Source organism: Tachypleus tridentatus, chromosome 10 (genome assembly GCF_004210375.1).
Source record: "Tachypleus tridentatus isolate NWPU-2018 chromosome 10, ASM421037v1, whole genome shotgun sequence".
Taxonomy (NCBI): domain Eukaryota; kingdom Metazoa; phylum Arthropoda; class Merostomata; order Xiphosura; family Limulidae; genus Tachypleus; species Tachypleus tridentatus.
In genome coordinates this window covers 138,677,011-138,821,189 of record NC_134834.1, presented here as the reverse complement: position 1 = coordinate 138,821,189, position 144,179 = coordinate 138,677,011, and the positions used below count along the sequence as shown (strand labels likewise).

Here is a 144,179-nt window from a genome sequence, read left to right as displayed (position 1 = left end):
TTTTGTATTGATAAAAAGCACCTTTCCACGCGGATTACCAAAGGAGTTTTCATTAAATACATTAAAGTCGTTGAAAGTCTGTGCCTTCGTAATTTCAAACTAAAGATCGACCTCGTATATAAAGATACTCCACATCAAATCTTACTACGAGTACATTCACAACAAAGAAGATTTCAATACATTTTACATTGAGTGTTACCGAATATGCACTGAAATAATAAGAATGAAACAAATTGCAGAATAGATTCAAACTTTATTTACATCAAGTGGTGCCAGACATGCATTGAAAAGTAGAAATTTATCAGAATGAAACCAATCATTATTACCAGACTTGTAATGAAATCAACTAACTTTCTAATAAATTTCACAAATATATAGAAATACAAACAAACAAGTTTATGTAAGAAACACGTTATATAGAGAGGTGAGTACAGTATATAAAAACAACTTTGAGCGGATAAATCAGCAATTCACGTGAAAACCAGAGACAAGATAAATTTGCAATAGAATGGAATAGCTGCTCTTGACCAACCTGCCATCACCTCTTTTTCCTAGATTTGTAACTTGATGATTAACATCTTTTTGGCCAAGAGTTAACTGCACTTCATAAATTTAATAGAACAGAAGACACACGAATTTTTAGCGCGCTTTTCAGTTTCAAGTCCGTTTGGGACTCAAGGATTTAGAAAAGCTTGGCTACATATACCGTCTTGCCCTCCGGGCTACAGCATCACCCAACCACTGCACTTTACTAACGTTCTGCATTGAATGTGTGAGGTTCAAACTAGACGTATGAATCATGAGATAAAAAAAAAAAGTTGTAATAATCAAGACTGTATGATACGTTAAATAGGAACTAAGAAAATACTACATTGATTCGGTAAACTGCGTGGACTCGCAAAAAAACTGAAGCACTGGGCATGTAAAGGTTGAAAATAAGGACTTTTCACACCCTATGCTAACGTAAACATAAATTAAAATCACACACGGAACTGTATTTTATTGTCAGTCAATTCCGAAGATATTATATTATCAATTTTTACACTTATTCTTTAAAAAAAATGTACAGAAATATAAGATTTAATTTTTTTTCTATCAGTATAAATTATTATCAATGATTATTTTATATCATTGATTTAAAAAAGATATCAACAGCTTCAAAACATACTGTACATTTGAATATACATACCAATACATGATAACATTAAATAAATGTCAGTACTAATGGTTGGTTCTTGCAGACTCTAAACTTTTGTCAACAGTGTATTTTGTTAGATCTTTCGTTGTTGTTGTTGATATTCAGTGCAAAGTTACACAATAGGCTATGAACGCCTCATTTTAGAATCGAAAGTCTGTATAAGTCCTAAATACTATATGTATTAATATGCAATATATAAACACACACATACATACATATAATCAACACTTAGGAACCTTGGAAGGACCATAAACTATCAATTACGTGACTTTTTATGCTTAGCTGTTTGTGAATAGCCGAAAACAGTTATGAGAAAAAAGGAAAATATTTTAGAACGTAAAAACAAGGCGTGGTTTACATTAATGTTATATTTTGCTACAGTTAATAAATCTTTTTTAACGAAACAAAAGTACCACATGATTTAAGTACATATAATCCTAATACCTTAAAACGTCACAACAGTGTACTAATTGTAAGTAGTATCAAGCAACGCTATACATAAAGAAATGTGAAAATAAAACTAATACTAATCACAATTTTGAAAGTAGGATAGGGAAAAACTGTAAATAAACATGAACGAAATTAAATAAACTAAAAATTATGAGCTAATGAAAATTTAAAAGTGGAATTTTAAACTTTTATTAATCGCAGGACTGTAGACAAATAAGAAAATCTACAAAGTTTTATATATATAATTTAATATAGAATGGATAGCCAAGAGAAAAGTTGTTTCATCATAAGTATTGTTTAAATATTGCTTTTAAGAAAACAAACATACACAACTGAGACTTTGCACAATGCGAATTTGAGTGAGGGTTTTTACTGAGACCTTGCTGTAACTGTTTAGTGTTTCATCACTGTGCAGATCATGTTGAAGTACACGTTAGATAATTGCACACGTTTTATTTAAATATTGTTAAGAATAATCCTGATATTTGGGAGTGTATCGTTTTAAAATTATAAATTTTTAGCAAGTATTATTTTTCTGTTCGCACTTAATTTAGGTAGTTAGCCTAAATGATGTATACATCTATCTTGCCATGTACCGTTACAACTGTATTGTGAATATATTATGATTAAATATCTTGACAGTGCTTTATCCCGGTGGGACAACAGTAAGGCTTCGGATTTATAACGGTAAACTTCCTGTGGCTACAGCAGATAGTCCTATGTGGCTATACCAAAACACACACATGACTGTGCTATTTTAATCTGAATAATCCCTTACCTCAAGCATATGTTCCTTATGCTCTTTTCCTCAAGATTGTGATCTTATTTAACTAAATAACACATATTCTTTACGCCTTTTATTTCCTCAGCTTGTAATGTTATTCAACTATATAGATGTCTAGGACTATGCAATTGTACAATACTGGTTACGCGAGGGATGATTGACTTAGGTAGAGTTAGTTCTAAGGGCGAACGATTTTTCAACAATTAAACACTATATGTGCTTAACATATTGATTTTAGTAAACTGAAACTTTTAAATTGGGAAATGTTTATGTAATCTCTAAAAGTCCAGTCATTTATTGTAAATGGAGAAACAAAATCTGAATAGAACAAATAAATTGATATCATAAAACATAGCTTTATGGAGAAAAGTGTAGAAGACGACTTTTTGCCTCATTTTGTTTCTTCAAAAATAAAAAAGGCACTAAAATGTCTATTTGTCTGGCTTTATGAGGAACAAGTAAAAATCAAAATAAAATTTAGATAAGATACATGATGTTTAAAATCCATTGTAAAACTTGGTTTTTAACTCATTGAAGTTTTATAAGCAATTACGCTTATCTAATTGCTTTTATTTTGTATATCACCATTTATTATGAACTTTTGACAGCTTTCAAATGTTTGTTTTAACTTTAGAAGGTAATATATGAGAATAAAGCAATTTTTTTCTACCACACATTGTTTTTAGCGCCAGTAAAAACAAACTAGCGCCACGTAATTTAGCAGATTTTGAGAAAGAAATACAAGTTTGGAACGTATGACCTAACTTTGAATTTCTGCTTGAAAAGCCGCCAATTTTTGTGCGAGCTTAGAGTTAGTGCGTGAAATAGCTAAATGACGTTACGGAAAGCGGCCAAACAGGAAACGACAGCCTCGCCTGTGGCTAAAGCAAGGAAAGAAACAGTTCCTCTCGCCGCTGAAAATCAATTTACTCGTCAAACTAAGTGAGAAATTGCGTCCTGCGTAAATATTCAACTCAAAATGAACTGCTGAAGGTGCGAACAAGTTAGTGAGGTTCATGCATTAGGTGTCAGATGGTCAAGATCGTTTCTTTGTGTTGCGAGTTGATTCCAGCAATTCATATTCAAACGCAAAAATGAGAGTGAAAAAATAACACCTGCTTATAATAAGTTCAAATATGAACGTTTCTCATAAATTCAGTTAAGTAACAATATTTCATTACACTAGATATTTCCTTTATTTACGAATAACTGAAGCGACAGTGAACTCCGGAGAATCTTTTAAAGTTATTTAATTTGTTCAATATTTTGTTTTACACTTTTATCAGCAAAACATTTTCTGAAATAAGCCCTATGATTCCAATCAAAACCATTGTATTCTAATTTTTAAGCCATGCACAAGAGAATACTTTGCTTGTGTTGATTCCTGTCAAAGCCCATGGCATACACATAAGCAATATAATGTCCACTCTGCTTTTTGTTTTTTTAAGTACTGAATGTATTTGTTCATACGTTCATAGAAGGCTCTCCAAGTTTCTTCAATGTAGGTGACCTTACTGTCTATGCATCTAGTAAGTTCATGATATTCTTTGTTAGAAACTTCCTCTACTATTTAAGGAATAAACAACACTTTTTTTACAATGTATATTGATCATAAAAGCAAATCTAGTAACAACCTGTTTTAAAGTTAAAACTAGTTTCTATATTATTCTAAATGGGAGGCCGGACTTTTTCGTAGCTTTATGCACAAATATCTGGAAGTTAACTCTTTGTCACAATATGTTTCTTCCAAAATAAACAAGGGCACTAAAAATGTTTGCTTCTCTGGATTTAAGAAGGCGCAAGTAATGATCAAAATAAACTTTTGATAAAACGCATGATACTTGGAATCCATTGTAAAACTTGGGTCTTGGTTCATTGAAGTTTTAAAATTAATTACACTTATCCATGTATCTAAAGAATTGTATATCTTATGGTTTTACTTTTCTGGATATTTATTGAGTATGTTGTCTCACTGCATCTTTCTTGTTTTTTGCTCAATCGTTGAAAATGAAGTATGTGCGCACTTCTGAAGCCTTTTTGTAAAATAATTTGTCTGAGCTCAGTCGTTTTATCGTTGTTCGAGTACGTTCTGTATATCCTGCATAGTTGTCCTTTAATCATTACTTTTCTTACAAGGCAAATGATGGTGCGAATCAAAGTGTAGAATTATTGATTTTTTTATGATTTTCCCTGTGTAGAGGTAGGTGTATTTCTCCATCTTTCAAAGGAAATCAAGTGTGAGTATATCGTTTAAGGTTTCAATAGTTAAGTTATTTTAGGGATGTATCTTACTGAGGTGGATGTGTGGATCAATTAGATGTTCCATCATGTGGCTCTAAATACCAAATACATCTATGTAACAAGACAAGACTTCAAGACCAAAGTTAGTTTTTGCTTGTTTCCAAGTAGAAAAGGCTTTTCATAGAAACTTTATGAAAAAAACAACTAATACAACTTTATTACCTACAAAATTATCTTGAAAATGTATGAAATTACCTTGAAAATGTTGCTGAATGTTAGTAATAAAATGAAAATGACTTATAGCAAATATTTGTTTCCATTAAATTAATCGATAATTCTAGAACTTCTGTGGTATCACATCAGCTACGTGTATCTTTAAAATCGTCAAATGCTAATTTTTAAAATGCATTGATTTAAATTAATCTAATAATGTTTCATATTTTGAGTTGAAAACTTTTACGAAACGGTAGAGTATATGGTGCAATTGATACAACAAGTGGTTCAAATGGTTTTTGTTGAACGTCACAGTTCAGGAACAAAAAGAATTGCATTTTACTGTTGGAATTACCTCATTAAATGTCCTTGCTTCTAATAAGTGAGAAATGCAATGAATGATTTATAACAAAATCTGTCAGAAAGGAGTAAAGCTGCAAGTTATATATGTATATATCAATATTTTATCTTCACAAAATATTTTTAAGGTTTTAAGTATAGAAAAATAATTTAACAGGACTACCTAAAACTGCACAAGTTCTTTAATTAATAATTACTTAAATAATTCAGGTTTATTAGACTACCCTTACCAAAAAAAATACTTTATCCTTCCGACGATTCAGTTACTATGATTGAGCGTTAAACTTTGACTGGATGAATAATTTTCTGAACGATAAATAAATTAAAATTTTACTTTATGTACCAGGAAGAAGTAACGGTAAAGTTATTGTATTTTTATGAGCATGTTGTTTATAAAAAAAACAATAACATTTGGTAAATAGAAAGAACTTTCTACCTCATTAAGCCAGGGTGTTCCTGTTAGTCTGTGAATGGAGAGGTTTTCATCAGAGTTTCTGCTCATTTTTAGATTTAATAATATCATATTAAATCGTTGAAGGCTGAAGGAAGTAATTTAGTTACAGGTGTTAACATGTATGTAAAAATATCTATTAAGACAATATAACATAGCAAATGAAAAAAGTTGTCCATTGTCATAATAATAAATAATGGAAAATGTCTGTGGCCGTAACACCCAAAAGTATTGGGAATATTTCATCTATGAGACATGATCCAAATGCAAATGTCAAATTAAGTAGCTGCTACGGAAGATCAGATTATGGGTTACAAGTTGATTACTTCGATCTAAAGTGCCGCAGCTCCTATTGCATTTCACTGTATGCAAACATGAAGACAGTTGTTAAAATAATTTTCATAGTACAAATAAACCACTGCATACTGTTACGTGTTTTATATTCTCAGTCTCAACACCTTAAATAATTGTTGTGAAATAATGGTAATAGGAAATATAAATCCTAACCTTGGCAGTTCTATAATAATTAATTAAATACACATCCGCTTTCCTTGACAAAACTTCTTCAAGTATAGTCTAAGTAATAAATAAATTTAGTATTCTGAAAATTGTTTAATTTCAAAATCTAAGTTCAGTGGAAATCCAGTTCAATTTACACTTTGATTAGCGTGAATTATTAGGTTATACCAGTATCGAAGGATTTCACTCCTCATCAGTAATCCTTTACCAATACAGTGTATAGACATTTCTCATAGTGACTATAAAACACCTTCACATCAACAGTATGTATGCTATTTTTTACTATGATATAGGTCCAGTTTATCTCACCTTAGTTAACTTGTATTCAGGGTTATCAAGTCTGAGATAAACCACTTTGTAATCGGGGAAAAAAACATGTAGTCATAGGTCATCAAATCAACAAGTAATTATAAGTTATCAGGACAATATTATATATATATATATATGTAAAAACGGCTGGTATGGGTTGAGAAATTTTTTTATTTAGAGGAGCGAACAACGTGGGTTTTCTCGTCATCACGGAACATTATATATAGAATAATTGTCACTGGTTAGCTAACCTGTTCTCGTTTCATCTGTACTGTAGAGTTGTAGATGTAATAGTAGAAGAACAGGAAAAGCATGCAGTATTTATTTCAATATACTTTTGCTTTATAGCTGTATGCACTACCACGCAAACACCAGGCAATAATAGAAAATATGTGTGATAAAATTGTCTTCAATTTTTTTCAGTAGTTTATTCTTTATTTTTTTATAGATGATTTAGGCACAGTCTTTATAGTAAACAAAGTTGAAATGGGCAGAAACTGCCTAATGTAAAATGATACTTTAGAAGAAAGTTTTGGATGACATATTTACAAATGGAACTCAGATGAAAAAGATGACGTTTGGGAAGACTCCCATCTTTCATCTTCAGGTCAGTTGGTAATTTTTATTAATTTATATTCAATGGCTTGAGTCTAGACTGCAAACACACATTTGTGGTTGTGTGTTTTTAGGCGGGTATGTCATTAACTGATGGCTAATACTCAATTCAACACTACAGAACAACTATAATGGAGTACAATATATTTTATATTCAATTATCATTTTAATACTGCAATTTATTTAAAATGGAATTATTCACAAGTTAGTAATAATTCATCACCACATGACAGCTGCAATGTAAAATATAATGGGGACTAGCCACTGGCTTGGCAACCAGTTTTGGCTTCAACTGTATTGGACAGCTATAGTGTATTATGTTATTGGTTATAGATTTAGTAGCAGAAAGAATGACAAGTGTCGTTGATTTGTTTGAAAGAAAACTTTGCTTTTTGTGTACAAAGTTCTAACCACATGAAACAGCATTTCTTTATTTATAACAAAACAAACTTTGCGAAAGTTTAGAATAATTTTAATATTATGTTCTTTTATTTTGATAAAAAGATAACAAATCATAACGTCATATGATTTAATAGTTTCAGATCAGCGAAACTAATAATCTAGAAGCTTTATTTAATTGTGTATATATTGTAACCTTGATTTGCGCTTGTAATATGCTATTACAATAGCATATATATATATATATATATAATAGCAAACAAAAAACACCCGATACCCGCATTCTATTATTTTGTTATTCGCGAAATGTAACATAAAACATTATAAGATGAAAAACTGAGTTATCTTAATTTAAATCATCTATACATTACCTCGTTCAAAATGGATCATAAAATATACGTTAATATACCTCATTTCAATTTTTTTCTTAATAAGTCAACTGAATACCGTATAAATTATATAAAGTTTATAATACAGTATATCGTGGGTTTTTGCAATCAAAACACTTCTTTCTGGATCACAGAATAACAACAGAAACTTACCACTGTGAGGGTCGCGGGTTCGCGCCCGAGTCGCGCCAAAACATGCTCGCCCTCCCAGCCGTGGGGGCGTTATATGTGACGGTCAATCCCACTATTCGTTGGTAAAAGAGTAGCCCAAGAGTTGGCGGTGGGTGGTGATGACTAGCTGCCTTCCCTCTAGTCTTACACTGCTAAATTAGGGACGGCTAGCACAGATAGCCCTCGAGTAGCTTTGTGCGAAATTCCAAAAAACAAACAAACAAACTTACCACTGAATTATCATGTTAGTTTCAAGTTGAGTGCAATATTAATTTTCGTGTAACATCTTTCATTGATGCACTTTTATGAAATTCATCTCTCTTTACCTTGTAGTAAAATTCGCACGTTCTTGAAAGTAATCAGCGTTTTTTATTATAATGTCTTAAATTCTTAACTCCTGTAACCCCTATTCGTTTTACACGCTTTTTTTTTGTCAAGTTCAACGTCATTTTTGGTAGTTAACTTAGATAAACGTATACAAGGTTCACGTTATTTTAATGTTTAATCCAGAAGTGAATAAGATTAAGTGCCTGCCTAGACGATCAAATACCGTACGACTTAATAGATGAATTTACATAATTTCATTGGGATATACCATCACTTTAAAGATATTTTCAGTCACACAGTAAATAACATCTATAAAATATCTTTAACTCATTGTAAGAGGTTAGCTCAAAGTTTTTCTTTATTCTCGGTGAACGTTTAGGTGTATGTGTGCTAGTTATTTCTTATTTTACCAAATAACCATAGTATTTGCTATCACAAATGTTTTAATGTAAAAAATGTGTTTTAATTTTCCATAAAAACGTATAAACAACATACGGAAATTGATATTACTAGTTGCTACTATGTTCTGTAAGCTGCACACCCTTAACACGTATGTACATTTATCAGAATACAGTCAAAGCTGAGTTAAAGCACTTTGTCAAGTCGGACTAAATTATACGAATTCAGATGTCACTTTTTTTGCGCATACATGGCTTCAAAGTGCGATATGCGGTTCTACGGCAATGAACCATCAAATTCACATTCATCAGGCTAAGTTCGGGCTTTTCTCAATAACAGTCTTTAGAAATCTTGCTTAATTCGATGAATATCTACGCTCACCACTTTTGTCCTTTTTCTTAGAAAATTAACTTTTAAAAACTATACCTTCCCTAAATATGTTTTTCATCATTTTAACTTTGAAGACTATACCTTCCTTAGGTATGTTTTCATGATTTTAATTTTAAAGTAAAGACTGTATCTTCCCTAGCTATGCTTCATCATTTTTCTCTTATAAAATATAAGAATAGTTTTTATCAGCAGCATGTTTTATGATGTGTGCAAAACTATATATTTTAAATTTAATAGATTTTGCATGTTTGATACAAATGTAAAGTTATAAATGGAAACTAAGCTTTTACAAACTTAAACAATATTAGTTTGTTTGAGAGAGAAGTCACATTGGACTATCTACTTTTTGTGTTGTAAATCCATAAACTACATTAGTACATTTTGCATTGCAACAAACGAAGATTTTTTAGTTTCTCGTAAACAAAACAATGGGTCAGTCATGGCATTTTCAACCTCATGATCTAAGCCTGTCCTAAAGCTGTCATTATAACTAAGTGGTTTACCACCTCCTTTCATTATTAACATATAAATCTGGTTTTTTCGTGATATGTTCCTTTTTATCCTAGAACTTTACTTTTAAATTTAATGAAAGCCTATTTTTGTGGCTTATTCATACAAAGGTAATTTTTGTATTTAAGTACAAAATGTTTTCCTCATATAATGAGCATAGGCAAAAATGTAAAAACAGAAAATGTACTATAATGCAGAAAAAACATAGTAAATCTTATTTACAATTTTAATTGTTCAACTGTAATTTCAGCATCTCATCTTATCTGGTATTGTTTTCTGCTGAACTGACTACAATCTTTGTCTTCCAAACCTTTATGTCCATAAAGATTACTTGTTTATGTGTACCAAAGTAATAACTGGATGCTTTTGTAGTTTCTATAGTTTTGTTTCTAAATAGTTGGGACCGACAGCTTGTCATTGATCGCAGCCTTTAGGTGTGTTTACTGCCTCCCATGTTGTCGGTCAATGTAACCCATGTTGTCGGTCAATGTAATCTCATTTGTACAAATTAATTTAATATCCTCAATGAGCACCACTGTAGCTTATCTTGCAAGTTTTCCAACAAACCCTTTCAGCTGAGACTCATCGCTGTTGGCTACAAGAGAACAAAAGAACGATCAGATTAGAACTATGGCCATCCTGACCCGTAGTAGTTCCGTAAAAGGGTTGGTTGTATTTGTGTCGACACTTGATCCAACGTAAATCGCTCAGAAGTCTCTTTTATGGTTGTTAGACTCTAAGTTATGTTTTTTGTTTATATTTTAGAAAATTGACTTCATGGTGGATCAAAGGAAAATCTGAGAGCTTATAACACTAAAAATCGGATTTCAATACACGTGACGAACATAGCACACTTTTTAAATGTTAGCAATAATACATGGATCAACTAAACATTTTTTTAAATTGTACTACATTTTAAAGAGTAAGAAAAATAATGTTACCCAGTTTTAAAAAGTAGCATTACAATTAGGTAAAAATAGTGAAACAATCCGTGATCAACAGCTAAACTATTTGGTATACAACGGTCTTTAACAGAAAAAGCAGAACAATAAAACATGGTTAAAGCGAAGTTGAATCGAGGTTTGACCGTGATAAAGATAGAAAACGTACTAGAATACAAGAAAGAAAACAAAACATAGTTAAAGCAATTTACAAATTTAAGTTCAGGGTGGCCCGTAAGTCCCTACCCATCCATATATCTTATGTATCCATTGTATCTGTGGGGTGTCACCAGTATTCTTGCGCTCATGTACCACGTACTTGTCCCAATACGCTCTTCAAATAAATGAGCTTACATTGACCATATTACTCTGAAAAAAAGAAACAAATTTATAATACATACGTAATTGAATATAACATAATAACATATGGATGGGTAAGGACTTACAGGCCACCCTGTAGATTGCCGTAACATTTTCATGGCTCAGTTTGATGTTTCGGAGAACAAACAATCGTAATTAACTAGTCTTCAAAAAAATTCACTTATCCATTAATTATTTGTAAACAGTCACAAATGTTCTGTTTAACGAAATACCCAATCAGCAATTGTTCAGCACTGATTATTTCTAGCGTGTTAAACATGATTGGAAATTCTGTTAGTTTATTTTTCTAAAAAAATTTTTGGGGTGATTTGGGAAATATAACGATCATTGAAACAAATCATATTTTAAAAATAAGATTATTCTTATTTTTAATTGATAAGTAGCTTTAAGAATCATTACGTCTACGTTGATATTAATCAATTTATCTCCTTTGCTGTGTAGATGTTTATGAGTGATTGACAGGTGCAATGTTCTTATAGTTTCTCAAATTACAAAGCAATATAAAATAACAACAGGTGAAAGAAAAACAACGAGATCTCTTCACAAACTAGACAGTATGTGCGTGTGGAATACTTATGAGAAAATATCAATTTAATATGCCAATATTATCATATATATATATTATGCCTAATCATAATTGACTAGTATTTAAAACATTCTCCTATCCATTAATTATTTGAAAATTGTCAGAGGGTGATTATGGGTGTTAAATTTTCTATATAATGAGTGTAAAAATAACATATTACTGAGTATTTTCATCAAATCATTCTCCAAATATTAGGTTCATACAGTTACTTTACCTTGTAACGCTGTACATTTTGAATCATAAATCTAAGACATATACAGTGTCAATGGTATAATACTTTTTTTACCCTGCTTGTACATAGAGTGAAAGAGTGCATTAATTACATAGTTGTATATGTAACATTTGTCAGTACGTGTTAAATGTATCTGATGTTCAGTGTTAAGACGAAATAATATAATAATATTTGCAAAATACGAAGAATAATTTCGTTGTTGTTCTTTTCTGTAAAATTTAAAGTAAAGTGAAAACGCTGTTGCTTAATCAGGGTGAAAAATGCTTTAAGTAACAGGAATACGTAAAACAGTATATATACACACACACACACACTTATATATATATACATATCGAGAAAGAGAGATATAAAGTATTTAAAGTGTTCAGCATGATTCATTAACTGTGAATTACGAATACTTCAAATATTTTAACAAATAGAAATTGTTACACGTAAAATAACTACAATTTTCGAACATTGCATACGTATGTGTGTATGCATGTCAATATGTATATATTTATACAGACTATGATTCAGTGAAACAGCTACTTTATTACAGAATGCATCCTAATACAAGCGTGCCGCACGTATATGGTGTAAGACAAGAGTACCAACACGATATTCTGAACCTTCAATCAAACTTGCTCGAGAAAAGAACAATTTTCATTCGGCATAACACGAGAGACTGCTTGAATAAATAGACCTTAGGCTAGTTGCCGTTGTATCAATGATGTTGATCATTCGTCATTTCAGAGAAGCAGGAGGAAAGAAGATGACGAAAATATAAAACAAGGAAGGCGAAGTACAAAATTGCATATATAAGTGTTATCCATCATCACGGGACTAACTTAGTATTAATATGTTTATTAGTTATTTTTTAAATTTAAAATTCAGTCATGTTGATGAATAGATATCTGATTTTAGTCGAAAATATGCACAGACAAACAATTAGGTGGATTTCTAATTCGTTTCTCAACGTTAGTTGATTTTGATTATAGTCAGAGCTTTCCTCTGGTTAGAAGTGATGCACATGCGCTGTATAGTTCGTTTAGTGTCTGAGTATGTCCTCAGGCATCACGTTATAACTCGCACATCATTATAATGTATTTATTTTCTCAGTAAGACCGTTCGTATGACAGAGCTTCATCACGATGAAAGAGAGAGGGGGGATAAGAGAACAGTTCCCTTAGCCTGAAGGAAGAGGCAAAGATATAGTTAGAAAGATGAGCTTCGTTGAATTTGTAACTCTACATGTTCAACTTATACATGTGTGTTCTCAGAACGAAATGTGCTTCGCAGCGTTGTTTGGCTTGCAACAGTAAAATTATTTTCAAGAAAGGAAACAACAGCAAAAGTTCTCCATCTACATAAAACGTTTAGTACAACTTCGCTAAACAATACATGCAATGAGTACAATCAGAAAAATGATATAACCTTACGACCTTTATTAAGAACTGATGCCCATTGTGCCATTTTTGTAACAGAACTTCAAAAGTTACGCTTTGTTTTTGGAATAGATTCTGGTATTAAGTTCTCTGCAGACTTGGTTCATAATTAAACTTCACTTCTGTTAAAGCATAAAGCACAAAGTATTTCGCATTATAGATTTATAATATGCATTATATATTTATAATATTGTTTATGATATGCTTTTTGACATTCTGTATACAAAGTTCAGTAGTTTTAATTGACTAAAATGAAGTCTTTAAGACTTAACTCGAATCAAATCATTTTACATTGTAAACTAATTTTGTTTCAAATTTGTAACAACATTACTAAATAATAGTGAAGTGTAGTGATAAAATCATTTAAATTTTCATAAACCTAGGTAGAGCTGTTGTTCGGTCAACAGAACACATTATTTCTATAAAGATTTAACTTAATTTGAAGATATACTTAGTTTACAGAGGAATGGGCACGTTCGAAATTAGAAATTCAATAGAATAATTAACTTTCACTGGTAGATTATTACACATACAGACACAAACAGAAACTATAACATTGCCCGTAAACATGAGTAGAAGTTATACTGAATAACTACCTGTTCAATGATAAACCATTGCACATATTCACAACTCTTAAGGCTGCCCTTGGACGTGACTTAGAAGTTCTAGAGAACAACTAACTGATTCCTAACAGATCATTATTCAAAACACGTAACGTTACATTGACAATGATCGCATGAGCGATTGAAACATTATACAAATAAACCTTTAAATTATAAAGACTACTGAGAAGCTAGAATTTTTTTAATATGTTGAAAGCAGAAAAAATCCAAATAATTTTTCATCGGGTTAGTTATTCAAAATACACGTAATTGTAGTGTCCACGACATCAGAGTACTATAATATTTAGTAGCTGAACTAATGAGATGATGAGATAGGTGCTTCCAGTGTCAAAATAATTGTAATTACGGTAAATTGATCGAAATACTTGTCTACTGTGGACTGTGTAAAACCAAAACAAACATGTTAAGGTTTATTCTGTTTGTTTGTTTTTTTTAAGAAATAGCTACTAACAAATAACTTTAAATTATTTTCGTAGAGCGTTTTTGATCTTATTGACAGGAGAGCGATAAACAAAAGTAAACAGGCTTCAATGAGACTTATCGGAAGATTATGAAAACAATGAAAAATACTTCATTAAAAAGACAGTAATTTCTGTGTTCAAAAGACTTGAAATCATTACAAAAAGTCTACCAGATTTTCTGAAGATACACTTACCACATTAAAATTTGTAGTATAAATAGTTAACGTATGCAAACGTGTGTACGAGCTCGTTAATGGTAAACGGTTTTGTTACAATCTTATATTGTCTCTTTTTACAAATGAACTTAAAACATTCAATGAACAGTATGCTAATAATGTGTATGCTTATTTTACTTACTGGTTTCTATCGACAAAATATAGTACTGGTAATCTTGTAGACATTTAGCGCCCTCTCTTGATGGTAATATAAAACATTTATGGGAATATTTTTAATCATATTCTATTCAAAGCACTCGCGAGAAAGTTCAGTGGTAATTCTTGTGACGTAGTTATTATGCTTCTTTGAATTTGTTTGTAAAGTTACCAAAAAGAATATATTTCGCAAATAAATCGTGCTCATCAGTTTCTATAAGAGTATGTTCATGTACAAATTTATTTTAATTTTTTGCTTGTAATTAATTTTTTCTTAGACACTTCGATTTGCAGCCATGCCTTACCAGCTTTGAAGATTAAGCTAAACGATATATTTTAGTAATGTATGTTCTTTCTTCTTGGTTAATGTGAGTACCCGCTAACTAATGTATAGCAAAAGGATTGCCCGTTTCACATATGTTAAGTCTATCAGTAGTGAGGGAGGAACTATCGTGGTCAAAAGATGCCTAATAATCTATAGTTAATTCGTCATAAAAAGGATGCTTAATATTAATTAATCAAAACGTTTATAATTGATTTATTTATAAATAAGTCGTCATAAAACGGATACTTAACGTTAATTCATCAGTTAATTAAATTTTCTTACCTAAAACGACTATACCTTAAAACTTACTATTTTAATTATGAAGCAAGTGTTTAAAGATTTTCAATTATACAATCAACTGTCAAAACCATTATTTAATGTAACATGTTTGACTCGCAGAGAAAATAATGTGTCTAGAGTGAACAAATATATTTTACAATACTATATAGTTAGTCCAAATACCAAGTGATTGAAGTTTTGATAAACAATTCAGTGTTTGTAACAAAAAAACATTGGCTAAAATAATAATAAACTAAAATTAATATTCACTTTATACAAGTAATCAAAGTTTTCTTTATTTTTAGAAATTATACAAAACATTTGAAACCCAAATCAGCTGAGCTTTTTTACTGACAGTTTAAATTTGACATTCAGCACTAAAATCAAGACTCAGAGGATATGGGTTGATGTCATAATTCAAAACGTTGTCACCAGTAACGGAACATTAGAGACGCGTTGCTGGGCCCCATGACAGAGAGCTAAGACTTACAATACCTGTCTCATCAAGTCGATAATTACTCATGATTTCATTTATAATTAAATCATCATAAAAAAGACAATGAATGCTAATTAATTAGTTAATTAATTCGTTCTTAAAACATACTGGCTAGAAATGTATCAAATTATAAGTTATTAACTATTGATGAGATATTTCAGCAGACCTACGAACTAGAATATTGAACAATAAATTCTCCATTGGCATGATGACATAGTTCAACAAAGTGTCGCCAGATGTCGGGTAGTTAGGGATGCAGTGCTAGGCCACCATGATATGCAACTATGATGGATGATTACGCCACAAAGTAAGCGTATTTCTAGACCGCCGTGACAGGTGGTCATGACTCATACAATAAATTTTTCATTTTTTCGTTAATTAATTAATTAAATCGTCTTGAAAAGGACGCTTAACGGTAATTCATTTATAATTAATTCCTCCTAAGAAGGACATTAAACACTAACTGATTTATAATTAATTCGTTCTAAAAAGGACACTTAATAATTAAATAGTTAATCCTAAGAAGGACTGTGAATGCTATTTAATTAATTAATAATTAGATCATCTTACCACGATGTAGAGAATGTGATTATATATTTAGCTTTCTGTAAAGATACATAAATAAATAAAGTGTAAGAATATATGCATTTATTTTGATACAAAACCACTGTCGGTGTTGTATAGTTAACATACCGTTTGTTGTAGTTGCAAAGTTTGTTGTGTAAACATATGTATGTGTGATACTTTACTTACCTCTGTTTTAAGCAGTAGGATAATAGTATGTGAAGGTCTGCACAACAGCGGCAAGCAGTTTTGTTTTCAAATGTATTGTATAGTTTCTAAAATAAATGAACTTTCATTACTTGCCTTCTGTAGTTCATTTATGGTAATATATCTGAACAAGTATATACCGCAGATATCATTGCATCGAGGTGGATGTTAATATTCTTCCCATTGGCACAGACATATGTCTGAGATTTACACCGCTAGAAACCTGTTTTCGATACCTGTGGTGAGCATAACACAGGCAGCCCATTGTGTCGCTTTATGCTGAATTCTAAACAAACAAGTATATAAATATTTTATAAACAGATTTTTAAATAACATATTAGTATATCTTGAAGTTTTCGTCACAAATGTTTCAGTAAACTTGTTAAATATATGATTTTTACATACATATAATAACTACTTTATACCTGCCTACGATTAAACATGAGTTTTATATATAAAATAGAGTTTTGTTCTATTCGGTTGTGTTTTGCGAAATTATCAACTTGGAGGTGACCTTTGTCATGCCATCAGAATCCCATTATATATCTATAGTATTAAGTCTGCATTCACTGTTTCAAACACATTGTGTATACTCTGTCGATTTTCTAGGAATATAGTAGTATCAAAGTTGACTGAAATGTTAGTGAACTCAAACAGAACTTTGAATTTGATGTCTGTTTAATAACTTTCAATGATAAAAAATGATAACTACAAAATTGTATGAATTTTATTTGCATGGTATGATTTAAAGTGAATGGTCTATAAAACTCGTACGTATTACGTATGTATCTTACGTATTAGTAATTAATTGTTTAAAGAATGAAATGTAACTACCCATCTGATAGTGACAGCTTCTTCTTAAAGAATAAGTGACCAGATGATCATTCTTGGTACAAGTTCAAATTTGTAAGGATCTATGCATTAGTTTCAATTTTTGTGAAAATTTTATAGAAAGAGTAAGTCATTCATTTATTATTTTTAGTCGTAGCAAAACGAATTACCAGACAAATGACATAAAGGTGAATGAGGATGTATTTTGTAGAATTAACATGTTGTTCCCCATGTTTTGTGTGAAATTATAATAAATCATGATGAAAATGTTTATGCAAACAAAAACTTTATTCTGTCTTTGATTTAAAATAAACCTGTCACTGCTGCCAGAAAAAATAAAACTGATCATTGTCAACGACTTGAAATCTTCATCTGATACACAGCAGCATTGTTTTGAAACATGATATAATAGTTAGAATAATGAAATCTAAAACATTTAAGTAGAATCGATCTTTTATTCTGAGCTGACTAATACAGTCTGACCATTTGTAGTATGCCTAACACAGTATTATAATTAATAATCGTTTTATGATAATATATTGTAAATAGCACATGTTTAAATGGAATAAAATTTTGAATTGTTCTGAGCATACTTAATTCACTAAGTAATGTAACTGATTTACATGCATTTATTTTACTATCTACGATTGTCCTGTTTGATGTATATGACGCAAGTTGTTGGATGTATATTGCGCAAATCTTGCCTGTTCTCTAAATTTGTAGAAGATTATCGAGAGCAAGAATCAGCAATATGTAGTTTACGAAAACACTACCGTGTCTTTGAACATTGTTGAGCGTCCGAGAATCTCGCCTAAGTGGTATCAAAGCTAACCAATACACAGTAATATAATATTTGTTGGTTCGCTACAGTCAGTACACTATAAGCCTCGGAAGCAAAATTGTGGTTAACGCTTATTAATTAGAAAACTACAGACTTTGACCAGGAACGTTTATAAATTTCGAACAGTGCAAACTGTTCAACTTCAGTCAATTAATTTCTGACGTTAGTATTTCTACGAAGACATCAAATATCTTTGTGGATAAAAAGCAACCTTATAAGTGGCGTGAGGTCAGCAAAGACAGCTAATACAATGTGTAGCAATATCAACTCAAATTAATTTGCTAGTCGTGAACCTAGACCATCGATAAAATATTCAGTTCTAGACCAAATAGAAGACTCATTGTAGTTTGTAAGCTTGTGAAACTCTTATATATATAAACGATATTTTTAATAACTAGTTGTAATAACTGCTATTATAAATTGTATTGTTCTTTATATATAAAATATATTTGTGTTAAGAAAGCAAATTGTGTGTATCAATTTTTTTCGCAAATATCATAAATTTAATACATATCAATATTTAATTAGCTTCTAAATCCCAATGAAAATTTCCAGCTATTTAAAATAATAATACCTAGTGTATGTAACATAATAAGTCGGAGACTTGTCCGAGATAAATTATAATACGTTAAAAGTAACAACAGAAGTACAATAAAGATTAAAAAACTAACTTCTATGAAAGTTTGCTTAATCCATACATACATATTCAAGGTTATTATGCTGTCAGATAAAATCTACAAAATGTACAATACTGATATTTCTTTACATTCTTTAAATGACCACACCTTAAAAAATTAGTACTAAGTTTTTAACTTTGCATGCTATATTTAAACGTCAAATGTGCTAGTTCTACAAGTTCTACAATGTTTTATATATATTTTTTAAAAAAGAAAACATTGAATACTTGTGTAAAGTGAATATTAATTAGAGTTTGTTATTGTAAAATGATTACAGTATCCATTTCTTTTTGTTACAAACAATAATTATTATCAAAACTTTAATCACTTGCTTTATGGACTATCTATGTATTATTGCAAAATAATGCTATGGATTTTATCTACAAGCCTGGAGTGACGCTTTACAAGTCATTACTTGCATATTGAAAGTCAGATTGTAAGCTATAAGTAAAGCACATGGTAAATATTATTTACAGTTTCTTATTTAATTTTAAATAGTGATTACAGTAACTGATGTTGTGTATGTATAACAATATATGAAAAACAATGAATTGTATAATTCATGTTGCCAAATACTTTCATGACCTGGTTGGTAATTTATTGCCTTGGACTCACGAGCCAGTTATTGCAAAATAGACTTGGTCCTTCTAATCCTATGCTGTTGTTTTTACTAATTTTGTGTAATTTAGACTAACCAAGACAGTTAGAGGCCTTGAATATCAAACTGTGATTATCCTTTCTTCTCAGGTTGTTTAAAGTGTAGACGATAATGAAATCAGTATTTCCATGGTATACTCTATAAGCGTGTATGAGTGACCACTTGGTGATCTTTGCACTTCTGTATCAAGACTGTTTGCTTGTGAAATAAAGTTAAACAGAATCAAGGTTTTACACTTCTATTTCAATTATTTTTCTGAACTCCTGTATTTCTTAACCGAAATGGTCAGTATCCTTCATTGACTTAGACTTGGTAAACTGTATTGTTAGTGACGTCAATATCGCTGAGATGCTGTAGAAGAAAGCTTTATATTTGATCACGAATTGTCACAATAACAGTCTATATGTGTATTCTAGTTTGACGTCAAAGACAGATTCATTAATTTTATAGATTTATAATTGAAGCGAAATCTAGAAATCTGTATGTGTTTTTCGTGACTGACAGAAATTTGTCTTATTTTAAATATGAGTATTAAGTAAGTGGTGTATTTATTATATTTATATGTAGGGCGATTATTGGTTATGTATGATTTGTGTAATAGGAGCTACCCTACAAAAAATTGAAATAAGTCATGTGTTCCATGCTTTCAGAAGTTCTATGTGCGTTTACCAGTAATAAACGGTTATTTAGAAAAATGGATGAATGCAGTAAGTCAATCATTTATAATTTTTATTAAATATAATGATTTTTACAAAATGACATAGAGACGTTGATGGCATGTACTTTCATAGTATATTTGTTAAAATAGTACAATAAGAATAGCGATTAATTATATACTCTTCAAAATAAGAAACGCAAAAGGGATATTTTTGTTATTTTAAAAAGAAATATATGTAATAACGTTACAAGCTCAGAGTATGTGATGTTACACGTGTTAAGGCACTGATTGTCAGACCAAAATGACGATAAAAGTTGTGCACTTTGAAAACGGAGAAAAACATCGGATTTTTCGCCAAAACGCATGCGTGTCCAATAAATTTGTTTGAGAGATCTGCATGTTCTGCAAGTGCAACATGTGCAAAATCCCTATAAAATTGACGGGTTCTCGGTTTCCATAGCTCAGTGTTAAGCCACCGACACGCAATACAGTTACGCCAAGACTGATTGAAGCACAACGCAACAACGCCATTGGTCGCTTGGAAGCAGGCGAATTTCGATCAGATGTTGCCAGAGTTGTGAATGTCCACCAAGCACCATCACAAGGCTATGGAATTGTCACCAACAACATGGATCAACTCGTGACCGTCCACGATCTGGCAGACCTCGTGTGACCACGCCCGCACAAGATCGCAACATCCGGTTACGTCACCTTCGGGATAGGACCACCACTGCGACGTCTACTGCCTCAACCATATCAGGACTGTGTAGGATTTCCGATCAGACCGTACGCAACCGTCTACGATATTCTTAGGCTCCATGTGCAACCCATCATGGTAAACGTCAACGACGTTTTTCAACATGACAACGCCTGTCCTCACACAGCCCGACTCACCACTGTCTTCTTGAGACACCACAACATCAACGTTCTTCCTTGGCCCTCCAGATTACCAGATTTAAACCCCATCGAACATCTTTGGGACGAATTGGACCGACGTCTGCGACGGCGACAACCTCAACCGCAGACTCTACCTCAGCTTGCAGCAGCTTTGCAGGCTAAGTGGACAGCCATTTCACAGGATGTGATTCGTCATCTCATCTTTTCCATGGACAGGAGATGCCAAGCAGTTATTGATGCTCACGGGGGGCATACTCGTTATTGACGTTGAGTGACGTTAAACTTCACCTACTGAGCGTGGACTTCGCCTTTGCAGACTTTGGATGTTCAGCAGTGAATGTGCAAAGTTTCACACATGTCATACAGAACTACCCGGAATAAACTTGTTAACAATGTGTCTCATATTTTGCCTTTTGAGTTTCTTTTTTTGAGGAGTATATGTGTAAGTCTACTTTTGTAAAACGTGTAAGTTATTCTGTCAGAAATTAGTAAAAGTGTTATTGTATAATTGCACGTTTTGAATCTTCGCATTTTTTAATCACATATATGATGGGGATTCAAACTCTCGACCCTCACATTACGAGATGAGTGCCTTAACTCTCTGACCATGCGCCTGTCATCATATAATAAACGTTTTATTAATAATGTCAAATATTGTATAAAGTCAAAGTACACTTTTTAATTACTGTATGATATTGCCTTTTAAGAGCAAGTTAAATATACAGTCATGTATTGTATGCGTCAAACTGAGTAAGATTAGGAGATAAAATGTAATAATTTGGTACTGGAAATCCTTAAACAATAAGTTTTAATTATCAACTTTTCGTTGTGGGGCTCATTAATGATAAAGAGATGTGATTTTTTTTTAAATTCCTCTATTGAAAAACATTAAATGAAATAATATGCGCAAATTATTTTGTTTCATAAAATCAAATTAGTAGAAATAATACCACATAATAAACATTTTATTGACAACGTAAAATGTTGTATAAATTATGCATTTTATTGTATGATATCGTACTTTTTAGAGCGATGTAAACATATAGTCATATATTGTATGCGTTAGATTCAGTAAGCTATAGCCCTTTTATGACAGGAAATTTAATTAGCTAATGTATTAGCGTTTAGCCTCTAATAATCTAGTACTGGAAATCTTTAAAAAATAAGCTTTGATTATTGTATCGTTCTTTTCAGAATAAATCCGTTAATATTAAGCGTCCTTTTTTAAGTCAGATTGATTATGAATGATGTAACTAATTAATATTAAGTGTTATTTTAATTAATCAATTAATTATTAATTATCCTCATGATCAAACATGTATTGTACGAGAGATGTTGGTCTAAAAAGACGTTTTCTATTTTGTGGTGCTATTATATAATCATTTTATTATGGTGGCCTAACAAATAATCGATATTTTTGCCTGCGTATTGTAAGATACGTAACGCAATATAACTGAACAAGTTCTGCATTTTCAGTTCACCATTTTTATAATACTTTAAATCGATTTACTGCACAAATGTAAAACAATTCAATAGTATCACAACAAGTCAAACTTTCTTTGACATAAACAGTATCCTAAAATGGCAATTTGGAGTAAATATTGCTGAATTATGTTTGTTTGTTTTTGGGTTTTTTTAATTTCGCGCAAAGCTACTCGAGGGCTATATGCGCTAGCCGTCCCTAATTTTGCAGTGTATGACTAGAGGGAAGGCAGCTAGTCATCACTACCCACCGCCAACTCTTGGACTACTCTTTTACCAACGAATAGTGGAATTGACCGTCACATTATCACGCCCCCACGGCTGAAAGGGCGAGCATGTTTGACCCGACGGGGATGCGAACCCGTGACCCTCAGATTACGAGTCGCAAGCCTTAACCCACCTGGCCATGCCGGGCCTTTTGAATTACATAAGTAAAGATGGGTATCTTTTCCCACTCCAAAGCCACTTTTTGCTCTTGAGCGTGTTTACTTTATGGGCATACACATCATGGCTTAACGCACCCTTGACATTTCAAAACACAACGACCTTTACAGCTTACTGGTACACTCTTTCTTTTTATATTTACCTCTCCTGTATATGAAGTACGTTTTACAGTATAACAGTCTTTTTCGTTCACAAGCTTTCCATAAATGTCAGCAAAGTTTGCATTATTGTAAACGTCAGATATCAAAGGTAAAAAGACAAACGTTATCTGTTTAAACTTTTCCATAGGTATTCTAATAGGATGTTTGATACATTAACATAGAGCAAATATTTTGTTGCACTGAAATGAACACACACAAGTTTCTAAAGAGAGTCTTTGTCTGGTTCCAACAGAGTTATTTGGTGATATTTTCAATTGAAAAATTAAGCTGTATATCAAAAATTAGTTCCAACAAAACTAAATAATTCAAAGTTGTTTCACGCTGGACTAATTCAATGCTGAACTTTCGCGTCTACTTCACCTGATTTGATGATAGACTTTTTGTTATAAAGCAGTTTCTCTAGCTCTTCTGTAATTTCTTTGCTGGCGAGTGAAATGCTCATTAACGACAAATACAAGTCATAAAAAACAACTTTTTTTAAATATAAAACTTTTTCAAATATGGCAATCAAGATCGGGACTAGCAATAACAGACTGCTTAATTTTCTTTTTCTTCCAGTCGTTAAATCATTCGAATTCAGCAAATCCATTTAGAAGATGAATACTCCTAAAAGCTAATTTATCATGTTAAGGATACCAAAGTGTACTGCAAAATTATTTAATAAATTGTTTTTCAATAGTTTTAATTGCCACACTATCTAGAAACCAGCCAACAGAGCCAACCTGTCAGTTCATGTCCATTATTCAATGTTTCATTTTAAAACGTTTTAAATATACAAGTGAGTTACAAAACATTACTTTCACGATAGCTGCATATTAAAGCTTCAAATGCTTTCCTACTACATGATGAAACAACAGTGCTTCGATCCTTGTATCAAACGTTTCTTCCATATTGTTCTTATATTGCAACTGAAACATCTAGTGACATCTCATGTATAAATTTGATAACACAAAATTTTTGACAATCAGCTTCTACAAAGCTTATAACACTAAAAATCGAACGTTGATGCCCATAGTGAGCACAGCAAACATAGTTCATTCTGTAATAAAAAATAAAGCAGTGTAAAAGTAGTACTTATATCATTTACAATTTACTCTTGATTTTTATGGAATGCTTGTCAAAATAATACAGAAATTAAATGTAGTTCCATATGCAATTTCGGTAATTTTCCAGATATATGAAAAACATTTACAGAAAAGAATAAATAATCACATTGAAGAATTAATAGATATTGAAGTACTTATTGTCAGGCCTGGCATGGCCAAGTGGGTTAAGGCATTCGACTCCTAATCTGAGGGTCTAGGGTTCATTCGAATCCCCGTCGCACCAAACGTGCTTGTTCTTTCAGCTATGGGGGTGTTATAATGTGAAGGTCAATCCCACTATTCGTTGGTAAAAGAGTAGCCCAAGAGTTGGCGGTGGGTGGTGATGACTAGCTGCTTTCCCTCTAGTCTTACACTGCTAAATTAGAGATGGCTAGCGCACATAGCCCTCGGGTAGCTTTGCGCGAAATTAAAAAACAAACAAACAATTATTCTCAAAATAAGTTGCGCCAGCTCTCTACAGTAATGCGTTTGAAATCAGGTTAACAAATCTTGAAATATTTTTAAGACAAAATAACGAGGCAAATCATGAAATTATACGTTTCAGCAAATTAGCGTTAACTATGGAAATGTTACTAAAAATTTAATGTTGTTAGTACTAATACCAGACACGAATTAACGGTTTCGCTAAATATACTCTTTTTTCTGTCATCTGCTTATTGGATATTTAGGTCCAATTTTATCGGATGCGGGAGGGTCAGATACATCTTTGTCCTCTTCCCCTACCAGTGATAGTTTCCACACTTATACAGTTCTATATTTATTTCATTAACGTTCGTAAATAAAATTTTGCATTGCCCTATTTAAGGTCTTGTCCATATTTTGAACTAATGTAATTAGTTTTACACAATTGCACACAAATCGCTGATGTAAGTTTAAAAGAAAACCTACTTTTACACTAGAATCTATTGCATTAATAATGTAACATACATAAATAAATTTATCTTAGTACACGTAAAATAAACTCTTTTTATAACAAAATTATAAATGTATTGGAAAAATTTATTCGGCAGAAACTAACAACAAAATATGACATTCCAGTTAATATCAAATTTATTCAAAAACCAGGCACAAAACTGAGGTCTATACTATGTAAAAACTACACTGACAAACACCACACCAACATTATTTATAAAATACAATGTAATGCCACGACTTCTATACTGGAGAAACAAGCAGAAAAATGGAAACCAGGTTCAAAAAACACAAAAAGTCGCCTTCACACGTTTTCGAACGCTGCAAATCAAATGAACATAACATAACCATAGAAAACACTCAAATGCTAAAGAAAGAAACAAACATAAACAAACGCAAAATTAAAGAAGCCTTACTTATACAACAAGCACAAAATAAACCAATACAAAGAAACACCTTTATGCCTATATTGATAAATATATCCAACATCTAAGCACGCTCTCTACATTCCTACACTCAATTACACAACCGCTGTCAAGCCTGTAGTCAGCTGCCGATCAGTAACCCTTTCTTTCTTTGTGAACCTGACGATGACCGAAGATCGAAACAGTGTTCTGTCCTCTACTGGTGCTTTCTCTATCCATACCATCCATTTTTAAATATATAATTTTCTCTACAAGTGGATTTACTCATCATTACGGATTATCCCCGAACTCTGGACGCGCGAGCTGATTGGCTGCCTCAGGCGAGGAGAGGAGTGGAAGTGATGGTGATGTCATCAAAGTTGACAAGGCCATAATTTCAAATTTACCACCAAGAGACGCATTGCTTGGCCACCATGTCAGGCGACCATGACGTCATAGTCCAACAAAGTGTCACCAGAAGCAGGTCGTTAGGAAAGGGGTTGCTAGGCCGCCATGACTCATACAATATGTGTCTTATTATGTCGATAATTAATTAATTAAATTGTCCTAAAACAACGCTTAATACTAATTAATTAACTAATTTATAATTAAATTGCCATAAAAAGGACAGTGAATACTAATTCATTGGTTAATTAATTTATTAATAATTAAATCATTTTACCACGAAGAAAAGACGTGTTTCTAGGCCGTCATGACAGGCGGTCATAACTTGGATATATATCAACATGTTGATAATTACTCATTAACTCATTTATAATTAAATCAGCATAGAAAAGATTACTTAACAAAAATTCATTAGGTTTATTTGTCCTTGAAAGAACGCTTAACACTAATTAATCAGTTAATTAAATTTCCTGTCCTAAAAAAGTGATTAAAAATTTCAATGATAAAATAAAATGTCAAACACAATATTTAATGTAACATAATTATATACGTTTTACCACGGTCATATATGTCTATAGATTTAAGTTGCCCTAAAAAGAGCTATATCATACAATAATTAAAACGTGTACTTTATACAATAATTAATACTAATTTATGACAAAATAATTCATACATGTTTTACAAAGACAGACTTTTACATATAGTTAATCGATATTACTACCCTAGGATTTTAACGAACGTACTGTAACAGTAAAAGTCATTAACATCTAGATTTCATTATATTAAAATTAATTATCTGTAATAAAAAGTAATAAATGATTGGCTTACTGTATTCGTCTATTTTCTAAATAACCATTGTTTAGTGATAAACATACACAAAACTTGTGAAAGTACGGAATATATATCTAAACTGCTCATAGTTTCTTTTAGACGGTATTCTGTTGGACACTGTATCACAAATCATACGCATCCAGTAATCACCCTACAGCTAAAATAACGAAGTACTGATCACTAATATTTAAAAAAAGTCACAACTTTCAGACTATCTCTCATGAATTACACATACAAATTTCTACATGGCATTTCTAAATTCATAAAACCATAATGAGCCCATATCTCATATCTAGGATAAAGACAGCATGTGATCAAACGTAAAGCTTAAAGATATTGGCATTACTAACACACAGAGATTATCAGTGCTATTATTTAAAATACCAGAACTTTCAGACTGTCTCAAGCTGAGACACTAATAGCAAATCACACGCATACAATCTGGAAACAGTAGTTTAAAAATTACAAAGTTCAGATACAATCACTGTGGACAATGACATCAAGACAAGATTATTTGAGAGGTGGTCACACATATAGTATAGGTCTATAAGATATTTCAGTCGATGATTTTTGCCCATTAATCACATTGTAAAAAACATTGCATGTTCCTTTCTACATGTTTTAAAACTTTTAAACATTTAAACTTAGTTGTTTTCAAATACACGAAAGAACATGATTATTGGTATTATAATTATTTTATTATTTAAGTTTCTAAGTAAATTACTAAGTTATATAAAAAATTCATGCTTGTCATAGTGTCCGAAAAACTGTTACTGACACTTAAAACCACTGGCATTCTTGGTTAAAAAAATATACAGATTTAGAAAAGCCATAGGATTGGCATGACCAAGTCTATTTTGCAATAACTGCCTAGTTAGTCCTGTTTGTTTGCTTTTTTTTCATTTTGCACATGGGCTATCTGCGCTGGTCATCCCTAATTTAGCAGTGTAAGACTACAGGGAAGGCAGCTGGTCATCATCGCCTGATGCCAACTCTTGGATTGTTCTTTTACAAACGAACAGTGGTATTGACTGAACGTTATAACGCTCCCACGGCTGGAAGGGCGAGCATGTTTGGTGCGACGGGGATTCGAACACACAACCGTCAAATTACAAGTCGAACGCCTTAACCCACCTGTCCATGGCGGGCCGAGCTAGTCCTAGGACCAAGTGATTAAATTTTTTTTATATAACAATTTTATTTCTTTCATATACATACTTAACAACAATTACTGTAATACTTTTATAACCTGAATATTCACTTTTATAAATCGTTAAATGAATTTAATTAGACTGTGATTATAATACATAAAATAATGAACTATACTTATATACAATATACTTTAATTAATGTAATCACATTAATCTAAGTAATTTATTACTCAGCATAGATTATTACGAAAACAATGAGTGTTCAGTCCACTTAGAATAAAATGAAAGCTCTGCTTAAATGTGCGAGCTTTGTATTTACGGAAACTTATAAAATTAAAAGTTAGTTATAGCACACTGTCACTATCTGCGTGTTTACAATATATTTAATGTTTACAAGGAAATTTTTATTTTAATAAAAGTAAATTATAATATACTGTCGCTCTTTACGTATCTACAATATATATTCAAATAAGATGGTTCACTGTAATTATGTAGTGACGCATATCAGTTATATACATTTTTTTTATTTAATTAAAGTGTATGTTTGTAAAATACAATTATCAAAGATGAAACATTGTTGCTATGTAGTATACTTATTACATAGTCATACAAGACACTAACAATATATTCTCAATATCTGACACGTTAGCGTACAATTACAGCAAATTGCACCCGACTGTATTAGTCAGATTAGAACAAAATGAAAATTCGATTCTATTAAATATACGAGATTTCGTTATTATTTTAATTATCTCATGTTTAGAAATGCTGTTATTATATGTTAGACAGAGATTTCAAGTAATTAATAATGGCCAGTTTTATTTATCTAATAGCAACGATAAGTTTATTTTACAACACTTAAAATTAAAGCAGGACAAAGGTGTTGTTTACATAAATATTTCCATCAGGATTTATTACAATTACACACAGAACATACTAATTGTTAATTATACAAAAAAAAAAACATATTATTTCATCTATATGCCATTTGTCTATCAATTCATTATTGCCACAACTGAAAAACAATAAATGAATGACTTACTATTTATACTAAAGTTCACAAAACATTGAAACTAACGCTTTTAAACTTGTGTCACTTATCCTGTGAGCGAACGAATGGTAAAAACATCCTCTTAATAACGCCATTAATTATTAGAAAGAAGAGGCTATCACTATTTTAGAGAATCGTCACATGTTATTCTTTAAACAATTAATTTACTTATACTTAAAACTGCAAAACTTACTATTTTATACAGATTATTCACTTTAAATCACATAATACAAATAAAACCCATAATACTTTACAACCATAATTCTATGTCATTGAAAGCCACTAAATAGGCTTTAAATTCAAAGTTCTGTATGAGTTTAGTAACATTTCAGGCATTACCATATTCTTATGTAATTGTCATAAAAATATAATGTTTTGAAAATGTGAATACAGATTCAACGATACATACAGAAAATAGAAGGGGTGAGAAGGTTGACAGTCTATTCTGCAATACACAGACGAACCGACTAGCTCGACCATTTTTATATGAATTATCTTTCATTTTATCAAATGTATAAAATCACCAGAGTTATGCAATTTTCTTATATGAAACTCACTTCTCATCATGGACTAATATAATAACTTTACTATATACCTAAGTGACCCCTCTGAGACTGCGGTAAATCTATGGATTTCCAACGCTATCAGTGATTCGAGTTACCCACGGTGTACACAGCAGATAGCCCGATGTGACTTTGCTATAAGAAAACACATGTACTGAAGTACTTATTAACAAAACTTCAAAATACACCATAATAATTTTTACGAAAAACTTTTAGTTTATAAGTAAATATTAAGCTTAGTCTTTTATGGTTAAATTACATATAATGAATATTAGTTACTAACAAAGCTCTATTTGATAAAGAAAACTCATGTTTCATCATAACCCGATGTAAAATAGCTGTTGTATGTATGTAAATTCACGTATTTAATAAGCTTACTGTTTGCTATTGTTTCATTTTTTGTACTGTAGGATGTCACATACTATAATTTGTAATGTTAAAATGTATGTATTCACAAAGAGGTATTTTTTCAGTAATAGCATAATGTTTCGTTAAGAGGATTTTTTATTATGTCTATTTTTCTGAACTGTGTAATGACCTACAATGTTGGAATTTTGCTGTTTAAAAATCACAGTGTCGGTTTTAATACCTAAGCTTGTTTCAGTATAGTTTTCTTTTTTGCATGTAACGTATATTGTTGACTATGTATTGTGAAACTTCTGCATTTTCTCTAAATTTGTAGAAGATTCTCGAGCGTTAGAATCAATAATGTAGTAGATGTGTATGTAATACTAGTGGTTTACAATATTGTGGCCAAGTGAACTTTCGAGAACGTCCCCTAAAAAAGTTTATAAAACTGACGCGCTGAGAGACAGAATAATATTATTGAACAGCTACAGTCAGTGTACTGTAAGCCTCGGAAACTATAATTGTGATTAACGCCAATTAACTGGAAAATTACAGAACTGAACGTCACAAACGTTTACAGTATTCGAACATTACAAAACGTTCAACTTCAGTAAATTAACTTCGAAAGTTAGTACTTCTATGAATTCGTTAGATATTGTCGCAAGAGAAACTTACGGATGCTTTAAGCTCAGCTAGCTGTAAAAAAGTAGTATGCAGATGTATCAACAAAGAATTAACTTGCTCTCCGTGAACGTCGATAAAAGATTCAGTTCCAGACCAGATGTAAGACTCAATATTGTTTGTAAGTTTGTAAAACTCATGTGTATAAACCATATTTTGTAATAATTATTAGTAATAACCGTTATTATAAATTATATTGTTTTTTGTATATTTAAAAAAAATATTTATGCTGCAATAGAATATTGTGTGTATCAATCTTATTGGCAAATACCATAAATTTGATACATATTAACATTTAAATAAAATTTCCTACTGTTTGGAATCTAAATACGTAGTGTACGTAACATAATAAATTGGAGACTTATTCGAGACAAAGTATGATACGTAACACGGTAATAACAATTCTGTCAACTAATGTATGGTTTGCGATGTCTTCCATGTCGTGCCGCTTGGAGACAACGCTGCTCTATATGTTAATGTAGAGAGCTATGAATTTGTTCATTCCGCCAATACGTATTTCATGGTATTAATTGTTTTCAGTGTTTTTTTTAATGAATGTGTTTATGACACTGTGTTTGTTCTGTCTAGTTCTTGTATAAAGTTAGTTACTGTGTTTGCGATAGCTGTTGTCAATTATCTAGATTTTTCATTACTGTTTTGTGCTTAATTTATGTATTTTTATTTTGGGTATTGTTTGTTTTTTTATTAGCGATGTTTTGTCTTGTAAACTTCAGAATACATACAGGGTTGTTGAACAGTAGGTTGTTTTGTTTAAGTGATATAGGTTTGGATAGCAGCGGTGTTAAAATTTGTACCTTCTGGACTGTGCGTGTAGTTTATTCCCGGTTTGCAGTTTGTGTTTATATAGTTTCTAATAACATAAATTCTTGTCTTTACTTCTTTATATTTAGAGCAACCTTTGTAGTTGGCTGGATGTTCTTCTTTGCAGTTATCATATTTAGGTTTTTCTCTCCACATACCAAGCAATCCATTATGGACCTACAAGCCGCTGCTATGTGGTCAAATCTTTGGCAAGTGTTAAACATTGTGTTTATAGTTACTGTTTTTGTAGCCTTAACTGTGTTTTTATGGTACTGTAATATTATAAGATTTTGAATGTGTTGTTTGTTTTCTGTGCTGTCAGTCGTTACTTTTATTAGTTCTGTCTCTTTTTTTTATTTGTTTAAGTTCGGGGTTATTCGTTCAACCAGTTGAACTTGACCATTGTTTGGTTAAGCGATCTGGGAGGATGATGAGGTACACTCCCTTCTTGGCTATTAATGTGGTTCGTGAATGAAGCCAACATTAATTCTTCGGTTTGGCCGACAGTTAAGAAAATCCGTTATTACACCACGCAACCGGGCCCGGCATGGCCAGGTGGTTAAAACACTCGACTTGTAATCCGAGGGTCGCAGGTTCAAATCCCCGTCGCACCAAACATGCTTGTGTTTTCAGCTCTGGGGGGTTATAATGTAACAGTAAATCCCACTATTAGTTGGTACAAGAGTAGTCCAAGAGCTGGTGGTGGGTGGTGATGACTAGCTGCCTTCCTTTTAGTTTTACACTGCTAAATTAGAGACGGCTAGCGCAGATAGCCCTCGAGTAGCTTTGTGCAAAATTAAAAAAAAAAAAAAGTTTGTTCGCCCACGCGAGTGGCCCTTTTAAAATTTTTCGTGTTTTCTGGTATAAATATATATTTTTTTGTTCGTTACGAACATAAAATTTTGGGCAGATAAAAAAATTCCATAAATACCGATAAAAAACATAAAGTGCTAATCTAATTTTTACACATTGAAAAGGTTTAAAATAAACTTAGCACTATACCTAGCTACCGGTTTTTCCAGAAGTATGTGGCTATATGGTACAAAGAGTTTGCTGGATTTAGTCAAAAGTAGTCTACTGATTATTGTGAAGTCTGTCTGACAACGTGGAGGTACAATTTTTGAGACTATTTTATCTTATTTTCTGATTTTGTGAATGATATGATTTGTGTTATAGAAGAGCTTATCTTGATTTCTTGCATTTGTTTTCTGTTTTATATAACATAGTTATAAATTTGTCGTTAATGTGGTTGGAATATGAGAGCTCTTTCACATTGTTACATTATGAACACATTGCAGCAGAAGCACGAAATTAGATCAGACAGCGGCTTTTCACCCAGATACATGATGAATAAAATAGGGATAACTACCCATCTTTGTGGGACACCTGCCTCCAAGGTAAAATAATCCAAGATGGCACCCCACACATTAATTCTAGCTTTCCTGTTGTCTAGAAAGTTGGAGAGCCAGCGAATAATGTCTCGCGGTAGTTTCACTTAGTATGTTTTGAATTTCACGCAAAGCTATATGAGGGCTATCTGCGTTAGCCGTCCCTAATTTAGCAGTGTAAGGCTAGAGGGAAGGCAGCAAGTCATCACCACCCACCACCAACTCTTGGGTTACTCTTTTATCTCCTAGGATTACGAGTCGAATGTCTTAGCCACCTGACCATGCCGAGCCTAATTTCACTTGTGACATTTGATATTTTATTCCGTTGTACCTCACATTATTGAATGTTTTCTGAACATCGAGAAAGAAAGTGATAGCAAATTGGTTTTGATTAAAACTATCTATTATGTTTTCTGTGAATCTTAGAAGATGGTCAAGTGGTTTGTCTTCTTTTCTTGAATCCGTTTTGTATTTCAGGTAATTTTTTATGTTAGTTCGAGATAGGCCAAAAGCCTTGACTTCATGATTTTTTTCTAGTAGTTTTTCAATACAACTGGTTAGGCTGGTTGGTCTATAATTTACTGGCTAGCTTGCATTCTTTCAGATACATTAAAATATTTGCTAGCTTCCAAACAGTTGGTATGTAACTTTATGTTAGAGACAAATATAACCGTTATATGCTAGTACATTTTTTGGTTTTTTTATAAATCAGTATATACGATATTTTGTCGTGCCCTAGAGCCTTGTTTTTAGCTTTCTAAAATATTCTTGTATTTCTGGTACTGTTATTGGTTTAATGAGTTGTGTTGTGTTACTACTTTCTAGTTGGACCTTTCGAGGTTTGTTTTGTTTGTAGTGAAGCAAAACGGTACATAATGCTCTGCCCACCACAGGTATCGAAACATGGTTTCTAGCACTGTGCCACTGGGGAAGGGGGGAGCAAACCTCTCGAGGACCAGCCGGGAAGATAGATATGTATATAGTTTTGTTTATGTTAATGTAATTATTAACTTTATGGAAGAATGATGTGTTTATTGTCGGTTCATTTGGTTTTATGTACGTGTTTTCTGAATATTTCTGTTTTGTGTGTGTTTGTGTTGGCGAGGTTGTTATTGTGTTTTAGTATGGGATATATGTGTTTGTTTGTATTGTTTCTAGTAAATCCTTTAAATGTGACCAGAACACTTTAGGGCAATAATCAGCCAAATTATCGATATTAAGTCTTTTAATTTCGTTTCCTTTATTGTTTATGAACGTATTTTGTCTGTTATTAGTTCAAAGTTTCGTGTTTTCTTATACATTGTTCATATTTTTTGTCTTTTTTTACTGTAATACTTTCTATATTTGTTTTTGATACTGGGATGCATATTTATGCTGCATTTATAAGGCATACTGCAATTGTACAGCAGTAATTTTTAAGTATAGTATAGTTTTCGGCACTATTAATAGTTTGCTTTTGTTCTGGTAGAATATTAGTTAACATTTCATGATATTTTGTCCATTTGACTTTTCTTCGAAGTACTTATTTGTTTATTATAGTTTGGACTGAGATCGAAGTCCCACCAAGTTGGTAGATGATTGCTGTCCATATCATCCCTGACATTAAAGATAATGCAAGAGTCTGTTATATAATATATAATAGCTGTTATACTCATTATACACATGATAGGCATGCATCGGGGTAGTGTTATTCAGGAGGATACTGTCGGTATTCTCTATGAGTTCTTGCAGTTTTCTGTCGTTAGTTATAGTAACTGGTACATCCAATAATTTCATATTTACTGTTCAAATATCCTATTCTTTGTGGTAGGTTTATATTTATGTTATTTTTCGGAGAGCACTATATACACCTGCTATAGTAAAAGTAGTGTTACTCTCTGAGATTATTTCAAATGTTATATTTTCGTTTTCACGGTAAAGATTATATTATTTATGAATAGTGTGTTTTTATAGAAGACCAAGATACTCCTCTTTATTGTGTTCTTTTTTTCTCTCTCTATCTTATAGTGTAGCTGTTTATATTAATCCTGCTGGGTTTGTTCATCAATGTTCGATTTCGTACCGCTTGGAAACCAGGCCACCTTTGAAGTTAGTTGACGTGGAAAACTGTGAATTTATTCATTATTCGTGAATAGATGAGTTTTATATATATATGTATTACTGGTGGTAATAGCTCAGTAAAATGCTTATTTGCGATGTTTGTCGTTATTGTAATGACATTTGCTTCCTTGTTCTGAGTTGCTGATTTTTGTAGCAAATTCATGTTTCATATTTTTCTTGTCTGTATCGGGAATTAGGTTTTTGTAGACCTGGGAGGGTTAAGTACATTTAACCTTTCCCTCCTCCTTGTGCATAGTAGATGATTGTAGGTAATATTAATTTAATTACTGCAAGAGGATCAGTTTCGCTAGATTATCTGCACACTTGCTCTGACTTCTGATAATATTAATATATTTAATATTCTTTCTCTTTATTCGTTATTACAAAAGTTCTAAATAGCACAAACAAATCCAGGGGTATTTTTCACATTTTAATCAGTTTCAAGTTTCTCAAAGAGCATTATACATAAATGCCCTTTTTAATGCTATCATAGTAACTTAAAACTAATGATAAGATGCAAGATTAGCATGACGTAGCCTTAATTTATGTTTATTTGTTTATAATGAGCTACTCATTAACCAACGAATAGTGGGCTGAAAGGGCGAACACTTTCAATGATGAAGACCCTCAGATTGCAAGTCAATCACCTTAACCACCTCTCCTAAGTGTTTTTTTTTTATTTATGAGCGAAAAACTATGTATAGTTGAAATTTTAGATCTCTTTTGTCTACGAATTAAACACCAAGTAAAGTCAACCCCTATTACTTTAAAACAAACTGCAAGTTTAACAAAATAAACTAGAAATACAATTATTCGATTAAAGACCATAGTAAATTCAGTCTATCGTTGACTAAAATTAAAAGTGACAAAAAAAACAATCTCTAGGTTACCATGGTTATATTAAATTGATATTCCTTTTTACTGATGGTTTGAATACTTTTCTTGTTTTTGTTTTATTGCATCTCTTCGTAAAGCCTCTCGAGGACTATCTGCAGTAGTTGTTCCTAATTTTAAGCAGACTAACTTTAATGATAAATAAACCAAATCAGAAAGCATGGCTTATACCAAGTTTAAAATAATAATTTTCTTTGACAAAATGTTTTTTATAAAATTTGCTCGGTTGTTTTATGTATTTATACACATAATTGCAGTATATATATATATATGTACACACTACATGGCGAAAAGTATGTGGACACCTGACCATCACACCCATATGTGTTTGTTGAATATTTCATTCCAAAACCATGGGCATTAATATGGAGTTGATATCTCTTTTGCTGATATAATAGCCTCCACTCTTCTGGGAAGGCATTTCACTAGATTTTGGAACATAACTGCGGGGATTCACTCCTATTTATCCACAAGAGATTCGTGCGATCGGACACTGATGTCGGCTGAGAAGGCCTGACTCGCAGTCGGCGTTCCAATTCATCACAAAGATGTTCGATGGGGTTGTGGTCAGGGCCCTATCTAGGCCTGTCAAGTTCTTCCACACCAACCTCGGCAACCCATATCTTTATGGATCTCGCTTTGTGGAAGGGGGATTGTTATGCTGAAACAAAAAAGGGCATTTTCCAAACTGTTGTCACAAAGTTGGAAGCACACAATTTTCTAGAATGTCATTGTATGCTGTAGCATTAAGGTTTCCCTTCACTGGAACTAATGAGCCCAAACCATGAAAAAAGCTCTAAACCATTATTCCTTCTCCACAAAACTTTACAGTTGGCACTATGCATTCAGGCAGGTAGCATTCTCCTGGCATCCACTAAACCCAGATTCATTCGTCAGACTGCCAGATAGCGAAGCGTGATTCATCAGTACAGATAATGCGTTTTCGCTGCTCCAGAGTCCAATGGCGGTATGCTTTATACCACTCCAGTCGACGCTTGGCATTGCGTGTGGTGATCCTAGGCTTGTGTGCGGCTGTTCGGCCATGAAAACCAATTTCATGAAGTCCCGACGAATATTTCCTGTGCTGACGTTGCTTCCAGAGATATTATGGAACTTGATAGTGAATGTTGCAGCTGTGGACAGACGATTTTACGCGCTACGAGTTTCAGCTTTCGGCGGTCCAGTTCTATGAGCTTGTGTGGCCAACCGCTTCATGGCTGAGCTGTTGTTGCTCCTATACGTTTCCACTTTATAATAACAGCACTTACAGTTGACCGGAGCAGCTCTAGAAAGGCAGAAGTTTGACGAATTGACTTTTTGGAAAGGTGGAATTCTACGACAGTGCCACATTGAAAGTCACTGAGCTCTTCAGTGCGACCCAGTCTACTGCTTCAGTATTTGTCTATGGAGATTGCATGGCTGTATGCTTAATTTTATGCAGCTGTTAGCAATAGGTGTGGCTGAAATAGCCGAACCTACTAATTAGGAGGGGTGTCCACATACTTTTGGCCATGTAATGTATAACAAGCCTGGCAAAAATTAGCAAATAATTCTAATTCTGCATTTTGGAAAAATATTGAGCAGAGGAAGTCTAAGAATTTGGTTATTCACTTAAATAATCTTCCAGTAGCTAAGTCTGAGGGCTTATACTACTAGATACCGGTTTGAGATACTCGTGGTAGGCACAGCACAGATATCTCATTGTGTTGCTTTGAAACAAACGAACAGAAACAAACAAATGTCGCTTCAAGTCTTTACAATTTTTCTCAGATCTCAAAAGCGGTTATTGCATAGCGTCTTATGGTACCCACAGTCAAACGTATGAAATTCCAAAGTTTTCATTTCCGTTCTGTTCTAGCATAATACAATTGTAATTTTTGTTTCACTCTTTATAAAAGCTACAAGAAGAATCTACTCGATGAGTTTTATCTTAAAAATGAAAGCTTCACCAACAGTGTTTATAATAGTTTTATTAATGTATTTAGGAAACTTTTACAAAAAATATAATATACTTAACTTACAAAAATAGAACAATAATGAAACATCTTAAAAATTATTAAATGCAATAGGGTAGTTTTCATTATATCAAAAACGTAACTAAAATGTATACGAAGTAACGTTGTTACAATTAAGCGTCACAACAACCTAAAGACCGTTCATTTCAGCTTACTTATTTTGTTACTGTATTAATTTCTTATCATTACAATATTATACAAAATATATATACACAAATATTAGTTAATGGAAGCAGCTGTATTTAACCTTCATTACAAATAGTATTTACATCTGATATTCACTTGTAAACGCCAAAAAAAAACTGTATTCTGACGTTTGGATTCACAACTGCTGTTACACTATTTTTGTTATAAAACACGTGTACAGAAAACTAAATCCCACAGATAACAGCTACAAGCATTTGTCTGACAAAAGCACACGTAAAAAAATATGTGTGACGATTTAAAAAAGAGATGAAGATGAAACAAAATGATAAAATCAAAACACTTTTATAGTAAGGATATAAACAAGCATGTAAAATACTCAACTATTAAATGAAACGAAGAATAATAGATAAACGTTAACTTAAGATACCTGAAATTAAATTTCAATGAATGAATGAAACGAAGTTGAACTATAGTTTAAAATAACCTAATATTAGAAGAAAATTGTGGTAAAAATCTATTCATCGAAACGTTCGAATATATTTCTTCTTGCAGTTTATTCCTGGTTGATGACACAAGTACTACTCCTACTGAAAGCTTAATCCAATTGACAGTATACTCAATGTATTTAACCTATTATCTTAAAAAGGTACAAACTTAATCTTATGAAGAGCTTTATACACAGACATATTTTACATTAAAATGTCTTTGTTGAATTTTTAATCTCTAAATCTCGGAGTAAATAAAAACAGCAAATGGTGTATTAGTGAACATAGTTCAAAGTTTTACGAGATCGGAAACTAAAATCTAAGCAGTTATTTAAATTATTACCTCTTGTGGTAAATATTAGAGTAGTTGGTACTTTAATCCCCTTTCACGATTTTCGCGATTCACGTTTATTATCAGAGATTATTTAGCTTCTCATATTTTCATCAAATCCGTTTTAATGTACGTCATTTTTAATGCTTTGTTTTAGTTTGGAAGAGTGATATGCTATATAATGACTTCTTAGAATGGAAGTGCCTTCAGAAAGGTCCGGCATGACCAGGTGGTTAGAGCGTTCGACTCGTAATCTGAGGGTCGCGGGTTCGAATCCTCGTCGCACCAAACATGCTCGCCAATTCAGCCGTGGGAGAGTTATAAAATTATGGTTCATCCCACTATTCTTTGGTAAAAGATTAACTCAAGAGTTGGCGGTGAGTGGTGATGACTATCTGTCTTCCTTCTAGTCTTACACTACTAAATTAGTGACGGCTAGCACAGATAGCTCTCGTGTAGCTTTGCGCGAAATTCAAAAACAAACAAACAAAACCTTCAGAAAATGAATAAAAGTAGTGTGTGAGATAAACAATAGAAAAGTTAATAAAATGCTCAATATGATCGTTTAAAGGCAATTTAAATGTCAAGTATTGGAAAGAAAAAAATGTATAAAACTTTGATTAGTTTAATAGTATATCAAAGCATAAGAAAAATGCAACTATTCTGATATTTGGTTTAGAAGTAAATCCTATCATTTTATATAGAAAATAAATCTACGTTGAATAAACAACAGTGACAATTGAAATATTATTTAACCAACACCAGGGGAAAGAACAACGACTGAAAAAAAAAAAGTAGATAGATACCCATGCCATTGCTTTGTTAACTTCCTAAATCTTACATAAAGTTTGTGAAAATTTAAACAGGTATTTTTTTAAATAAAATTGTGCAGCAAAATTGCTCAAATACGGTCGTTGAATATCAAAGGCATAATTATTTTACTCAGTTGTTTTGCCTCGCTAGAGGCATAGCGGTCGCCTGGCCGAAGAACGACGATGGGTTTTTTTTATGCCAATAACATCTCCTGTAGGGCACGTGGCTTTTGTAGTACACGCCGCAGAGCACAGAAGAGTGGACGACCAGTAGTAATGCTAATATGTTTCATATGACAAAAAGTTTGCAAATGTGACATTTTACTATTAATATTTATGAGCCAATGAAACGAGGTCGTTAGTTTGGAATAGTATAAAGCTTCTATCAAGAGGCAAAAACCAGTAGTTATGCAGTTTCTGGTGATGGTTGTTTGCCGCATGGATTTTTGAAGTCTTTGTTTGTTTGTTTTTGAATTTCGCACAAAGCTATTCGAAGGCTATCTGTGCTAGCCGTCCCTAATTTAGCAGTGTAAGACTAGAGGGAAGGCAGCTAGTCATCACCACCCACCGCCAACTCTTGGGCTACTCTTTTACCAACGAACAGTCGGATTGACCGTCACATATAACGCCCCCACAGCTGAAAGGGCGAGCATGTTTGGCGCGACGGGGATGCGAACCTGAGACCCTCAGATTACGAGTCGCACGCCTTAACGCGCTTGGCCATGCCGGGCTTTTTTTTTTTTTAAGTATTTATGGCCTCTTCGGTAACACTCATATCTGGGTAGATCACATTAAATACAATTATTAAAACTTCCCATTAACTTTGAACATTGTAGTAGTTCAAATAATGTTTGAACATTTTTTTAATATATACATTTCAGTAATAAAAACTGTACTATACACAGTTCTACGTTACAATATTAGATTAAATAATAGGTATTATTTATAACTATGTCTTTAAAACACATTTTCAGAATGAGAAACCATTACTTCACAAACTGCATGATTTTATTTTCTCCGCCTTCTTTAATAATAAAATTAATCTTTCTAAATATATCATATAATAAAGTTAAACATGGGGTCATATAACTCATGAATATTTTAATAATTTGATAAACATCTGTATTTTTACTTCACGTGCCGATTTTCCTTAGTTTTCCATGAATTCACAACCTAAATCTATTACGAATTATATCTTTGAATATTTTGGTAGAATTATAGTAAATTATTATGGTAAATTGTAATGTAATAAAGTTGTAAGTTTAAATTCGATAAAAAACAACAACCATTGCTTATAGATATTGTACACGTAACATGTTAAATGTATTTACATAATTGTAAAACAAAAACATCTAATCACTCCGGAAGCAAAGCACATATTAAAAAATCGATTATTCTGAAATAAAGTTATTACATAAAACAGATTTGACGTCAATACTGAAAATATTTTGCATCTGGAAAAATGGCATCTTTAATACTTTTTAGTCTTTATTCGAAAATACTCTTTAAAAATGAAATTTGAATTTAATTTATAACTTAAAGTTTTCAGTGGTATTTAAACGGTATTACAACGCTAAAGTCCAAAATTCAATTACATATGGTGGAATGAGAAGAGGTACAATATTGTGTAGCTGTGAGCTAAAATAAACCATTTTTATTTAGTATCTGGTGCTGACGGTCACGACGCCACATCCAAACCACTTGTATTATTTTCCACAGATAACATTTTACATGGTTGCATTACCTTTGTTTGTTCTTGTTTTTTGATACTCCTTGTGTTTTATTTATGTAGATAAGTCTCTGAGGCTTAATCTTAATCACTTTTCATATTTTCATCAGTCTCTAATATTTCTGACCAATGTTCATATTGTGCTTTCACTTATATATAGGTTAGAAAACGTTTGGAAAAAATCTCATCGTGTGACTTCTCTTCTAAAAATGACTTAGAAGAGTATATAATATCTATTGTATTTGAAATCAGTAAAAAGATACTAATAAAGATAGTAGTTTCTCAGAAGAAACTAAAACATAAAAAACTAAAAGACAGAACTAAATAATTACAACAACATTCAACATTTTCTTTCTCTTCCATGTCAGCAAAATATTTTGCATCATAACTAACCCAACTGGTTCATCACGTTTCTGCACTTTTGTTCATTCTTTAGTGAGTCTCACGAGTGTATCACAAGGGCTTGTAGCCCTCTACAAAGAAATTATAATTAATTATGTTCTCTTTTGCCCCTTTCCCAAGTGACACAGAGATATGTCTGCTGATATATACTACTAGAAGCCGGGTTTCGACACCGATACCTGTGGTGAGCAGAGTGCAGATAGCCCTTTATGTAGTTTTGAGCGTAATAACAAGAAATTATATGTTTAATACAAGTAGTGTGAAATTAAAAATAGGAGTACAACTAATCGTTAAGCTTAGACTATTAAACTGATTACGATATTAAGAATATAAAGTTTTGCATAGTTTAAAAGCACAACATACGATTTAAATCAAAATTCATAAATAGTCATAAAATACATTTTCTGTAATTTTATTTGCCTCATTCATGTATACTTGAATTTATTTAAATTTACCATTATCATGTACTAATTATTCTTTGCATATAATTAAAAATGTGTTCAATAAAGTACAATAAAAAAGTAAATTGTTAACAATAAAATTAACAGGAAAACAGATGTCGCCGCTCAAAACAAACATAAACTTAAATGAAGGTAACCGTAACTTAGTTTAAACGGCGTTATATTTGCATTATTGTTAATGGCATGCATAGCAAATTGTAATTCTTTTAACTAAAGAAAACAAAACATTTTTTTAATTATCTGAAAAATACGGGTATTATTTCTAACCTTTATTATTGAAAATGTTTAAATCTCTACAGCATACATTACAAATTAAAACAAAAAAAAGAAAACAGCAGAATATTCCCGTTTAGATTTCTGTTATTAAACCGCCTTCCATATTTTAATTATAACAGAGCTTAAATTTGCATTGTTGTTAAAGTCATATGTATAATAGTCTGGCCGTGATTATTCTCTTTTTGTTTGCTGTTATTTAATAATTTTTATTATATCATGATTTTAATTGGAATTAACTCTTTGCTGTTGTTAGAGTCAGTTTATCAGCCGATTTTAACTAATCACGCATTTGTTTTTGCTGTACTAGATTTGTATCTTATGGCTTTGTTTTGAATCTCGCACATAGCTACACGAGGGCTATCTGCGCTAACCGTCTCTAATTTAGTAGTGTAAAACTAAAGGGAAGGCAGTTAGTTATTACCACCCACGGCCAACTCTTGGGGTACTCTTTTACCAACGAATAGTAGGATTGACTGCACATTATAACGTCCCCACAGCTGAAAGGGCAAGCATGTTTGGTGTGATGGGGATTTGAACCCGCGACCCTGAGATTACGAGTCCAACGCCTTAATCACCTAGTCATGCCAAGCCGAATTTTATGGCTCCAACATAGTTTAAACTTACGGTCGAAAATGTCGTTAACAACAAGGGTACCTAAATATTGAACCACTAAATTTTAATATTTGTAACTGAGAGCATATGAAAAGAGTATACTTAGTTATCTATACTGATTACCAGGTTAATTTTCAAGTTCGGTCAAATTACACGGCATTCTAATATAAAATGAGAAGGTATAGATATGATAGCATACCAATAAAAGAAATTGAGGTGTGACAGGATGATCCTGGTCAAAAATCAAATCATTTAAGCTGAAGACTGGAATTATGTAACTTTCACTGACTGGAAGTTAATATTAACATAGATATGCTTACAGCTGAACACCTAGTAAAACTGTGTGTAACAAAACGAAACATAGTACCTGAGCTGAATCATACTGAGTAATATTAAAACTATATCGCTGGTAACACTGCTATGAAAAAGAAAGTATAAATGTTTATTAATATATTAGTACTCCTTTCATGTAAATTCATGAACAATGAAATGTCATCTTAGGACATAAAAAGTTACTTCTCTTATCTGTAATGGTAAAAAAAAAACACAAGAGAAACGCCCATGGAAACTGCAAAACTCAAAGAAATAGTGCTTATTCACTAGAAAACAATCTCTCATTTGAAGAACTACTTTGTGTTTAGAAAGAGCTTATTAACCAATAAAACAGTAAAAATAAGAGTGAGTAAAAATAATCTTAATGTTCTCATTGTATATCAAAATATATAAGAAACAGGCATATTTTTGCTGCAAAATATTGTTTTTAGAAAAGGGTAATTTAAAATATCCATTTATTGAAATATAGTAGCAAAACCCCATGGTACGTACACCTAATGGAAAGTTGCCTAAATATCAGACTTCAAACCGCCAGATGTGCAATACAGCTTACAAATCCGTTGACTGTCTTTGTCTGGAATTGTAGGTAATAATTGGTAGCCTACATACGTATATATCAGATTACTGATTATTCTGACTTTTTATCTATAAAAATGGATCTAATTTGTAATCATAAATTTAAGTCATTGACATACAAATATACATTCAAATGCTCTCTTACAAAGCTCTGGCAGAAGATGCTTCTTGAAAATTCACATCTAATAAAACCTAACTTTGCTTTGCTCATATAACCTGACAATTATTTTAATAATTTAGACGTACATATGATCTTTTTTTTTTTTTTTTTTAGAGAAAGGTTATGGAAGGAATTTAATTTTCCGTTTTTTTCTCTGTATTATGTATTATGTACCGAATGTTGATTTATATCAATATATTGAGAAGTAATTCTAAAAGGATTTGCGACGGAGAAGTTGTTAAAATTAACTGATATTGTTTTAAAGGTTAGCAAGAAATTTTAATAGTTTAACAAAACGATTTAATAATTAGTGAACATCAAACAATTATCGAGATTATCATTACCTATATTATTTCATAACTGAAGGATAAGAAAATCAGAACCAATTAAGTATCTTTGTAATTACCATGATAAAATACAAAAACACATACTCGGTTCACAGAAGCTCATGAAATAGCTCTTTAAATGATACGATACCAGATAGAACAATAACAGTAACATTTTAAAAAGAAAACACATGAAATCTATCCCCATTATCTAGACGTTGTCTTTATACGTCTACATAAATAAATAATAAGTCAAAGCGTGCATTTCAGTTCAACTTGTATCTGTTGTTTCTTTGCAAATTTTTATGTGAAGAATCGCGTAACTTACATCCTCTAAAAAAACACGCAGGAATAGTATATTAGTATATTAAACTTGCACATTGTGGTATCCTTTAGAACTAGAATTCTGCACATCTGGCTCGTTGCGAACTTGTCTTAGTGCCTCCTATAACATTCCGAATGCTCCCCGTTTGTACAGCGGTATGTCTTCGGATTTACAAAGCTAAAATCAGATGTTCGGTTCCCCCCGGTGGGCTCAGCAGATAGCCCAATGTGACTTTCCTATAAGAATACACACACACAAACATTCCGAACAACGAATTAAGGATAAAATTAAATACAAACTGTGTCGTCTCATTAAATTATTTATATAAAATTTCCAGGTCCATCACGGCCAGGTGGTTAGGACGAAATCTGAGGGTCGCTGATTCGGATCCCAGCCACACCATACATACTCGCCCTTTCAGCCGTGGAGGCGTTATAATGTGGCAGTTTATTCCACTATTCCCTTGTAAAAGAGTAGCCCAAGAGTTGGTGGCGAGTGGTAATGACTAGTTGCCTTCTCTCTAGTTTTGCACTGCTAAATTAGGGAAGCTAGAGCAGATATTCCTCGTGTTGCTTTGCGCGAAATTCAAAAAACAAACCAAAGCATGAAATTAACCAGATCATCTTTATGTATAAATTATTCCTAGTTCCATAAAGTCTAATCAAACATGTCAACTTTTTTTTATTAATACATAAATAACTCATGCTACACATTTACATTTGACAACACTTTGTGATTTTTACAATGGAAACTTTGTAATATAAAATGCTTAAAAATCACCAACAGACAGAAGCAATACTGATTTGTTTCACAGACAAAGCTGACGTTAAATGATGTAATGACAAGTCAAATTGATCTTGTGACATGACTCAAAGTTTATGGTATATTCCGGAACCTTGGAGAAGTTGCTTCAAGTTTATAATTACATTCGTCGTAGACATTTTGTGCGCACGCATATTTAAAGCTTGCTTTACTTCTTTTGAACGTTTACTTATAGTTTATTTTAAAGATGATAAACGTGTTTACCTGTAATTAAACACAAATACCACCATATGTATCGAAACCCGGTTCTTAGCATTGTAAGTCCTCACATACGCCGCTGTTTCCCTGAGGGCGACATGTTTGTATTTTAATATGTACAAAATTACACATTTTATATTTCATACAATAAAAACGACATTATTTGTATTATGTAAACAAAAAACATTTTCATATTATTTCACAAACACAGAAGAATTAATGCTCAAATCCATAAAAAATAAATACTGCTTACTGATATAGTTTATTAAATACTAAATTAATCAGCTATTGTCTTGTTTAATTGATTGTAGTGATATACATGCAACTTGTATGCTTTTCTACTTTATGTCCACACGACAGATAAATGTTTATGTTTGTTCCTATTTTTCTAGAGTGTACTTGCAAATCTGTGTAACACTATACGATTTAATATTCAATTATTAATACGTGTTTTGAGCTTCAAAATCATGTATTATAGTGACGTTGCATATATGGGCCTGGCATGGCCTAGCGCGTTAAGGCGTGCGCTTCGTAATCTGAGGGTCGCGGGTTCGTGCCCAGGTCGTGCCAAACATGTTCGCCCTCCCAGCCGTGGGGGCGTTATAATGTGACGGTCAATCCCACAATTCGTTGGCAAAAGAGTAGCCCAAGAGTTGGCGGTGGGTGGTGATGACTAGCTGCCTTCCCTCTAGTCTTACACTGCTAAATTAGGGACGGCTAGCAGAGATAGCCCTCGAGTAGCTTTGTGCGAAATTCCAAAAATTACAACAACAACAACGACGTTGCATATGTGGTGTGGCAAAAGTTGTAAAAGGAAATAATCATTGTGTTTCCTCTAATTTCAACTTGTGTTATTCATGTGAAAATTAAATGTTTGTAAGTTTGAGACACAATGTATCTTTGATTCGTTTGATATCTGTGGTAATCAGAGCACAGACAGCTCATTTTTATTGTGTGTTAAATTTATGCAATTTGCCAACAAGATTGATACATACAGTTTTTAACACAGATATATTTCAATATACAAAGAAAAAGACAATACACTTTATAATAACGGTTACTGCTAATAGTTATAACACGAGTTCAAATATACAAACTAAACTGATTCTCATATCCAGTCTAAAACTGAATCGTGGACGATCTAGGTCCACGAAGAGTCTGAGTTGATACTGTCATACCCCGCTTAATCTAGTAAGCTGTCATTTCTTGATTGGCCTCACTCCGCTTACAAGTTTATTTCTTACCGAGGAAGATATTTAATGTCCTTGTTGTAAATCTGAAGTCCTAAGTAATTCACTGATGTTGAACGGTTTGTAACATTCGAAATCTATAAACATTCCTGGTTCAGTTCTGTAGTTATCCTATTAACCGGCGTTTATCACAATTATAGCTTTGGTGGCCCACTGTAAACTGACTGTAGCTGACCAATAACAATAATACTCTTGAGAAATTATAGTTTCTATATACAGAAACAAGTGTAGGCACTAAAATAAATGTACAACAGTAAATCTGTTACATAATGCGTAAGCGTTGTTTCAAAATTAAATGCTAAAGAAATTATAAAAATTTTATTGAATACCTAAAATATAGCATAGATGAAGTCGCTTTGTACGATATCAATTTTGGAAACATTGTTGCAGAAGTACAACAAACAGCACAAGAATAAACATATGAAATTGGTCCAGTATAGAAAAATTCAATATGTAAGAATAAAAACGGCCTTTTTCTGGTTCGCAAAATAAACAATTTTATTTGAAACTGGCCTATATTCTCAAATGTACTCTATATGTTTCGACGTCGTGCCAACGTGTAAAGTTGAGAAAAGTAACGTATTAGAACAAGATAACAAGCTCTCAAAAAAAAAAAAGTTTGCCATTGTAATTTTCAGTGTTTTTATTTTTCGTTCAGTATTCGTAGCGAATCAATTACATACTAAGTCGACGAGTTTCTATTTTAAATGCAATAGTATTTCAGACTTTGCGACTACACCGACATTCTTTTATGATTCTAGATTATTTCAATCAATAAAATGATTTTTCTCTGGATACCTTTTAGTGCCATATTCGAACATTAAGATCAATAATAGTATTTCTGTATGTGTCTTCTTATAGCAAAACCACATTGGCTATCTGCTGTGTCAACCAAAAGAAATCAAACCCCTGACTCTAGCGTTGTGAGGCCGTAGACTTACCGCTGTCCAACCGGAAGACCTCGGTAATAGAGTTCAATAAATTTTTAGAACGGTAAACATCACTTACCGTGTATTTAATCACAGACTTCAAATCCTTAGCTTGCAAGAAATTTTAGTGTGTATACTTTTCGTGAAAATATGCAATGATGATTTACATCAAACAAAACATAATTAATCATACTTGTCATTAAATATAAGTATTAAGTCTATTATATTTTTAAACAGAGCATTCTTTATTCAGTCATTTAGGGATCTCCAAGAATTAGAATAGTGCGTAATAACAGTGTGTTTTGTGTGCGTTTTTGTTTTTAACAAAGCCACATTGGGCTATCTGTTGTATCCACCGACAGGAATCGAACCGCTGATTTAAACGTTGTAAATCCCTAGACTTACCGCTGTACTAGCATAGGACGTGTAATAACAGTAATTCATAATATATTCACCATATCTGACCGCGCTTTTCGCTGAATTCAGAGCTCTTCATTTCAGTTGGAATGCAAACACATTATTGGTTGGAACATGATTTATATTAGCCGTTTGTTTGTAAAGGGGTGAAAACTTTTTTACAAGCAAGATAAATGACAAGTGTAACCTAACCTACATAACAAATGTGCGTCATATCACGCTTGATTTCTCTTGATTTATCGAAAGATGAGGAGCCATAAAATACATCTTTCCAGATGAAATACTTCGACTACCCTTTGTCTACAGCGATTTTAGTGACGGAGGTCCAAAGTGCCGTGTTGTGGATGCTGTGAAACCTTATAAGTGTAGTGAGTGTTATAAGCCTAAAGTAAAGACGTGGTGTGAGATCACCTAGCATAGAGCCAAGTGCCAAAAATTTATCATGAAGGTAAACATATGGAATCAATTTTTAATTTAAATCGTTTCTGAATTAAGCTATTTTCTGTTATATCATCAACATTTAAAACAAAACAAAAAACACAACGGTGATTCTAAATTAAGAAATCAAGAATTATTTCCAGTTTTGTTGTTCATACATTTCATTTTGTACTTTCAATATGTGACTAACAACAATATTACTTTTACTTATGTTGTTCATACATTTCATTTTGTACTTTTAATATGTGACTAACAACAATATTAGCTTATACTTTTGTTGCAATGCGACATAACATTAAAGTCGTTGTTGGATCATAGTGTTACCAAAACGCACTAGTTTCACTATGTATTAGTCTAACTGATTTTTTTTTCTAAAAACTGCTCTATGAATACACCACGAATTCATTACACGAATTATATTTTTAATTATCATAATTTTGATTGGCTCACAAAGAAATTTACCGACGTTTGACTGCCTCAACTGCACTTTTCTGCCTCTTTATTGTTTAAGCTTGATTTCGTAACATGTATTTAGTTCATTTCGCAATAAAATCCCAAGATTAGTGTGTACTATGTAGTAGGTATGTAGTATTTAACCCATTGTTTTTGACGGATTATACTCTAGTTAATTATAATCAGATGTCGCCGCAGTTAAAACAATAAAGCCGAGACTCTATTCTCGCAATGGACAGAGCGTAGAGAGATCATAATATTGCTTTGCGCTAAAACAAAACACAACAACAATATTTTAGGAACATAATTATTTCAAATTTTCATAATTGTTTTTTATTACAACACACAGTAAATATAAATTACACAGTGTTCGAATTACAACTTGGTATAAAGACAGTAGTTTCACGAATTATTTGTAGATTTTTTTGGTAATAACACTAAAAATGTAATTACATATCTAATAGCACTGACACATTACAGAAACACCTCAGAGTGTATAACTTAATACCGAAAGTAAGAGAATAGTATATTGTTACATAAATTAGGAGGCCCGGCATGGCCGGGTGGTTAAGGCGCTCGACTCGTAATCCAAGAGTCGCGGATTCAAATCTCCGTCACACCAAACATGCTCGCCCTTTCAGCCTTGGGGGCGTTATAATGAGACGATCAATCCCACTATTCGTTGGTAAAAGAGTAGCCCAAGAGTTGGTGGTGGGTGGTGATGACTAGCTGCCTTCCTTCTAGTCTTATGCTGCTAAATTAGGGACGGTTAGCGCAGATAGTTCTTGAGTAGCTCTGCGCGAAATTCAAAACAAGCCAACCATAAAGTGGGGGTCAATGTTTATTACGCATGTTGCTATCTCGTGAGAAATAAAGATATTAAGTAAAAGCATTAAACTTCTACTGGAAAGTCATTGAAATCTTTCTTTTTTTCTTCTTTAGATATGCTGGTAAATAATGGATTTATTGCCATTTGCACCTTTTCAAATCAGTAAACACGACATAAGAAAATATAATATTTCATTTTAACATTCATACTTTCCTTTCAAACTGAACAAAATATATACGACGCTCAAATTTCGTAATAACTGCAATATTCAAAATCGTTTTGATTTTCTGTCTGTGTATCAGTTAAATCACGGAATTATCTATTAATAAATTTTAAAATAAATTTTTATAGAGTTTAGAAATAGAATTGTTTTAATTACCTATTGACTTGAAATAGCATTAAACAGTTAAATATAGTCTGTTTACCAACGCTGAGAGTGTGATTGACCTAACATTATTAAAATTATCATTGTTTGAAATATCCAGTGATGTAACACAAATGTAAGGATATACAAATTATACGCTTTTGTATTGTTCTTTTTTCCAAAATAAACTAGATGAGAAAATTGTCAATAGATGGCAATTTAAGCACGTTTTCTTTGTTGTAGTTTGTAGCAACTACATAATAGACTATTTACTGCATTCTCTCCAAGGTGTTCGAGACCCAGACAGTAAGTTCGTAAATTAACTGCTAACCCTTTGGGACACTTTTATTATGATCATTCTTACAAACAACCAAACCCAAATTATGGTATAAAAAAAGGGTGGATAGTAAAAAGAAAAATCGATTTTAGGATGGATTATTTTTTAAAATTTTCAGAAACACTTGTCATTGAAAATTTAGTGATTAGAATAAAATATAAAAGCAAGATTCAATGCACTCACTGAAACGATATATCGTTAGAATAAGTTTATATTATTTGGTATTGTCTTGTATAAAAATGCATATTACTCGACACGAACTTAACGAATATGTCAAAAAGTCCGAACTTCAAACATATGTAACTATAATTTAAGAGTAAGAACCAGAGATAGGGCAATCTGTCAGCAGACAACATTACCTACACGGTTAGACTTAACCGAACATTGGAATTAACTGTCACCACTATAATGCACCTAAGCTTATATTTTAGATAAATTCAGCATTATATCGCGGCTTAACTTTTGTACTTATCGGTGTTTAGTCTAGCACAATAGCCTGGCGTATATGACTTGTTTATTTGTTTTTTGTTGAAACAGCTAGTTTCCACGTATTCATTAAAATGAGTTGTTCGATGCCGTCTCTAAGTTTGAAGTTATAAACATAAAGGACATTAATCTGAAAAGCTAATTAGGATATTTAGAAGTCTGGCAATATCAAGATATTAATAGAAAGCAAAAGATTCAGAGTAATTGATACTGAAACAAAAGAGAAATCTATGAATGATTAAAATATATAACCAAATACGAACTAAAAAAGCTGAAATATATGTTTTATATTAATGAAATGTAAAAACAAACTATATTTCGTACTCTAAAATAAACCGAATATGAAATATTTTTACAAGCCATCTCTTTCAAAATTCTAAAAAATATATAGCCGTTCAAATCAAAACATTTACCCGAATTGGAATTTCTAAAGCTAAATATTCAAAGTAATGATTACGAATTCTCATTAACTTTTGAGTATTAAAAGCTACATTACATAATTTCTTTTTCAAATGATAATTTTCCTTATTATATGTTGTTCGCCCAATAATATTAATTGTTATATTAATTCTTTGTATTTCGCAGATGGTTTTAAAATATAGTTGTTAAAACTATACTAATAGGCTACTTTATTAAGACCTTCATTTACTGACAAGTTAGAGCACCTTTTTTCACAATATAAATTTGTACTCAATCAAGCATGACTGTACAAGGTGTCAAATATAACTTATTTTAGTGTAAACTATTTTTTGAGAAAAATTGTTTTTAACTGGAATTACCTTAGCAGCCTCTTTCTAGTACAACAGTAAGTCTACTGATTTACAGTGCTAAAGTCAGGGTTAGATTCCCTTCGGTGGGCTCGGCAGATTGTCTGCTGTAGCTTTGCTATAAACAAAACGCCTATACATTACCCTAGCAAATGCAACATTTAGTTTTTACCTAAAGATATATATTTTGATTTAAATACAGTGATTATGCCGGCCAAAAAAAAAAAAAGACATTCAGATGTTCAGAATGATTTCCGACTATCTAAATAATAAGCAGTTTCTGTCTTCATATCACGCTGCTATATGCGTCTTTTGTGTCAAGCTCAAAAATTAATAAGGATAATTAACTGGTTGTAAGTAGCAAGAATAATATTCACTTAAATGTAAGATAAGTTTTAATTTTAAAATATTGGGTTGAGGAATAATTCGTGAGCGTTTTTTCAAGTTAAAAAAATATATTCATAAATGAAACGCTTTCGCAAAATATTTCATGTCATTTGGTAGATAATTTTTTGCTCTAATAGATGGTGTGTTTGATTTTCACATGTCTTTAATTTTTGCTTTCATTTTCAGCTCATTAAATGGAATGTCAAGTGGACAAAATCGAGCATTTTCAACACCATCTGCTTTTCGCATTTAATATCTTGCAATTTCGTTTAAAACAATGCATGCTATATACCTAGGTATTACATGAAATAAAGTTTCATAATAAATGTTTTGGGTGTAATGTGTTCATGCATTGAAGTATTGTATAGTCTTGCATGTAATGCTTGAATGAAATTATTTAAAAACGCTCACGAATTATTCCTCAACCTAATATATTTAAAACTATCAACAATGGCAACCTAATTTAATAAAGTTACTTACGTTTTTTAATTCATATCATCTTCCACTTGTCTTAATTAAACCATGAAAACAATCCTTTTCTTTTCAATAAAACTGACCTGTTATTATTGCGTTACGATTCCCTCTTCTTGTACTTTTCGTTAACATAATCAGTTTTTTTAAGCACCCTTTCAAAACCTAACATAACTTATTTGGAGGATTTATTTTAAACATATTATAATATAATAGTAATTTTTTGTAATTTAAGAACTAATTTAAACAAAGCAAATGAATTATAAAATAACTTATTCATTATTCAGTTTGAATATTAATGAATTAATATTTATTCACAGCTTAAAACTTTTTAAAACAAAAAGAAAGAAGACGGCGTTCAGTCAACTTTACGTGATTTTTTTAAATGCACGTTCTGAAGAGTTTGTTTGTTTTTGGAATTTCGCACAAAGCTACACGAGAGCTATCTGTGCTAGCCGTCCCTAATTTAGAAGTGTAAGACTAGAGGGAAGGCAGTTAGTCATCACCACCCACCGCCAACTCTTGGGCTACTCTTTTACCAACAAATAGTGGGATTGACCGTCGCTATATATAACGCCTCCACGGCTGGGAGGGCGAGCATGTTTAGCGCGACGCGGGCACGAACCCGCGACCCTCGGATTACTAGTCGCACGCCTTACGCGCTTGGCCACGTTCTGAAGAGAAAATAAAGGTAAAAATGATTAATTCACAGTTGTAAGGAAAATTGATGAGTACTGATAATATTTTAAACTACCACTTTTATATATAAAGAAATACTATGAAATAAAATTGTGATTTTGATTTATAATGTGAATAAAATTACTGTTAATTCATTTATAGCAATCTTTACAGATTTTTCATAACACCCGTCATTTTACACGAGCTATACACCAGTATATATATATAATAGCTGTTACGCATTACAGTTTATCTTGGACGAGTCTCCGATGTATTATACTATGAACATTTAATTAACTTCCTAATTAAAATTTCCAGCTTTTTGAAATTGTAAGACATAATGTACGTCTTACATTTATTAAATTATAGCAATTTCCAATTACCATCCACATTAGCATTAATTCTTTACTTTTAAGCAATGAACAATACAGTTTATAACCAGTGAATTAACTGAATCACTGGCAAAAACAAAACGGGCATGAAAAGAATAAATAGAAAACTTACTTTCTTTCCTGACTTTTGTATTTTTTATCTAGTTTACTGTTCCCTTTGGAATATTTGATATGGTTCCAACTTCAAACTCTTCTGTCGCTGTTGGGTTCAATTCCTAGAAAATTGTTAAACCCACTTCTAAGACCAGGTTGTTATGATCGTGGTGGGCCCGACATGGCCAAGCGTGTTAAGGCGTGCGACCAGTTGGTAAAAGAGTAGCCCAAGAGTTGGCGGTGGGTGGTGATGACTAGCTGCCTTCCCTCTAGTCTTACACTGCTAAATTATCTAGCACAGATAGCCCTCGAGTAGCTTTGTGCGAAATTCAAAAACAAACAAACAATGATCGTGGTATTCTCACAGTCGGCTTTTCATTCTTATGCTCATCAACTTTACTTAGATTCCTGCTACTAAATAACACCAAGAATGTGAAATAGATTATGTTTCTTACTGGCAGCATGTTAGTTTCTTTCTTTAATTCTCCCACTTTTCATTAGAGAATGACACCATAGCTCACTAGATAGATCATGGTGTTATCCAAAACAACAAACTTACTTTTATTTATCAATTATTACTCAACAGGATTAAATGTGAGAATTTCAAATTTTTATTTGTCATGGATTTGTAAAACAGTGAACTCCTAATGCTTACGTTGTAATTTTGGCACCTTGACTGATAATTTGCATAATAAGTTCGGTTCCCAACTGGCATTTCTTCATTTGATTTCTCCTAAACTGTTACATATTTATTGCCAGCATCATCTGCCATCATGCCCGAATTTGAGCAAAAAAAAGCGACCTGGCTAACTAATGAATAAATATTAACTGTAAAATTCTTATCAATTCAATAAATATAGCTATCAGTTTGGTCACCAATTTTGATTTCATTTTCTTAAGTGGTATACTCTATCCATTTTTGGCCACACCTTTTTTCGCACCCAAGGTGTTTTTGGTTAGATAGATACAGCAATAATTACTTACAAGAAGCTATATAGTATGATCGTTCTGGATTTGGAGGCGCAATGAGTTTCTAGACCAGTCGGGGTTCCGTGGGGAACCTGCTTCAAGAACAAAATAATGGCATTTTTTAAATATTTAATTAGCATAACTGTGACTTATGGAATTTTACAGTTTGTTCAATCAATTCTACACATTATTTTTCTGCTCAGTTGGTACTTTTGAGATCTCCTGTCGAACTACTTGTTGATTTGTTAGTAAGGAAGTAATTTTTGCCTATAATTTGTTTATATGAGTATAGGCATCTGAATCCATTAACTCCGAATGTATGGATACAAGCCGATTAACTTCAGTATTTTTACATATACTCTTCTCGTTATTGCTTCTTATAAAAGCTCTGTAACTTGGATTTTTTCTAAAGCCACTTTTTCTAGTTCTAGTGTCCAATATCATAAATATTCATTAAAATAAGAAGAGCCACTAACTTCTACTGCATACATTATGGTCTGGAATGTATTTCCAAGAAAATTTTGTACTTTATTTGAATTTTTCATGTCTTTATTTTATCATCTCACTGGACTGTAAGCATAAGATATGTTAAATGTCTATTACGTATTCGTCATTGGTTATTCACTCTTATATATAGATATGTAAGAAAATTCTATTTTCCCAAACTTCCAGCATTTGTAGATTAGGGAACACTTTATTTACAATATATCTTCTTAGTCCCATCTTGTGATTGTTTTACCGGTCTTTACTGTCTTACTTTGCTGAACACTGGTAGCACGTCTTATTACTTGTTCTTCTCTTTTGTTCACGTGACAAAATCACCTCAGCCTCGCTTTTCTTGCTTCAGCCTCTATTCTACAAACTCCCGCCATTTTCTTTTTGCTCTCTTCTCTTTCAGTGATTTTACCAACGGCATTATTTTTTTTTTATTATCAACAAGTTTTCTTCTTTCTTCTTCACAGTCCTTTATAGAGGAGTACAAGTTTAATCACTCTGGTTTTTATTGTCTTTGGTACCCATTTATTACAAATTACTGCAGCTACTTCCTTTCAACTCATTTGTATTTTATCTCTCATAGCCTTTTCACTTCTGTTTTCACTTTGGATTGTACTCCCCAAGTACTTAAAGTCTTCTACATATTAGCAGCTGTGAACTCAACATTCTTCCTCCTACCTTTTTTCACTCATCGTGAATTCTACTTTTCTGGCATTCGCTATAACGTCTCCTTTTCAAACTATTCTGTCATACTTTAACTTGCGTTTGTAACTTGTGCTCATCTTCCACTGTTAGGACAAGGCCATTAGCAAATAATAGTTTCCACAGGGTTTCCTTATGGTACACCTTACTCAAGACAATAATGACAATGTTAACTTCAAACATTTCCACTATCCATATACTGTCATCACTCTTCACAACAGGCTCACACTAGTCTGATCAGCTTTTCAGGCACTCTTTTCTTTTGGAGGCACTAGTATATTAATTATCGTGGCACTCTGTCATATACCTTCTCCAAATATACAAATACATGGTATACCTTCTTGTTTCTTTCAAGGTACTTCTCCTGCAACTATCACAGAATGAAGACTTATCTACTCTTCCTCTTTCAGGCCGAAATCTCAACTATATTTCATCAATGTCTATGACTTCCTTTATTCTCTTTTCCAGTACTTTTTCTTTCACTTTCAGCAGATGCTCCACCATATAGTTTTATATAGTTTCCATATCAAGATATCTCTTTTTTTCTTTTGTAGATGGGTATCAACAGGCTTTCTCTCTATTCTCTGAGTGTTTGTTCTTCGATACAGATGTTTTTTTTTAACATAATATATTTATATAACCAACTCTATCACCTTCTAATACCTTGATCATCTCAATGATAATCTTTGATGGCCCTTTCACCTTATTTATCTTCATTTTTCTGAATACTTCTTCACAGACGCTTAGCAATGGGCCCGGTATTGGTAGTATCTCATACAATTTTCTTTTTTTGTGTTACGTAGTGCTTTGTACTGCTGTTTTACGCATAAAGTTTCATTGTATGCTAACCACTCGATCAGGTGTAGCCGAAAGATGATCTTGTCTGGTCTGTAAATCTGTGATTCATGGCTCATGACCTGTTATCGCAAAAATGCGTTCAGCATTTTAAGGCTATGAGTACGGTAAAACAGTTCAAATCTCACCATTCGATTTGACAAAAGTGACTCAAACTTTGGCGATATTGGTTATTTGCCTTTCCGCTAGAGTATCAGTTTGAAATTAGTTACGGTTTTACACACATAGCTCTTGCGACACTTCTGAAAGAGCGTGTGTGTGTTTTCTTATAGTAAAGCCACATGGGCTATCTGCTGAGACCACCGAAGGGAATCAAATCCCTGACTTTAGGGTTGTAAATCCGGAGACATACCGCTGTACTAACGGGGAGCAATTCCAAAAGAACATTTTTTTCAATTACACGAAAGTATAATTTTTTATTTGTATGTATATTAAGGGTAACACCTACAAAAACAACAACTTTTTTTTGCACAGTAATAAGTATAATTATTTAATTTAATTTACAGCCAACTAGTTTTAATAAACGTGTTATCACCACTAAGGCAATATTTTAGTGTCCGAACACCAATAAATATGTGACTCCTTTTGTTTCTTCTTAAAACTTCATTAATTTTGAATACGCAATTTTGCACACAACGCTTTGTTTATTAATTATGTCTTTATTTAATGATAGAAGCAAGTTATTCTCTTGGAATTCAACATTTTGAATATCTTTCACAAAGTCAATAGAGTTTTTAATAGTGTATTTAAACTTATTGATATTTATATCAGTTTCTAACCAACAACTTGACTAAAGTGTGTTTAGCAGAATTTAAATTAGTTACAATAGGTCTGTGTGATACACTAGGTTTGTGTGCTTTGGGAAGTATACATTCTGGCAGTGTTGCAGTTGCTAGGAACACAGTTTCTCTTTTCCCAATATTATATAAATTCTAAGTTATTTCTAGTGGATTTAAGGTTCTCCAGTATGCGTTTTTATGTATTTTTCTTTAGTTATTTGTATATTTCATTTATCATAACGCTTGGAATCTACAACTACTGTTAGATCGCCTTTGTCGGCTTTACAGATTTTTATGACCTTGCGTTTTCTCAATTCTTTTAGAAAACTTTTGTATATTTTTCCACTGTTAGCTCTCCTGTTGTTTTCCTTATTAGTTTTGTAACTATCATAATTGTTTAATAAAACGTTGTACGATAATTACGTATGCTATCTTCTTCATCTTTACATATTGTTAAATTAGATTCTTCTTTACGTGGTTTTGTTTGTAGGGAGAAATTTATGCCCCGTAATAATACTTCTTTTCCTTCTGGAGTTATTTCTTTCTACAATAGGTTTATTACCGGTGAAGGCAGAGTTACTGATGTGAGATTTTTTCTTCTTTTCTTCTTGTTCACCGATATGGACAATATGGTTTTTAAGTTACATGTCTTTTGTTTTTCATTATTCCTAATATTTTTTTCCAAGAATTAGAGCCGTATTTTGCCATAGTTACATTCTATTGCCGTAGTTACGCGAGTAAAGTGTAAATGTAAATGACAAGTTTGTGTTTCCATGATCGCTCTTACTTAAAGTTAAAAGGGTTAATCAGATTAGATGAAACATACGACACTAGCTGTTTGATAGAGAAATATATACTTTTTTTTTTTTTTTTGAAAATATTGCTCTCGATTGATAATCAAGATAGCTAACGTAAAATATTTTCTTAGCCTTAACATTGTTGAGATAAAACATAGTTGGAAAACTAGATTAGAAAACATACTCATTAGTAAAGCTTAAAATATTTACACGTTAAGAACTACAACCAAGATGATCGCTCTCCAACTAACTCTAATAACTAACTAATTACTCGAATTTTTATATTTTTCTCTCTTGGTAAATAAAGTTTAACTTGAATTTCATAGAGTATATTGCTTTCGAAATTTATTTGAATCACGTTGAGTGGATAGAGAAAAACCAGAAACAATAAGGTTTATTTGGTTTTGCTATTGTTTTTCATTTATTTGTATATATTTCTTTTTGATTTTTGTTTCTCTAATGTTGTATATATATTTCGTGTTTTTTTGTTTGTTTCTGTAATGTTGTATATATTTCGTGTTTTTTTTTTTTTTGTTTCTGTAATGTTGTATATATTTCGTGTTTTTTGTTTCTGTAATGTATGTATTTCGTGTTTTATTGTTCTGTAATGATGTATATATTTCGTGATTTTTTTGCTTCTGTAATGTTATATATATTTCGTGTTTTTTTGTTTTTTGTTTCTGTAATGTTGTATATATTTCGTGTTTTTTGCTTCTGTAATGTTGTATATATTTCGTGATTTTTTTGCTTCTGTAATGTTGTATATATTTCGTGTTTTTTTTTTTTTTGTTGTAAATAAATTTTGAATTTGTCGTGCCCGTTACAGGTGTTTGTGTTTTTCATTTCCGTGTACTGTATCGTGTGCGGCTTCATCTGTGTTACTTGGTTGTGTGTAGAACGACTCCCGTGCTGTTTAGCAGCCGTTTCTTGCGTGTGTGCACAGTGCAATGTAGGTCGGTATGGCTGGGGCCATCCGGCCCTACTCTGTTCAGCCGCGATACATCCGCTTTGTGGTGCCCACGGCCTCGCTACCCTCAGCGGTTATAGATACCTTGAATGCCGATGTCAGGGGTACCCACACTGACTGCCTTCAGCATTTTGAGGGCGGGTATTATGTGGCGACGCTGGCGTCGGCTGCTCATGCCCATCGCCTGCTGGACCAAGGGGATTTTCCCTTAAGGGACCAGCTGTGCCCGTGGAGCCAGCTGGCCAAAACATTAAATGTATCACCGTCTGGTCGGCTCCATATGAAATGTCCCATGACGTCGTCAAGGACGTGTTGTCGGCGTATGGGACAGTGAGAAAGATTGAGCATGAGGCACAACAGTCGCACCCGAACCTGTGCACAGGGAACCAACATGTCTGCATGGACATGCGTACGTCGATCCCGAACTTCATTGTCGTCAACAGGTTCTGGTTAATGTGTAATTACCCGGGCATGCATCGGCTGTGTCGCTGCTGCGGCCAGGAGGGCCACCTGTTGACTGAATGCCAAACTCCGCAGTGCGGGATATGTCTGGCATATGGACGAGTCATGTAATGTAACGTGTAGTATTTGTAGTGGTGGCCACACGCCCTCGCGTTTCCTGAGGTGTACAGCGACGTATGCCTCGGTGGCTGCAGGGCCGCCGACGGTTGTGCAGCCCAAGAGGGCGAGGGCAAAACGTGCGGGAGAGGCAGTTCTTCTGCAGCAGCTGTGGGTGGGGTCCCCAAGGGGGCTCCTGTCCCAGCGACTACAGCGTCCAGGGAGGGTGTGTCACGGTCCCCTAAGGAGAATTGCGTCTCGCCCGCCCAGATGGTGGAGGCTGCATCCTCTGGAGTGGATGGTGGTGCTTCAGATGCCATTTGGGTGGGGGCATCTGAAGGGGCTATGGCCCATCCTTTGGTCCCTGGCTTAGATGGGACCCTGTGGGGGTTCTAGACGGACCGGGTGCCCCTGAGGTGTCCCTGTCGCTGTGGGGGCTCAGACCTCCCTATCGGGTGGTGTGGGGGTTGGGGCTGTTTGGGCACCAGCAATCCCACCACCCATGTATGTGTTGGGAGGGTCCCTCTGTGGAGGGTCCTGTCCCCCTGTTTGTGTAGGGGTTTGTCCTTCTGAGGAGGGTCCTGCCCCCCTTGTTCAGGATGGGCTTGTGGGGGTAGTCAGACACCCTGCTGGTGCTGCTGTGGCTGGGGGTTCTGAGGGACCCTTGGCACTAGCTCTGGGGATGGTGGTTGTTTTGGCACCCTCCCCCGAGGTGCAGACCCTGATGCTGGAGCATCTTGGTCTTCCTCAGTCTTCCCTGTCTCTCCGGTTTGAGCTAGGACAGTGGGGAGGTGCGGGAGCCTTGCAGCTCCGTTTTGTTGCCGAACTTCAGTCTGGATGTCTCTCATATGCAGTGGCTGTGGTCGGATGTCGGCGGCCGCTGCTGCGAGGAGAGGGTAGGGTCGGGTAGCCTCATCGGCCGATTGCCCCCTGCCTCTGTCAACCTTATCAAAGCAGCAGCATCACTGATTGTTTGATGGGTTTTTCTTGCATTACTTCAGACATCTGGGAGATGTGTAGCATTGCTAAGCAATTTTAGGCATTTTCCCTGTTCAACTGCAAAGCATTGATGCCATATTTTTGCAGAAGACCCATTTTGCTTCTCAGAGGGACCATTTTTTCCTTTTCCTCCCATTACCCTGTCTGTGTCTTCTGGTCGTTTGGCACTACACGTTCGCGTGGGGTGGGGATCCTCTTTCACCCGCATTTTAATGGGACCATCCTCGCGTTACACAGTGATGCTGAGGAGCGGGTGGTGAACGTTGATGTTGTCACTGGAGGTCGTAAGAGTTGGCTTGTCAATGTCTATGCTCCTGCCCAGTCTGGGGAGCGGAAGGCCTTCTTCTCGGGCTTGGACACGTTCATGTTTATGTAGGCCAATATCGTGTCCTTGGTGGTGACTTCAACTGCATCTTGGATCCTCACCTTTACAAGATTGGGGTGATCCTCTTTCTGGTGATCGGTATACACGGTTTCTGCATGCAGTGCTGTCGGATTTCGACTTTTCTGATGTCTGGTGTGCACTGCATTGGTCTGCTTTTGTGGCTACCTGGACTGGTCAGGACGTTTCTTGTCGCCTTGCCATGTTTTATGTAACACCTGTCCTTCGGCAGAGCCTTGGCAGGGCTGCTGTCATCGGGTTGGGGATGTCTCGTTTTACGTGTCTGACCATCGGGCGTTTCTCATTACATTACGGGATTTTGTCCCCGTTTTTCGGGGCCCCAGTGTGTGGAGACTCAATGTATCCCTCCTTGCCGAGGATGAGATTGGAGAATTGGAGACACTTTGCTTGTCCTTGTTTGAGGGCTCTGTTCTGTGGAGTCTGTCACTGGGTCTTGGTGGGCGGGTCTCAATGAAGCCTGTGCCTCCTTGCTGTGTCAAGCTGGCATGTGGCTTTCGCGGGCCCCACGCCTGGCCTTGCAGGGCAAGCAGGACACCTTGGCTGCCTTGCTTCGTGGCAGACTGATGGATCACTGGGTCCTCTCGAACATTGAGGCACTCTGAAGGGAAATAAATTTGGACTATTCCAGACTGTTTTGTGTGGCGAGCGTCTCTAGGCTGATCAAATTACTTGATCCCAGAACTGCCACCAGGCTCGGGAGATGGCTAAGACCAGACATATCTCCAGTCTGGTGTTGGAGAATGGTCAGTCGTCATCTGACACCTCCGACATTCTGTACACGTGCCTCAGCTATTACCACCGTTTATTCTTGGCTTCACCCGTGGACGAGGGGTGTTGGAATGACATACTCGATTTTTACTCTCCCTCGACCCTTCCTATCATGACCAGCTAGTGAAACCCTTCAGCTTGGGTGAGTGTTGGTCGGACATTCGGTCCATGCTGCTTGGTAAGTGTCCTGGGCTGGATGGGTTGCCAGTGGAATTTTACAGCCACATGTGGCGTATCATTGGATCCTCTTTCATCAGACTTTTTAAAGACTATCTGGCCGCAGAGTCTCTGCTACTGGGAACACTGGATTGGCTAATTTCACTTATCTGTAAGGATCCCTGCTAGTGTGAAGATCTTTCCTCGTGGCATTCCATTTTTCTCCTGCACGTGGATGCAAAGATTGTTTATAAAGTCCTGTGTGCCGGTTTGGGTGCAGTTATGCCTTCTTTGGTTCTCTGCACTCAGATGTGCATTGTGCAGGGCAGAAGTATCCAACAAAATCTGGTGCTTTTCAGGGACCTGTTCCACTGCATCACAGGTCGGGATATCCCTGCTGTCTTTGTGTCCCTCGATCAGAGCAAAGCTTTTGATCGAGTTCACCATGGATTTCTGTGGTTCGTTCTGGGGAGGTGTGACCTTCCTCCAGTTTTTGTCTGATACGTGCAAGCCTTGTATACGACTGCTTCAAGCAGGCTCTTGGTTAACGGGTGCCTGACGTCTTTCTTTCCCATCTTATGGGGGGTTCGTCAAGGCTGCCTATTGTCCCCAACGATTTACTTATTGGTTATCGAGTGCCTGCTCTCTCATCTGTACCACTCGGTCTCCAAATGCCGTGGGGTTCGTACGTGATGTATGTCGTGCACACGGACGATGTGAACCTCACAAGTACCTCACATCCTTAGGTTCAGTGCTGGCCGTCATCCATCGTTACTCTCGGCCAGTGCTGCCCACCTGAATATCCCCAATTCTCGTGCACAGTGATTTGGCAAATGGGCCTCGTTTGCCGACTCCCCATTTGGTATAAATTGGAACCCCTTCCTGATCACTTGCTTCGGGGTTCGTTTTCTCGTGAGCCCTAGGGCTATTTGGGAGGGGTGGTTCGACGTGTTGGTTTGGAAGTGCACGATTATCGTTTCTGCCCTGTTAACCTGTTTAACAGGGCAGAGGTGGTGCAGAGGAGGATCCTCCCCTTGGTCTTGTAGCTGGGGGCTGTCCTTCCTCTGGATGACTGCACTGTGCGAGCCATCGAGCATTATGTCTATGCCTTCCTGTGGGGTGGCAAGCCTGAGGCCGTGTCTCGGTTCTGTCTGATGCTGCCGCCTCGCAGTGTTGGTTTGGGCATATCATGTGTTTGGACCCAGTGTCTTTCCCTTATCCTGTCCATCGCCTTTTGCTGTCTGTCTTTGGAGGGTCACCCCTGTTGCCAGCTCACAAGATTCTTGGTTGGCACGGGGCACAGATTCTTTAGGGTGACTTTGGGCCTGCAGACACCTATGTGTTTTGACCCTTTTTTCTGGGACGTTGACGCTGCTGCGGCGATCTGGCGGTGTCATACCGTGTCTGTTGAGGTACCGACGGGCTCTCGTTTCCTCTACCACCTGCTGGTCCCTGACTGTACCCACAGGATCGAACGACACCACCCTGCTTTGTCGTGGAATGTTGTTTGGGGCCGCGTTGCACTGCACCATTTTGATAGCTACCTCCAGGCTTTCAACTGGCATGTTGTACATAACATCCTGCTGGTGAGGGAGCGTTCATACATCTGGAACTCTTGTGCGACTAAATTGTGTCCAGTGTGTCACATTCAGGTGGAGTCTGTCCTGCACAGGTTGGTCCTCCGTCCGACGTCAGCGGAAATCTGGGAAAGAGTTGCTCGCCTTTTCCGAGTCCTGCTGCTCTCGGCAGAGACCATCCTGTACCATGTACTGGTCCCTGTTCTCACCCACCTGGCCTTTTCCTTTCAGTACACACTTACTATCTTTACGTACGTCATCTGGCTTGCTCAAAACTAATTGGTTTTCAAGTAGGCGCCGGTGTCGTACTTTCCGATGCTGGAAAGAGCCAGACTATCAGCACCTGGCTTCCAGGACGTTTTACCACCTCTGGCAGTCGGGCGTCTCGCCTCTTTGTGCGTTGGTGGGGTATCGGGTGGAGATCGGCTTCTGAGCTGCCCTGCCCCCACTCTCGCTTTCTTTGTTTGTATATATTAATATATGTATCTGTATACTTTTTTTTTCCGTTTGTATACATTAATGTTTATATATATATATAATTTTTTCGTTTGTGTATATTTCATGTCTTGCCTTTTTGTCCTGTTTTATTTGTTGTAAATATATTCAAAATGAAAGCAAAAGAGCTGTCTGAAGCCTTCAGAAAGAAAATTGTAGCAGCTTATGAGTCTGATAACGGATTTTAAAAGATCCCAAAAGATTTTGAAATCAGCCATTCCACTGTCCGGATAAATAGTCAACAAGTGGAGGGCTTTCAAAACAACTGCCAACATGCCCAGGTCTGGTCGTACAAGCAAGTTCAACCTGAGAGCAGACCGCAAGATGCTAAAAGAGGTCTCCAAACGCCCTAACATGTCATCACGGGACCTACAGCAGGCTATGGCTACTGTTGATGTGAAATTGCATGCCTCTACAATCAGAGAGACTGCACAAGTTTAACTTGCGTCGGAGGTGTGCAAGGAGGAAACCTTTGCTCTCTAAGAGAAACATGAGAGAATGTAGATAAAGATCAGGACTTCTGGAATAATGTTCTTTGGACAGATGAGTCCAAAAGTGAATTATTTGACCACCAGAACAGAGGGCATGCTTGGCGTAAACCAAATACAGCATTCCAGAAAAAGAACCTCATACCAACTGTGAAGCATGGAGGTGGAAGTGTCATGGTTTGGGGCTGCTTTGCTGCAGCAGGACCTGGACAGCTCACAATCATAGAATCCACCATGAATGCTACTGTGTATCAGAGGGTGCTTGAGGATCATGTGAGACCATCTGTACGAAAACTAAAGCTGAAGCGGAACTGGACCCTACAACACGACAATGCCCCAAAGCATACCAGTAAATCCACCAAGGACTGGCTGAAAACTAATAAATGGAGAGTCCTGGAATGGCCGAGTCTAAGCCCAGATCTTAATCCCATTGAGATGCTGTGGGGTGACATGAAACGGGCTGTACATGCAATAAACCCCTCAAACATCTCACAGTTGACAGAATTCTGCATTGAGAAGTGGGGCAAACTTTTTTCAGACCGATGTCAGAGACTGGTAGATAGCTACAAGAAGCGTCTCACTGCAGTTATTTCAGCCAAAGGGGGTAACACTAGCTATTAGAGGGTAGGGTGTCCTGACATTTTCTTCAGTTAGAATATGCATTTTTGTAGAATTACATTTACAAAAGATCTTGAAAAGTTTTTTCTTCAGGTTTAATTGTTTAGTTATATTATTATAATATCTCAGTATTGTTGAAATTGAGATTAAATATCTATATATCCAAAAATATTACAAACATACACAGGCTTTTATAGGGTGTCCTAATTTTTTCACATGACTGTATAAGATTTATGCATTTTACCAAGCTGAAGATTTCTATATCAATTTACTCTACTCCTACCTATAATAATTTTAATTTGAAGGTAGGCTGGTAAAAATACCCGACGAAATCCTTCAGATCACGATAATTGTTATCGCGATCACGTGACGTATTTCGCGCCTTACAAGTCGACTGCAGAGACACTTCATTTTTCGCATAGGTGAAACTTTCAAGCTTCAGTTTTTTATTTTTTGCGTTTTCAGAGTTTGCTGTTCTTTCATTAAATTAAACTACTTCTTTTCGTAATAGTATCGACGACAGGAAGGAAAAAAGGTTTAGAAAGTTAATTTCACCTTTTGGTTTTAGGAAGGAAATAAGAGCATGCGTCATATTATATATGCAGAGGAGCGAACAACATTTCAACCTTCTTCAGCCATTATCAGGTTCACAAAGAGAGAAAGAGGTAAGTGACCGTAGCTAACCACATGTTTGAAGGGGGTTGTGTAACTGAGTGTAGGAATGTAGAGGGCGTGCTCAGATATTTCATTATATTTATTAATAAAGGTATAAAGGTGTTCCTTTGTATTAGTTTACTTTGGGCTTGAGTTGTTGTATAAACAAGGCTTCTTTAATTTTGCGTTTGTTTATGTTTGTTTTTTTATTTAGTATTTGGGTGTTTTCTATGGTTATGTTGTGGTCATTTGATTTGCAGCGTTCGAAAACGTGTGAAGACGACTTTTTGTGTTCTTTGAATCTGGTTTCCATATTTCTACTTGTTTCTCCAGTATAGAAGTCGTGGCATTACATTGTATTTTATAAATAATGTTGGTGTGGTGTTTGTCAGTGTAGTTTTTACATAGTATAGACCTCAGTTTTGTGCCTGGTTTTTGAATAAATTTAGTATTAACTGGAATGTCACATTTTGTTACTAGTTTTTGCCAATTGTTGGTTATTTTTCTGCTGATGTCGGGAATATATGGTATGCAGCGGTATATGGTTTCGTAATTTTTTTAATTCGTGGGATATATTTACATATATATTTGGCCCGGCATGACCAAGTGTGTTAAGGCGTGCGACTCGTAATCTGAGGGTCGCGGGTTCGCATCCCCGTCGCGCCAAACATGCTCGCCCTTTCAGTCGTGGGAGCGTTATAATGTAACGGTCAATCCCACTATTCGTTGGTAAAAGAGTAGTCTAAGGGTTGGCGGTGGGTGGTGATGACTAGCTGCCTTCCCTCTAGTCTTACACTGCTAAATTAGAGACGGCTAGCGCAGATAGCCCTCGAGTACCGTGTTTCTCCGAAAATAAGACAGGGCTTATATTATTTTCACTCCAAAATATGACACTAGGGCTTATTTTCGGGGGATGTATTATTTTGATATATTTAAAAAATGAAGTTATAAAGTAAAACTATTAAACCAACCATTTAAAATAAAATATTATTAAACTAACTGATTAATACTTAAACAAACTAATTAACTAACTATTAAACTAATTAATAAATTAATTTTTTTTTATTTCTTTCCACTTCCTGCCACTCTTAACTAGGGCTTATTTTAAGGGTAGGGCTTATATTAAAACTATCCCCAAATATCACACTAGGTCTTATTTTATGGGTAGGTCTTATTATCGGAGAAACACGGTAGCTTTGCGCGAAACTCAAAAAACCAAAACATATATTTTTTTCTCCACAAGTGGGTTTTCTCGTCATCACTGATTAAGCGTCATATTACTTCGTGTTTTTTTCAAGAACTATCAACAACATACAAAAAATTGTTTTCATGAATGAGAATATAACATAGACAACTACGAAGGTTCATGCATTTGAGGTACTCTATAAAAGTAGAACTGAAATACCACATATTTAATAAAACTCTTTATTACTTTTCCCTTGATATCCTACCTAATATTTATCAAACGGTTAGAAATTTTGTCTGAAATGTAAAGTGTTGTTAGTCCCAAATAAACGTTATTCGAAACAACTGCACACGAAAGTTATACTAACTGATATACATTATCAAAAAAAAAAAAAAAATTGACAAGTGATTTCTCAGTTTATTGTTTCGGTTCCCCTGGGTGGACTCAGCAGACAGCCCGTTGTGGCTTTGCTATAAAAAAAAACACACTTTTTTTTATCCTAAGTTATACCAATTTATCATATTGGTAAATTTATAGATAATGTTAATTTTATGAAAGGCAGTACATGTTTTTGCGATACCGTCTATTCATTACAGGTACAATTCACAATTTATTTACTGTTAATTTTTGTAAACCACATTGATTCTTGCTCTCGAGAATCTTTCACAAATTTAGAGAACAGGTGGGATTTGCGAAATATACATTCAACGGTATACGGCACACACATAAAACTGAACCAAATGTAGGTATTGAAATGAATGTATAACACTGATTCTGTTGCATATGTTAAAGGTAATCAAAACTATAATAAAGGGAAAGTAAAATATGTTATTTCACAACTTCGTACTATACTACAAATTTTAGAATTTTCTAGAGTGAAGACGGAAGAGTTAGAATAGATATTCGCCTTCTATTTCTGCTATGAAACTGTCGAAACAGATGTGTAAGCTAATAATTATAATTTATGGTAATTAAGTGTAGTAAATTACTACACTTAGTAAATTTACTGAGTAAATCCTCAGTTATTATTTTATTCAATCTCGCAAGGCCCAGCATGGCCAAGCGTGTTAAGACGTGCGACCAACATATGGTCTGACCCATGGACTATAATTTAGACAGTACCCTTTAACTGACACGGCACTCGACTCATAATCTGAGGGTCGCGGGTTCGTATCCCCGTCGCGCCAAACATGCTCGCCCTTTCAGCCGTGGGGTGTTATAATGTGACACTCAATCCCACTATTCGTTGGTAAAAGAGTAGCCCAAGAGTTGGCGGTGGGTGGTGATGACTAGCTGCTTTCCCTCTAGTCTTACACTGCTAAATTAGGGACGGCTAGCGCAGATAGCCCTCGAGTAGCTTTGTGCGAAATTCAAAAAACAAACAAACAATCAATCAATCTGACAAATACAATTTGTACATCGATGCTGTCATTTCAAGTAATCTAAGAAGTTATATGGCATGAACAGAGTTGTGAAAAGGCAGAATATAATCAACAAATTATCTACCGTATTATATAGGTTTTTCATGTACATTCTGCTATCTATACTATTATATTTTTTGGCCCAGCATTGCCAGGTGGGTTAAGGCGTTCTACTCATAATCTGAGGGTTGCGGTCTCGAGTCCCCGTCGCACCAAACATGCTCGCCCTTTCAGCCATGGGGGCGTTATAATGTACTGTCAATCCCACTGTTTGTTGGTAAAAGAGTAGCCCAAGAGTTGACGGTGGGTGGTGATTACTAGCTCCCTTCTCTCTTGTCTTACACTGCTAAATAGCCCTCGAATAGCTTTGCGGGAAATTAAACAAACAAAACAAAACATATTATATTTTTAATTTCTAAACTTCATGTTTTAATAAAAATTTTCTCGCTTAATAGTTGATGTTTTTATTGTTGTGTTTTTGTAGTTAGAACTTTTAACACTGAAGATGAAATTTGAAACAATTCTGAAATGGCTGTAATTGTAAATAGTTTTTGATTATACATGAAGACACGCTTTTGTTAATATGGTGTATCAGAATAATGAGGGGGACGTGGTTGAGTATTTTGACGTGTAAATAAAACAGATTATTTATTCATTTTAGCCGTAACGACCACCGTTACGTTGGTCGTTAAACTGTTAAGTAATAGTAATCCACACACAAATATAGTTTATCAAACTAAACTTCTTTCAAAGGTAAGGTTTAATAGTGCACTTTTGTGTTTTAATAGTTAAATAAGTGGGATAACTATAGCCCTATGGGCGATAGTAGAAGATTTTAGCCTCTGTTATACTTAACAACTAGCTCTATTTATACAGTTCTTTGTATATAGTACGTCTAGTTTTAGTGTATTAATTATGTCTGAACAAACTTATTCCACATAACTTTGAATTGTTCTTGGTCATTGTATTCCCGTTAATGTTAAAATTTATGTTATAATAACCTACCTGCACTTGTTGTAATTAAAAGCAGTCTACAATTTATTCACCCTGCTTGTTAAAGTAAGTGATCTAAATCCTTTTGTGAAAGCCTTTACAGCATATATCATCAAATATGTATAATGTTAGTAATTATATATAGTCAGGAAAGTACTTTACTGGCCCTTTATGTATTTCATTGATATAAACCTAAGAGCAAAGCCTTTAGGTATTCCACTTGTGACATTAATTCAGTATGACTAAACTCCATTTATAACAGTCCCCTGTTTTTTCCATCCAGTCACTGTACTCTTCAGTTAACTAACTTATTCCTCACCCCTGTAAAGATAGTTGTTTTTTTTTACAACCGTTTTATTTAGCACCTTTTTAAATGTTTTTTTAAAACCTAAATACCTCAATTCCACACCATTACTCTCATCTACATAAGTAGTAATATTTTCAGAGGATGCCAAAAAATTTGTAACTTAATGCAAGGAAATATTTTCTTTTAGTGAAACTATGTTGACTATCTAATAAAAAATAAACTAATAAATGTATTTGCAAAGTTTCTTTTTTTTCCTCACAACATATGTAACTTGTAAGGATAAGAATGGCACTACTAGTAATAGGCTTGTAAACACAACCACTGGTAATAATGTAGTGTAACTGGTAATTATTGGCTTCAATACTCTGTTATCATAATGATTTCATAAATTTAACTTAAAAGTTACAATTTTTTTTCAAATAATTTAGCACAAAGTGATTTAGGCATACAAGTTGGTGTTTAAAGACTTTCATCATATTTTGTCACAAGCCACATCCTAGTTCATTTAATCCTCAAAATAAATGCTGTCAGCATGGCTACTGAACCATGAACTTATGACATGTGTATTCTTTCTAATATTTATTATAAAACTTTGTTTTTAAATTTAATAGGTATTGAAGGTGACATGCTAATAGTAATACTAATAATACAAAACAGTAGGCTTACTTCATATAAAACTAACACCCTGCAAAAATAGGCTGTGTTATTTTGTTGCTCTTATGATAAATAATACTTAATATTGGGTTGAATTATTATTTAGCAATATCTATTTTATTTTAATAGTGATAGATTGACCAGGGGTGGTGTGCAGTGGAATATCATATATAGCAGTGGCAGATTTAAGGTAATCTTACCTAGAATAAAATTATGAATGAATCCCCATTAAGACCATGACCCCTGGAGTTGAGCCCTCTCTAGCCCCAACCTAAATATGCCACTCACCTATAGGATAGAATTTTGCAGCTTAAAGCTGCAAAATTTCCTTCCTAGTATAAATTAAATCCAATTATATCATCACATTCAATTTACAAGTAAGGTATGGTTAGACTAATAGAATATTAATCATTGGTTTGATTATGTCACAAACATTTTCATATCTACTATCTAGATGGTATTTGGATGGTACAGCTGTTCATATAACTATGATGCTTAATATGAGAGGCTTAGGAAAGCTGAGCCTCTCAAAATAAATTGCTCCTCACAGGAAATTATTCTCACTGATTCAAAAATATTATACAACATATGAGAGAGAAAGCTAGTGTGTGTGTATGTGACTGAAAAGTGTTTATATAGGAGCTGGAACTGAATTTTCTCAACAGTGGACTGCTGCCTCCTCCCCACAACATAATATTAATAATTAATACTAATAGCATGCATAAACAAAAGATTTATATGCTGCCCATGAGTGTAATAGTGTAAATTGTAACATCTTCTAACATTAAGTTTGCAATTTGATGGTGAATTGTAAAACTGAAATACTTCCATTCAAAGAAATTGAAAACAAAGTAGGCCAATGCCTGAGATAGAAAATTTGTATCTGCATTCATATAAGGTGATCACAGTTATATTTTATAATGTTTAGCGTGTGTGCTACAGATAGCTAGTGGTGATCCTGACCATATTCTTTTCAAATAGGTCAGTTTTTAAGGAAGCATGCAGGATAAATATTCAAAATTGAATAACTAGAAAATTATAAAAAGTAGGTTATGGAATTGTGACAGATTTACTATTATATATGTATCTTGATATTGATGTTTATTTAAGTTAAATTTATATTTGGAAATATACATAACTTGTACTGTTAAATCTGTATTGGGAAATTTCTTCCTATTTACCAAAGGTGTTGAAGATTTTTGAGTGTAAGAATCAATAGTATATGTGTGTTTACATAAACACTAGTGTGTGTTAAGTATAATTGTGCAGACTGTAATTCCTTAACTCTCCTTGCACATGTATGTGACCAACATGCTGTACCAAAACACAGTATATATTATTGGTTTGCTATAGTATAAACCTTGGAAACTATAACTGTGATTAATACTTAGTAATCAGGGACTTCAGGTATTTGGTCATGAATGTTTATAAATTTGGAACATTACAAACCATTTAAGTTCAGTAGATTTGCATCAGACATTAATTGTTTTATGAAAACATTACATGATTTTATTGGTGACAAAACTTGACATGTGACCAGTGTAGAAAGAAGAATAGAGGGCTGGCTAGCTCCTTGTTAAATGAATTGCATCTGTGTAAATGCAAGATTAATTTGGTCATTGTGAACCTTCAATAAGATACAAAGGAAGTTCTGAACCAGATAGAAGAATGAGTATTGGTTGTAAGATTATAAATCTTTTGTATATAGATCATTATTGGAAATCACCATTATTTTAAATTGTAATATTGTTGTCTGTATCAATCTTTTGGCAGGTATCATAAATTGAATACATAGTGACAGTTATTTAAATTGTAAGTTTAAATTACGATTATAATAACCTTTGTGTAGCTTTGTATGAAATTCAAAACAAACCATAAGTCTGCTGCAGGTTTTGTTGTACATTTTGTTATGTATTATATTTTTAATTTCTAATCCCAAAATCTTAATCTATTACATTATGAAAATATAACAATTTATTGAAAGTTATTTAACTTCTAAATTTAAATTATCATTTACCTTAGTTATAATACATAACATAATACATTGGAGGTTTGTTTGCAATAAATTGTAATACGAGATTTGAATCGGAGACAAAATTTGACTTAAATTCAAATTCAAATCATAATTCATTTTTTATTCATCAGTGCCAACAAGATTTGATCATGTCTGTTATCAAGTTTTTCATGAATTACCGTACCCTCCCTCAAACAACTAGAAAGATGTAGCAAAAGTGAGTTGCTAGAAATTGCCAGTATTTTAGAACTAGATGTTAAGAAATCAATGAAGAAGAAAAGAACAAAAAAGATGTATTATTGAAATATTAGTCAATGGTAATTTGTTGTTTGAGGAAATATTAGGGGAATACTCTTGTGTCTCAACTGGTTAATCAGAGATTGAATGATAAAGGTAAATTAAGAGATCCAGTTAAAACTCAAACAAATCAGGCCTTTGTTTGATTCAACAAGCCCTTATCAAAACCAAGAAAGAAAAAACTTGTATTGAAACCAAAAAAGAAATTAAGTTGAAATAAATAGAAATTAGACCGTACTCCAATCAACCAAAGCAAAATAATAACTTTAAACATGATCGATATGTTAAAATACTACCATTCAGTGAAAACGAAGCTGATAAGTATTTCCAACATTTTGAGAAGGTTGTCCAAACCATGGAATGGCACACTGAAAAATGGTCATTATTTTTACAGTGTGTTTTGTCTGGTAAAGCCCAAAAAACTTGTGCTGCTTTTTCTCTAGAAGATTGCACCAATTATGATAAAGTTAAAGCAGCTATTCTCAATAAAGAATGAGTTAGTACAAGAGGCTTATCACCAAAAAAGTTTGAGGTTATCACAAGCAAGATAATCAAACTTGTGCAAAAGTTATCCACAAAAAAGAAGTTTCTTTTGATTACTGGTGTAATTTAATACATATTGGCAACAGGTTCAACAAACTAAGACAGTTGTGTTTAATTGTGGAATTTAAACATTTTGCAAAACTTACTTGCATCAAAAGAAAGATGAAACACTACTGAAAGCAATTGGTTTTTCTGATGATAAGACTTGAATGCATAAAACTACTTTTCATAAAAAGAGATTCATGCTATCTCATCAAAAACTATTGTTCAATCTGCTAAAGATGAGGGTTTGTCTAAACTAATTCACCTCTTCTATATATTGGCTATAAAAGGCACTATTAGAAAATAGGAGATGTTAGAAAGCCAAGCTCTTATAATATTGTGAAATTTTTAATGTTATTTGATATTATTATTTTTAGCCTTTGAAATTAGAGATGAATAATAAAAAATAACTAGGTTCAGTAAGATTGGAGAATGAAATAGTAATTATAAGTTTTTAATATAGATTATAATAATGTAACTTATAAAATGTTGGATTAGGCTTAGTAATAATTCAATTTGCACTGAGATTGTAAGACAAATTATTGGTTTATTTAATAAATATGGTCTTAATACTAGTTAATTGTCAACCATAGGCTCAACATTATCGACAACAGGTTACTAGTATTTAATCATAGTACTGAATGTTTATCTTAATTCTAGAAATAATACAATGGTTAAGACTAGTTTGAGGTCAAGCATTTCCGGTGTGTTAGGTGTGATAAGTGTAATGAATCCATTTTATATGGAAACTTAGACTACTATGCACTTTTAACAAAGCTAGTAGTGAAGATGTTCAACATATATGTAGAGTTTGGAAGGTTGGAGGAAAAAGGGAAGGCTATCCTAATTATAGTTGAGGAAATGGATAAAGAGAAGTGTAAACTATGGTAAATAATAGCAAGATTCCAAGAGGATCTTAAGCTTTTACATGCAAGGGAGGCATCAGTTAAGATTAAAATTACATTTAGGAAGTTATTTTGGGTAGTGTTAGGGTTGAAAGTAGAAAACTTATTTGTAAAGACACTATTCTATTGAACAACAGATTCAACCCTTGGCTTATGTAGACAAGGAACTATTGAAGGGTGGAGAAAGCAAAAGGAGTAAAAATGTATATAGATTATGAACTTGCAGAGATTATAGCTATAGATGATTCCTCGACCTGGTGTGTGGGTAGAATAGTCTGTAAGGTAAATAGGGAGAAAAGAGGTAAATTATGCTACCTTTGGGCACAGGTGGAAGACATAAGTGACAGAGCAAGGGATATAATAAAGGAAACTGGCAACAATGCAGTTTTTGTTGTGCATGTATGGGCCAACAGTATAAGGAAGAATAAGTCAAAAGAGCTAATTAAAAGTATAAGAGATTGGTAAAAGCATTTAAAGATAAAGGCCATAAAGTAGTTGTCAGGAAATGTGAAGATGAAATTTTAAATAGGTCACTAGGGTTAAATGCTGGGTTGAAATTAATATGTAAGGATGGGCAGATTAGCAGTTGGATTTGTGTGATCAGTTCACTTGGAAGAGAGAACATTTTGGAATAAGAGTTTACACAAGTAGAAAAGGGTGGCATGTTTGCAAAGACGTAATTCAGCTGTAAGGGGAGTTTTAAACTAGGACCATATAGTGATGAGGGCAAAGATAAATTAAATGAAGTAAGGTGTAGAGGAAAGTTTTGCATTGGAAATTAGCATAAAAGTAGTAATAAGAATAGACTTAATTGTAACTGTTGTTATGCTAGTAGTATTAGAAATAATACAGATGAGTTTTTAGTGCTGACATGAATAGAATATTTTGATATAATGGGAATAGCTGAAACATAGTTAAATGTGATGTTGATGACAGAAGTTTCTTTGAAGTATGTGGATATAGGTTGTTTAATAGGAACAGAGTAGTAAAGAGAGGGAAAGGAGTGGCTTTATATGTAAAGTGTGAATTATGCCCTGTTGAAGTTGAGAATATTAAGGGTAACAGCAAGGAGGTTTAATTCATTTGTATTTTTTTTTATGGATATTAAGGAAAAAGTACCACCAGAATGAAACTGATGTAATAAGTAAGAAACTTTACAGTAATAATAAGATTTCAGCTGTTAATGAAGTCATAATTATGAGTAATTTTAATTTCAGACATAGTAACTGGAAAATGCTGGAGTTAGATCATGTGGGAGAAAGTTTCTGGAAACTGTTCAAGATGGATTTCTTCATCAATTGGTTGAAGAACCTACTAAAAATAATGCTTTTTTTTTAATCATTAATTTCTGATACAGAAATAATTTTATAGAAATTATGGAACATCGAGGTACAATTAACCATTGCTGTATTAGGTTTGATGTTTTGCTACATATGGAAATCAGAAATAATGATAGTTTGATTCTAAATTTCAAAAAGTATGCAGGGATGCAACAAGAATTATCTGTTGTCATTTGGGCAACTGAGTTACTTGGAGACACTGAGCAAAGTGGAAAATGTTTAAATACTGAAGGTAAACATATTCTTTATATAGAGAAAAAGGTAGCTGCAAGTAAAAAACAGGTTGGCTCAGAAAGTGTATAAGAAGTAAAATTGAAGAAAAGCATCACAAATTTAAGAAAATTAAATTGATTGGTATTATAGAAGATCAAGAAATTTGGTCAAAGGGGAAATTAAGACACTCAAAAGGATGTGTGACAGATTTGACTGAAAACATAAAAATTGACATAAAGGATTTTTTTAAAGTACATTAGGGATAATTCAAAAGTTAGAATGGGTATAAGGCCCTTGAGGGATGATTAAGGAAGGTTTTGTATTTGATGATTATGAGATGGCTAAGTTATTAAATTCTGCATTTTCTTAAGCTTTTGCTTATGAAGACTTGAACAGAATTCCTCATCTTGAAAAGTTGGTAAGTGGAAACAAGATGACTGCATTAATTTTGAGTTGGTTAAGAAAGAAATAGAGAAATTAAAAAAATATATAATACTTCAGGATCAGATAATATGTCCCCAAGGGTTTTGAAAAAAATTATCTGTAAGCTTGGGGGGATGGAAGGAAGCAGAGGATTGTTACAAATGAAGTTAAATTGAACTAGATTAATGTTACAGGCAGGACACCTTGGAGCTCAGTCATAGGAGCTTTGTTTTTTTTTTTTAAACATCAATGACATAAATGAAGGAATGGTCAATAAATTACTTGAATTTGGTGATACCAAGATTTTAGGTGTTGCTAGCTGTGAAGAGGATGCTGCTGCTTTACGAAAATATTTAGATTTTTCAGTGAATTGAACAAATAATTGGCAGATTGGTTTTAATAATGATAAATGCAAGATCCTGTATGTTGGTTATCATAATTTGGATGGGAATAAACTTAAGAGTGTCGTGAAAGAAAAGGATTGTAGTGTAATGATTGATCAGTCTCTCTAAGTTGTCTGAGCAAGTGGTAGGGCAAGTAGAATTTTAAGTTGTAGCTACAGAAATGTTGAATATTTTTTTGTTCTCTACTGAGTATGCCATTTCTCTTGCCTTGGCTCATGTACAAGATGTGCAGTACTCCAATTGTACTATTTACACTGAATCTCTTAGCTCTCTACTGGCTCTGGAATTTCTTAACATTAACACTCAACCTTTTCTTGTCGATATTTTAAACTGACTGGCCCATTTGTCTTTATCTTCTGTTGCTGTTCGGTTATTCTGGCACCATAGCTAAGTCTATTTGCTATTGTGCCATCACAGCTGTGCCTATGCCATATAAGGACTGTGGTCCTGTATTGAAGGCTTGGCTTCATGCCAGTTGGCACTGAACTTGGAGAGAACAACATCGTAGCAAGTGTGTCCAGATCATACCTTCTGTTGTTTTTTTGGCTGTCTTGTGTCCATAAGGTTCAGAAGGAGAAAGTTGTTCTAACTAGCCTGAAAGATTCCTTCAAGCTACCATTGCTTTGATGAACTGCCTCTGTAAGACCTTAAAGAGGATGGTTAATGCTTGTCTTGTTTGATTCCTCGAATCAAACAACCTAATCTTGCCCATCCAGTGTAGGTTCCAACAACAGTGCTCCACCTTGAACCACCTGATTTGACTTGAAACATCAATCAAAGAAGCCTTTCTCAAATAACAACATCTTGTGTCAATATTCTTTGACATTGAAAAGGTTTATGATACAACATGGAGGTATGGCATTTTGCGAGAGATCCATTTATATGGATTACGTGGCCATTTGCCCATTTTTATTAAAACATTTTTAATGAACAGGAGATTCCAAGTTCGTGTGGGTTCGACATTTTCCCATTTTTTTCTACAGGAACTTGAAGTCCCTCAGGGCTGTGTTTTTAGTGTCACACTTCAGTATAAAGATTAATGCCTTCACTGAACAACTCCCTCTCACTGTTGCAAACAGGCTCTATTTCAACAACTTTCCCATCTCGTCAGTCGTCGAACATGAGGTATATTTATCAGCAGCTACAGACTGCACTCAATCATTTACTGAAGTGGACTACAGCAAACGGCTGTAACTTTTCTCTCTCTAAAACCATTTGCATGCACTTTTGCCACCAACAGGGTATCAACCCTGATCCTGATTCATTGGTGAAATTGTGCTGCCTGTGGTCCCTGAGACAAAGTTCTTGGGGCTTATTTTTGACAGTAAGCTGATCTTTATACCACACATCAAGCAACTACAGGACAAATGTACAAGAGCACTGAACATCCTCTGCATCCTCTCTTCCACCACTTGGGGAGTAGATCGATGTTCTATGTTAAAGATATATCATGCTCTCATTCAATCGAAACTCAACTATGGATCACTGGTCTATGGCTCTGCCAGAAACTTGGCCTTGAAGATGCTGGACCCCATTCATCATCAAGGACTTTGGCTCTGCACTGGGGCTTTCTGAAATTCCTCAGTTTAGAGCTTATACATAGTTTCATGAACCTTCTTTGCACCTCTGCCATTTGCAACTGTCTTTACTATATGCTTTGAAACTTTGTTCCTTACCAAAGCATCCCACCTGGGGCTGTGTTTTCCTTCCTCAGTGGGCCATACTTTTTCAGAACAGATAATCTGCTGTTGCTCCTTTTGGCCTTCACGTCCAGGCACAATTGGGTGAATTGGGTTTGTCCTTGGATAACATTGCTGTATCCACTGGTCAGCCCATCCCTCCATGGCTTATTACAGTCCCCAAATGTGACCTTTCTTTAAGTCATCTGAGAAAAGCAGACATTCCTAATTGGAAATACTGTCTGTTATTTCTGAACATCTTTTGAACCATCCTTCTATTCCTGTTTATACAGATGATTCAAAATCAGGTGACTCTGTGGGCTCTGCCATGGTTTGTTGTGGTTTGGTGGTTGCGCACAGAATCCCCTCTTCAGCTTCTATGTTCCCTGCTGAACTGTACGCTATTTCTCTTGCCGTGGATCATATAGAAGCTAAGTAGTACTCAAACTGCACTATTTATACTGGCCCAATTGGTTTTTTATGGGCCTTGGAATTGCCTCACATTAGTTTACACCCTGTTCTCGCTGATATTCAAAACCAACTGGCCTATTTCTCTTTAACATCTTCTTCTATCCAGTTTCTTTGGATACCGGACCATGTTGGTATTAGCGAGAATGAGCTCGCCAACACCTCAGCTAAATCTTTCTGCTCGGCACTATCACCACTGTGCCTGTTCCATACATGGACTATGGTCCTGTATTCAAGGCTTGGCTCCGTGCCAGCTGGCAGTCAACTTGGAGTGAGCAACATAAAAACAGGCTTTTCCAAATAAAACTCTATATTGGACTTTGGCCATCTTGATTCCATAAGGATTGGAAAGAGGAAGTTGTTCCAACTATACTATGCATTGGTCACAGTTTTTTAACTCATCATTTTCTTTTATCTGGAACTAATACATCAGTGTGTAGTCTGTGTAACACTTAGGTCACAGTAAGCCACATTTTACTTTCTTGCAGTCGTTATGACTTTCAGTGATGGCACCATTTTAAATATGTTCTGTCCCAAAGTTTGTCTATAATGTTAGACAGTGTTATTGGTGGTGGTGACTCCGTCCACCTTGGAAATGTTTTTAGTTTTTTATAGACCATTAATCTTTTTAATGCCATTTAAGTTTTTTAATTTATACATTAGACCTTTTTTAATGTGATTCCCTTTTAAGAATCACAGTCCGTGTAGTTCAATTTGAAATTAGAAAATGGCCATAATGTCAAAATACTCAAAACCAGGACTGGAAAGGTCAACTTCAGGTGACTAATGCTGCTGTTTGAACAACCCATTAGCAATCCTGGTGAGTTATTATTAAAATTTTGTTACAAGACCTTTAAAACTTTTATTACTTTTTGAAAATGGCCATAATGTCACGTAACTCAGAACCAGAACTGGAACAGTGAACTTCAGGTGACTGATGGTGGTTTTTGTACTTAACTGTTAGTTTTTCTGGTGAGTTATGATCATTACAATTATCAACTTACAATTATCAATTTACAACTTGTATTACTATAGTTTTTCTCTTAACGTTGTAGACTAGATGTAAACATTGGTTTTTTGCTTTTTTTTTTAAACTTTGTTTTGTTTTACCTTTTATGAATTTTTGTAGATTTCCTTTAATTTTAACCTTTTACCGAATGTTTGGTGCAGATAGCCTAGCTGCTTTGTTTCATAAAACACCAAATTAACCAACCAACCATCTCTGTTCATTTATCACAAATTACCAGAAATGAGAGATGGCTTCAGATATTATAATGTTTAATTATCACACATATTAGACAGTAGTTAGTATGTATGATTAGAAGAAATATATATATATAACTTTGACTTAAGTTTCAAATTAACCATTACAAATCAAATCAATCAAATGCAATATCCATCTGGTGAAATTTTACAAACACAAACTTGAATTGAACTTAAAATTTTACTTTACATTTTATTACCTTTTTTTGCAAACTAAATAGAAAGAGAAACAGTAGGGAATTTAATAAACTGAATTCATGTGAAAGAAAACTTCTGTTTCAACTAGTGACTTAAGCACATAAGAATGATCAAATGTTTAAGGTTTAACGAATCATAAAATCAAATATATCTACTTCTACAATCACAGATCCTGATAGACTATGATTTATGCTGATTTCTTGCATACGTTTATAACTAAAGAAAAGGAATGCAGTAACAATTTAAAAATATTTATTTTGTTACCAAATTTTCATTTGCAAGTGAGAAACATATGAAACATTGTGATAAACTATTGACTTTCAACTGCCTTTTGATGCCTGGGGCCTTGTTAACACTTCATATAGTACCTGGTTCATCACAGGAATTGCTAAGCATCTCTTTTGTTTTGGTGTCCACCATGTTTCCTTGGTGTTATTACAAATGTTGTTGTTTATTTTTTACCCATATGGATTGGTTCATTTCATTGCCTGGACCTGATTGTGTTAATGCCACTATACAACTACAAGTAGTTCAGAGTTGGACATAATTCATCTTTCTGGTAGTAAAGTTGGAAAATCATCCATTGTTTTACTTTCACCAGTCTGGACATTCTTCACCATCAATATGAAGGTGGTGATTGATAATTGCAGAAATGACTTGGCTGGAATGGCAGCAGGGTCTTTGGCTTCTTATATGGTTTCTTTATTAAGTGGGATAACTTAATTTTCTGAGGCCTTTAGTAGTAAATCCCTTTGTTTTCTCATGAACCTTGGATCATGCATGTCCATTTAATTTTCTAAGAAGATACACTACTTTTAGGTATCTCATGATAAAGTCTAAGATAGGCTCTTATGATACTGTGGTAACTCTGTACAGGAGACCCCTCAACTGAATGCTGAACATATAGCCAGGAATTCTCTTTCTCTTGTTGTTGTATATGACTTGTCAAGATAGAATTAATCATTTTTGTGGCTGTTGAACTGAAGAAGCTTCTGGAGTGATAGTTCTTTTAACATTGATATTGGCAACTGATTTTGGAGAAAAGTGTACCTGGTAGTTTTGTTGGCATTATCTTGGTGATAGTCACAGTCATCATTTTTTTTAGAAGATCCTTCAACTCCATATTCATTTTCAATGTTGTGTACATTGATAAATAAATACAATATCATGATTTGTCATGCTAAACATAAGTTTTCAACCTCTGGTTCTGCCCTTATCCTTTTAGTCTTAAGGACCTGACTGAACATGTAGGATGGCAAGCATATAATACAGGTTTCTTCCATTCATTATTCAAACTGTACCTTCCTTCACACTGTAAACTCTTGCTAAAATTAAACATGAATCTCTCCTCTATACTTTGTTTTTCTAAATAGGACTTCAGTTCTATAGGCTACTAAACACTATAAAACTGCATAATATTTTGTATCTAAGAATTTGCCACATTAGTGATTAGTGACATATCAGTGCTTTTTTATTTTCCAGTTTAGATTAGTTGGGACTTTCAATTCTCTTGACTCATTATTATAATTGCATAGAAAAGGACGTAAAGGCCAAGATAAAGATACAATATACCTGAGACAGAAAAATAAAAACTGTGTGCTCTGTTTTTTAAAATTATAATCAAAACTTTAATAAACAGCTATATTTATGGGAATGAAAGAGAAAGTTGAGAGATTTCAAGTTATTAGAAATAAAGATGTAATGAATAGCATTTCAGTCAGATTCTTCCTTTGATGAAATGTTTGCTTACTGAATAGTCAGCATATTTATTTTCACAAATATATTCATTGCTTTCACAGGACACTGACATCTATGGAGTGTATAAGTGCATGTAGAATTTTTTAAAAATTAAACAATGTTCAAATTGAATAAGGTGCAGTAACAATACTTTAATAAAGGAGTACTTAATAACTCCAAGTGAATATGTCTAATTGACATTGGCTAATATCTGCAAATACCAACAGTATTTTTTATATAATTTTGTACCATGTTTTATATCATTGTGTGGGTTATGTTTAATTATTTGATAGAGGTATTGCAAAGTTCAGTTCAAATAATAATAGTGGATTAGTTTGTTTTTTCAGTAACATTTGTAACATTCTACCTTCATTTTTTACACAATTTTTAAACCTAAATTCATAAATAATGTTTTCACTTTCAATAAGAACAGCAGTACTAATGTTCACTAACTGATAAATACAAGCTTTAATTACAGAATTTTCTGCCTAATTGATTTAGTGATGGAATAGATGTGGTGGCTGTTACTGTCGAACACTGAATTGAAACACTCAATGAATACTCATTAACTTCTCATTTATTACCCATTATTAACTAGTTGTATTTTTAAACTGTGCACTCTTTTCTCGAGATACTCCCTGAAAATACTGGATTCTTGGTATATTTCAGTGACAAACTTTATTAAACATTTGACTTAAAACATTAAAAATAAGCTTGCAGTAATACTATTAGAAAAAAGAATTTTGTTTAAATGTTTAGTTTTATATGAATAAGCATTTAGTGTTTCTCTGTAAATCTCAATCTGTTGTATGTTCTATGATAAGTGCAGTCTGTTATGTGTCAGAAATTATCTTAGAATGTTAGAATGAGTCAGTAAAAAAAGAACATAATCAGTTTTTCCCTTGCAATGGGCATACTGATTTCTCAAAGTCTGTCTTAGTGGATGGACACTTAATGAGTTATTTAATGACCTCTGTGTTTATTGATTTTTATGATTGATTTAAAATACAATAAAAAACTTGGGTGAAATCACTTTGAAGTAATTGGTAGTTTTAAAATGAAGTATAAATTGTGTAACATTAATTTCATGTAGTTGCAGGAGAAAGAATCTTCTGCTATCCAAATGCATAACCACTTGAAAAAGAAGAATGTTCAAGTTTAAAATAACTTACAACAAACTTCATAGGGTACTGGATATAATACTTAAGTATATTTATGTGTGTCTTCTACCTTCTGTAACAGGTTTCACATTATACTGCAACCAGTAAATATGAAAACTTCAACTATTTGATAGCCATGTGGGTAGTAATATGTATTACAACCTTAATTGAAAGCATACACCTGTTAAACGAAATACTAGTAAAAATAATAGCCTGTATACTTTGAATTTCAGGATATATTATATTTATTTTTCTTAAATAATTTTCAGATGTGTAGAGCAACAATATTTGTAACAGGAGGAGCAGGATTTGTTGGATCTCACACAGTGTTGGTGTTGTTAAATGCTGGTTATGAAGTAGTTGTAGTGGACAGTCTTATTAATGCTGTACCTGGTGAGTAATTGTTGTATTTGTTATATAGCCTGCATCATTGTTATATAGCCTGCAAAGCTTCTTTTCATGTCTTTTGCTATTGTCTTTCCTTCTAATGGAACTCCTCCTCTACTCATGATCTCTTATTTGAAAACTTTACCAAATGGCTGTGTCAACTTATTTGTCTGGTGTATGCATTATCTTCCATGATTCCACTAACCAGATTCGTCTTTTCACATTTTCTCTGACTGCTCACTTTTGTTTTCCTTTAGAAAGGATAGTGCAGGATGACTCATGGACTACACTTAACACTTTTAGCATGCATTACCTACTTCATTTGGCAGTCTCTTCTTTATCTGGCAATTTCTTTTCTGTATCAAAAATTGCAACATTGTCAGGTTGAAATGAGTAACCATGCTTTGACTTGTGTTCACAGACAGTGGGAGGGGGAGTTGTTATGTTCTTTAACATATGCAGGAACTTGTTTGTGGTTTCACTAGTGTAAAAGCTGCCATATGTTTCACAATTCATTTGGTACATAGCACCTGAGGTATCAGAATCTTGTTGTGTTTGTTTTGTTTTTTTATAAAAGTGGCTTTAGTTTTCTGCAAGCAAGAAATGCAAATTGTACATACAAATTGACATTTGTTTACATTTTTTCCCAAAACTTCCTGATTGAATGTGATACTTTTGAGATGAAAGAAACTGTACAGTAAATAGAATTTTCATTATTTGTGTGGTGACTTCAGATTATTTATTTAGTGTATAGAGGACTTAGTGGTGTAGGACCTTTTTCTTTCCCCAGGCCTTATGAAGGCTATGTTGTAGTTGAGCTTTTTTGTTCATAGTTGATCATGGAGTACATTTTTATAATAAGATTCTATATGATGTATATCACTATGTGGAAGCAAATTCATGTGTCTTGTTTTTTTTGTTAATAAAATTATTTACATAGCATTAAAAATTTTATCTTGTTAATATTTATCAAAAATTGTTTAATATATTTACATTTGTAATCTATCATGTGGTAAAGAGGTTGGCTTGAATAAATGGAGAAAGAATATTATTTTGTAAGTGTTTGTTCATATTCAGAAAACTGTGGAATGCAGACATGCCAACATCTATCATAACTTCCACTGAAACTCAAAAAAAGGTAAGGAGAGGGTGTTACAAACACAACACACATACAAAGAAGATGAAGTAAACTTGTAGCTTATTTAACACAAATTAGTAAAGTTACACAAATTAGAAATTGTAATGTAACACAATATAAAAGATGAAACATCAAAGTTCAGTTTTGCTTAACATGTTGTGAATAAGACTGTAAGCTAATTTAAAGATACTTGATGTTTCTAGCACAAAAAGACTATAGGTTACTAATATGCTGCACGTGTACTGGTTAATAATGTGCCATGCTGTAAAGTGTAACATTGGTTACAAATGAATTGAACTATTTTGTCTTTTTTATTTTAGAAGTCAACTCAAGTTTTTGTCTTTAATGTAAGAATATATAAATTATTTAGAAATAAAACCCCACTTGATGCCTGTAATAAAGTGCTAAAATACTACAAGTACAAGTCAGTAAAATATGAGGTGTTGGTTTTGATAACAGTAGAAAACAATAAAGAAAAAAAATAATCATATAGCTTTTCCATATGGTAAATATTCTTCAAGTAGACCCCATTTTACCATGTTTGCTGTACCTTATTGCACTGCACCTACAAAATATTTAGCATTAGATTTAGTCAACAATGTTATCAGATATTGATTTTTATCAATTTTTATCATTATTATTTTGATAATAATTCTTTTTGTCTCTAGCATGTTTTTTGTTTGTTGGTTGTTCACTGTGAGTCACAACCTCTTTGTATATCACCTGACTCTGTTACACCATCAGGTTCAAATCAACCTTTAGTTATCAATTTTTCAACCTCAGAGTGAACTCCAAACTGAGTGGACATACTTGTACTTAGCTCAAACAGCTCATAGTTTGATTGGAATGCTACTAATTGTTCCATATTTTCACCTGTTAGCCCATTGCACTCCTTGACACTTGTTTCTGAACAGTGACCAGGTTTTCTCTGACACTTTTTGACATCAGTGGTATTTGGAGTATTACTGAACTGGTGAGTGATGGGGTATCTGAACCATAAAGCCTCTTCCACTAAGTATTTGCTTAGATATACTGAGCCATAGCTCAAACTTCTTCCACTTTCTACAAGCTATTTTTTGCACAAAACTTTGCTAAACTTGCCAGCACTTTCTTTTCTTCAAGTTTAAGGTGGCATGCCATAATTAATATCACAACATATATATACTATTGATTTGTTCCCTATTGAGGGCCTGTCTATGACATTTTGGATCCTACATATTTGCTGCCAAAGGAATTGGTTTAATACAAAACTTGTGATGTTTATCAGTGAAATCCAGAACTACTTTCTCTTTTGATTTTAGTGGTAGTAATGTTTGCCTCACGGTATTAATGCTTTCCTGCAAATATGCTAAGAGTTTCAGAATTTCATACAGTAGTACATCAAGTCCCTCAAACTGGTTTATTTTGTATGTGTTTTGAACAAGTATCTTTATACTACTTACGCAAGCCCAAAATGTATTGTTGATCTCTTCTGATAGTATTACCTATCTGCACTGACTCCATGAAGGCCAAATCTTGTAGGACTTTTTTTTTCTTTACTTTCAAGAAGGCTGTTGCACATGATCAAAATTGCATCCTTTCTTGTTTTGTTGGACAGTTTGAGAGTTGTACTTTCTGTTGTTCTGCTTTCCAGTAATGATAGCTGATACACTGTGGCACAACTTCACGTATTTTATCTTTTTTATATGAGGTTTGCATAGTTTGTAAGTCCAGCATGTCTCCAAGAAGAAAGCTGAGACCATTGACTGCATTACTAGTTGTTGTGATGTCAGAGAAGGCTTCTTCAGCTAGAATCCAAGCAGTCTTTATGTTTGCAGTGCTGTGTGTTAAAGATCTTTAATGACTGCTTCTCTGCAGTGTATTTATTGGTATGTCTTTCATTTTTTGTAGTGGTTTGAACATAATGAAGTTGTTAATACTCTCATCATGTATGTTTGACCATCCATCAAAGATCACTGCTGCAAAATCAGCATTTTTATTGGCTTGTTCAATTTGTCATAAACATGAAAAAATTCTACTTCCAACATATAAGTAGACAGTGCATGTCTCTAGTTAAAGGGGAGTATGGAAGATGGATAAGGTTGAAAAATCTTTTCCAATAAATATTCAATATTAATGTCAAGAATAGACATAATGCATAAGTAACATGAGTCAAACTTTCATCAACTTTCTGCTGCATGTTGTTGCCCATTGAATGGAAGTAGAATTTTCCTTTCAAGGATGGAGTTGCAAAAGTGCAGCTAATAGATGGATTAGTTGATGTGGATATACTGATTACCACAGTAGTTCATGATTAGCTAAACTAGTACTGGGTTTGACTGGTAATTGTTGTGCTTGCTCTGTTTATTTGAAGATTAGCGAGAACATTTTACATTTCATTGAATGATTTTACTGGTTGGTGGCATTTAATCATATTTCTGAAAGAAGTATTTGCATAGGTACACTTTTTCCACACATCCAAGAGTATATGCAGCATTGTTTTGCAAAATTAAAGAAAGAAAAAATAAATGTGAGGGGAGGACAAGTTTGATGTTAAATATTAATAAATGCATATTAAGGTTTAATATGTTTAGATAATTTAGAGATAGCATATTTTTCATTAATATTACTAGTAAAATATTATATTTAAACTTACATAAAGTTAATTATACAGGAACCGTTATGTAAACAGACCAATTGTGTATAAATCTGTTTGTCTTAAATTTAATGTCATCAACTATTTAAATGTAAGATTTCATGGTAATTAACAGAAGATGAATGTGTATCTTTTAAATATGGAAAAAATAAACATTTGAAGCCTGGGAATATTCAACATTAATTAACAAAATGTATAACTGCAGAATAATAAAATAAGTACAGCTAAAGAGGCAATAGAAGTAAGTCATTTTAAATCTGAAACAGATTATTGCTTGATTGTTGCACTCATAAGATTAAACAAATCAAATCTGGAAAATTACATTCATTTTGTTCTTACTATATGGTATCATTTAAAGTAACATCAAAAACTTGTAATAAAATAACTTGCAATAACAGTTCACGATCTTTATTTAAAGTGAGGACAGGTAAATAATGCAACAAAAAGTATTGTTTCCTTTTCTTCACAGCACTGTAAAGATCATTCCACTGTATGTACAGTAGCATACTAACAGTTTGAAAGACATGATATATGATTGACAAGTACACTTATCACCAAAACTGTAGCACAGGTGCTGTGAGATGAGATTTTCATGCAGTGTTTTTTAGGATTATACTGTAGACCACATTTCACAATGCATACCAGATTTCATGGTATCTGCTGTTTTTTGCTGCCACTATAGTATATTATACCTAAAAATCCTGAACCTGCATAGAAAACAGTTGTATTTTGATTATGTAAAACAGGATTCTATTTGATTATTTTTATTTTCCAGGCTGTAATGTGGTTAGATGTGATTCAGCATATTGCTATTCAATTAGCCTTTTGAAATGCTGGCATCTTTTGGATATCTGATGAATTATTCTCCATGACCTCAAATTGGTAAAAGTTATTGGTAATTGATGAAAATGTATTTTAAAAGTTTATGATAATGTAAAAATTGAAGTTTCCTAAAATTTCTGAAGCTTTCCATGAAAAGTTTTCAACCCTTTGCAACCCTACTTTAAAGAGAATATCGCTCAATCCTACACATTGCATAAGGATGTGGACAGCAATGTCCTTCAGTGGTTGTTCAGGACAGCTGTTTTAACATCCACTTTTGTTACAATAAGAATAACCAATCATGTAAGTAGTAATAATTATCTTGGATAAATCTGAAGTATGTTGCATGCTAACAAACACTAAATTTAGCCACCCTGGTCTGGAAATTTATCTTAGTTATCTGGTATATAGATTTAGCATGAATAGCTTAAGGTAGAGCACTCTCTAAAAATTATCTTCTCTTACAAAGAACAACAAGTGTACACACTTTATGTTAACTGTTCCAATAAAGATGGTCCATTTTGTATGCCAGTTTGTCCAGTGTCATTACTTCATTTTATATTGACTCGGTTATTAATAAATGTTGTATTATTTTATGATTGATATTTTGAAATAAATCTTCTTTTATCTAGCAGACCTATCCAATATAGCCCTCAAGTTAGCTTAGTTTTACCTGCATATACTACAGTGAATTTAACATATTATTGAGTTATCCAGGTGTTTGTGAACCTGGAAGTGTCCAAGAACTTGAAAAGAGAAAAGTTATCCCCAAACCTGGAAATGTCACTGAAAGCTGTATCTTCACTTTTATCTTGTAACCTGCACATCTGTGAAATTCATACTGCTTAACCAAATATGTTTTGTATATTTTAACATGATCTTGGTTTGGTTAGTCAGTCAGCTTGAACATCATTCCCTTCTAACAGTAATCACATGTACTATGACAGCCTTATTAATTGCCCTTTTTTCTCTTTTTCTCAGAACTATTAAGTAAAAGTTCCTTCTTGGCAGGTATATTTTTATCAATAACATCCTGTGCAAACAACTGCACTCAATGTTTTTCTCACTTGATGAGGATATTCATCCTTTCTGTATGGGCTTGGTCATTTTGACCAATTTTGGAATTACTATCTGATTATGAAGCTACATGTATTATACCTTTTAGTGAACTTTCTAAGTCATTTGTGTACATAAATTGATTTTTCTTTAAATTAAGTATTTTTATTAAATATTTGTATGTGAATTTATGGAGTTAAAAGTTTGACTCAGACCCTAACTAATCTAAGTGTGAGGTGATTTTAATGTTAAAGAAGTTAATTTAAAAAGTAGAAGTGGAATCTTCAAAATATACAGAAATAAGATAGGTAACTTAAGGTGAAAATGCAGTTGGCAAAAAATACAAACTTAAGGTTTGAGACATAGTTTTGACATTATTTCAAGTTATAAATCTCTGTTTTGACTTCATTGTAAATATTTTTGATAAAAGGAAATATTTTGCCTTTCCAATTTATGGTTTACCCTCTTTTAATAGTAATGTACCATACCCTTCTGTTATAAACATTATAACTTTGCAATTTAGATATTGTAAAATTTGTAAAAATTACAATATTTTATCAGTAATGTTGAAATACTGATACAAAAATTAATAGTTAATGGATTTAATAAAGAAACTTTAAATAAAATTATAAAACTATTCTGTAACAAGTACAAGAATATATTAAATATAAATATTAGAGAAATTTTACTTCAGATTTCTTAACTATTTTTAGTTATGAATAAGGTCATTTAACAACTTGGTAATACTTTATGTGGATGTACACCTTGCTGGATATAAAGACTTGTTTAGAACATGATAGTCATAGTAGAATTAGTGAATGGGTGGTGGTTGGGAGCTATGCTAGTTGGGATACTTTATGCTAATATAGTTCATTGTGCTGTCAGTTAGTGCCTTTCTACCATATTGGGGGCTAGAATGCTAACTTTAAAGTGGTAAGTTTTCAACTTACTTACCCACAAATGGGAGTACCTTATTTTCTTTTTCTTATTTTTATTTCAATTAATTTTTTTTCTTTACTTGGGAGAGCAGTCACCTTTTCACAAATGTTTGTTGGCAGTAAAAGGTGATATAGATGTAGGCTGTTGTGGGCTTGAGTGCTCACATCTCTCCTAATTTCTAATTTTATACCTGTTGCTGCTCTTTTATTTCTTATGTGAGATTGGCAAATGGAGGTTAAGACTGATAGGCAGTGTATCACACTGCAATGTGGGTCATATTTTCACAGTCACCTCCAAAACCTAGGGTACATTTTATAATTCCACATTATCACTTGTACCCTGTGATCTTTTCAATTAGTGCAGCATTTTTTATTTAACTTGTATTTGTTTCAGCTTGTTTTTTAAGTTATAACAAACTTGTATATATATATATACACACAAACACACACAGGTTTTATACTTTTGTGAGTTGTAAAGCCATATGTATAAATAGCCATATAAATTTTTCAATTTGTATAGATGTATGCAAATATAAGGCAGTGTATCATAATATTTTAATATTTCTTATAGTTGTCAGATTTCTCACTTCATCCACTGGCTATAGTTTTGCAGCAGCTGGGCAGATTTCATCTTATGATTTAATCTCTTAACTTTAAAAGGAAATATTTTAAATTCTCTATCTTTGTCACTTGACCACTCTTTTCTCTGAATTCTTTTTTGAAATTTATAACCTCAGTAATAGGTTGATACCAGTTTCAATTAATTACAAATGCAAACTACACATAATTATAAGTGCAAAAGTAAACTTTAAACATCCCATCTCCTTAAATTGCTGATCTTGCATGAACCTTCTACTTGTGCTTTCCTCTTTTATCCCTGAACAGTTAAGTTTTCACAGGATTTTATGCCACTAGCTTTATTCCTTATCCTCACTGTCTTACCATGTAACACACAGAAATTACTGTTTAGATATAATTTATTCCATTTTAATATATAACTCATAGGAGTTAATGTTCAGACACTGTTTATTACTCCTTAACAAGTCCACATACAATATAGCATTTAAAACTAATTCATTATTCCTTAAATTGTGCCACGTAGAATATAATTTTTAGTGAAAGTAAGTTGCTTCTTAACATATACATTTTATATTATGTTTAGCCATGGTTCAAAATCCTGGACATGTACACTTAGTTCTAAACTGATGTTTGGTCACATTTAATTACTCCCTACTGTGTAAATGTAGATGTTGTTAATGTTTAGTTTTAGTTAGTTACTCTTTAACAAGTAACACAAAAATGTTAATATTTTGTTCTGGTTCATTACTACTTAATGTTTTTTACAGAGAAGATGGCCTGCAGTTGCTTTGCTCTAACAAAACAACTTACTCTACCATGATCTGTAAATGACCTATGAAACAATGAAAAGGAAGCTACCTTGGGATATGTTACAATTGATTTTTTTTTTTTCTGTTGGTTCTTCAAATATCTTATGTTTTGCGGTTTTCCCAGTTGCTATTGAGCTTGTAACTAAATTTATGGCTGAAAGGTCTTGGAGCAATTTTTTACTCTCAATACATGGAAATTGTGGTTTATGTTGGAAGATTTATTGTTAGCTATGTGAAATTAACAGTTAGACATTATCCAACCCATTGTTGACACTTCATTATTTTGTCCAACACCAAATGAAGGCATTTTTTCTTATTCTCGAGTACTATCTTGTCTCCGAATTTTAGGGTTCTGTATAGATCTGTCACCTGATGAGATGGAGTAATTCCGCACACTTAACAAATTCAACTTCATTTTGTTCCTTTTATTAGGATCATCAGTTCTACTGAGGATGAACTGGATCCATTGTTAGCATGTATGTTAGTTCAGTTTTTGGCTTATACATTTCTCCCAGTGGTTGGTAGAGTCTACATGGGAGTTCTATCACTATTAGTGAATACTGACCCATAACATCAGCTTCTTAGAACACTGGTACTCAGAATATATTATGTCTATATACAAGGTTTCCACTGCTTTGTTGGATCAACAGCATTGTCACCTATTGTTGTATACCTTCATGAGCTGTGAGGGCTTAGTTCCAAGTACTTCTGAATATGTAGTAATCTTAATCATCAGTTCAGAAACACTGCTACTCCTTTGGTCCTAAGTGGTTATTCAACTTGCATTTTCCCCACTATTATCTACTGAACCTGTAGGGTTTCTGTCTCCCACAGTTCACCAGTATTTTGGAGCTGGCTTCTAGATTTATCTATGTCTTTTTGGTCTAGGATAGTGAGAGAGAGAGAATCAAATTTAACCTTCAAAGTTTGTATTATTTCTATCAATTGTTAAGCTTATAAAGACAGGAGATTGGTGTCTAGTTGTCAATCTTCCTCATCTGTATCAATGCTTAGATTCTTCAAGGCTTCAAAGTTAATCATTTCTCAATCTGTGTTGATTTTTTTTACTGGAATTGTAGATGTCCAACTTGATTTTAGTTGGTTCCTATCTGCATTTTGTCTTAGATGTGGAGTCCCACCATTATTAGTGTTTATGGTACATAAGGGTCAGAACTGTAGTTCCATGTACTTTCCTTCAGTCTTACAAAAGCTTAACATGGGTTCTGCTGTATCATACAAGTTTTCTAATTTGCTTCATTCTGTCATACTGTGCACATACTATTCCATGTGTGACTGGTTACTGCTGGCAACAGCTTGTCAATTGTTAGGCCATCACATCCTGATTCTACTTTCAGGTACAACCTGGTAGGCTTCTATTATTTTTTAAATTCAATATGTCATCAGTCTGGGTATTTTTATGTATCCTCTCATATCTCAGTTAACCTAAGCTGTTTCTCATCCTGCTGAATGCTGTATAACAGGATGCCACACTCTTACATCTCCTTCTACTATATGTATGGTTTTTCTCTTCTGGAAATGTGGGAATCATTTGCATCGTTTGTGCCTTTGAGATAAGAACACAAGCACTCCTTTTATTGGTCTTAAAGCATCATGTGATTATACACATCTATTTCCTGGTTTTCCCTGTTTTTATAGCAGGGATCATTCTTTGATCTTGAGCATTTAGGTCTTAAAACTACTACAATTTGGGATCTTGTATTGCCACCTCATCATTTTTTTCCTGAATGCCTCACTTCAGGAATGGAGTACATATACCAACAGTCAGGAATTCCAGAGTCTATGAATGTATGATGAGGATTCCCTTCTTGCTGTTCAACAGGCAAGATATCATGACTTGCTAATGTACTGCTATTTCCATAAAAGTGCTGAGAAAGACTTTTTCTGTGGTGGTAGTGACTAGGATTCATTCCTGTGTCTGTTGAGCTAACCATAAATAGAAACATAAAGGAAGATTGTTACATTCACTTGAAGAATAGTGCCAACTTAGCATAGAAGTTAGCAAGATCTGGATGCTTCGTGAAGACAGTATTATAGTCAGTATTAATTCAAGTTCTAATAGGGGAAACCTTAAATAAATTGAATTCTGGCCATTAACACAATAGAAATTGTCCTTTTCAGGATTTTTCTTAAGGCAACATCTGGTTAGCAATCGGAATGTAGGGTGCTGATTAGTATGTAGTAGTAAAAAATTATTGGTTACTTGACCAACCTAAATGCCAGTGTATATTGTGGTCCACTTCCAGTCAAAGTATATTTTTTTTATTGGCCAGATATACTAGGAAAAGAACAAGGAAATGTGTAGTGTGTATGGTGTATCATTGTGTTCATTAGTAACTGTATGTGCACATGTGAAAGGATACCATTGCAAACTAATTAAATGTATTACTTAATGATCAAATAAAGCCTGAACTTAGGATCACTAGTAATTTGTGTGTACATGTTTTTAAACAGTACTCTGTGCATACAGAAGAGTGACTGAAATTGAATGTTACTGTGAATGTATTGTGGCATAGGATAGTAAAATCCTCTTATGACCCAAACACAAAATAAAGCTCTTAAAATTTAAAAATAAAAGTTGTCTTATTATATTTTGACTGATGATTTTTAGTAAGTACTAACTTTTAAACTGTGTAGTTCTTAGTAGTTGACAAAATGAACTTGTACATAAAAGCATATAAGGTACTAAAGTATTTTTAATGTCATGTTTATTCCACCTTGATGTGGTTCTTTTTTTATTTTCAGTGATCCAACAACAACAGTGAATGATAATTTTGCCAGAATATAAGATTTATTGAGGCAACATTTTGAATGAAACTTTCAGTGGAAAAATAGTGGAAGAATACTATTCTCTTGTATAGTGTACACTTCACAATTAAGACAAAACAAATATAGAAAAAAGTGCAAATTATGTGCTGATACTTACAGTAGTCCTTGGTGATTACATAGGCTACAAATCATGACTGTTTTTATTGATTGAAAAAATTACATTTTAATGCTACAGCAAAGTCATTACATATTGGTTTATTTAAAATTTCTAAACAATTCAGAAAGTTAAGTAAAGATTTATCCATTTGGTTTATATAGGATTTTAAAGTAATTTTTATTAAGCAGACTACTGGTTTCAACTTCGCAGATAAAGATGGTTTTTTGCCTGAAAGCTTAAGAAGGGTACAAGAATTAACAGGAAAATCTCTAACATTCTATAAAGTGGACTTGTTAGATAAAGAAGGTCTAGAAAACATTTTTTGTAAGGTATGTTATCAACTATAGAAGGCCTGTAATACAAGTTTTTATAAACATTTATGTAGGGTATTTTACTTTGTTTTAAAAGAGATCTCATATATATTTTTAAATATATTAAATATTGTTACCCTTAATTTGCATTTTAGGGTTGTAGAAAATAAAAGGAACCAGAAGAACAATGTTTGTATAAAATACTAAAAGTGTCACTAAAATATTATTATAAAATTTATTTTTAATGTGCTATCTATATTAAAAATATGAATGTGTTGCTGTTTTGACAATTTTATAATTCTAAAGAATTTGTACGTATGTGCATACAAATGTGATCCTTGGTGCATACCTACTGGTGAAGCATACACTTTGGATTTTTCATATTCTTATCATATGTGAATTAGATGAATTTGGTTTTGTTTTGTTTTTATCTTAATTACGTATTTTGTTAAAAGTTAACGATTTTATTGATTTTTTAAGACCTCTCAATTCAACAAGTTTCTTTAATGGAGAGAGAATTAAAGAGGTAGATGCTAAACATCTAAATTCAAAATCTTTTTTTATAAATATAGTGCTATTTAACTAAATATTAAGCTTTTGTAATTTATTCACAGTATGTTGGATTGTGATTCTGTGAGCAAGATAAAACAGCTTCATACCAGTTTAATTTGTACCTTCACAGCATAAACTTGAATATGTCATTCACTTTGCTGCTCTAAAGGCTGTTGGGGAGTCCTGCCAAATTCCACTGGATTACTACCATAATAATATTAGTGGGACCATTAGTTTACTTGAGGTGGGTAATTTCAAAATAAGCTCTTGTTCCTCTTTAACCTTTTTGCAACAGGCTTGGTATAAAGTAGAGTCTGTACACACACTTGCATTCACTTAGTATTTATACTGTGACTTTTAATATGGCATATGTATCTTCACAAACTTTTGTAGACTTTTAGAAAACATTACAAATCTTTTGTACACAAAAAAGTTTTTTTTTAATGAAGAGCTTTTACAAAAGATTTGTTTGTGAATTTATTTGTGAATATTAAGTCTGTTTCGTTTCTAGTCTTATTGCAAAATGATTTTCGTGTTATGATTAAAAATACTATTCTTCATCACCAAAATCTCAAATTTCATGTACGTAATCTCTAAAACCTCCTACATTTTCAAACATTTGTTTTCAGAAAACTTTGAATTTTGTGTTATTTTGCATACCATAACTCTGTACGAGGTTGGCCAATTTCACCAAGCTTTATAAACACAAAAAAAATCGACATTTAAATTTTCTTGTTTTTCTTTTTAGAATAACTTAAAATTGTAACAGTAAATCACATTTGTTTATCTTAAGTAGCCTTAAACTTGTAAGGACATACACCTATTTATACTTATTTTTATTGCTTTATGTCCCTTTGAACCATATATAACTATTTGTGCCATTACAAGTTGTAAATCAGTAAGAGAACTTGAGGCTCACCTTATGCTATCAAATTACTTAACTCACGAGCTACTCGTGTACCTCATTAAAACTTTTTATTATATTATTATTATTATTCATTTCACATGATTTAGAGACATTTCTATTTTTACATTTTAGCTGCTTTTATAATAATAAAGAATACACAAGAAAAACAAGAAATAAAGTACTTACCTGGATTTTTTATTTTGCTTTTATTATACTAATGGTAGTACTGAACTAAATAGTTTTTATTAAATTAAATAATGCACCCACAGACATATAAAAAATTAAGTACAAAAAGCAAACAATGTCCCATACCTATAAAACAAATTTTGGCTTTCTAACTATGTGACAAGAACCCTTAAAAATTCATCCTAGCTAGTTAGTATTATTTTTCCCTGTGGGAACAGAACTTGTACTAAAAGAGAAATTGACAGTATCCTGTTCAGAAAACAATGTAATACATCATTTGATAGATAAAAACGTAGGTTTTCTAGTGGTTATACATAATTAACAGTAAGAGAGAAATATTAACAATCCTGAAAGAGAGGATGAAGCAATAGGAGTCAGATTTTTTATTTGATGGTTTTGTAACCAAACAAATTCAAAGGCTGAAACAATTGTGCTTTGTTTGAGCAATGATGATTTGATAATGAATAATTTACATTAAATTTCATACTTGTTGGAAGGGCAGTGAATAAATTAAAGGAGGGGGGCAACTAGAGTTAAAATGTCATTTCTCACACTATGGGAAATTACAGGGTTTTTGTAATATTATGTTATGAAATTAAGAACTTAAATTATATATGCTATTAAATATATACTATTTGATGCTTGGCTCTTCAGTTGGGTTGAGTGTAGCCCTTCTTTTTGACAAATATTAGTTCAGTGCATTGTTAATGGAAGAGGATCCACCATCTCCCTGTAATTTTGAATGCAAAGTGGTCCCATCCCAGATCCTTGGTTGAACACAGTTTGTTCCACATCTCCATATAATATTGGAAACAAGTGGAATTTACCTTACCCACTTAACTGAGGAGTGATGATGTGTGTTCAAAATTCCAGATCAGATGAATTCTGCCTGCTCAGGTTGTACCTGGCCAGTAGTGATGATAGATCATATTAGATTCCATCTACAGTACATGAATTAAGTATTAGGTGAGGAGCATACCTGTTTTGTATGGTAGTGCAGTTTCTCCACTGAGGTGCTAATCTTCCTTAAACACACCCATGATATGTGCAGATTCCTTCAGTATCATAATACTCTTACTGGCCCTTACACCTTATCTGTATGGGATTCTATCTGTTGTGTGAGGGAAGATAAGTATGTTTTGGAAGTTAATATTTTCTTAAATTACAAATTTGGTTTCAATAGTACTTACCTCCTTTCACACTCTTCCATCCTTCCTACCCACTAAGAGCTGTTGTTGGAGACTGCACATTGAATCAGTCTAAAAAAAGAGATAACATCTTTTTCAAAGCCACCAAGATGATATAACCAAATTCTTTGCACAAGTTGACAGTCTCTGTTTCTGCATTGACATCGAAGGATTGTTCTCTGCTTTGGGTTGTGACCATGACCCGCAAGAGTGGCATCTCTTTATTGATTCATCAGTGTTAAGCCTCAAAGCTGTTCTGTTACACAATGATAATGTTCACCCTTTAATACCTGTTGGCTGTGCAGCGCACATGAAAGAAACCTACGAGAACATGGAAATGTTGCTGAAGCACATCCAGTACAGTAAGCATAACTGGAATGTCTGTGGAGATCTGAAAGTCGTTGCTCTGTTACTGGGACTGTAGCTCAGCTATACAAAGTACTATTGTTTCATTTGTGAATGGGACAGTTGTGCTAAAGAGTCGCATTATTCTAGACAGAGTTAGCCACTCTGTAAAAAGCTAGTTCCAGGACAGAAAAATGTGGTGCATGAACTGCTTGTCGACCTGGCAAAAAATTTTTTGTCTCCTCTTCACATAAAATTGGGACTTGTGAAGAATTTTGTGAAAGCAATAAACAAAGAAGGTGAAGGTTTTCATTATTTAAGGCAGATGTTTCCAAGAATAACTAAGGCCAAGATCAAAGAGGGCATTTTTGTTGGCTCTCAGATCAGACATGTTATAAATGACAAGTGGTTCGAAGATCTGTTAGTTGGGCTGGAAAAGATTGCCTGGAAAGCCTTCAGAGTTGTTGTTGACAATTTTTTTGGCAATTACAGAGTCCCACATTACACTTAGCTGGTAGACACACTTCTCAAAGCATACAAAACGATGAAGTGCAACATGTCACTCAAATTCATTTCCTCCATTCACACTTGGACTTCTTCCCTGCAAATCTCAGTGCTGTCAGTGACAAACACAGCGAAAGGTTTTGCCCAGACATTGCTACAATGGAAAAACGATATCAGGGCAACTGGAATCTGTCAATGCTTGCTGACTACTGTTGGACACTGCAGTGTGATGTACCAGACATTGAATACAAACAAAAATCAGGAGCAAAACACTTTTATGTTGAACTTAATAGCATATTAGAAACATAAATGTAATTAAATACGTTATTGCCGGTAAACAGTTAACTGCCTATTTCTCAAAGTTCGTACGTGATGAAGCAAAACCAAAACTATATTTGTGCATACTCACCAGGTACCTGTCACAAGCAGCAAAACTTTTTTAAAAAATTGTTGTGCAGTGATATCAGCACTGGATATTACCACTTTGAATAGCATCTCCATTCAAAATAGCTTCACATTCACTGAGTATGTATATTAATACTTATCAAAGTCAAGCTGATATGTCACTTTAGCATTTCTTTTCTTAAGAATAACATACTCATTTCATGCTTAATGGAGTTTTAATTGTAGTGTAGTTCTTCAGGGTATGAAAAATTAATCCAGCACTGTTGAATATTAGCATTTATGCTAAATAGTTGCTAAAAAATACCCATCTTTAAAGTGTGTAAAGCAAACTGTGCAAGACAAATAAGGAGAAAAAAGTTAAAATTAACTGCTTTTTTTACTTGCATTTCTCTGTTTGTAGTATTTGCTAGAATGTCTTGTACAGCTGTTACTGCATATTTTGCACATGTAGTAAACATTACTTACCTTACATCATTTAGGTCTGAGGAAATGGAAGTTGGTCCTGAATTTTTCATCCATTAGCCTCTGACTGTAATTTTTCTCTCTCTCTCTCTCTCAGCTTCTGTTTGTCCAGTTTTTAAGTTAAATCTTTTTCTGAGAAAGTAGGTTTAATTCTTTTGATATTGTACAATTTATTTTCTGCCTAGTTTGTTAGATCTTTGATTTGTGCTAATTTTTTGGAATTTGGTATTACTTGCTTCCTATCAGAATATATTCTTATTTGAGTGCTCTTACTGAAAATGGAAATTTCATGTGGTATTTTTACCAGAAATCTTTCAGCAGTTGTAATTTTATATGATTGAGCTGGATTGTTCTGTGAGTATCATCTCAGTCTAAAACTGTTTTTTGTAAACTGAATATTAACAATTGTCTTGGTTAAACTTAAATGCCTCTCAAGCATTGCTTTTCAACAACATGCTCGTTCCATACTCACTTAATTGAGTCTTAATTACGCTATAAGTTCTACTTCCTTTGGGTGTGCATATTCTTTAGAAGTCAGTGTTCTGGTGAATCATGCTCGCATATACTGTCTTTCACACTATTGGCAGATAAGTATGATTCATATCATTTACAATAATTTTTAGCATTTCCATATTTTGGAATTCCTTGATTTTTAAACTATGTTCTCCTAGACCTATCATCTTTGTCTTTCTAGAGGATCAATACTGTGTTTTAACTCTGTATTTTTTAATTAAAAGTAATTTCAATTATGTGTTTAACTATTAATTTAAGTGTATACCTTTCCTTCCTTCTCATGTGCTGGTTAAGTCTGTAGAGTTTATTGTTATTTGATACCACTAGTCTGTAATAATTCTACTGTACATGCAAAGGAATAAGTTGTGATCAGTGAAAATGTTGAAAACCAAGTAATTTCATATAAAGAAAGCATTTCATGATAAAGACTTGGTTAAATGATCCTTCAGTAAAATAATTTGTAGTCTTTTTATTGTAATTTTTTAAATTAATTTTCTAAAATAATTATGAATGTGTGTATACAAACACACACACACACATATGTATGCATTGTTTTTATATACTGTAAATGAAAATAGCCTATCACAGGTGAAAGAATGGTGAAATTATTTTACTTAAACATATTTTTAACAAGTAAACATTTGACGTAACAAAGTGTTACAAGTAAAGATGTAGAAGGTTGGGGTGCAGATTGTTAAAGTAACAGTTTAATATTTGATATTAAGCAAATGCATGCATAATGCTGTTTGGGAGCAGCCATTAAACATGTTTTTTTAAGTGTTAACTTTTATGTTTTATTGAGGGTGAAAAATTAATGGAAAGCAAGTCCTACCCAAAATAATGTGTACAATAATATATTAGAACCCACTCTCCTATTATTAATTTTCCTTTTTATGCAACTCTTAAGAATTCTTATAATACTAATATACACAGCTAATAAACTGACAAAAATAGAAGTAACACTGTAACTTAACAATATTTCTGTATGGTTTGCTCAGATAGTTTACTAATATATATATTAGTTTGTTATAACTTAAAAAAAAAACAGGCTGAAACAAGAATAAATAACAAAGGCTGCACTAATTGAAAAGATTTCGTGGTACAAGCTTATAATGTGTGAATAGGTATAGAATCAGGAGAGCAAGATATGGTCACTCAAGCCCACAATGGTCCCACATGTAGCTTAATTCACTGGCTACAGACAGTTATGGGAAGGTGACTGCTCTTCCAAGTAAAGAAGAAAATAAAAATTAATTGAAAGAAGAATAAGAAAATAAGGTACTACCATTTGGGGGTAAGTAAGTTGAAAACTTATCTCAAGTTAGCATTCCAGCCCCCAATATAGTAAAAAGGCACTAAATGACAGCACAGCATAAAGTATCCCCTCCAGCTATCCAAATAAACTAGTTTTGGCTTCCAACCACCACCCATTCACCAACTCTACTGTTACTATCATGTTCTAAACAAGTCTTCATTTGCGGCAAAGTGTACATCTGCATAAAGTAGTGCCAAGTTGTTAAATGACCTAACTCATGACTTAAAATAGTTATTATAAATTTTAAGTAAACTTAATCAAAGTTGTATTTCTTTATATTTATTTAATGCATTCTTATATTTGTTACAAGTAACATTATAGCTTTTACCCTGGGATCTTTTCAATTAGTGCAACATTTTTGTTTCGGCTTGTTTTTTTAAGTTATAACAAACTAATATAATTAGTCAGATGTTTAGATTTGCTGTTTTCAATGCAGTTCTTCCTTGTAATTTTCCATATTTAACTTCATTAAAATGAATTCATTTTCACTAAAATATATACATATATATTTGCATATTAGGTGATGAAGAAGTTCAATGTTAAGAAGATTATTTTCTCCAGCTCAGCTACAGTATATGGTGTTCCTCAATATCTTCCACTAGATGAAAAACATCCAGTAGGAACAAACTGTACTAATCCATATGGTAGAACCAAGTATTTTATAGAAGAAATTTTGAGGGACATTTCTGTTGCTGAAAAGGTATTTTTATAAAATAAGTATAGGTAAAAAATATGCATTTAGTTGCTTTAGTGACAACAGTTGTTTGTTGCTTTTGCATAATATTCATGTAATATAATCTGTTTCCAGATTTGTCTAATAGTCAGGTTTGTACTATTTTATAACATTTATAAAACTGTTCATTAAATCAATTCTGTGCCTTTATTTCAAAAATTTAGAGTTTCTGAAATACTTAATCATCTAGTCTTGGTCAGTTAAATTTACTGAGTACAATTTGGAGAATAACTGTACAGCATAATCATAGTTATGCGATTACATGGAGTTTCATACTGCAAGACATTCAGGTTTTTCCTTATTTTTTAATAAATTACATGTGTAATAAATATATTTTATTAACTTGTGTCAAATATGAAGTACCAGTGTATAACACACCAAAAATGATGGGACAAGTACTACCACCACAACCCACCTCATAGTGTACCCTAATGTCACATTTCATAGCTAACTGAAATAAATACATTTTGCAAAATCAAAGTTGACTAACCAAGACACAGAAAAGTGTAGTCAAACCTTGGTAAATTCCTTTGTGAGCTAGTGAAAACTAAAATCATTATTAAGTAAATGAATTTGTGGCATATTCTTTGAATAACTATTGAAAAATCTGTTAGATAAACAAATATATTAACATACAAAATTTGGTATGTTTTGGTAACACTATATTTCAATAATGGTTTTTTTGTTGTATTGCATAGCAATAAAAATATAATGTAATATTATTGTTAAGGGGCTATGAACTGTAAGTACAAAATATTTTTAAATTTTGTAGTTTATATATAGTTACTGATTTCTCAATTTAGAATCTCCATTGATTAAAGAGATTTTTTAATAAAATCACATTGATGATATAACACAAAATAGCTTAATTCAGAAACGATTTAAGTTCAAAATTGAATCAATATTTTTACTTCCATAATAAATTTTTTGCACTTGGCTCTGGATTAGGTGATTCCACATCTTTACTTTAGGCTTATTATACCAATGCTCACTACTCTTACTAGGTTTCATGCTCCCCTTGCACCTTTCATCACTAAAATCGTAATGGCAAACAATAATGAAACTGTTCTTTCTGTACAAATGCATTTTGCTTTTATGACTCCTATTTTGAGAAACCAAGTGCAGTGTGACATACGTTAGCTTTTATATGGGTTTTAGGTTATATTCATACATTTGTTTCTGAATTGTAGTGGTATTCAGATGAGTTCTTATGTAATAATGTAGTACAAATTTGTGACTAAAAATTTCTATCTTTCTATCATAATGTGTCATAAGAATATTTCAGTGATACTAGATCACAAAAATTTGGTATTGCATGAGTTACTATGGTAATACAATCTATCTGATTATTATTATTCTATACTAACAAGTCTTACAAATCATAGGTATCTAGATGCATATAATAATGGTAAATCGTGCTTATAAGATTAGTTTCAGAAGTACTAAGATGTGAGTGTGACTGCACACCACATTAGCTAAGTTACAGCAGTAAAGGTAGTTGTATTTTGAATGTAAAATAAGATAGTAATCTAACATTTAAATGAGTTAAACTGTTTAAAAATGATAATTATGAAGACGTGTGTGTATGGTATGAGCTAAACTGATCTTTCTTTCATGGGTATACTGTGGAACATGGTGAATCATGACTGTTAAAAAGTGACTGAAAATCTTGGAATGTTGCTGTGTGACCATTGTACACCTAAACAAATTCTTACATAAGGTAAGATATGTATAAGTTGATGCATACTTGCAGTACATGATATAACTGTTCAGTACTACTACTAGTAACCATGACAACCAATTTCAGCATTATTTGTCATTTGTTCATCAGGCTTGCTGGAGCACACATACAGTTCTGATGAGGTACCATGTAATGACTTGTAATAACAACATTTTGAGCAATAAAATGTAGAAGAACATGGATAAACAGAAACATCACTTCAGGAATTATAATACAGTAACAAACCAAAGCACTGATAGATAAAGGTAAAAAAAAAAGAAACCTAAATCAAATAATCATGAAACATAACTTTGACAAAATCTAGTATAATAAATTTCACCAAGATGTACACAGTGCATATTAATTTCTTGTATAGTAACAGAGCAGAATTCCTTTACTAGACTTTGTTAAAACTGATATAGATGTTTACACAATGCAAACCCACTGGTATGATTTTGAAAGATCACTTGCAAGATTTCTACAAGCAAACATTTGAAATAAAGCTTAAATGGAGTGCCAAGAAATTTATAAGAATTGCAGTAAAACCAAAGAAATGTCATTGGTCCTTATTTCAACTTTATTTGTTGCAGCTATGACCATTGACAGTCAAAACTGGTTAGCCTTACAGATATGGTGATAAAACATACTAGGTAAACTAAGCAAACTTTGCAAAACTACTTCTTATCACATGCCATTTCATAGCTGAGAAAATAAAAGAAACAACTTTCAGGTGAGGGTTTGTCAGTCAACTGACCAACCTAACTAATGGTTAAGTAGCCATTGTTAATTATATCAGTTTGAAAACCACTGCTCATAGTCACAGATGAGTACTGTCACTGAGTTAGAAAAATGCATTTTTGTTCTATATAGAAAACAGCTTGTTTTGGGCATTAGTTTTATCATTGCAGCAAATGATGACTTGTACAGTCCATTGATTTTATGCCTTGTCATGGTTAATACTGGGTTATCTTTCTGCACAACTGTAGTTTACTTATTTCAACAGTGGAATTGTCTGAAAACTTTTGATAGATTCATCTTTTAGATTTCTGTACTTGAACCTAAATCACAGACATCTAGCTTTGTACTGTGAGCAACACTAAAGATATGCTTCTTTACTTACATCTGGTTGCCAAAATGAAATTTATGTTAATAGGCCAAAATGTTGATGTCTTTCAATGAAGTAAAACAAGGTTCTGGCTACTACAGTAACATTATGTCCATGTGTCATCACATGCACATGTCCATACCATTCACTGTACATGTTGCTCCCACCTAAAGTGGTAACAAGACCAAGGTAAAATCTCATTTCATTAAACAGATGATGCTTTTAATGCCCTTTGTCTCACGATGGAATATGTATGGTCCCTCACCAGTGGCAGAAACATTTTCTAAAGAGTCTTTTGATCTGACATTATGATGCAGCCATTGCATCAGAGTCTGGAAACTTGTATTGTGCAATAGAAAATTATGATTGCTACATCATGACACCTTGAACTTCTGTAGTAGTATATTTGCCAGTTGATGTTTTGTTCACATCTTAATGGTTGATGCTCATTCTTTAACCTCATCATGAATAGAATCCACCTTAGTAGCTGTTCTCTTTTGCTTTTTTTTCAGCCATCATTTGGTTCAATGCACCCATCTTAAAATATATTACCACCAAAATGGCCTTTGTCAAAGAGGAACTGTTTCTGAGACCGTGTGATGTTACATGGGTTTGTTTGTTAACCATTCCTTACACTCAGTATGAAATGTGTAGACATACTTTTCATACAGTCTCCTCAAGTCTTTGAGTCTTGAACTCAGACCCATAGATTGTTAGGTTTTCTTCTCATCCAATTATTTATAGTATCATGCTTTGAGTCATCTATAATTAACATCAAACATTGCACTGTATGCCTTGAATCCAACTATTCCATGAAGAAACATGCCGTAAACATTTGAAAAAGATTTGAATTTGTTCTATGTTATCTTGGAACATTGGTGAGTTAATATGCTTTACGTTATTAACATTGTGAAACAGTGGTGCATCCAAATACTTTCTGCTCATATGTCTGCCACTGTACCTCTAAAACATAATCTGTATTTAAGAGAAACCCTCTTTTTCCTAAAATTTAATAAATATGTTGACTGTGCCCTTATGCAAGGCCAGCAGAAGAATAATATATGTAGGAATAAACATTGTTCTTTTCAACCATCTTAAACAATCTCAGAACATTATCAGTATACTTTAAAAGTTTTAACTTTATTATAACTGTATGAAGTTTCGACAAGATTTTGTCATCCTTGAGTGCAAGTATTTTACAGAGACAGTTAACTAAGTCATAAATGGTTAGTATAGGTCGTATGTGGCAGTAGTTTTTTGTGTTGTTTTGTAATATCACACAGTTGTGGTGTGCATTAGTCAGTATTATTTAGATAAAAAGAAAGGTCTTCGGTAATCAAGTTGTCTTTCTTCATTTGTAACAGGGTTTGTTCAGTTGTTTTTCATTTGTGTTTGTTGGGTTGTTGTGGATGGGTTTAAATTTCCTAATATCTGAAAGGATGTTCTTCATTTTGTGGATGTATTCTATGTTGTTCACAATTAATTAATGTTGCCTTTGTCAGTTTTTAAAATTTTAATGTTGATATATTTTTCATATTGTTTATGCATTTTACCTTGTTGCTTGTGAAATTGGTCTTCAGTTTATGGGTCTTATGACTTGTATACCTATAATCTTGATAAGTATGTAGCCTTGAGCCCTCACACCTTACATAATTTTTGCAGTTTCCTTTTGTTTTTTGTGTGTTTAACCTCAGAAACACATTAAGCTGACTAAACTCCAGAGCCTTAATGGCCAGCTTTGACATTGTGTCACTTTTTACTGAAGTTCCCATCAAAGCAAAGAAGCCTTTAATGTTACACATGATCTTTACAGTGATGACCGCTGTCCTTTTATTCACATCCCAATATACTTTTCATTTCCCTTTTAGAATTCACAACAACAAAAAATAAAAATCAACTTTATTTTCAACAACAAAAACTTTCTTTAGACAAATGTCTTAAGTATAGGCAACCCTGTTTCACCTGTTCTCACCAACATATTTATGATCTAGATCAAAACACAAGCCATACAATCTGCATTTAATCTTTCTGTACTGATAAAAATATGGTGATGACACTTTTGCTGATTTCATTCTATGAAACACGTAAACACCTTTTCTGAACACGTAAACTTCATTCACCCTAACATTAAATTTACCTTTGAAAACAAAAATAAAAATGAATTATATTTTCTTAATCTCAACATTATCAAATTTGACAAATATTTCAAAACAAAGTTCACCAAAAAAATTGCATGCACAGGCCTCTACACCCCCTGGAACTCTGCCCATGAATCCAAGTAAAATATTACTATAATAAAAAATCTTAAATACATAGCTTGAAGAATTTTTCATCTGAGAACACAGAAGAAGAAATCATCTCTGTAAAGCAATTCCTCATGTACACCAACAAATTTCCATTAAACATTGTCAAAACAGTTCCACGCAACCACCAGAACAAAAATCTCAAAACTCAACTTACAAACAAAATTGACACTAATACATCAAACAACACAACATTACACAGCAGTTTACCCTTTATTCCTGACAATAGCTCAAAAATAATCAATACTTGGAGAAAACTTGCCATCAAACATAAAATTTCTGTTTATCTAATTCACATAAAAACCTGGCACTAAACTAACATTACTATTAAATAAAAATTATATATAATCACATAATTCAAATGTAATTTATAAATAACATGCAATAGCTGTCTAGGATTTTACATTGAAGAAACAGGTAGAAAATTTGAAACCAGATTCACTGAACATAAAGAAAAAAAACAACAATAGACCCTCTTGTGCTTACCACCATTACACTAAACAAGAAAACCATATCCATACAAACAAAACACTGTAATTTTAAACAAAGAATGCAGCATCAATAAATGTAAAATAAAAGAAGGTATCTTAATTGAAGAAAACAGCTCCACACTAAATCAACACTCGGGGTTACCAAGATACCGGTATTAGACTGTGAAGCAATATTTTGTTGTATAATCTTTTTGTTCTATACTGCAAATATATAGTTATGTATCTCTGTAAAATACTTGTATCTGAGGATTACAAAATCTTGTTGAAACATCATACAGTTATAACAAAGTTGTTTTTTTTATTACCCAGGCAAGTCATCTTAAAACTTTTATTTTCTTAAAAGTATCAGTATGCCTTAAGTTCCTGACCTTTCAAGGATTAATATGATCATAGTTTGATGTTGGCTATTCCTTCTATCAGTTTTACAGTTTGTATCTCAAAACAGCTGGTATGGGTATTAACACTTATTAATAAGTTCTCTGCTTATCAATAAAAGTATTAATACCCATATCAACCATTCTGAGATGCATTTTATCTCAAGTGAGTTTCTTGTTATCAAGTTTTACAGTTTCTTATGGTGGAATTTACTTATCATGTACACCTCACCTCTCTATCTGGTCACAGGTAACCCTGATCTGCCTGACAATTTCTGTGCTGATTAATTATACTTGGGTGCCCCATAGAGATCACTCCATTTAATGTTGGGATTTCCAAAGTGGTCAGTACTGTCATGACCCATCCTTACCACCCTGTGATATGGCATTTGGAAAATAGGCTGCAGAGGTTTTCTCTAACTACCTTTCAACATCTAGACCCTGAGGGTTGATGAATCATACAAACATACATATAACCTTGATCTAGAAGTAGACTTCTCTTAGTCCTTACTGCATTTAGTGGCAGTATTTTCAGGTGTACTGCACTGATAGATAAATATTAAGCATATTCGTATAGAAAGTTTGAGACAAAATGTAACATTGAAAATAAAATTAATATTTACAACAAAGAAAAGTTAAATACTCAAGTAAAGCAAGAGATAAAATATTCGTTTATCACACAAATTCTCTTGTGTATTTTTAACTAACTATCAGTATTTGACTGGTTGACTTTAGTGTGCAGTTTAATTAAAGGTTTTTAAGAGGCTGGTGATGCCTATCTACTTAAGAGAGGGAGAATAAACTTGTACAGATCAGAGTAATAGCTAAGTATTCCTTAATACTCTTCACCAACCTGTTTCTTGGGTATGACCCATGCCTTATGGAAGAGAAATGTATGATACAGAAGCCTGGGCATGTAAGTACAGGCTTTCTTGAATGGCTGTTGTGTTGTTTAATACTGTCTTCAGGTAATATGTTAGGCAAGTTCAGGTCTGCTTACAGTAGGTTTACTAAGACTTTAAGTTAGGACATCTGCATGAAAGATTTCATCTAAATGTTTGTAAATATTCTGAAGAAAGACATTTCTAGTTACACACAAATTGGAGTGTGGCATAGGGGGCCTTTTCCTCCTACTGATGGGGATCCCAGGGACATGCTTTGGGAAAGTTTTGAAATGTAAATATGAAATGGCACATAATGTAAAGTATTGTAAAACTTTATGTTTGGATTAATGGTATTTTTCTAAATCTTGCTGGGAGAAAACAATGATATTGAGATTTTATATCAAAGTAAATTTTATCGTGAAATTTCAGTCTTATGCCTTGGCATATATATGTATGTGTAGCAATGCTTTGGGTATGATTCCTTCAACAATGCTTCATGTAGGAAACCCCAGAGCAACAATTTAGTAAAAGATTTTAATTAAACAACACTTTTTTTCTTTTGGCTCTTATTAGAGATGGAGCATTATTCTTCTGAGATATTTTAATCCAGTTGGAGCACATGAATCTGGCCAAATTGGTGAAGACCCCCAAGGAATTCCTAACAATCTGATGCCATATATCTCTCAGGTTGCTGTTGGACGACGTTGTGAAGTACAAGTTTTTGGGAAAGATTTCAGAACCCCTGATGGTACAGGTAAGTCTGATTTTATTAATGAATATAAACTTCAGACATTCCAACTCTTGAGTTACAATACTACTTAACTTCACATGATGTCTTACTTCTAGTGTTTTTTAATCCTCTTGCTAAAGGCAATATAACATACACATGCTGCAATTTTTTAGAGATGTATGTTGAAACTTTAAACTACTTTAATTTACTTGTATACTAATAAACTTGACATCAAAACATAGATAACAAATGAAATATTAATATTGTATAGGGTTTCAAGTTTTTAATTTTATAATGAAAATGTTGAAAAAATCCTTAATTTCTCATAATGAGAATTGTTGCATTTACTTTCAAGGGCTTTGTTCTTCTCTAATTTACCTTACCACCATCTGAAAAGTATGGATTTTAATGTAAAGCATAATTTTTGTAGTCCCCAGTCTAGTTTGTTCATGGAGACACAAACCAGAAAAGCAGACATATTTACCATTTCAAAATGTCACATCCTCACTTTCACAAACTGCCAATAGTTTTCTCTGAAATTTTATACTGTGTTATTTATATCTAACAGAAAGCCAAAATTTTATCTATCAATTTGCATATTATATTGCATTGTTTCATCATTCAGTTAAGACATTTTTCTCAGAGTAATTGCATTGACAAACATAGCTGAATATTTAAAGACTTTTATCACATAGTTGGAAAGCCAGAAAAATTGATATTTATAGGACATTGCTTGTTATTTTACTGCCATTATTCTGTGTTATTAGGTGCTTTACATAATTAAATAAAAATTATTTTGTTTATACTAATATCATTATTATAAATAGTAGGCTTAAGTTTCATTTGCACTCAATAGAGAAAAACAAAAGACTTAGGTAAGTATTATAGTTCTTGTTTTTCACATCTATTTTTTATTTACTATTGTAAAAGTAACTAAAATGCCAAGATTAGAAACTTATTAATTAAGGTTACATCAGATGAGATAATGAAAAGCAATAAAACTTCTTCATGAGGTATGCTTGTGAGCTGTACATTTTTTGAGTGATTTACAACTTGAATGGTGGTAATATTAGACATGGTTTAGAAGGTAATAAAACAACAGAATTGAAAACAAACAAGTATATACTGCTACAAATAGTTTTTTGTTACAATGTGTAGTCTTTCTGTAAAGAAAAAGGGGAGGGTGTTAATTTTATTTCCTGATGTTTTATAGTAGTTACAAAGTCAGTTGATTTGGCTAACCTTGTAAAGGGCTAGAATAGAGAAAATAATATAAAATATAGTTTTTCTGATAAAAAACAATATTTGATGTTTAACTGATATTACAGAAATGTAATTTAAAAATTGTCAGATAAAAAAAGTATTTTTTGATCTTAATATGAAAATCACTTTGCACTGACTGTATATATTCATGGATAAATTTTCAGAAAAATTCTTATGTTTTTGTATACAAAAGACTCGTAATGTTTACTAGGAGCTTGAAAATTTTGTAAAGGTTAACAAGTTTTATTAAATCTGTAACATGAAAATTGTTCATTCCTTTGGGTTTATAAATTCAGGGTAATACGTTTAGTTCATTGTGAGAGGATTAAAAATAATCAATTAAAATAGTAATGGAAAAAAACACTACATACTCTGAACTAAAATCATTCCTTTGGAGCAACAAATATCCGCCTTGATATATAAAAAAATTTTCAAGGATTGTGATGCACAAACTTAGCATCACATTCCTAACATGAAAATGAAAAACTCAACACTCAGTTTTACTTCTTAGTTTGTCAACTGCATGCTGTCAAAATGCCCATTAAGATTTGTTCAGAATTTACCATTTAAACCAGCTGAAGTTTTGTAGTATTAGTTACATTCTGTGTTTTAGTGGAACATTCCTGAAGAAGTTGTAAAGTAAAATGCTGAGTGTCTCATTAAAGATAAATAACAAATTTGTGTTATAAATGTATTTATTACTTGTATTAAAAAGTCTTTTATACACCAGTAAGCAATACAGAAATTAATTAATGAATTACATTTTTCTCTGTTGGAAATACAACTGTACCAGTAATTTTTTGGAATATTTATGAAAGTCAGATAAACTATGTTACAATGGTTACTAGTAATTGCTTATGAGATGAAAAGAATTTGCTCACTGCAACAAGAGATCTTAATAAAACTTATAAACTCCTCTTGCATTGAAAAGTGATTGATAATATACCCATTAAGGTGATGTCTCATGCTACTTCAAATTTGTCATGAGGAATTATTGTTGAAAGGGATTTGAAGAACATCCCCAAATCAAATATTCCTGCTGGTTTCTCCACCAAAGGAGTTTTTGCAGTGAGGAGTATCTCCACTTACAAAGATGGAATTATGATGCCAACCAATGTCTTCATTCTGATATTTACATCACCACATCTATCTGCTACCATCAAGGCAGGTTATCTTAATTAGAAGGTATGGCTATACATTCAAAACCCTCAGATGTTTCAGTGTTAGCGGTTTGGTCACTAGAAGACATCGTGCCATGGTTCCTTGATGTGTGCTTGTTGCAGTGGCAAGGACCACGATGCCTATGAGTGTGAAACAGACCCTCGTTGCATCAATTGCAATGGCTCTCACCCATCCTACTTTTGTTCTTCCAATAAATGGCTAGAAGAAAAAGAGGTACACCATTTGAAAATGATTCAAAATATTATGTCCTTAGTCGCTGGAATCCTCTTCCAACAAGAAAGAGCTGCCCAATTGGCCCAGGGCAAGATCCATGGAGGTCAACAGACTTCCCTTGAATAGAGAAAAAAGACGTTGTAAACAGAGGGGCTCTCCACCAAGTTTGCCTACACATAAATAATATACAATGGAACTGTCAAGGTTTACCTTCTAATCTAGATGACATTGAAACACTGATTGGTTCCTGCCATCCTGTATGTCTTTCCTTACACAAAACATTTTGAAACCTGCCAATACAGTTACATTTCAGCAGATTTCTTTGTACAGAAATGACAGGCTGTGTGATGGATGAGTGCATGGAGGGTTGCCACTGTTGGTTGATCAGCATGTGTCCACCATGTATTTGCTACTCGACACACCATTAGAGGCCATAGCCATCCGTGTTTCCTTGGGTCGTACCATCACTGTTTGTTCTCTCTACCTGTCACCTGGAGATATCTATGATCAATCAGCCTTTGATGTTCTCATTGAACAGTTTCCATCTCCCTTTTTAATCCTGGGGGACATTAATAGACATAATCCCCTCTGGGGAAGTGCTGATATTGATGGGAGAGGTTGCTTTGTAAAGCATATGCTCTCTGATCACAAGCTTTCTTGTGATCATTTTGTGATTTATGATCACAAAATACATTGTGATTTATTTTCATGCACCTAGACAGTCCTTTACTGCTACTGATCTCTCAGTTTGCTCTCCTTCACTATTCTATCACTTTCCATGGAGAGTTGACAATAACCCATGAAGCAGTGATCATTTTCTTATAATTTTGAGAGAGACTGGCTATAGTCAGTGCCACTTGACCCACGTGCCCAGGTGAAAGCTGGATCAAGCCAACTGGCCCTCTTTCACTGCTCTCACAGAACGTGATTCTGCCATGATTCTGCCATCAAGAAACAACTGTGTGGCAGCAGTAACTGACTGTGTTATATATTCCTAAAACCTTGACATGTTTTCCACGATATCCTCATCCATGGTGGAATCCTGCCTGCCACGTGGCACTGAAGGCTCAAAAATGGGCCTGGGATAGTTTTCGTAAGTATCCCACACTTTCAAACTGCATCACTTTCCAGTAGGCCCATGCACGTGCTTGGTGAGTGAGACGTCAAAGCCAGAAGGAATCTTGGATTAAGTTCACAACCACCACATCTTCTACTACTAGTTCCAAAGTCATATGGGACAAGAACTGAAAGGTCAGTGAGCAATATGATTCTGTATCCCTCATGATCTTGCTCTCTGATGGCCAGGAAGTATCATACCTGTAGCATCGCCAATACTCTAGGTGAAAGCTTTTTTCAAGTATCTAGCACTTCTGCTTCTTCCTCCACCTTCTTAACCATCAAGACTCAGGTAGAGCAATCACCTCTTTCCTTTCAAGCTGATTGTCTCTATGACTATAATCATCCCCTTACACTGGTGGAACTTAAACTGGCCCTTCATCAGTCTGACAGTACATTGGTCAGACCTGATGATGTACACTATGAAATGCTGCTCCATGTATCTCCTGCTTCTCTTGCCATTCTTCTGATTGTTTTTAACCAGATCTGGCAGGAGAATGTTTTTTCTGATGCCTGTCACCAGGCTATTGTTCTACCTTTCTTTAGGCCTGGGAAGGATCCCAAGATTCCTTCAAACTACTGTCCAATTGCTTTGTTGAGCTGTCTCTGTAAGACCTCAGAGAGTATAGTTAATGCTTGTCTTGTTTGGTTCCTCGAATCAAACAACCTCCTCTCACCCACCCAGTTTGGGTTCCAATGACAGCACTCCACTTGAAATGTCAATCAGAGAAACCTTTCTCAAACGATAACATCTTGTATCAATATTCTTTGAAGTTGAGAAGGCTTATGACACACAATATGGCAGTTTGCAAGACATCCATTTATATGGATTACGTGGCCATTTGCCCATTTTTATTAAAACATTTTTAATGAACAGGAGATTCCAAATTCGTGTGGGTTCGACATTTTCCCATTTTTTTTCTACAGTAATTTGGAGTCCCTCAGGGCTGTGTTTTGAGTGCCAGACTTTTTCAGTATGAAGATTAATGCATTACTTTACTTTCTGAAAATGGCCAAATCAATTAACAAAACCAGGACTGGAAAAGCCAACTTCTGTGACTAATGCTGATTTTTTTAACTTACCCATTAGGTATCCTGGCTAGTTGTGATAATTACATGCTACAGAAAGTCATTTACAACTTGTATTACTGTAGTTTTTCTTTTAATGCTGTAGACTAGATTAAAAAATTGGATTTCATGTTATTTATGTTTTTAATTCAAAAATTAAACTTGTTTTCCTTAATTTTCTTTTATGAATTTTAATAATTTTACTTTAATTTTAACTTTTTACTGGATGTTTGGTGCAGTTAGCCTCGTTGCTTTGCACCATAAAACACCAAACCAACCAACCAACCCTTTTTTCCAGACTTGCATATGAACTACACTACAATCATTCATTTCACATTAAATTATTTTTTCCATCTAGCTATATCCTCCTCCAGTATACAGACTTCCTCCCACAGATATTTTTGTGTTAACCTATAATGAGTATAAGTATTCATTTTCTTATTGCTTCTCCATCATTCTTCTTCTTTTGGAATCTGCTAGGAGGCTAGTGTTGTCTCACAGGTAATACTTACCTAAAATTCTGAATGAGACCAGGATAATGAAAAGTGCTAAGACAACCCATCCGGACCAAGATATTGCCCACTTTGTGATAGGGTGTTTTGAAAGAGCACTGGAGTTCTACTTATGGTAATACCTTAATACATTCAATAATCCTATTCATTCTGTACTTACTCCATGTACTATAATGAAAAAAGCATCAGAATTGTGCATCTGTCTGCTTCTCTGGCTAGAACCTGGTGACTTTTGAAAATAGGATCAAATGGTTATTCTTTGTACTGTCTTGAATAAAATACCTTCTTGATAAGTGCTGGACAGGGATCTAGGTATATATTCTGGGTTTCTTTTATGCAAATTAAAATTACCCACTCTTTTTGAGTGAAACTTGGGAGATCCTTGCTACTTACCAGCTCCCAGCTGCTTGATTGGGAGAGAGTACTGGGGGCTAGAACAAGAAATTCTATATGATGAAAAATGGAGCAGGGGTGTTTTCAGAGTGTGATGCAAATCACCCGATAGCATATAGATACATCACAACCTCCAAGTGAACTTTGGACACATATCACTATCTGATGCTCATTTATATATTTTTCTCTGTCTTTTTAATCCTTGCTGCTTTCACAATGGTTTGAACAATTTGTATGTGGTGGTAGAGTTTATGGCCCATGGTGTCTGACCCAGGGGGAGTTATGGTTGATGAGATGTGCACCCTCAGTATAATCTTAAAGAGCCCAAACCCTACTATACTGATTGGCTGTCCAATGTCTTGTGAGAAGGTACTTGCACACTCATGTACTTATTCCACCAGATATTACAGTACCATATTGGCCTTTCATTTCTTCTAATCCTGCACACAAACAAAGAGTATGCCATGGATAAAATGAGGTGTGGTTTCCCAAGGGTTTGCCCCTATGAAGCCAATGCCATAAGGTGTCCCACCATATAGGCTACTCATGGGATGCTTACTAAAGGGAGCTTTTTGAGATAAATTTCTTAGTGGTCTCTGCTATTTCAGTGTGGGATTCTAGTTTTCTTTGTATGGAGAAGTGTGATCATATAAGAATTTTTTTTATGAAAATTTATATCGGATTTATATCACCTCCATGCTCATTCCTACCCACTTTCTTGGTGCAACTTTATTTGTTATCTTATCAAAGAATAGAATACTTCATGTGTGAATGTAATGGGTGTACTTGCATAATTTTGGTGGAGGGTTTTGTTGCATGATATGTCATGATACAGTAGTGCAATTTCATATGGAATATAAGTGGGAGTTTTCACAAAGCTGATGGCATGCAAGTCTCTCAGTTAGATTATCCCAATTTTAAAATGAAAATAGCTTTTTTTGTATGTGTATGAAAGAAGCTATAGAAATACATAAGGAAAAAGTTTTGGATTAATCACTGCTGATCATATAGTTCTAAGGTAAGCTAAATAAATTGATAAAGTTAAAATAATGTTGTTTTTTTCTATAAATTAATAGGCCAGTCTGGCTATACCTTTATTTCTGCTAATGTGATTAATATAAAAATAAATAAAATTTAAAAGCAAATATTTGAAACTGTGTGCTTAAAATTAAATGATTACAATTATTTATAATCATTTACAAAAAATAAAATAACAAATGCATATTTTCCAAATTCTTTGAAAATTTGCATTTTTACATATTTTAGACATTAACAGTATTAAAAATTCTTTCTCATCACAATTCTCAAACAAATCTGTTTTAAAATCTGCAGGAGCCAGAAACAATAATACTCACTTTGATGAAAATGAATCTCCAAAGTCTAGACAGACACACATAATGTCTTGAGAAAGCAAGACAGCAAAATTTAACATGAAAATTTTATTTGATATTCATATTATTCTATTAGCTTAGAAAATAATCAGTTGCTTGCTGAGGCTTTAACTGGATTGCTGTAGATTAACTCTGTTGATTTCATAAGATCTCAACAAATTTTTATTGTAATTAATAGTCCCATCAAATGAAAACACTGACATCCTGTCTTTTTTTTTTTTTTTTGATACTATGTGTTAGTGTAAGGATGTCTAGCTGTTTTTGTTTTTTTTAATTAATTTATTTAAAATGGAGCAGTTGGGGTTAACCCCCTTAAATTCCTGCCTGTGTATAGATCAATAAATAATACTATTATTAATTTATGAAAAAAATTACGTTCATGACATTAGAGAATAGATTTTAATTTTCCAGAAAAAATGAAGGTTGGAGTTTAAGACCACTTGAATCCCTCCCATAAATCTGCACCAGCTTGACAACAGGAAAGTACATGTATCTGCAATTATAAATTGGGGACATAACACAATGTAAAATATAGTAAATTTATACTTTATTTAACACTTAAATAGTTAGAGAGTTAACTGTGGGTGCTTTGCAATAGCAAAGACAGTGTATGCAAGTTTAGTGACATTAGGAAGCAAACCCGATACCTTCGACTCACAATCTTCCATTACATAGTTTTGTGCTTAACAAAAAAAAAAATATATAATGGCAATATTTTGATTATTTGGCTACTTGAAATAATTGCAAACCTAAATTTTAATTACTTGATCATTTTTGTAATACTTGAATTAATTGTAATTTTGATAATTGAATGTTAAAATAATTGAAAACCAATTTGATTAGTTTATTTTCATAACATTAATTGTTTCATTTATAAGGCCTTAATCAACATGATCACTGCTTATAGGTAATTAAGTTGTCCAGTATGACAATGACGTGAGTGAAAAATAGATGAGAAAAGGAAATTGCAAAAATTGAGTGATTTTTTTTAATGTGATTTATAACAATTTAAATTGAACACTAGTTCAACCTTTAGACAAAATCACTCTGACAAATTAGTAGTGTTTTGAACTCTACATAACATAACACCCAGTATCCACTAGATTTTTCATCAATCATTGTGAAAAAATGTGTCAACTGTGATCAGTAAGATTGTCCACCTGTTTTTTTTAATGTACATTGGAGGTACAGTCGTAATAGCATGTATTTTAATAATGGTAACTAGACTTGAATGTTTAATTCAACCAAATTTAACTGAGATTATTTATTTTGTGAAATCTGAAATAAACATAACTTTAGCTTGATAAACTCCAGATAAACTACTGTCTCAAGCAAGAGTATTGGCACTAGGTAATTTGAATGTTAACAAAGTAGTTAATTTTGTAGCTGGAAGCAAACTGTACAAATTATAAGAATACTAAATAAAAAATAATGGTAGCATAGGTGTATGGCAAGATGCATATGTAAACAAGTACACATGGATCGTGTTCTGTACAAGTATTACATGCAATCATTTGTGGATGTTTTTAAAATTTAACAAATATGAACTAGTTATGCAAAGAGTATGATGATATATAAGAAGAAAACAATGAAAGCATGGAGACGGAGGATTTTACCTGGACATTAAGAATTGATAACCATCAGGTTAACTGTAAAGAGTGACCTGTAACATATTATTGGAAAATATAGTGTACCTGTTATTTTTATTAACACTGAAGAAGTGTTTCAGTTGAAACATTAAGATGTCCTGCAGGTGGAAAAGACAATGCTAACAAAGATATTCAGTTTGTGGTGAGAGAGAGAAAAAGTTTTATCCAGGATCTTAAAGAAGACTTTTTTCCTGGTAGTTTTCTTAAGATTAGTGCAAGGATATTTTGGCTTGATCAAGTTGAAATATAAGTGTATGAAAATGTTGTTATATGAAATTCATGAATAATGGTTTAGATATAACATACATGTATAAATACATGTGGTGTATTGAGTGTTTTGTTTGGTTCTTTAGAAATATTTTAAGCTATGCAGATTGGAATATTTTTAGTAAGCAAACAGTTTTATTGACTGTGTTCTTAAATTTGTTTCACTATGAAATATATTTTTGAAGCATAAAAATGCAAGCTGTGCATATAATAAATTTGTAAATGGAAGTAAGACCTTAAGAAAAGACCAGGAAACTGTTGGAAAAGGTAAATAGTTAAAGGTGAGGTTAGCATCAAGTAACTGAAGTTAGCTCATTTACATACGATATGAGCAGTCTTGTCTCTTTTATACATGCATAGGACTATGTGTGACAACAAAGCAGTAGGCTAAGAATGATGACAGATAAGAGAGTTTGGCAAAAGAATTCCCATTGTCTGACAAGGCCAACAAAGAGTAACATGGTTTGAAGTGCTGGTCAAACAAAAATCTAGAGAAACTAGGGAATTGAGATGTCCTCAGGTTCTCTTGACATATGTTCTATGGTTGTAGGTAGGTGTGAATGCATGTTAAGCCTGTAGATGGTTCATTTTACCAATACCTTCCTAGTTCATAGTTCTAACTCAGCATTAAGATTCCTCCTAAACTATGCACTTGGCTGTATTTTTGACCAAATTGAATTCACTCAACTTGTGTATTTGAATACACACTTATAGTAACTAAGTTCAAGTTCCAATCACAATCAGTCTGTTTTTCATAAACTAACCAGTAGTTTTCTGTCTTGCACTATTATGAGAAGTCATTTAATTACACAGGTAGATGCTTGCATTTCTTCTAGCTGTAAAGCCAACATGTTCCTACAGGGAACAAAAACTTCTTCATAAGTGAAAGAATATATGATGTCACTGAAGACAATGTCTAGGATTCATGTGAATTACACATTGCCCGAGTCCATGGATGAGGATGCATTGCTAGACAGTACATCATACATGGGAGAACTCATAGCAGATCTTGTTATTTGCAAAGAGGATACCACCAGCATAACACCTGTGGGGCTTAGTCTTTATCAACCTGGCAACCTTCATAATTGTCACTCCAGACACAACCAAAGGAGAGATGAAAACTGAAGAGCAACGAGGCCCAGTTATCTGCCCACTTGAAGATGTGCTACTACAACTAGAAGGCATTGTCAGATGTAGTCATATTTCTGAAGAAACTTCTATATTTTAAAGCAAAAAAAAAAAAACTTTGTGGCACTTGGTGTGTCCCAAGAAACATCATAGTCTTGAGAAGATAGAAGCATGATTGGTTTCAGGACAATTCCAAGCTATAATCATCCAAGCAATTAAGCAAACATCTGTCAATGAGGGATCCCTTATTTTGAGGACAAGGGCATTGGTTGCCAAAGTAGAACATACACAGAAGCCACCTGAAAAAAGATACAGAAACCCATCTAAGAAGACTGTGAGGGGAGAACACCTTGACAAACCATCAAATGTAATAACATATATTAACTAATGCTCAACCAGGTTCCATTATTAAAAGGTATCATCAGGAAATGGCTGCCAAATGGACAGAAACATGGGCCCAGTATAAAAAAGGGGGAAATCCACTTTAACAGGATATGAAGTGGAAATGTAGTGCCTATTTGTATAGATTCAAATTTTCTTAATTTAATTTGTATAATTTTTGTATTTTATTTTTAGAGTAGCCTCTACCTTCTGCATTCATGAGTGTTTTTGGAAGAAAGGCTGAGCATTTTTTTTCTTTTACTATTATCTTTATATATATATATATATATATATGTGTGTGTGTGTGTGTGTGTGTGTGTGTGTGTGTGTATACATACATATACATATAGGCTCTTTCACTTGTGTTAGCTTCTGTGAAAGAGCAGAGTTTTATTAGATTATGTTTGTTTGTTTTTGAATTTTGCACAAAGCTACTCAAGGGCTATCTGTGCTAGCTGTCCCTAATTTAGCAGTGTAAGACTAGAGGGAAGACAGCTAGTTATCACCACCCACTACCAACGAATAGTGGGATTGACCGTCATATTATAATGCCCCCACAGTTGAAAGGACGAGCATGTTTTGCATGATGGGGATGCGAACCCACGACTCTCAGATTACAAGTCGCATGCCATAGCATGCTTGGCCATGAAGGGCCCTTTAGATTATGTATTTTCTTTCTGTTATTTAATGTTCATATTGTTAATTTAACTCCCAACTTCTTATCTTTTATTGCTATACTGAAAGGATTTGGTTATATAAAGTTCAAAGATTTTAACATTTTTCATGTATATATAGAGAGATCCTTTTTGTTTTGAGTAACTTGATTTGTTGTTTTTCTTTAAATTATAACAGATTTGATTTACATTTTTGTAGGAGAGAAGCAGCTTAAAGTTATTGTGTAAGCTATAATTAATGTTTCTTTCTTAAAGGGCTTTATTATGTTTTTCTTTATTTTTTTAATTTAGTGATTAATTTCTTGGTGTTGTTGTTTTGTAAAATTTTCTACTTTTGAAGTGGACAGTATTTCTGAATTTTCTTTAGTGCTTTTGATATTTCTTTATAGTCTTACTTCTTGTGATTATAACTTTCACACATTGCTTTATCTACTTTAAATAATATTCTGAAATATAGTTTCTTGTTAAAAGGTTTACTTTTATTCAAATAGGCATGTGATCAATTCATTAAATGTGTTTAGTTTTAGCTGTATTTGTGGTATGGTGTATTCTAACTTTGTAATTTTTTAATGTTTTTTTATTTAATGTATTTTTTCATGTTAATTTTAGAATTTTGGTTAAATGATATTATTAGCATTTTTATGTGTGATAACTTTTAAATTGTAATCGTAGGGATTATTTTAATGTTTTCTCAACATCATTAGTTAAGCATTCACCAACCATTTATGCTTTTACTATCACCTTTGTATGTTTAGCTTTCAATTGAAATACAAATGACTTCACCTGAGATTCTGTAGGAAATATCAAAGCATCATAGTAGTTATTAATTAGATGAACAGACAGGAACATTTTGAAAGCAGCTACAGGCATAATATTGTGCTCAATTGTACTTGGTTTGCTGCACAACATCTACCAAAGCAGTTCTAACTAGTTCCTGAATACCTCTGCATGTAATTTGGATACTTCCATACTTCTTGTGTGCTTGTGGATTTTGGTCCCCAATGCTAAAATTGTGTGGGAAATATTTTCTTTTAGCCAGTAAAATGTCCAAATATTTTCAGTTAAAATTACAAAATTTTTGTAACAAAAATGTCCCCTCCATTGCTTTTGAGAGAACTATTAAAATTGTTAAATTATTTAGTGAATATACATTTTTACCATAAGTGTGAGGTTCAGATAGTTCTTGATATTGCCTTGTTCTAGTTCTAATTGTTTTGTTTCTTTATTCATAAAAGTGGATAATGTCTGTTCTGCATGAGAGAGTATTGCAGTATCATACAATATCTGAGTTGAAAGCATTAGCAACTATTATATCATTTAGTTTCAAAAGTGATGTTATCCAAATGTGATGACTGATTGATGCTGTGAAAGAACGAAGGTCACAAGGAGATACTGTCATATGGACCAAGAGACATAGTTTACCTGTTAAATTCAGATGCACTTTCTTAATTCAGTTTTATTAGAAAATTGTCAAGTGTTTTTATTCAGTCTTGAGAAAGTGAAAGCTGTGGAATTAAGCTAAACCTTGTATATATCTTACTAGGATTATTTGTCAAGACAAGTACATACATTGTATTTTTTTGTTTGTTTAATAATAGGTTATGTTCATTTTTATTTAATTTGACCAACCTCATTTTCTCACACACACTGGTAAAATTCAGTTATTAGAAATTAAGTTACTCCCTTTTTTTGTCGGAATAAATCTGCTGTTATTTGCAAGTCTGATGCTTGTAAGGAGTTGCATTTTTATCTGTTTAATATAATTATGTTATACATTATTTTAATGGACTGTTTGGTGCAACGGTAGCTTTCTTTTCCAGGAATCAGGGACTATATACATGTACTAGACCTAGCAGAAGGTCATGTGGCTGCGTTGAAAAAACTTGATGATACAAAAGGATGTATGGTGAGATGAAAAAGTTTTATGATCAGTTCTAAGATACTTTTTTAAAAGTATTTGTAAACATTGATGCATCAATCTTTGTGAGCAGTAATTATTTGTATAAATAAAGTGACTTATAGCCTTCTATTTTATTTTAAAGTCTCTTATACATGAAAGAAATAAAAATTTACTTTATCAAGTGATGAGGAAGAGAATACAGATTTTTTTTTATTAGTTTCAGTACTTTGATTGATAGGCTGTTTAAAGATAGATACCTGACTTCATCAGACATTGTATATCCTTATACAAGAATACTTTGTTAGTTATTTTAATTTGAACATTAAGCTACATTAACTTTGTCTCAAAAGTTGAAATTGCTAAGGACACTGAAAGTTTTGTTTTTTAACCCTTTGAGTACTGGCTTTTAAATTTCAAAAGATAACACTGCTTTTGTAATAATTCTTTCTAAAAATAAAGCTAGATGATGAAATTTTTTAAAATTTCACACAAAGGTTCCTAAAAATGTAGTTTCAGAAAAATATTTATTTTTTTTACTGTTTTTAATAAAACATTTGTTATTTAATTCAGTTATTTGCATTCAAACTCTGAATAGTTCACTTGTAAGATGATTTTTATATAAAATATGAAAATACTATTTATTATCTTATTTTTTTTACATTTGATTTGCTTAATTAATCTCTAGAATCTCCTAAATGAATATCAAAAGTTTTTTAAGTGAAATATTTATATTTCATTGTCCATTTTCTCTACTATGTCACTAACTCTATCTGTTATCATCAATGTACAGTGCAATGAAATGTTTAAAATTAAAAAAGTGTAATGCGTACATACCTTTCAACTTTTTGTAGAATTGTTTTCAGATTTCTTTTTCCAATAAGGTACATTACTTCTCTCACATAAATAGCTGTTCTCATTCAATGCTGATGATTGTTCTTTGTTGCATGATTGTTCTTCATTTCCTTGTTTAGTTTTCCCACCCTCTCTAGATATTAGGGCTCATGCTGAGCAACTTGCTTATTCACATTTGGTTCAAAGTGTCAGCATGCCTTGCATTCCACAGGCTATAGATTAATTTGCTTTGACTTATCATCAAGCTGATGGTCCATTTCTTGACTCTTGGCAGTTGTGATTGCCTGTGTGGGGGCAATCCTTGATTTTCCCACACATTTAACCCATGACTAATTTTATACACATTTGTGCTACTCTTACTGTTGGCTCATTTGTCATCTTTGGCTCTTGGTTTATGCACATGGTTTCTCTGTTCTTAGGATCTTTTGGATCATGATGGAGCTCTGTACCAGGTTCATTTGCCTCTCACTTATCTAAGAAATTTATGTATGGCCCCTTTTCTTCACAAGTATATTTTGACCATGTCTTTGAAATTGCATGTGGAGTCTTTTCCTCAACCCTCTACTCTTTCCTTTTTGGTGGCTGGTTTGTTGTAGTCAGAACCATGACAACCCCATTCCAGTCCTTCTCAACCCTTACCTTTTCCTCCATAGACTACTCAGTAGGTATTGGTCTAGTGGGAGCTCAGTTGTGCAAATTTGTTCCCCTTTGGCAATCTTTAGTCATAGGTTAGTGGGTTATTCAGATTTTATCAGAGGGGCTTGTTCTCCAGTTTCTCCATTTCCCCTTTTTCTCAAGTACCCATTTACTCCCCTATGTCTTGGAATCCTACACATCTCAGAAGTAGTACACAACCCTTTGTCTCAACAGGCTATTGAACCTGTTCTTCATCTTTCTCCATACTTTTATTCTAAGCTGTTTGTTGTCCCCATGAAAACTGGAGACTGGCAGCCTGTTATAGATTTGCCCTGCCACAGTCATTTTTCAGTCTACCCCATTTTACCATAAAATCATGTCTCACCCTCAGGTGGGCTTTTTCTCCAGGTTTGTGGATGACCAAGATGGACATTATGAATTCTTATTTGCATATCCTGGTATCTTGTCAGTCACAACCACATATTCACTTTGTCCATCACAGGGTAGTTTATCAGTTTTGTGCACTGTCTTTTGGGCTTTCTTCAGCCACATATATTTTCTCAGGTGGTCAGAACACTTGCTTGTCATCTACATGCTCTTGAGTTGCACTTTCTTCATTATATGGACAACTGGCAACTGTTGGCTCATTCCCAGTAGGAGTCAGGCCATCACACTCATCACCTGCTTTTTGGAAGTGGCTTGGATGGGCTGGTTAGTCAAATTGAAGAAGTCATTCCTTCATCCTCCAATATGTTGTCCATTTGAGTTGTTTTTTTTTTTAATACATCTATGTTAGTCAAGCCCAACCTTCTGCTCTTTGACTTAGTTCTTTGGAGCTTTCAATTCTCCATGCTCTTACCACTCCTTCTGTTACAGTTCATGAGGTTGTGGATGTGGTCTTCCATGGAAGCACTTATGCTCTTAAGGTTTTGCCCATATACAGGGGCCCAGCATGGCCAGGTGGTTAAAGCGCTCGACTCTTAATCCAAGGGTCATGGGTTCAAATCCACGTCACACCAAACATGCTTGCCCTTTCAGCCATGGAAGCATTATAATGTGATGGTCAGTCCAACTATTCATTGGTAAAAGAGTAGTCCAAAAGTTGGTGGTGGGTGGTGATGGATAGCTGCTTTCCCTCTAGTCTTACACTGCTAAATTATGGACAGCTAGTGCAGATAGCCCTCGTGTAGCTTTGCACAATATTCAAAAATAAACAAACAAACAGATTCTTTAGCATGTTCTATACAACCAGTAGAATCTTGTACAGGATCCTTTGCAGATTCTTATTACCCTTCCTCCTACCCTAGTATACAAATTGCATTAGTGTTTGGACAAGAATTGCCTGTCAACAGGTGTGTCTTGCTTCTTTCCCCTTGTCCAAATTTACATATCTTCAGAAATATATGTCCATTCAGGGATTGTGGGCATGGGTTGATCAATAGGAAGCATCAATGTATTGGTCTGCATTGGTCAATTTTCTGGAGCTTCTCTTTATATTGAGCTTTGGTTTATTTTTTCCTTCTGGCCAGAGATAGTCTGGTGATGCTCCATCACAATAGTTTATGGCAGCTTGTTATCTCAATATAAGGGTGACACCTGTTTTTGACTCCTTTGTATTTATGTGTTGAATCTTTTTTTTTGGGCCATATTATGACAAAAATTTATATGACAGGGGGGTCTCTAGATTATCATGTTTTCCAGTGGCTTTGCCTTAAATGAGGTACTCCTTATATAAATGCTTTTGTAATGTCCCTCTAAAACACATTACCTTTGTTTTTGGTCTCCAGCCCCTCATACTCTTGCTCTGACTGTCAATGCTTTCAGCCAGGACTGGACCAACAAATATCTAAATGTTTATCCTCTCATTTGACTTCTCCACTGGATGATTTTGATCACATATAAAGTCAAAGTGATTACTCTTTACTGGTTGGCTCAACCATGGTTTCCATAACTTCTCCAACTTCAACTTAACCCTCCATTACCTCTTTCTCGATCTCAGTCAACAGTGCTTCATGTCTTCCATCTCCATACCTGATTTTTATCTGACAAGGAGATCCAACTTTTCCTATCAATCCACAACAAAATCAAATTTATATCTTTCAAGATCACAAACATGACAAAATTATGGAAAGTTTGTGTTTTAGGTATGGTGACTTTTATGAATTATTTAATTTTATTTGTGCATGGTCAGAGGAAACTAGTGTATTGCCAACAGCAGTGAAAGGGCTGAATATAAATATTAAATGAAGGACACAAATAATGCTTTATAATGTTTTAAAACACAACTGAAGCATGCTTTGAGAGTTTTAAACAAGATCTGTTTTTTTATTTGTGTCCTTTAGTCCATTTAAGTTACTCATTGATCTTACTCATATCAAGAAACTACTTTATATTGCTTATGTATCTCTGAGGAGCCAAATATAGTTGTGACCCTACAACACAAAAACATAAGTTGGAAAAGGCCACAGAATGACATTAAAATATAAGAAAAAATCATTAAGTTTGAGATAACATGCAGCATTTACTGATATTTACAGAGATAATGCAAAATAAAAGCTGGACAGCATAGAGTGTAAGTAAAAGTAATTCATCTCCACATAACAATAATGATAGTTAATAGACTGTCTTGAAAATAAAATAAATTCAAATCATAATGAAAGTTTTAACATTGTCATGGTAGTACTTATTTCAGTAAATATATTCACTTGTACAATTTTGCAGTAGTAGCACCGAAAAACCAAAATCCATTTGTCAAATGAAATCTAAAATGACTATGAATAGAAAATGGAGAATACAACAAAGAAAGGTGATCTGATCTCAGTCATTCAAAACCTTAGTAATCTTAACTCAATTATCATCTTCATTCCTTGGCCAGATTACAGGTATGATAGTTGCCTTGTAATACAATTTTATAATGTAATAAGAGGGAATCGTCAATAGCTGCAACATTTGTGATTCTTGCAGACAGGATTAGAGTAAATTAACCTGAGACCTGTTAGTAAGTCAGTTTAGTTTTATCTTCCTTGTTATTGTTTTCCATTCTTCTTTTAGAGACATGCCAATTCTGAATTAAAAGCAGTTTATTTTTAATAATTTTCCCAATCTATTTCATATCACATTTTAACTCATCATTTCAATTCTCTTATGAAAAATCTTGACTCACAACCTCAAGTTGATTCTCTGAAAATTATTAAATAGAATTTCATTTCTTTTTTATTCCAATGTGTAGCAAAGTTCCAAATCTAATTATGCAACAATAATTTTACCCCAAATATTGTGCAACTTCATTTCTTACAACTAAATTGGATAATGGTACATCATAAATTGCATCTTTTCTGGTTGGCTCTTGAACTGTTTGGTAGAGAAAAAACCATCCTGATTCACTCAAGAAACCTCTTCATATTTGTCTTGATACATTTCTTGTCATCATGTCTAAGATTGAGCTATCTAATAAATATTTTATTAATATTCTTATCAATGACAACCCTGATTTTATTGTACAGTTTTATATTGGTATTATCTGTTCGATGAACTGTGATCTAACATATGCCAGTTAAAAGCATTTTATCCTTTTAAGCCCTGATTGTAACCCATATAGGTTCAACTGCTTGTCTGTCACCTTGCATATCTTTAGCCTGAGCAGGCAACGTTTTATTATTTTATATAAAAAGTCATCTCACCCCTTGTTTTTTAAAAGGTCTTATCACTATTAAATATGTTCAAAATAATTTCTTTCATTCAAGGGCTAGCACAGATAACCCTTGTAGAGCTTTGCACAAAATTAAAAACAAGCAAAATATGAAACAGTCACAAACTAGTAAAAAATTATTGGATTCATAAAAAAATTTTGAATGTAATTTTAATGACAAACTTATAATCATGAGTATCGAGAAAGTAAAGAAAAGACTACAGAAAAGTCTAGAGTCTTGAAGTGTAAACCTCATGGTAATATTAAACTTGGGCAGAATAAAAAATAAAGATGCAAGTTATTCTCTAATTAAAAATTTAGTATTTCTTTTCATATCAATCCTCACACCTTTACTGCACGTAACACAAGGTTTCAGTGTCTCACATTCAAAATTTTATCAAATTGTTTGTTATACCAATTAGTATAGCATGATATCTTAGCTAGTAATCTGTATTTTAGGAGTGTGTAAGTCTTCAGTTCTTAATTTTATAAGATGTTTGTCTTTAAAAAAATCCTAAATTTCTCCTAGTGTGACACACGACAAAATTTCTACAGGTATCCTCTCATTTCTATTTTATTCACAACAACTACAAAATTAAATATAAATTATCCACTTTAAATTCATCATTATTCAGACAGACAATAATATTCGTAGTTTTTAGTTTTGTTTTGTTATAGAGCTCTCCAGTAGAAAATTAGACCCCACCTGTCACATCCTCTTTCAGAATTTGTTAGTAGTTCTTTTATATGTTTGTTTATGTATTACCTTAAGGTTTTCATCTCTGAAGTACCTTATTGCATTAAATTGTGTATTGAATAAATAACTGTCAATTTCACTTAATACAACTTTTGTTCCTTTAGGAATAACAATGGCTTGCTTAGATGAATTTGTAAATAGCTCTTGTTGCATAGTTAGAAAGCCAGAAAAAAATTGATTATTAGAGGAAATTGACTGCATTTTGCATTTTGTTAGCACAAGCTCTTTGGTGCATTATTTAATTAAATAAAAATTTACTGCATTACTACCATTAGTATAAAAAGTAGGATTAAGTGTTATCGACACCAATAAAAAAGAATAGATGGATAAATACTTTATTTTTTATTTTGCATGTTTGTTCTTTATTTATTATTATAAAAATAACTAAAATATAAAAAGAAATTTTATTAAGTTAGATTAGGTGAAATAATTAATAATAATGTAATATTTCCTGGGGACATGTGAGCAGCTTGGAGCAACTTATGGGTAATGTAATTTAATAGTGTAACATGAGCTGCATTTTCTCCAAGTGATTTATAACTTATAATTGCACAAATAATAGTTAGGCAAGGTTAAAAGAGCAATAAAACAAATTTTAATCATAAATAGAAGTATACTTTTACATATTTAAAGCTACTTAAAATACACAAATGTAGTTTCACACTACATTTGAAGTCATTCTAGAAAGAAAAGGGGGGTGTAATTTAAATTTATTTTAATTTGCAAGGTTACAAGGTTATTCAATGTGAACAACCTTGTATAGATTTAGAGTAGAGAAAACAACAAATAAAATATAAAGTTTAACTGAAAACAAATGTTTGAAATATATTTAGGAGGTTCAGATATTACAAAAGTGAAAGTTGGTATTTTATAGATGAATAAAAGTATTTTTAACTTAACACTTTACACACAGATTATTCATAACAAATAGTCTATGTTATTCAAGAACAAGAACAAATCTTTTAGTTTATTAAAAATACGTCACTGAAAATATGATTTTGTGTGTGTGAAAGGCTTATAGTATTTACTGAAAGACTGCCAAGTTTTATGAAAATGTGCAGATTGTATCCAAAGTTAGTAGTATGAAATCTATAAATACTTTATACAGGGACAAAAAGGTCGTGTAGTTAGTCATACTTACCAATCCTGTATGGAGAGAGTTAATAACTTACATGTACTTGAAGAATTTTTTATAGCAGTTTAGCACTTTGTTCTAAATTTTCAAATGATATTGGCACCTAATTTGATGTATATACTGCCAAAATAATTGAAAGTTTTTTTTTAAAAATGTTTAAATGTAGGTAGCACATAAGAAAAAATTGTAAAATTCCACATGCAAAAATATTTATGTCTGGAAGATAAAGAATTATTTCTAGATCAGTAGTTTTAAAATAAATATCTGTTTGCTGTTTCGATAATGCCATAACCCAATGAACAATTTAAACTGTTTGGATTACCTTAATATACACTCTTAACTAAGAAATATAGATTCAGATTTGTTACTTGTATGTATTAAAGTATTTGATATTTTTGGTGATACAATTTCACTGGCAGTTTTATCTATTAGAGAAAATAACTACCTTAGTTAAATTGATCACTGATGACTCGGAACTAAACTTGAGATCTGATATTGCTAACATTCAAAATTCCGTCTCTTTGGTGCACACAGTACATACAGTCCATCATGCAAATTTGTGCTGAACAAATGTTTACAAGCTTTATATCCATATGAACCATTGTGAAGCTAAATCTTTATATAAGTGTACTGAGACAACCGTACTTGGTAAAAGTACCAACTGTGTATGATAGATTATTTTGGTATACTGTAGCCATTTTAATACCAACTATTGAAAAGTGTATGTTCAAAGGTGACTTCTGTTTTAGCTACACAATTTTTTAATTCTGAAACACTGTATAGTGTAGATGCAGGTACAAATAATATGTGCGTATTATTTTATACCACTTATATAATGTGGCCTAATGTTAACTGCTGATGTGGTATGAACATTATATGGTACACTAATGCCATTTTTTTAAGTAGCATATAATAGAAATTTGCTGAAGTGTAATATAACCAATGTTCATTACCTTAATGTTGACATCTATAATGTAACCTATGATATTTTAACACAAACCATTATATAATATGTGGCTGAAGTGTACAACAGATTTAGTGGTTAATTTATTTATAGGTTTATAACTTAGGAACAGGAAAAGGTCAGACTGTGCTAGAGGTAATCAGAGCCTTTGAAGAAGCAACAGGGATCAAAATACCCCACTGTACAGTTGGAAGAAGAGCAGGAGATGTAGATATCTTATGTGCTGATCCCACTCTGGCAGAAAAAGAATTAAGTTGGAAAGCTAAGAGATCGCTAGTTCAGATGTGTCAGTTTAATTTCCATTGTTCTTTCAAAGTAATTGTTTACTATAAAAAGAAATCTGCCTATAGACATAAAAAAATTAGATATTTTAATTCTTATAATTGTTGAAGGTGTGTGTTATTAAGATCTGATCCAGTATGAATACCTATACCACATTAAAATGAAACTAAATGCAGGGTCAGACCAGTGTAAGGCATCTTTACAATTATTCAGCAGAAACATGAAACAGGAAGTTTTTATGGTAAGAAACGTTTTATTAACTAAACAACATTCAACAATCTAACAGTTTTTAAATTTTAGAAATGATAGTAATTATTTATGCATACTCATGTCATTCTGCATGAATTGTAATATTAGTTATTTATAGCAGAACAGAAAAAGAAATGCAAACTGAATAGCTATGGAAACATGCAAAATATTTGGGTAAGAGTAGAGATGTCTCATGAAATAATGATCAAAGATATATATAGATATGTGCCTGGATACTTATTAATTGTGAGATTGCTTGATTTCATTATTAAAGCTTTTGTGATTTTTCTTCTGTTAATTTTAGGCTCATGTTTTAGTATTTTGGCATTCTATTCAGAAATACTGTGGTTGTTTTTATTCTTATGCTCATGAACTTCATGTTCTTTTAATCTGATATTCAAGTTATATTTTGTCACCCATGTGAAAGGCTGGTCAGTTATTATTACTTTATTTGTAATATGTTTCCTGGTGGGATGGGTTTATTATACAATTTTCTTAGCATATTTGTCATTTTGTGAAGGTTATATTTATGTTCTACTTTTATCCAAATTTATATTAAAGGTATGTTAATATTTTCTATGTGTGGGATATCATGAGTCATTAGATTTCCTTTGTTTTATGAGGTGTTTTTTTATTTGTTTATTAAGTGTATCTTGTCTGTATTTTTTTTAATTTTATAATAACTTTAACTATTTTAGAAGGGAATTGTTATTAAACCATTGTGTTTAGTGTATAACTTCATTGATGTTTTTTATAGTGCATATAGTGTATGCTACATTTAAGAGGCTTTTTAGTATCTAGCTTCTGGTTAACTACATCATTATAAAACCATTTTATGTGATTCCTGCTGTATGAATTTTAATGGTGAAGCCTTGAAGGGATTTGTATGATTTTAATGAAAAATTTATTCTGTAGTTATTTTTATTTTCAACTGTGAATTACACTTTTGTATACATTGTTTATGTGTTGAAAGAATTTTGATTGTTCATTTTGACAAGTAAAGCTGCAAAAAAATCAGCTACACATCTAAGCCAAAATTCAGGCTTATATTTAACTATAGCATGTTGGTCTATACAGTGTAAAAAAAAAGAGTGGATAGAGGATCTGATAATCAATTTCCCATGGCAAGTCTGTGTAACTGAAAGAAGTATGAATATTTATATTTAAAGCAAATAAATGTGGCTAGTCATGTAACAGTTCGGTTAGGTGTTCCTGTTTCATCTTGGTTCTCTGTGAATGAGGTCATATGAAATAATATCTGCAGTAAGTTAGTTTACTTCATGAAAATAGGTTTGAAGGAATAGATTTACAATATCAAAGCTAGACATAATGTTGTTATTGTCTAAAACTCTTAAGTGTTGTAGAAGGTGTGAAGTGTTTGTTGTGGAAACATAAGGTTCCAAAATCCAAGTCAAATATTTACCAAGGTTGTAATTTAAGAGTTATAAAAAGATGTAATTCGACATAAGTTTAATGGGTTTTTATGGACTTTTGATTTTTGGTATTCATGGTTGGTCTTTTTGCAAAAAACTGTAAAGTTTAAAAGTTATATTTTTTTCTTTTAATAGTAGTTTGAGTAGTTTGCTCAAATTTTGTTGTATGTTGGCTTATTTTTTAAGGTAAGTATTTCACTGAATAAATTTAGAAGTGTAATTTAGCATATCTACTGTTAAGAAACCATGCTGTTTTGGGTTGGTAGAATCACAGTATATTTTCCTTCATTAACTCTTTGAGTGACAATGAATTCATTGTTTCTAAAATGTTTTAGGTCTTTCTGCTGGTGTCAAATTTTGTTTTGTAGACTTTTTATTGTTTCCTTTTTTGAAGTTTTTTCATTAAATTAAATAAGAAAATTCATTATTAGGCCCTTTGACCACTATTTTCTTACATCACATAGAACAACATACCGTAGTCTTTGTGTTATATAAGCCTACCTTTTGGCTTAGATATTAAGCTTCTAAAAAGCATCCTAAATTTAGTATACACTGTATGCACCACAGAAGACATCAATGAAGAAATTAACACAATATATTCCAAACATAAACAACTTCCCTACTACAGTAGCTACACAAAGTATAATGAATTAAAAACAGATGAGTTTAATAAACAAACAAACTCAAAAATAACTCCATAAAGTAAAGTTAACCACTTGTATTATCCCATATGTAGAAAATACTAGCACATCTGTATCAGAAATTTGGATACAATCAGTGCAGGGGTTTCCAACAGGTGGGTCGCGACCTCCCAGTCGCTTCCCTACTACAGTAGCTACACAAAGTATAATGAATTAAAAACAGATGAGTTTAATAAACAAACAAACTCAAAAATAACTCCATAAAGTAAAGTTAACCACTTGTATTATCCCATATGTAGAAAATACTAGCACATCTGTATCAGAAATTTGGATACAATCAGTGCAGGGGTTTCCAACAGGTGGGTCGCGACCTCCCAAGGGGTCGCAAAGCCTTGGCAGGGGAGTCGCGTAGCCTTGTTAGAAGTAGCTTGGGATAACATTAATTTTATTTCGTCAATTACATTTTCATGCTCTTACATTTTTTTGTTTCGGTGCAAAGCAAAACATGTGCTACGTTAGTTCAATGTCATTAGGTGATATTATGGGTGTATGTATGCGTGCCTGTGTGAATGTGTATGTGTCTGCAACTGTATGTATGTGTGTACTAGTGAGTAGTGCATGTACTTATGCTTGTGTGTCTGTTTAGCTGTGATTAAGTGTGTGTGTGTGTGTGCTTGCTGTCGATACGTGAGTCACATGTCCGTTGCTGATTGGTGGATGACGAATCGCGTGACTGGCCACGCTCCCTTCCCTCCCAATACTTACCCCATCATTACTCTACCTGCACCCCCCACAAGTAGTTAGTGTAAGATCTACAATTGCCAAAGCATTCATTATTCAACATTTTTGTTTTATTTTAACAAGGAGATAAGTAAGCAGTAGAGGTGAGTTGTGTCCATGGCTAAACGGCGCAGATACTCAGAATGCTACCTCAACATTGGCTTCACCACTGTGCTCTTCAATGACGGCATCGAGAAACCACAGTGTGTTTTGAAACATCCAGAACACGCAAAGAAGGGTTTGGATTTCTTTAAACGGCATGAACGGTGTCTTAAAAGCCAAAGAATCGATAGAAGTGGGTCGTTTCAGCAGCAGAGTGCAGCCGTAGTGGAAGCTTCATATGAGATTGCATTCGAAATTGCTAAACAAAAAAAGCCTCACACGATTGGAGAAACACTTCTTAAACCCTGCATGGTGAAAGCAGTAAATCTTATTCTTGGAGAAGCCAGTGCAAAGAAGATGCAGCAAGTATCCCTGTCAAATAATACTATACAGAGGTGCATTTCTAAAATGTCTATGGATGTGAAGGAACAGGTTTTGACTGAAATCAAGAGTTCCCCTTTGTTCTCCTTTCAGCTCGACGAGTCAACAGATGTAAGTTCATGTTCTCAGTTGCTTGTCTTCGTGAGATACATTAATTCAGGTGACATCAAAGACGAATTCTTATTCTGCAGTGCACTTGAAACCACAACAAAAGCTGATAATGTCATGGAAAAAGTTTCAACTTTTTTTCAAGACGAAGATCTTCAATGGGAAAACGTGTGGGGTTTGTACGGATGGGGCACCGGCTATGCTGGGATCGAAATCAGGATTCCAGTCCAGAGTGAAGAAGCTAGCACCTCAAGCAAAGGGCATCCACTGCATGATTCACCGATATGCTCTCGCCAGTAAGACTCTCTGTGCCTCTCTGCAGGAAGTGCTTGAATCTGTAATCAAAATTGTAAATTATGTGAAGACTCAAGCACTCAACACTCGCCTATTCAAAGAACTATGCAAAGATATGAATGCTGACCACGAAGTCCTTCTCTTCTACACAGCAGTATGTTGGTTGTCAAAAGGAAATGTTATTAATCGTGTCTTTGAAATGAAAGATGAAATAAAGCTATTCCTGGAGACTCAAGAAAGGAAAGATCTTGTAGCTCACTTCAAAGATGAAGCATGGAATAAAAGGCTTGCGTACCTAGCCGACATTTTTGACCAGCTGAACAAGCTCAATTTGAAGCTTCAAGGAAGGGAAACACATGTTCTCCTTTTTTAAGATAGTCTTCGGGCCTTTGTTTCCAAACTGCAAAACTGACATCGGAAAACCAATCTTGGAGACATCGCTATGTTTGAAAAACTTTGTGGAGTGACGGATGAGATTACCGAACATCTTCAGTCTCTAGAAAAGGAAGTCGAGCTTCCCTGAGCTATCACAGGAACAGGAGGCCCTGGTAAGGAACCCATTTTGTACTGAACTTGATGTTTCCAGCATCCCAGATGATATCCAAGATGAATTTCTGGATCTAAGGAACGACTCTTTAGCTCGTGATCTCTTCAAGGTGAAATCTGTGACTCAGTTCTGGTGCGCTATGTATCAGTCATACTCCAAAGTCAGCATGATAGCTTTACGTGTCCTTGTTCCATTTGCTTCTACCTACTTGTGTGAGGCAGGATGTTCCACTCTTGTCAATATAAAAACAAAGAATAGGAACAGATTGGATGTTGGAGATGACATGAAAGTGGCTCTAACAAACGCTCGGCCACGAATTTCAAAGCTTGCTGCTGAAATGCAACATCAGGCATCTCACTAGCTGGGTTGGATAGCTGTTCAAACCTATGTTAATATTATTTTAAGAAATATATGTTCTTTTTGTGAATTCAGGTTGGACCAATGTGATTTAATTTGCTAATAAATAATTACAGAATTTTTAAATATTTTTTTTAGATGCTTTTTTCCCTCTCCTTCACAGAAAATAAAAGAAAAATTGAGCTGCTGATAGTAAGCCCTAAGTAGGGGGTCACATGGGTTTCAAACTTTTAGGTAAGGGTTCGCGAGTGCCAAAAGGTTGGGAACCCCTGGACTGGTGCATAAATATATTCTTAATAACAAGTAAATTTGTCTTTGCTTCTGAAAAGGATATTAAACACATATTAAGAATATTATATAACAAATGCACCTCACCAGAAACATTTACAAAATAAAGGTAACAATTGTCCAACCTTTTACTTAAGTGAAACATGACACAATTTGAAGATCTGGTTAAGAGAAACCCAAAAATGTTTTTCTCAACATATTGTCACCATATTAAAGTACAAACCTGATACTAACAGAAGAATAATCAGAGAAGCCTTATTAGTAAAAGCAAACAATACTACAATTAACACATATTCAGGAGCATCTTTATGTCTTTGATCATTATTTCCCAAACATTCCTAACCCTGTGCAAATGTTTTCACAGGTATTCACTTTTTGTTTGTTTCTCCATTCCGCTGTAAATAACCAATGTCAATTCATGTGGATTAATATGCACAGCATAAGTAACCATTATCAATTTCCAAATGTAAATACATTAATAGATTGTTGAATGTTATTTTATTACTAAAACCTTCTTTAACATTAAAACATTTGTGTGCTTTGCAATGATTGAAACATCGTACCTGTTTTAAAAATATTCTTTCTTACTGTGAAAGCTGTAATTTTTAATATGTATAATCAGTAAGTAAACTAAAAATTCAGTCAATAGCTGTATTGTTTCTATTGTATATTATTTTCTTTCCAGTTTTATATATTTCCTAATTTTGAAATAAATTGAGATCTTGTTTGAAATTATTTCTTTGTAAGAAAGTCTTTTTAAATAAATGTTAAATATTTGTATAGTCAGACACTACTTTTCTTCTAAATATTTTGTTTATACAAGGAGATCATTATGTTTATTAAAGAAAAGTGAACATAATTTGGCAACAAAATTCTTTCTTGCTATTAAAGGTAGCATTTGATTATTTTTCCAAGTTTATAATGGTAAATTGACATTTCTTATATTAAAAATAAACTTCTTTACATGTGTTTACCACATTAAGAGTTTTGATTAGCCATAATGTGCACTAAAATATTTTATTTGAATGAAGGTGTGAGGAAATGAAATTGAAACTTTGTTTTCAATCTAAAATATTAAATTGAAGAAGTGAGATAGTCTTATATTATCATTGTCATTTTCAAACCATCATCATGTCTTTCCAAAAGCTAAAGTTTTTAAAATTTTGCTAAAACTACAACTGATGAAACTTGTATGTATGTAATAAAACTTCAGCAAATCCTCTGCAGGATTCTCATCTGTGCATTTTATTAAGTACTTTGTTTTGCTGAGTTTAAATTCTGAGGTAAATTATTCAAAAACTGATCTGTATAATTACATTTATAATAATAGTGAAAAACTGAAAAAAAAATTTTTTTAAGAGTTAATAATTTTGGAATATATTTTGCAGGTGCTGACACTTGGAGATGGCAGTCACAAAATCCATTAGGTTTTCGTGATGAAGCTAATTAAAATTAACAAAGTATTAATATTTTAAAGAATATTAAAGCACATTCTAACAATTTTTTTGGCTTTTATTTGCAATACAAAATGTTTATTCTAATATTTTATGTTTAAGTGGTTAACATTCACTTTTGAATTGTTACTGTATTTTGTACTGTGAAGTTTATGATTTTTATCTCTTTAAGCTTGTTTGATTTGCAACTTAACAACAACTGCAGTCAGCTTTATAACATCATAGTCTCTTCTCTAGTCACTGGAATTTACTTTACCTGTAATCATAATAGGTTAGTGTTTTATCTTTTTTTATTCTAATTGAAATATAATGAATCTTTGTTCTATTTTCCAGTAGTATAAGAAATAAGTTAATATTAGTTCATTCATTTATTTGATATGTTGTGTAGTATAATATCATGTTTTACTGCATAGCTATTATCTTAAACATTTGTTTCCTGTTATTGCTTTAAATATGATTATACTTATTGTTAAGAATATTCTTATATTGTGAGCTAATTATTTTCAGCACTAATTAATAAAAAAATAAATGGTAAAGAAGCTCTTTAATATTATCGTTATTATCTCTATTGGTCTCTCTAGTTCATGATAGTTCTACATGCTTTTTATTGAATACATCATAAGGTAACCAGTTTAGAAATTTGTAACCTATATTGTGAACTTTACTCTTCATATTCCTCAGAATTTTACAGTTTTAATATGCAAGTTAATTTATTGATCTCCCTTGTTTTCAAAAGACATCTTAGTACATGCTAAAAATATTGAAAAATGCATTTCTATGTGTATGTATGTATGTATGTATGTATGTGTGTGTGTGTGTGTGTGTGTGTGTAAATTTTACCTTTGGCTGGTGATTTTGAAAACCATCTGGTCTTAGGTATTCTTGGAATATATTATTAATACAAGTGTGCAAACAGGAAAATATGACAAAAATTCTACCAACCCACTGATTAAACAATAATAAGACTTATATCTGGCTTTTATGTTAGGAAATGTACAACCCCAAGCTGTATTGAATGTTTAGTGTCTATCCAAGAAATTTAACACAAATAAGCATGTAAACTTGGTTCACTGGGTACAATATATCATTAGAAAGCAGTATACTACATTCATTCTAAAGACGGCTGGTATGATTATTAAAACTTATTAAAATAAAGGAGAAAACAATGTTTCAACCTTCTTAAGTCATCTTCATCTTACTTTTCATTACAGTAAACTACACATATAAAATGTGCTAAGGTTTTATCTGAAGTTTCAGTAATAATGAAACATTATTGTAACACACAGTAAATCCAGATAAGAAGTTAGGATGGGACTCTGGAAGTAAAGTGAAAATGATCACTGAAACTGGAAGTCCACCTAGGGCATAAGGGGTGAAACAGTTAATTAACTTAAGTAATTACATATACATATTAATTCAGTTTGCATGTCATTTACATATAAATCATCCTGTTGATCAACCTTTATTGGATAAAGCATTAATTAGATGATAATTTTAATATGCATAATATGTAATGACAGATAATTACAGCAAGGGGCACCAGTTATTGACAATTGTTGATAATTGCAGTTTGAAACCCCAGCTATTGATAATAATAACGGATTTCCATGACTTGATGCTGATTATTGACAATAACTGAAGGTAATTATAGTTTAAAAAGAATGTAGTCATGAAGCATAATTATAGTGTAAAGAAACAACATTTGTGTATTTATTGACAGTAATAGATCCTAATCAAAAGCATGGCTGTGTGAACCCACCAGATCTAATTATGGGGTAAGGAAACAACAGCTATGATTCTCAGAACAACCTTTACTGTATGCAAATATGGGTTAAAAGAAAATACCATGTCTTTTACATGGACATTTAAATGTTCTATTATAAATCTTGAGAATCAGCTCATCTTCATTCTGTCTACTTGAAAGAGAGAGAGTAAACATACACTATGGAAAATAGCCAGAGTTCTCAATGAATGAAATGTCTGTCCAGTGATAATGAAACTGGGGTGTGTTTTTTTTTTAATAGAGTTAACAAATAACTATATAATTATATAAGTATTTCATTCATTAATTCTACATTTATTTTGTTTAACATAGTTCTTGTAAATGTCCCAAAGTAGATGAATTTACTATCTTCAAAATTTCATCAATGCATCTCAAAAAATATAATTCCATATCTACAACCTTTAACATAGTTTTCAAAGAAGCCTCATCAAGGCTGCCTCTCATGAATATTCAAAATTTGTTTCATATGATGTGATCCTGTCAAATATCAAGAAGATTGATCAGAATAGAAACTGTTTAAGATTTGATGAATTGTTTAAAATAAGTAACAACTTTACAATGCCTGTAGGTAGTAGTTGGCATGAGATAACTAATATTAAGGCTGATCATTTGAAAAAATAGTCAGTGCTAACACTAAAGAATAGCAAGATATCTGCTGTGCGTAGGCTGTTATCCTAGGTCTGGCACATCTCAGAAGATCATTTAATTATAAATATTATTGATCAACAAGAACCACTGCTTACAGGCATGGAAAGTTATCTCCACAATTCCTGTAATGTTCCAGTTGGTTCTTGTGGAATAGAAACAGTAATGGTATTTAAGTGACATTTAAAAATTCAGATACACCATGAGTATTTTGATAATTTCAATAGAATTACTTACAAAGGACTATCATATCCCAAAAAAATTTTCCTTTGGTTTCATAATAACCAATTTAATGTTATAATGTTAATGAAGAGTTTTCTTGATGTGTTATAGGATCACTTACATTGTGATAAGGGGTTTAGTAACTTTAGGCATTATTTTGTTAGTTATTTGAATGTCTGTGATAGTAATGGCTGCATAAATGATCAACCCCTTGTTTCTGCTAATTGTGAGATAGATTTTCAATCAATACACTGACAGCAGACACAAAAAAACAGAAAACAATGTCATCATGTGAGAGATTTTTTCAAAATAAAATGTATTTTATTATCATCAGTAGGACAAAACATTGTCCTGATTCCAACAGATGCAATGAAATACATTATGTGGGCTGTAAAAATTTGTCATGCCTTCCCATCATTTATATTTCCTTCAGGAGAGAGAAGTTAAAAATTCCTCTGAACAGTATATTTAATTTTTTATTTTGAGGCTAGCCAAAAAACAGGACTGAGTTGAATTACTGGTGGTTCACAATTTTAACAAAGAAAACCATGGGATGAGTTTTTATTTTTTAAGGAACAAGAATTATGCAGCTATAGCTTATAATATGGAATAATTTGATGGTCATTTTATTTCAAATTATCTCATCCATCAAAGGATAAAACCCAGTGTTATTGTTAATGGCAGAAAGATTATGGTTATGACCAGTGTTCCCTCTAGGCTGTGTGGCTGCATAACAACTAAATAGTACAGCATACTTCATTACTCCAGCTGTGCATGCACATCCTCAGTAATGGTGAGGAGTTTTGATATGATATCATTAATGAGCCTGGCAGTTGATATACCTAACATCCAGATTACTAACTGGTAGCATTGCATGGTGGCCTAATAATCCAAAAGTACCTTGCCATACACACCAAAAAGAAAACTGGTAGCACATGCCTACACATAATTGCCTTGATACTGGTGCACCTGAAAAATTCATTCCTCACATGAATATAAAAAATTAGAGTGAACATTGCTTATAGCTATCAAAAACTTTTAAATCAGAGTTATCAGCAGTTTTAATTTCATTTCTATGGTATAATCATTCCCTAAAACAATGTTGAACTAAAAGTAGCAAGGCTGTGTACCAAACATAAACTTCAGTTCACCACACACCTTGATAATATCCATAAGAGAAAAATTTCTGACTGGCACTGAAAGAAAGGGGTTGAACATTTTTCAGAAGAAATTTCAAACATGGACTTACAATAAGAAGGTTGTGCAAGGACTTTATTTAATAGTGAGTGACCAATGCTATACATTTTGTGGTATTAAAGATGTATACATATATCCAAACAAAACTTATCATCGATATTTAGATCTCGTAAACATAATAATGTAAGTTTGTTCGGCCGATCATGGCAAGGTAGGTAAGGCGCTGGATTCGCAATCTAAGGATCGCGGGTTCGAATCCTCGTCACACCAAACATGCCCACTCTTTCAGCCTGGGGATGCTATAATTTAACGGTCAACCCCACTATCTTTGGTAAAAGAGTTGGCGATGGGTGATGATGACTAGCTGTCATGCTAAATTAGGGACAGCTAATGCAAATAGCCCTTGGGTAGCTTTGCGAGAGATTAGAAAACAATCATAATTTTGTTAAAAGTCATTTTAATGTAAAAACGCCTTTACTAAATATACTTTTTATGTACATAAAACACCAAAATGACTATTGTAAATGTTTTTAAAATCAAAAATTTTGTCAAGGTTATTTATATTAATCAGTTTATGTAATAGATATTAATCTTAAACATAAAACTTAGTTGTAGATCACGTGATGAAACGAAGCAAATCTCGTAAATTGTTTTTTTGTTTGTCAGTGGTATAGAATACAATTACTCTCTGCTGTGGACTGCAGTTTTGCGTATGTTAATTTCAGTGGGTAAATAATGCTGGCCAGGTGGTTAAGGCACCCGACTCGTAATCTTAGAGTCGCAAGTTCGAATCCCCATCACTCCAAACATGCCTGCCATTTTAGCCGTGTGAGCGTTATAATGTGTCGTTCAATCCCACTATTCGTTGGTAAAAGAGCAGCCCAAGAGTTGGCGGTGGGTGGTGATGACTAGCTGCCTTCCTGCTTAATTAGGGACGGCTAGCGCAAGTAGCCCTCGTGTAACTTTGCGCGAAATTGAAAACAAACAAACAAATAATGCTATAACAGTTCTCGAATACATTAATTTATATTGTACAGCGGTGCAACAATTTGCTGAAGGTATATACACACATACATACAATTTGGTATGAAATATTTAAAATGTATGTCGTGTATGCAGACAGAAGTGAGAGAAAGTATTTGGTATGGTTCTTAAAGGAATCAGTTGATTAAATAGTTGTCTGGACACTTGTTGATTTGTCAACATTTTTCGGCATTATAAAAGTATTATTTCATAAAAATATGTTGTGTATGCAATCAGAAGTATGAGAAAGAATTTGATGTGGTTTTTAAGGGGATCGGAATCGATTAATTGGAATGTTCAATCACTTTGATGTTGGTCCGACAATATTTTTATGAATATGAAATATGATTTCATAATAATTTTACGTTGGTATGTGGAGAGAAGTTCAAAAATATTTGATGTGGTTTTAAAAGTAATATAAATTGGTTGAATTTTATATGCAAAAACGGCTCGTTTGGGCTGAGAAAACACTTTACTTTGTGAACCTGACGATGACCGAAGAAGGTCGAAACGTTGTTCGCTCTTCTATGTAAAGTTTTTCAGCCAAACGATCAACAAGTGGGTTTCTCGTCATCACTGGAAATTGGTTGAATGGCCCATTCGAAGACTTGTGTTGATCTGGACTTTACTAAATATTTAATTTTGGTTTCGATGGTGAAAACATTGGACTACTTCTAAGTATCATAAATAACAATTACTTTATTTCGGGCGAAAGTTTTCATACACACAAATATGGTGTTGCTATGGGTAAAAGAACTGTCCCTCAATGCAACATTCTGTACATGCACTGGATTGAACAACAGTTCTAAACACAGCAATGAAATAACAAGCATTCATGGTGAGCGAATTTGATAACCTCTAGTTTAAAAAGTAAATTTTCAAAATTTGGTTGTTTTTCATAGTTCTCTTGTTGAATGAAGAAGAGCTATGTAGCAAGAAGTTTAAGTAAGAAGAAAAGCTTATTCATCTAGTTCTCTTTATTAAAAAGACGCAATACATGTCGTCTAACCATATAACCGTTGCAGACAGCCGCGTTCTTAGTTTGTACACCTCTGCTGGCAAGTTAAGCTAATAGCACATAATGTGGATACGAGTACGCTAAGGAATTGATAGTAATTAGTTATTTAATGTGTTTGTGTTA

General features: G+C 33.1%; 1 protein-coding gene across 8 annotated transcripts; it reads left to right on the top strand.

Annotated features, from left to right (window-relative positions):
* The first annotated feature begins 69,659 nt into the window (after positions 1 to 69,659).
* On the top strand, positions 69,660 to 138,716 carry LOC143230444 (UDP-glucose 4-epimerase-like). Of its 8 annotated transcripts, none has more exons than XM_076464007.1 (9): positions 69,660 to 69,861; positions 71,192 to 71,252; positions 84,018 to 84,141; positions 95,267 to 95,385; positions 96,050 to 96,163; positions 102,264 to 102,443; positions 109,927 to 110,107; positions 123,141 to 123,226; positions 131,346 to 137,449. In XM_076464007.1, exons 3-9 carry the CDS (start codon positions 84,018 to 84,020, stop codon positions 131,640 to 131,642), a joined length of 1,101 nt encoding a protein of 366 aa, XP_076320122.1. In that variant the 5' UTR covers positions 69,660 to 69,861; positions 71,192 to 71,252; the 3' UTR covers positions 131,643 to 137,449. The 8 variants fall into 8 exon arrangements, with proteins under 8 accessions (XP_076320122.1, XP_076320125.1, XP_076320127.1 ...); XM_076464008.1 differs by lacking the exon at positions 71,192 to 71,252 and adding an exon at positions 138,103 to 138,716 and having other exon boundaries at positions 69,663 to 69,861; positions 131,346 to 131,567; XM_076464009.1 differs by lacking the exon at positions 71,192 to 71,252 and adding an exon at positions 138,103 to 138,716 and having other exon boundaries at positions 69,667 to 69,861; positions 131,346 to 131,538.
* The last annotated feature ends 5,463 nt before the right edge of the window (positions 138,717 to 144,179 follow it).

What these genes read in the sequence shown, in the direction of transcription:
- LOC143230444 (XM_076464007.1), top strand. Translation starts at nt 84,018, where the DNA reads ATGTGTAGAGCAACAATATTTGTAACAGGAGGAGCAGGATTTGTTGGA. An exon ending in GGACCATTAGTTTACTTGAG is followed by an intron (nt 96,164 to 102,263) that starts GTGGGTAATTTC and finishes TTTGCATATTAG; the next exon opens with GTGATGAAGAAGTTCAATGT. An exon ending in ATGATACAAAAGGATGTATG is followed by an intron (nt 123,227 to 131,345) that starts GTGAGATGAAAA and finishes ATTTATTTATAG; the next exon opens with GTTTATAACTTAGGAACAGG.